The sequence below is a fragment of the Dipodomys ordii genome, unplaced genomic scaffold, assembly GCF_000151885.1.
Source record: "Dipodomys ordii isolate 6190 unplaced genomic scaffold, Dord_2.0 Scaffold18, whole genome shotgun sequence".
In the NCBI taxonomy this organism is placed as follows: Eukaryota; Metazoa; Chordata; class Mammalia; order Rodentia; family Heteromyidae; genus Dipodomys; species Dipodomys ordii.
Window position 1 is genome coordinate 13,695,989 of NW_012267234.1, and position 144,179 is coordinate 13,840,167.

Here is a 144,179-nt window from a genome sequence, read left to right on the forward strand (position 1 = left end):
ATTTCCAGTGCTGACCACCAGCTACCTGTAGTTTTCTATTAACCAACTCCCAATGTCCAGGTTCCTATGTTCCTTGAGGTTCAACAGTTCTTTGTAAGAATGAGTTAGGAGTTCACTGAGCAATGCTTGAATTATCATCACCGTTTGATGCTTACAGGCTCATGGGGAGTGTGGCCTGGAAGAGAACAAAAAGTTCCCATCTTCTCTCCCCATCAAGACAGGACATGCCATCTTCTTCCTGGCGCCACACCGTGCTCAGCAACCAAGAAACTATGTTAAGCTTTGAATTCAGAGACTGTTATTGAGGTTTCATCATCCTGTGAGTCATTTTTCTGTTACTGCCACACATAACCTGAGATTAACATATTGAGAGAAGAGACTTATTGCTTCTAACCCATGATGGTCTGATGCCACTAGTTTGGTCCACTGACAAGCCACATCACGGTGGGAGAATCTAGCAGAGCAAAACTGTATCCTGGCCAGGAAGCCAAAGAAAGAAAGATGGGAGAAGGCTGAGGTTCTACAATTCGCTCTCTAATTTAAGGTTAGGTTGGCCCAGAGTTCTATCCCTTTAATCGTGTGGTTGGTCTTTCTAGTTGACCATAGCTGGTCCTGAGGCTACACTGGGTCTCTAGGTCATCTAATTATCATAAAAAGAACACCCTCTCCTTCAAGGTTCTTAAAGCTCTGTGCCTGGAAGCAGGGGAAGATTGTACATATTATTAATTCTATCACTGGTCGAGGCTCTAAAAGTTTAGAAGGAATGAAAACTATAAAGATTGAAAGTTTAGAAGGAATAAAAACTATAAAGATTGTTTAAATGTGAAAATTCATTTCTCTGTCAATTGGAACTATGGTGAAGAGTTTCAGATTTTCAAGAGCATAGAAAGATCTCTACAAGGCTGGTAGGTGTGTAAATTGGCTCAATAACTTGGAGGAAAATATTTGATATCTATTAAACCAGAGCATATGAATACTCCTGATCCAGCAAATTTATTTCTAGGTAAATGCTTGACAAAACAATGCCCATAATTAGGGAAAATTGGGAAACATTTTGAAATGTGCCAACACCCACACAGACACACACACACATATGCACACACACACGCATACACACACGTGCACACACACACACACATACACACACACACACACACACACACACACACGGTGGCTGGGTTTTCTGTCTATCCCTCCCTTCTGGGTTTTCTAGTTCATTGTTCTTGAGCTATTTTATAACTCTGTAGGTTGGAGGAAATGAGTGGTGCTGTAATGTATTATTTTCCCAAGAAATGCTCATGAGTTTAATCTTGTGGAAAGCAACTTATTACTAGCTGTTAACATCAACCAGGTTAGCATTTAATTATAAATGCATTTTAGCGCTCTGGGTCGCCTATAGATGGATGTATGATTTGAATTCTTGTTTGAACCAATCAAATATTTTGCTGATTTGTAGCTTCATTCCTAAGCTCTATGGCTATCTGGCATGTGTTCTTTTCGTATTTCTATGGAAGTCATGATTTTTGCCTTTAAAAAAAAGTGCCATTTTTCTACTACCTAAAACAATGCTGCAATCTTCATGGAAGCATTATTTGTGGTTCACAGGGGATAGAGGGCTAGCGATAGACCTGAAATGTTTAGCCCTCCTTGGAGACATCTCAGGCTGTTGTGACCCCCTTTAAACAGACTGATGGAATTTACTGCTTAGAAGATAAACAAGGATTTTCTTCTTGGGCCTAATACATACAGATTCCCCACCCCCCCCAAAAAAACCCTTATTTTAGTATGCTATGCTTGGCTGGAGTTGCCTATTGAAAACAAACCTCCAATGCATACATATAAAGGAGGGGACTATTTGTTTCAGTCCTCTGAACCCCCAAAAGCATTCTGGTGTAGAAAACAAGGTGACCTAGGAAGCTATAGCTAGAAAGAGATATTGTGTCAGAACACTTTATGAAAATTCTACTAGACTCTCAGGCAGTGCTCACAGAGGTGTAAGCTTGTGGTCAGAGAGTATTTGACTAACAATCCACATCTTCTAAATGTGCACGTAGTTTATAGCTCTTTAAAGTTAGAGGTTAACCAGCAAATATTGATAATATAATTTATTGCACTTTAGACAGCAAATCTTCTACATAATTTAGCAGTCTTATTTTTTAGGTATCTTTAGGCATTTATTTTTTTCCTAACTGAATAAAGCTCCTTATTTCTCAGTTGTACTTTGCATAAACTCTCTTGTTTCCTGATGATCTCATTGACAAAAATACAGAGACAAAAACATTGTAATATACTCTTCTCTTGTCATGGCTGTTGTTTGGTTTGTGTTCATGTGGCTTGGGGATACAACTTCAGGCCTTGAGCATGCTAGACAAACATTCTACCTTTGAGCTACATCCCTAGCCCCTCTAATGTACTCGTGTGTGTGTGTGTGTGTGTGTGTGTGTGTGTGTGTGTGTGTGTCTGTGTCTGTGTCTCTCTCTCTCTCTTTCTCTCTCTCTTCTGGACCTAGGATTTGAATTCAGGGTCTAAGCTGTCTTGCTGAAGGCTAGTGCTCTATCACTTGAGCTGGAGCTGGTGCTCCATTTCTGGCTTTTTGGTGGTTAATTGGATATTAAAGTCTCATGGATTTTCTTGGGCTGGCTTCAAACTTTAGTCCTCAGATCTCAGTCTCCAGAATAGCCAGCTAGGATTACAGCCATGAACCACCAGTGCCTAGATTATGTACTGTTAAGAGGATAAAAAATCATATCTTTCCTTCCATGCCTTCATATATTACTTAAACTATTTAAACCTTACTCTGTGTGTGTGTGTGTGTGTGTGTTTGCTCACATGTATGCGCTCAGTCTTAGGTTTGAACTCAAGGCCAGGGTACTGTTTCTAAGCTTTTTTGTTCAAGGCTAGCATGCTACCAGAGTCGTAGCTCCATTTCCTGATTTTGGGTGGTTAGTTAGAGATGAGGCTCACAGACTTTGCTTCCAGGGCTGGTTTTGAACTGAGATTCTTCGAATTCAGGTTCCTGAGTAGTTAGGATTACAGGTGAGCCACTGGTGCCCATCTTAAACTTTATTATTTTAAATGCTTCTTGGAAAAGCTTCTTACTTGAAATTTCTAACAAATCAAGTAGCACTTGTATAGAAGCCAATTTCACTATTCATCCTAATCTCATTTGATAGTTTTTTTTTTTAGTTTTATGGCTCAGAGCAGTGTGGATTTCTGGTCATTCACATTTGTAGCCATCATACAAAGGAAAATTTGTCTTTTTAAAAGTTTTTCTATACTGTTGCTTCATACCAACAATATGCAACTATGTGGTGCAACTGTGGTGATCAATGTCTTAATGAGCCTTTTGTTTGTGAAAGAAAAGACCTGGATGAGAGAAGCAAAGAATATAGAAATAAATTGCTCTTCAGAATGAGTTCAAAATGGAGTGCAGACATCAAGTTTTTGTTTTCAAATTCACAGATCTATCACTATTAGAGAATAGGCTGTATACTTATATTTTGTATTTTGGGACTCTGGATATTCTCTAAATATCTATTAGTGAAAAGTAATTAGTACATTTCCATTTTCTGTTTTGGAAGAATATCCAAGACTGTGGAACAGCTACAAAATATACATATAATGAAAACATAAAAGAAGAAAGGGAGATGGAAACAGAGGGAATATTTGAAGCAACAATGAATAGTAACCTTCCCAAATTAATGCCATAAAAGCCATTCAGGAGGCTTAGGGAACACCCTAAGACAACTTATAAAAGAAATTTCTGAATAAAAAAATCCTAAGACATATTAGATTCAAACTTCAATTTAAAAAATCAAAGAAAAAAGTCTTGGAAGAAACAGATGAGAGGAAAAGACCTTACCTATTGAAAAGTAAGGTTAAGACTCAGAAGCCATGCAAGCAAGAAGAGAGTAGAGGAATATATATTCCTGAAAGGAGAAAACTAACCTCAAGTTCTGTACCCTATGATATTCTCTTTCAGAAGTGACGGAGAAATACTTTATCAGAAAAATCAAACATTAAAGGTATTTGTTCTTGTAAGCCTGTTTTGTGAGAAATACTAAGAGGAACTTTTTGGAGAAAAGGGAAATGAGTTAAATTAGAAACTTGTATTTATACAAAGAGAGGAAGAGCATAGAAGAAAGAGGTAGAGATGAAAACTTTCATTATTCTCACTTCATTTTTCTTTTATCTTTGAATTTTTTATTTTAAGTTTGAGTGTCATATAGCTTAGGGTATTTAAAAAAATTTAGTTTACCTGTTTGGTGTTCTCTAAGCCTCCTGTATGCATTTTGTTTTACAACATTAATTGGGGAAGGTTATCCTATTTCCTCTGTTTCTTTCTCAGACAATAGTATATACAAAATAATATTAGCCAAATGTATTGATTATGATTAATTAGTGCATTGTTGTTAAATATACTAACATATGTTTATTAAATATCAAAATAAATAACAACAGCTATACAATGGGCTGGAGAGAGGAATGGAGATTATTTTGTCATGGTAAGGTATTTGCACTTTGAATTGTCCACATAGTTGAAAGTAGATATGGCGGTCATTGTAAATATATATTGCTAACTCTAGGGCAATTGCTGAAAAATGAAACATGCCTTGTATGCAAAGAAAGGGGAAAGATGAAGAATATTGTATCAGATATAACAGTCAGTTAAAACCAAGTAAAGAAGTAAAAGCTGGAGACAGAAGTGGAGCCAAGAATAAGGCCAATGAATAGAAAACAGTAACAAATGAGGTAGACGCTATTTACCTGTTTCTTAGTCATTGTGAATACAATTGATCTAGTGAACATCCAAGCACCTAAACCCAACTACATGTTGTTTGCAAGAAACCATTTCAAGTAAAAAGATGTACTTAGACTAAAAGTAACTGAAGGAAAAAAAAGTATACTATGCTAACACTTAACAAGAAAACAGGAATAGCTATAGAAATTCCAGACAAAGCAGACGTTAGGAAAAATTATCACAAAGAAAGTCCACATGTGACGATAAAAGGACAAATGATCCCCAAATGCCGAATCCTTAATGTGTTACCTAACTAAAGAGCATCCAAATAGATGATCAACACATGGGGGGGATAAAGGACGTCTTAGTCCCTGTCTATCAGAAATGGACAGATCTAGCAGGCAGAAAATCAGCAAGGACATAGCTGAACTCAAAATATCATCATTCACTAGATATCATTTACATCAACCAACTATTTCATCAAAGCACAGCAGAACACAAATTATTCTCAAGAACACGATCTTGAGGTGGACCCCATTCTGTGCTAGGAAGCCACATCTAAGCTAATTTGAAAGAAGAAAAATCCTACCATGTCTGCTGTCAAAACCCCGGGGATTTTAGTAGAAATAAATAGCAGAAAGATAATTGGAAAACCATAAAATATTTACAGATAAATTCTAAATAAGACATGTATCAAAGAAATTGTAAGAGAAATTTTAAATTATTTTTAATTGGAGAAAAAAAATGAAAGCCCAACTTTTCAAAATGTGGGGCACCAATGCAAGAAATACTTAGAGAAAATTTATAGGACTAAATTTATATATTGTCAGGTGCTTGCCCTACCTGGAAAGTGGCATGGCTTTCTTTGAGAATGGATGTGGACTTGTTGTAAATGTGCATTGAAACTCTAGAGCCATTGAAAATCTCATTTATTGCTGGTAGGCAGTTTGAAAGCATCTAAGAAAACTGTATTTTTACCATATGATCCACTGACCATACTCATTAATATCTACCCAAATGAATTAAATTTTTGCCTTCATATACCACTCCCCCACAATACTGTACACAGATGCTTATAGAAACTCTCTGTGAAAGAACCAGGATGTCATTCATTAGGTGAATGGATAAACTGGCCATCCAAATGATGAGAATTTCATCACTAAATTTCAGCACTAAAAAGAAACCAAGCCAGGTGCCAGTGACTCACATAGTTAATCCTAGATACCAGGAAAGTTAGATTGTGAGGATCATGGCTCTAGGCCAGCACGGTTTGTAAGAACCCCTCTCACCCCATAGCTGGGTGTGGTGGCCTGTGTCTGACATCCTAGATACGTGTAAGTCTGAGACTGGGAAGTGGGGGAGTGCATGGTAGTTCTAGTCCAGCCCATGTAGAAAAGTCTACAAGACTCAATCCTAATGGAAGACGTTGGGTGTGGTGGTGAGCACCTGTCATCCTAGCTACTATGGGAAGCTTCGAATTGGGAGATCACAGTTTTAGGAACAGGCCTGAGGATGAAGTGAGACTGTATCTCAAAGAAAAGGAAAGGAAAACAGTAACTACACAGGGGCTGGAGGCATAGCTCAGTGCTAGAGTGCCTGCCTAGCAAGCTACAGGTCCCTAGTTCAAACTCCAGTACCATATAGGAAGGAAGGAAGGAAGGAAGGAAGGAAGGAAGGAAGGAAGGAAGGAAGGAAGGAAGGAGAGAGAAAGAAAATTAAATAACCAAAAGAAAGGAAAAGGAAGGAAGAGGGATGAACAGAGAGAGAGGGGAGGGAGGGGGGGCATTGAGTCCAGAAACATGAGGACTTGATGCGTGAGGCATAGTATTCAGTGACTGATACGCTTCTGAAAGGAGGCCAAACTCCAGAGATGGTAAAAGTGACAGTGATGGCCAGGACTTAGCAGGAAGGAAGGGAAACACAGGTGGAGCCCAGCAGAGTGTCTGGGCAGAGGACGCTCCGTAGGACACTTCCACGGAGAGGAGGAAGCAGGGAGACGGTGGGTCTCCACAGCGCTCCTTCTTTGATTGTATGGATTGCACTGCCCCAGGGTGGAGTTTTGAAGGGATGGAAGGCTGTGTGGATGTATATGGGCTGAGGGTATGTGAGAAGTCTCTGCATTATCCTTTTAGATTTGTTAGAAACCTAAAACAACTCTCTGGAAACATAGTAGAGAGACTTAAGGAGAGAATGTTTCCTGTTACAGCATTTATGATTATTATTGTTTTTTTTCCCATTCTGTTCTTCATGATTTGAAAAACTTCAATAAAGTCAGAAAACTCCCAAGAGACACACTTGCCTGTTGAGCTCAGGAAATAAGCCAGAGGATCCCTAGCTATGCTGGACACAGAAAGAATGGTGTTGAAAAGTGGCTGTAAGAATTTTGGGGAAAGGCAATCAAAGAGCCATCTCTGCTGTGATTTAATAACAGATGAAACAGATTACAACAGGGAAGAGAGGAATTTCTCTAACTCTCGCTGAGATGTGTTAGAATGTCCTGCAGCTAATTACAGTTACATCTTAAGACATTTTGAGACCAAAAGATAATCAACTTTCATATTATAAAAATGTAGCAGACAGATGCCATGGAGTTTAAAAAAATCCTACAAACAGCATCATGGGGGTAGACAAAGAAAATTATTAGGAAAAAATGACTTGATTTTCATATATTGGAAAATGATTTTGTTTTCCATGTAATCACAATATTTTTAAGAATGGTATAGAATTTTGATTGTATGGATTGCCTTTTAATATTTATGTACAACATGACAGAAAAATGCAGCCTATAAATAAGGTTCATATTGATGTACAATCACAAATAGAATGCATTTGTATATCCAGAATTCTTCCCAGAAACAAAACATCATGATTGTGAGCCTGTAGTTTCTCTGTCCCAATGGGCAGTGATTCATATTTCTCAGAGAAGCTCTACTGTGAATATTTTCTCCCACTCTTTGTCCTTTGGTTTTCCTTTTAATTACATCTTTGGATGAAGACTTAAATACTCTAAATTTATCCACTTTTTAAAACTCATGTTTGGCTAGATGAAATAGTCCCAACTTGTTGGTGACCTCAGAATTATTCTTCTAGATCTTCCTTTAAAACCTTTATTGTCTTGCTTGTCATATGTGGATTTGCAGTATCATAGAAATTGGTTTTGGATATAAGATACATAGTGGGAGATAGATAAGTATATTTTGTTTACATTCAACATAGCATTCCACTAAACCCAGTGGAAATGATTGAAAACCTTGTGCTTAGGGACATTTATAATGTTCAGTGTGTATAGTGTGTAAAATATCAGAGGAGCATATAAGTGTGCACCTGTTTCTGGATTTTATATTTGACCCATTGTACTATGCAGCTAAATGTGTACCAATACTCTACAACCTTGCCCACTATATCTTTAAAAGAATTCCCCCCCGACACACACATACTTATTAACACCAACTAGCTGCACAAGAGAGTTTTTCTTTGACTTGTCGCTATATGACAACAATGGAAATTGATCAGACTCGCCCCTTCCTTCATTCTCTCTCCTCCCCTTCCCCCATTCCTAAACCAGTCTCCACAAGCTTCATTACTCTGTTTTCACTCACACACATATAAGGCATTTCCCTCATCTTCCCCCTCCTTCCCCGTCCCCTGTCTCCCAGTAGTCCCCACACCCGGACAGGATTGCTTTTCATGTGGATGTGGATGTTAGTGATTCAAAGTGTTCACCAGGGATTCCCCACACAAACACATAGAACCTTAGTCGGACTCACTTTCTCACTTTCACTTTCCTTATCACCAAAATTTCCCTTATTATTCAAAAGTTTTTGGGGAGTCTCAGTTTGCTATCTTCATTCACACATACAATGGACTTTGCTATTTGCTCTCTAATTCTCTTTCACTAACATTCTCTTTCCTACCTCTCTAATCCTCTCAAGCAGTCTCGTGATTGCAATATATATGCATATATATGGTTTTATAGATAACATATTCATCTTCCCTCTTCAACTACTTTTATTACTTTTCTCTCTGGCATCAGATACAAGGAGACTTACAAAGACTACCCAACAAGGACTCACCATTGTATATGGTCAGAATAACTAAAATGAATTAGATGAGACAGACAGACAGAGACAGAAATAAGTAGATAAGTAGATACATACACAGGTAGACTAGATAGCTAGATAGGGATAGATTAGATAGATAGATGATAGATTGAATGAAAGATAGACTATTTCCATTTTCCCTATGTACTAGAATTAAACAGAGATGTTCTTTTTCATAATTTCTGTCCAATACTTTATCTTGGAGATTCTAGTTAATAACACCCAAAGGATCCCTGCTATTTGTAGGCAGAAGTAGGAAGATTGCATTTTGAGACCAGCCCAGGTAGTAGAGTGAGACTCTGTTTGAAAATCAAACTAAAAGTAAAATGTACTGTGGATGTGTCTTGATTGGCAGAACACTTGTGCATGGCCCTGAGTTCAATCCCCAGCATTGGAATACCAGCATAAATGTAATAGTTTCTATCTATCTATCTATCTATCTATCTATCTATCTATCTATCTATCTATCTATCTATCTATCTACCTATTATCTATCTGCTATTATCTATTTATCTTACGTGTCTTGTATCTCTATCATCTATTTTCTATCTCTCATCTTTATCTCCAGCATAATGCACACACATTTCAAGTTCTTTGAGTGCTCCTCTTATGAGATTAAGTGCACACATCACATTATACATACATTATAGATATGGACAGTTAATGTAAAACTGCATCTTGGACACCTCTTTAAAGGAAAGTAAATCCTTTGAGAAGGATTCATGGTGAAAGGCTGTCAGTCTTCCCTCTGGAGATAAATAAGCATGTGTGCAAACTGATATGCCTGAACTCATATGTGATAGAATATTCTGCAGTTAAATCACCCATGGGGTTGAATTATTCTTTTCCACTGAGACATGTATTAACCTACTTCAAAATGAATTGTCGAAGAAACACAGTCTAAGCAAAACCATCACAGAAACTTCCATTCATTTTCAATGTGGATTCCCATATTCATCTCAGTACTGAAAGTTTGCTGATTAAAATCATGGTACTAATGCTATTGTCCCCAAGTTTTTAGTAGGCTTGCATGAGATGTTTCCTCCTATATTCAGTAAAAATGGACTCCAATGTTTTTGTTACAAAGTGACGTTATTCTTTGTATGCATGAACCTTTGCCTTTTTTCATATTCAGTATTAAAACACAATATTTTGTCTGATTCATGGCTTTGAATAGTTTCGATGCATTATTAATTGGCTGAGGTTTCCTGTTGACTGACATGTTCAAATAAACAAAAGACAAACCACACAAAGAACCAGGCCTCAAGGGCTTCCTTTGATTTCTGACTTTCTAGTTAGTGTGCTGCTCAGCCAGCTGATCTCTCTCTAAGCCTCATTTTAACAAGCAAAAGCAAAAAAAAAAAAAAAGAGTACAAATTAACTTATCTTGTCCTAGTCTAGAAAGAGCTCAGGTGATTCCTAAACATACATACAATTTTATGTAATATGCATAAGCGAGAGTGCAGACTTTTGTATATGTAAGAAAAATTTAAATGGATAAAAAAGTATAAAAGACTTTTTTAAGAGTCAAAGCAAGGCAGAGTGGGATCAGAGCAGTTAATCCTTACAAATGTTGTTTGTACCAATATTCTGGGATTCTGCATTTGAAAATGTGTATATAATTTATTTTAATTGAGTTATGTTGGCTATTTCTTTTTATGCTTTTGCAGGATAATATCTAGTGACCAGATATAAATATGCTGATAAAAAGGCATCTTAAAAGAAAATTATATTTTGAAATTATTTAGATCAGTATATATTTTATAAGAATTATTGTCAGGGCTTGAAGATAATTAAATAAATGCAGCATTTAGAATTTTACTTTGTATCATCGAATATTAAGTGTTTATTCCACACTGGTTTATGAATTTCTAAAGTACATTCAAGTTCTGTATTGGATTAATAAGTACATTACTGAGTTTCCATGGTTTCAGAATTACTCTTTTTGAGAGCAAAAACTATTTGCTTAGAACACAGATCTAAGTAGTAAGTGTAATATCTCATTTGATTTTTCAGCTTTCTTCATTCATTATACTGACCGTTCTTCTTGAAATCCTTTGCCTAAAGAGAGTCTGGGCATATGAACTTTTGTCTCATTTACTACTTGTTGTCATTATGCTTTATTATGATTTATTGGAGAAAATACACTCCCTGACATTCTTTAAGCATTTTTGAGTGTCTCTTTATAACATTTTTACTAGAGCAGGGAGGCAAATAGGACTCATCCTGTGCAAATCTGGAGCTGATCCTGGAGTAGCTGTTTCATGAGTGCTAAAATAGCAGCTTAATGCAACACACATCAAAACAGGAGTGTAATTGAGAAACTGTGTTAACTATGGGTTCCCAGCAGGGACATTTGAGCTCTCACTTCATCTGTTTTTGTTTTTTTTTCTCACTGTGCTCCAGTATTCCAAAAAGTAATGTATTATTATATTTTGCATGTTGATATTAATTTGTTGGGCCTGTATATTCCATGATTAAACATTGAGGGAAATCGTGTGTTTTCATGAATTTTTAAATATTTCCTTAAGCAATGTAGGAAGTAGGCAAGCCTATATGTTTCTAAGTGAGCCTCTTTTAATAATGATGAGAGAATTTATAAGCTGTAAACTGTATCCATGTGCATATTGTATATCTATAATAGTTGTCACTGAATGGTATGTTTCTAGTTTGAGGATGGCAAAGGGAAAGCATACAGTCTATATTACCAGCTAATTGTACTTTACTATATACTAGTCACTGTGCCAGATGATTAACATAGAAACTATAGCATTAAGGACAATTTAGAAGCTCGGCACTGGTGGTTCATGCCTATAATCCTAACTACTCAGGAGGCTGAGATCTGAGGATCGAGGTTCAAAGCCAGCCAGAGCAGGAAAGTCCATGAGACTCCTATCTCCAATAAATGATTCAGAAAATCAGAAGTGGTGCTGTGGCTCAGGTGGTAGAGCAGTAGCCTTGAGCTGAAGAGCTCAGGGACAGCACCCAGGCCCAGAGTTCAAGCCCCACCCGACAAAAAAAGGGACAATTTAGAGATCCTGAATAAACAGACACATAAAGATTTCTTACTGTACTCAAACCATGACTGAACTCAGGAAGGTACTTGTGCACATGTGTGTGCATACATGCACACGCCGTAAGCTTAGGCTCTTGCTACTTGTCTTCTTGTTACTCTGTTTTTATTTTTTCATCACTATCTGTAGTATAGTACAACTAAAATTAATTACAAAATATATCCAGAAACTTAGCTGTGGGAGTGTGTAGCCAGCAGATTTCCATTACTGGAAGAAATTAATCTTATTTAGGTACGTGGAATGAGTTGGGAAATAGTTGATTGAAAAACAGAAGGACATAGAATAACCCAAAGAGGATGGATTATTATTATTTTTTACAATGATGAAAATGTGTTCCAGTTTTTAAATCTTTTCTCCCTTTGGACAGAAGTGGGGCTTGAACTCATGACCTTACTCTTGCTGGGCAGCCATGCTTGCACTGAAGCCAGACCTTAAGCCATTTTTTTTGGCTTTTATTACTTTCCCAGTACTGCCTTGCTTTTTGCCTGGGCCAGTCTCAACTGCAATTCTCCTATTCTTCCAGAATAGCTGGGAGGTCTGCCTCTATCAACAATCCTTCCAATCTCAGCCTGAGTCGCTAAGATTACAGGCACAAGTCACCATTGTAGGCTGTACTGTTAGTCTTTGAGACTACACACATAGATTCAAAGGAATCGTGTCTATCAAAGTCTTACAGATTCCTCCTCCCTCTCCCCACATTTTTTTTGTAATGAAAGAACATAGATTAGGGCTTTCATTAATTTCATTTTAGGCGCATTCCACAGATCTATTTTCAGTCCATAATATAGTTCCTTCCTAGAGATGTTGATGAATTACATTCATAATACAATGGAAACAACCCTACAAGCTAAGCACTGGTTAACTATCAATAGAATTGTCTTACTAATTTTTTTTAACTAGGAAACTAAAGGAAATCTCAAGGAAGTCGGTCAATTGTAGACAAACTCCAAAGTGGTGTGCTTTCCTGTCAAGTTTCAACCTTGGCGGTGTGTGCCTCTTGAGCATGAGCACTTAATCAACAGCACCTGACAACACTTCAATATGCCCATATAACAAAGTCCACCCTCATAAATCACCAGTGATGCTGGAAGAGGAGGCTGTAGCTAAAAGAAAAAAAAATGTGAAAGCCATCATACCCTCAAAATGACGGGAGTGGGGGAGTGTCAAAATCAAGTCAGGGCAAGGTAGAGCTATTTCAGGATTTGCCTCCAGTCCAAGATTTTCTGGGACAGTTTCCTCCTGCAAAAGAAAAAAAAAAGGTGTACAGGTCTGTTAATGAAGACAAACAATCCTGCTAAAGGCAGAGATCCCATTCTCATCTAGCATGCGTGGGAGAGTGCGCTCCGTGCAGGGTCTCAGAGCCTTTGGAGGCATGGTGGTGACCTGTGGGAAATGGGAAGACTCACCTATTGGTTGGGCCGGGTGCAGGTTACTCCAATGAGATGCCTGCTTCAGAACCCAGGCATCCAGGAGGAGTTGCTATTGGCCGTTCACAGCACAGCATGCTCAGTGCAATGGATCTCTCTGGGTTCCAGCCCAGATCCACTGTGCTATCTGAGGAGGTGACTGAGGTAGGCAACCAAGATCCTGCTGTTTGCCTTCTGCATGCAAGTCTGTGCCACTGAACTGCCATTGCATTCTATATTTCTTTTCTTTTTATATTATTTTGAGGTAGTTAGAACTCTTCTTATAAGATATCTCTTAACAGTATATATAACAACATACAATATATATATACAGTATACATAAAACTATATATATTGTTAAGAGCTATATATATGCATTGATGAGGTTTTTCTCTTGGGTCTATTTGCTAGATGTGTGCTTTTAATGCTGAGTCAGGCCTCCAGCCCTGACTTTTTTTGGGGGGGGTCCGGTCGTAGGGCCTGAACTTTGGGCCTGGGCGCTGTCCCTCAGCTCTTCAGCTCAAGGCTAGCGCTCTACCACTTGAGCCACAGCGCCACTTCCGGCTTTTTTCTTTTTGCTTATGTGGTGCTGAGGAATCGAACCCAGGGCCTCATGCAAGGCAAGCGCTCTACCACTGAGCCACCTTCCCAGCCCCACCAGCCCTGACTTTTGCTTGTTAGTTTTGAGACATGGTCTCAAGCTTCCTGCCCGGGCATGTACCTGGGCACATTCCACCTAAGTTAGCCTTCCTATAGAGTGGAACATCACATTCCTGCCACTGTATCCAGGGCTTTGTTGAGAAGGGCTGTCTGAAATGTTTCTGCTCAGGTTGGTATTGAACTATGATCCTCCCAATGCCATTCTCCCACGTAGTTAGGATGACAGGGGCGAGTTCCTGGCACCTAGCTGCTTACTACGTTTTTAAGTGTAGAATATGTTGTTGATTATGGGTACTATGAGGTATAGAGGGTCTTGAGAGCTCATTTATTTTGAACAAGTGCAGCTTTGTGTCTGAGGGTTCATAACTCCCCATTAGCCCCAGGCAACTTTCATTCCCTTCTTTGATTTTATGAACTTGACTATTTTAGGTACTTCAAATAAGTGGATTCATGTACTATTTGTTTTCCTTGTCACCAAAGGAGAATCTGAACCTCTGAGGAGATGGCATGGCATTTTCAAGTTTAACAGAACTGAAATCGTAACTCTGAACTCCAGATTGTAGTCTAGTGCTCTTACGGGTAAATATAATATTTTATGTTCAGAAGAGACCTGTAAGAGCTCACTGAAATAAAATAGAAATAACTCATTTTGTTCATTCACCAAGTGATGTACAGTTTTGATGGATCTTATAGCTAATCATGTAATTATTTAATGCTCCTCGATGCAGCAATTATCAAAATGTTAGGAATCTAAAATTACAGTACCATGAAAGAACTGCAGTTTAACTTTGAAAATTTATGTTATGCCTCTTATCTGAAGAAAGTAAGTTCTATTCATATTGTGACAACATGCCATCACCTTTTAGAGCTAAACATGAATTGTCTATGTTACTAAAACTTTAAAAAATAATCAAAGGGAGACTTTAGCTCCTGAAGGATCACCCATGTCTCAGGAAGATGTCCCTCTTTCTTACTTATCTATTTATTTATAGAAGTGTTTGTATCCAAATGGTCTCACAGTTATATAACCCATTTGTTGTTTAATGATAGGAGTTTCAGTTACTGGGAGCTCTTTTATTTTGATTTTTACCTTGATCTGGTGATTTTTTTAGTTTTATTTTCATCTTTAAGTAGTTGTACAAAGGAGTTGCCATCCAACAAAATAGGCCATGAATACAATACATCTTCATCAATGTCAATTCCTCTCCCATCCCTTCCAACCACACCCTCCCCTCAATTTTCTTAATTTTGTAGACGATGCATTGAATTTTATGACTGCATTGACCCCCTTCCTCTCTTCATTCTTCTGCTCCTTTCCTTGGTATCATGCCCCACCCCCTTGGCGTATATGTTTCCTGGAGTTCATTTTATTGGGCCATGAATTAGCTTCTTTTGGGCATGACCCATTCTTCTATATTCCACACTTGTTCCTATCTTTTGGTAATTGTAAGATGCTGCAGGCTCACCTTTCAGACTTCCTGTTCTAGCCTTCAAATCAAGAATTTGTCCAAGGAGCTTTTATTTTCCTTTTGACTAGTGAATGGTATTTAGAAGCGAACATTTGGCCATGGTGAGTTTTCACTTCTACTGAGATGCTGTTGATCCCAAGTGGTTGCAATAGACAGATACCATCAAATATAACCAGATGCATTACTACATGGCAGAATACATTATATTATCCTCTTATATATTTTTATATAAAATCTTATCCTCTATACAAGAATAGAGGCAATAACAGCATATTAGATAATGCTTTAGTAACATGTTAATGTATGATATGTTACTGTATTAAACACTGTACTCACACAGATCTACAATTGTTTCTGTATTCGTGTGTGTGTGTGTGTGTGTGTGTGTGTGTGTGTATGGGTGAGCACACACGCTCATCTCATGGGTCTTTCCTCGCTCTCCTTGTTTCATTGTCTGACCTCCTTCAATAGCAATGAAGAATTTCTATCAAGAAACCCTGAGCTTGAATAGTCTTTTCCTGGTAGCCTGTTTCCATAGGACTCATTCAAAGACCTTTGCCGTTTGGTTGTCGTTGTTGTTTGAGAAGATTGACGACTACATGCCTTGTTATGAGTGTTTGGATTACAGATATCCTCTTTGGTGTCTGTCGACTGCCTTATGGCTCTGAGTTTTTATTGAATTTGGAAAAACATTTCTATTTTGCAGAAAGAAGGAAAATTTTAAAGAAATGTCTTTGATAGTTTCTGTATTGCTTTCCCTGTGTCATGTTTTGTGGGTTCTATTTGAACAAATTCCATTTTTATATCTTTAAATTCACTCAACTTTTCTACTGCAATATCATGAACAGTTCCAGTGTATTAAAAAATCATTTCTTTTGTCTTAACATTTGAATTGTCTCTTATTTATTTCTCCTCAATTCAGGTCTTTAATAAAATAACATTATTTTATTCAGTACCTTAAAAGAAAACCCTCTATTTAGAGCAAATATTCAAATTAAATATTTAGAGGAAATAGTTAAGTGACTAAGAAAGCCCATGATTCCGTTAGTTAGCTGACAGTGCTATTCTGAATAGGATGGTAAATGAGGTAGATGATATTTATGTATGCAAATATGCAAATACATGTCTTGCTTATCATACTAAATGTAGCAATATTTTTCTGAATGTGATCTGAGTAGATTTTCCTTGTAAAGTGAGCGCATGAATGTTTTGTCCAGAGATTTGCTAACAAGAAAAAGAAAAAGAAAAACCAAGCCCAGGTACATGTAAAGGTTGTGAGCTTGCTATCTTGGCTTCCATCTGGAGAATTCTGGCCTGTGAATATGCATTCCTGCAAGACACACATCATGGAAAGAAACTTAGCAGTTGAGTGAAGCTGGTTTCAGTTCAAAGGATATGAACAGAACTCATAATATTCCTAAGTCAAAGGTACACTGAAAAAGGTACACTTCCTTTTTACCAAAAAAGCAATCCAACATTTTATAATGCATCCAAGTACAGAATTTATATTCAATAAATTGTGTCTTATGAGTAAAGAGAATACTTTGTCTGACTGACATTCTTTTTTTTATTGTGAAAATATTGTACAGAGGGGATACAATTACATGGGCAAGATAATGAGTACATTTCTTATCAAGCATTGCAGCCTCTTCCTTTGTTTCCCCTTCCCATCCCTTCCCATCCTCCCCCTGTCCTCCCCCATCCAATCCTCTCCCCACCCACCAAAGTTGTAAAGTTCGTTTTCGACATAACGACTTGTACATATCATTGTTGCAATGGGTCCACCTGTATCCCTATTTAAATGATTTGTTTTTTCCCTTCCCCTCCACAAAGTATACCGACATGACATTCTTGAAGTACTTGAAGAAAATACATATTTAATGTCACAAAAGCATACAATTTAAGAACATTCTTTTAAACCTCAGCGTTTAAAACAAAGCATTCACACTTACTGTTCCCTTCCTCCAAAATGATGCTATGCATGCAAGTAAGGAGTTCCAAATTTATCCTTTTTGTCAATTAAATATCAGTTATCTGTTTGCCTTAATACCCCTTCCCCCCCCCACATCTGTCCTTCAGGAGATAGACTTCAGTAGCATCCGCAATTGTACTATAATCAGTATCACAGCCAGAAAGAAATGAAGAGCAAGTTCTTTGCCTTTGTAGACTCTTGACATTTTTAGCCAATACTACAAAGAACTGAAGGAACAGATCTCACAAAGATCTTCAGAAATTTAACTGGCACTTATAAAAAAACTAACACAGATTCAACTAAACAATGACTCAGTCAGGTGGTCTGCATGTTCATAGAAGTACTTACCTGTATAAATGTCTATGTTAAGACGTTTGATTGTGTTCATGTGCACAGGCTACACACATAGCCATATTTTATGTCTGTATATATGTATGTCATTTATCAAGAAAGTAGAGGTTTGGGGGTTGTATGAAAAGAAACTAATTTCTATAGATGTTCTCGCATTTAATCTGAAATTTGATGATCCCAGTTGAGCTAGAACAAAGAGGAGTGTTTATTAAAATGCTAACAGGACTAAAGCAGGAAGTGTTGAGTGCTCCTTTATATTTGCTTAAATTGATGTTATTTCTGAGCATACACAATACATTCATATTCTAGCAAAATAAAACTCTTGGAAGTCTAAACAGCAGGAATCCAAGTAAATACGTAGGGTGTAGTTGGATTCCATGCTAACTCACACTTAAAAGGCATTCTATCATCTCAGGATAGAATAAATGGTTTCTTACTCTCAGTGGTAATAGAAAGTATGCCTAGAGGACCTCATACAGCTAACAGTTCACCTGCATCTCACAGCTCACAGACAGAAACCAAGTCAACAAATGGTCTTAGTGACTTTGTACTTCCTTTTTCCTCCTCATCCTTTGATTGGAGAACCAAAGTTCAGTGTGATTAGTTTATTATAGATGATCACAATACAGAAAACCCTGTGCCTGGATTACAGCTTGATATTTTTCTCAGTTCGTGTAGAACACCTGGCTGGGAAGAGACTGCCCATGGAAAGCTTCCACTGGATACAAGTTGGTTCATAATGCTTAGAATGTGAAGATCATAAGGAGATATATGGGAGCCATCACCCACGGCTGGAGATGTCAGAAATCATCGTGTTCATGTGACATATGATGTTGACTGGGAGAATCTTAAAAAAAACAGTTTATCTCATTATATCCCAAAGCTCATACGGCCAGGGGCTGGTGGCGTATAATCCTAGCTATTCAGGAAGCTGAGATCTGAGGTTTAAAGCTTGGCCAGCAAGAATGTCTGTGAGACTCTAATCTCCAGTTGGCCACCAAAAAGTCAGATGGAGTTGTGGCTCAAGTGGTAAAGCACCAGCACTCAGTGCTAAAGTCCTGAGTTCAAGCCCCAGTACTGGTACACACACACACACATATTCGGACACAAAGTTAATGTGAAATATATGTAGCAATTTCTCTTACCTTTGGGTATCAGGAAAGATCTTCTCAGACCACTTTATTTCCCAGAGCAAATATTTAAACATTATCAATGTCTCAAATATAACAATTTAGAGAATGCCCATAATGTATGTGCATATACTTGATATTCACACAATGTTGTTTAGATACGTTATGGGTTTCTGCATGTAATGAATACAAAGGTAAGTACACACACACAGAAGTTTCCAGATCATTCTTCTCTCAGAGATGGCACAATTTGCTGCTTGTCAAATGAAAGCAATAATACTGATTCAATTCTTTCTGCTGTTTGTGCCACTGTCAGTAGCAGAGATATATGGCTTCTCTGCCTCTCCCTCCCCCTCTCCATCTGTTCCTCCCTTCCTCCCTTTCTCCCTCCTTCCCTCCCCCCTCTCACCCCACCCCCATACCTCCAGGGTGATATTTGTAGATGAAGTGAACTGCCTGGAAATTTCTTTATAATGTATTTGCAAAGTTGAATTCAGCATGGCCATTCATTGTAACTGTTTCAGAACACCATACAAGAATAAAAAAAATAAAATTCAGTTGAAAGGAAATTCAAAGCATGCTGTTAGAATCATTTTATTTTTTATTTTGCAAGCTAAGCGCTTCAATCTCAATAGTGTTTTCAAGAACTTCAATGCTTGTAAGGATGGTGATATGCATATTTTTGTCTCTCAAAAATATGAGCCCGAAGATAATGAAACCATAATTTCAATACATTGCAACTGATAGAGAGCCAACCACATGTGTGGTTTTGAATGTGAGTCTTTTCTATAAAATAATCACATTAAACATGAGGGGGAGGGGACTGAATTCGAAGGAAAGGCAAGGCCGTGGAAGAAATTCCTCAATATTGTGGGAATGACACTCGATTCAAATCAGTATTTCATTAATCCAGCTTGAATAAACTTAATTCCCTCCTACATCTTAATCAAGACAGCCTTGAAATGGTAGAAAGTTTGGGATGGAGTTTAGAAGTCTGAATTCAGCAAAGCCATTTTATTCCTTTCTATGAATAATCACATCCAACAGGAAAGACCTTTTCAGAGTCTCCCCCAGGTGTGCAATTTAAAACATTTTTTAAAACATAGTCATTAGATGATGATGAAACCACTGGATGTATTGATTTTGTGCGTACAGAGGCACCAGCATATTGTACAGAATAGTTACTGCAGCTGGCTGACATGGGAGGGAAAGAAGAGGCAACAGTATGGTTAGCTTTAGTTTCTCAGCCATCACAGAGTTAATATGAGCTGCTAGGAAAGATATGGTTGAATATAGAGTTTGCCTTTTGCTTCTTCAGACCCCTTTCAGAGTTTTTCTAAGCTCTTGGGGATCCTTCCAAGTATTGGTTGGGTACCATTAAGATAATTCTACTCTTACCTGATGAATAGACCAGAGGGGTGAAGTGATTTACTTACTACTATGTATTTAGTAGATGAGGTTTCAACATCAGCTAGGGAGTCCTACTTTTCCAGGATAAAGAAAACATATTTTGATCATGACTCCTCTGTTGGCAAGCATTTCACTATTTTTATTTCCTTTCATTTTTTTTAAAGCCTTTTAGACTTATATCTTTATACCATGTCTTTGCAAGGTAAGGTGAAACTTAAAGGTTTATACTTTAAAATGTTTATATCTTTATGGAGCTTGGCTTTCGTTTGCTCTCCACTTCAATAGCTATCACTTTGAAATAGGATATTGTTTAGATTTAGTCAAGATTCTAAAACCTCAGGAACTTATGCAAAGCTAGATTCAGGAGATAGATAAGTGTGCACAAAACATTAAAAAAATCTAAATCGATATTTACTGTTTATTTCTCATATACTGTTTATTTCTCATATACTATAGCAATCTATATAGCTATATAGATCACTATATATAGCTATATAGATTGCTATAGTATATGAGAAATAAACTATATATAACTATATAGCGATCTACCTATATATAGATCTCTATATAGATAGCTATAGCAAACTCAAATAGCAAACTCAAGAAAAACTGCAAGTTAAATGATGAATCGTAAACTAAAAACAAAAATGCAACACATAAAGATTTATTTCCTACATTTGAAAGGAGGCCATACAAAATAATACAGATAAAGCAGAGGCACAGCTCTGCTTCTGGCTTTTTGGTGATGAATTGGCAATAAGATTCTTACAGACTTTCCTGCTTAGGCTGGCTTTAATCTCCATCCTCAGATCTCAACCTCCCAAGTAGCCAAGATTTCAGGTATGAGCCACCAGCACCCAGCAACAAACTACATATTTACATTGACATTATGCTCATATAACAAGACAAAAAAGTTAGACATATTAACATTGTTTTAATCTAATAAAATAGAAAAACTATATCAATTGGCATTATTGTCATAAAATACAAAAGTTAATATTTATATTGGTATTATAATAAAAATTTAAATACAGAGTTCCCTTTAAGAATTATGAATTTTTAAAAGAAATTATAGTGCCATTATTCAAAATCACTTTATGTTAATGTTGATCTGTTTTGCAAATAAGGCAATTTGCTTTACATTTTGTATATCCATCTCAATTGTTACTTAAAGCAGATGTATGTTAGTTCCCTGAACTTCTTGGAGCAAAAACCACATGCTTTTTGAAGAAAATGAGGAGTCTTGAAGGCTCGTTAAGAAGGCTATGTTTATAGACATTCCTTATAGCTGTTTTAATAAACTATAACCCATCATAGTTTATAAACACCCATGTGTTATCCAATTCAGTAATTTCACAAGCTCACAAATCAATGAATCATGAGAAAATCCTCTCCTTTATTAATTATGGAAATTAATTATGGAAAGAAAATCATTTCATCAGTGACACTTGAAATTTAATGAGAGGATTTCTGTAACATATTCTAAGAGCCTTAAATACATAGTTTATCAATTTTTTTACAGGGTAGATAATTTAATAATTTTGTTACTATTGATGCTTTTGATTTATTTTGATTGCTTTATGTAGCATTTTCTATTGCATGTATTAATATTGGTGATATTTAAATGTTTCCATTTAAATGTAGATCACTTCTATTTGGCATTTCAATTTTTCTTTTAGAAAATAGACTTGTGCGAATATGTCTTTTTTTATTTTATTTGTGAACATACTGTACAGAGGGGTTACAATTACATGGGCAGGATAATGCGTACATTTCTTACCAAGCATTGCAGCCGCGAATATGTCTTTTATTCCTTCTTTGTCTGTCCCACCCCTGCGCATCAACTTGTACCATCTCATTGATCATCATGATTGGTGGAAATTCCCAAAAACTCAAGTCGCAGTCTTTGTGGTCCTCTTCGCTTCCTGTCTGTCATGCCTTACATTCAGATGATCTGCGTCAGCTGCCAGCAATGTCATTAAACATTCTCAGATCCATTCTGAATTGATGTTAGTACAAGGTGACAAACAGTCATCCAGTTTCAATTTTCTGTGCATGGATATCCAGTTTTCCCAACACCATTTATTGAAGAGATTGTCTTTTTTTCTTTTCTTTTCTATATACGTAAACATATACAGGGACATAGCATATTATATGTAAATCTGTGGTATATGCATCGGAAGATTCAAATGGTGTAATTCCTTTGATCAGCTAACTTACAGTTTAACACAATGAATACCCAAACACGAGAACTGGTGGTAACAGGTGTGAGGTGAGGTGAACAGGAGGGGAGTTTGATAAGTGAAGACAGAAAATGGGAGGCCCAAAGTGGTAAGAGTACCAGCTTTGAGTAAAAAATCTAAGAGACAAAAGCTAGGCTCTTAGTTCAAGACATCATACTGGCACACACACACACACACACACACACACACACACACACATGCACACACACACGCACGCATGCACACACACACACAGAGATAATCCTTATAATATACACTTATTTAATGCTTTTGCCATCAGTCTGGCTCTTTAATGATATACATATAATAAGACAAGAAATCATTAATATCCCAAAGTACTTAACTAATGCTGGGTATATAGTATGGATTCAATAGGTAATCACGTAAATTAATGTAAATGACCTTATCTCAGTTAATATCCCAAAGTACTTAAATAATGCTGGGTATATAGTATGGATTCAACAGATAATCACGTAAATTAATGTAAATGACCTTATCTCAGTTAATATTTACAGAGTATTCTACTTGTAAGAAAGCGTATTTTATTTTGTGCTCATACTCAGTAGAGCCAAATAACTTTGCATGTTAAATACCAAAAAAAAATCCTAATCTTCTCTCACTTGGACTTTGACAGAATAATTATTAAATACCAACTGCAATATTAAGCACTTATTTGGGTTACTTATACAATGATGAGTGCTTTGTTCTACACTGTGATGGATTAGAACTCAGTAGAGGAAACAGAAAGGCTCATCAACATGAAATGCAGACATTCTTATGAGGTTCTCATAAAAACATCGACTTGTCCACAGGAGAATTTTTATACCTCTGGATATTGATAGTGCCATTAGTTTATTTAACATTTCTAGTACAGGTATGATTCCCAAAGCAATGAATGTCACTCTTTTAGGCAGGAAATAGATAATATGGAAAGTCACACAAATGATAGCCTTCAGCCAGGCGCTGGTGGCTCATGTCTGTAACCCTAGCTACTCAAGAGGCTGAGATTCAAAGCCAGCCTAGGCAAGAAATGTCCTTGAGGCTCTTATCTCCAATGAATCACAGGAAAACCAGTTGAAGAGCTGTGGCTTAAGTAGTAGAATGCTAGCCTTGAAGGAGAAAGCTCAGGGCCTATGCTCAGTCCCTAAGTTCAAGCTCCAGGACCAACAAATGAGAGCCTTGGAATCTTTCTGGAATAGAGAAAATATATGTGTTAGTAGAGTGAGGACTCAATGCCTTGAAAGAGGAAGCAATCGTTAGATAACCCATTTCTTTCACGATGACCAGGGGATTTCCCCTGATATATGTTTGAAAATCATAAACAGTGTATGCCATTTAGTAAATGTATTAAGATACATTTACTAAATATGTTGAATGAGAAAAGCAGTAATTGATTAGGATAATTATAATTTTAGCACATATTTTTGAGCTAAATTATTACGACAGTGATGAGCATAACCTTCTCTAGTTGTAGGGGTAATTTGCTATATCAAATCTTTTGATACACATGAGTTGAAATACAGTCACAAATAATTCCATTTGTGTAACATTTGTTATATCAATAGCGTTAACATGCCTGTAGATGCATCAGCAAGAGGCTTGCATTTGAGACTTAATCAAATCAGCTGCATGTCATCTTCTATTACCCACAAATCTAATTTTTCACCAAAATAATTTTGGATGAAAGTGAAATCGTTATTCTACTTGCAATTTTGAATTTAAGTTAAACTCAGATGAAAAGGAACTGTCATTTGAGTTGGTTTGGGGTGCGTGGTTTTGAGTAAGATGGAAACATCTGGGGCACAGATATTAAATGTGTGTGAAAAAGTTAATCAGTGAATTTAACATTCATTCAGCATAAGAGTATTGGCTTGGTCACACAGAAGTCATCAGTTCCCTGGGGAACAAGATTACCAAAGATAAAACTCTATATGAAACCTGTTCATCGGGGGCTGGGAAGGTGGCTCAGTGGTAGAGCGCTTGCCTTGCATGCCTGAAGCCCTGGGTTTGATTCCTCAGCACCACATAAGCAAAAAGAAACCTGTTCATCAGTGATAGGCCAATTTCTGGAAAGATTATCAATCATTCAAATGGTGTAATCCATGGTAAATAATTACCTGGTCGAAATCTGAATGAACTCATAGTATCATTCTTACTTTTATTTCAGGGTTGATGTTGGTTTTATTTCACATTGGTTTCTGGAATAATGTGAACAGCCATTAAAATTAGTTTTCCTTCCAAAAGAAGCTGGAAGGATTTGGAAATAGCCCTGGATCAGTGAAATTTCTGACTTTTTTCCTGTACCCCCAAAGTGAAGTCAGGGTGTATAAACTGGACGGAAAAGGCAAAGCTAAACAATCTTTAAAGCATTCCCCCAAATTGAAACTGCAAGAAATTAAATAGAAAATCAATTCATTACCTTGAACCTTTTTTAGGTTAAGTTCTAATAGCAATGCAGTTTTAAAGTAATGACTCAGATATGGCTTGGGTGTCTGAATTTTATTTAATGGTAATACAATTTGCAAGACAAACTAATTTCATCTCTGGGACATAGAATTTGTATGGATTCTTTACTGTTCTACAACATATTTATTTTTTAAAAGAACTTGCTACACTTAAACTTTCTTCTTATATGCATTTCATTCTTGTTGTTCATATAGTTAAGGGTTCAAGCCATATGAAAATTTATTGTAAGGATTCATTTGTCTGCAAACAACCACTAGGAACAGTTTCAATTGCCCATGCTTTCAAAGGACAGTTCATCCCAATGAAGAAGCAGGAAGAGTAAGGAGAAGACAAGAGACTAAGAACTGCTTCTTTGGGGCTGGGATATAGCTCCGTGGTAGAGTATTTGCCTAGCATTGTTTCCCACCACTGCAAAAACCAGTAACAAACAAGTTTGGCTCCATTTCTCTTGATGTTGTATGGGAGGGTGTGTTGCTATTTGTCTATTTCCTTTGATATACAAAGAATATCAAACTATTAGTTATGGACTTAAACTTGATTAAATGTCCCTTTTTAGACTTTTAGTGACTGATGAACTCTTAAACTCAAGTATGCATTTAAAAGTTAGGACAGGAAAATTTGGACAGTCTAGAAATTCAACCAGCAGAAATTGATGACAGGGCAATACCAAAAAAAAATCATGCAGCTTTAATAAACTATGTACCCATCAACCACAATAATGACTTCTTCCCCGGATAGAGTTAGCCTTGCGCATGTACAGATGAGAGATGAACTGCCAATGTATAAATTAAGACAGCCACGGTGTTCAGGTTCTGCTAGACAGTGGTTTCCAAGCCCAATGTTCATCCTGCAAATTTCAGCGATGATCCAGATGTTATAAATGACTGGCAGGGAAGTAATGTCACAACTTCTGAAAAAAGGAGCATTTCTTCCTCTAAGAGACCTTGAAAAGCCAGGGGTGGAAGCAAAACTTAATATAGTAAGGCTTAAGTCCACTGATAGTTGATTTAAAAGCATCATTCATTGCTCAGTTTTTCTTAAGTGCCACTTAGAAATCTAGAATATGCTGTTGTTAGCCCAAATATAGGTTAAAAAATGTCCTTAGCAGGAAATAAGAGTCACTCGCTCCAAAGGATTAAAGAATGACTAAAACACTATTTAGGAAAACAGAGACAGGTTCAAGGTTATTCTATAACCTTTCAAAGAAGATTCTAACTGATCTTCAGGAGTCAGACACTCTAATTGAATGGGCTTGGCAAATGTCTGTCACACCTCTGGTGACAGGAAGTGGAGGCTTGGATTTTACTATTTTCAAGTTTCTGGCATGCGAATCTTTCCACTGTGGTTGGTTTTTATGTTGAAGTGAATAATTGCCTCATACAGTTTCTGATAAGGTAACAGCTGATTGTCCAAAGCCACTGGACCCCCCCCCCCTGCCCCGGCCACCACCAAGATTGCTGTAGCAGGACGGAGCAAAGAGAAGAGTCAAAGGGAGTGATGTCAAGAGCTTTGGAGTTCGGGAGTAAGGTTCTGGTCCTGCTGTGATAATTGTCTCCATTGCAACTCTGGACAAGTGTGACCATTCACCCTGAACTTTAAAGTCTTTGTCACCTGCAAAATGACACTAATTGCCGGGTATGGTTGGCTCACACCTGTAATCCTAGCTACTCAGGAGGCTGAGATCTGAACATTGTGGTTCAAAGCCAGCCCAGGCAGGAAAAGTCCGTGAGACGCTTCTCTCCAATGAATCTCCAGAAAACTGGAAGTGGTGCTGTGGCTCAAGTGGTAGAGCGCTAGCCTTGAGCTGAAGAGCTGAGGGACAGCGCCCAGGCCCAGAGGTCAAGCCCCATGACTGACCCCCCAAAAATGGCACAAATGACGTTACTGATCTCATAAAGTTGGAGTAATGGTTAAATGAAACCATGCATAGAAAACATTTAGAAGCGTGGTTGACAGAGAGACATTTCTTAACAAAAAAATATTTATGACTTATTTGCTGCCCATAGATATGTAAGGCTCTATTTATTATCCAGAGAAATGTAGCTATTACTCTTGCATGTTTTCACTTTGGGCATGTCTGTAATTTTATTTCTCTTAATCATACACAGTTTTTCAAAAATAAATTCCCATCGACTTTACTGTAAGACTGAATACCAGTTTTATCCATTCAAAGTTCATAAGGCATAATGTCTCAATTTTTAATTATCATATAAGTAAAGGGAAACCACACCATTATTTTTAAGGATGATAGTTTGTAATAACTTTGTGGCATATATCATTATATTATTTTTTGTTGTTGGTAGTGGTTGTGGGGTCTGAACTCAGGGCCTGGGTGCTGTCCCTGAGATCTTTTGCTCAAGATTAGAGCTGTACCACTTGAACCACAACACTACTTCTGGCTTTCTCTGTGACTATTTAGAGATAAGAGTCCTGTGGACTTTCCTATCCAGACTAGCTTTGAACCACGATCCTCAGATCTCAGCCTCCTGAGTAGCTAGGATTACAGGTGTGAGACACTGAAGCCCAGCTCCTTACAATTTTTTACCCTAGTTTTCAACTATTTTCTTCATTGCAGTATGCTATTTTGCCTATATGTCACAATGTTACGTTTATGCCCTCCCAAGTTATTTTATAGCCTCCCAGCTATATGTAATTACCCACAATATCTGTTTCACTCTTCACAATGACTCTTCTGAATTAAACATCACAATCTATTTGAAGACCAAGGTTGGCTGAAGGTTAATGATTGCCCTGAATCATACAAGTCACAGATTTGGGATCTGAATTCCAGCCAGTTCAATGCTAGGAGGTTTGGGTAGTTAAGAGGCAGAGTAGGTACAGATGAGTGGGAGGAGGGAGCACAGTGATCAGTAGAAAACATTCATTGGCTCAGAAAGTATTAGGGGTGTGTGTGTGTGTGTGTGTGTGTGTGTGTGTGTGTGTACACGCATGCATAGGCTCTATGGCTTGAACTGAGGGCCTATGCACAGTTCCTGGGCTATTTTGCTCAAGGCTAGCACTCTACCACTCCTACTTCTGGATTTTTGGTGGTTAATTGAAGATGAGTACCACAGACTTTCCTGCCCTGGCTAGTTTTGAATTATGGATCCTTAGATCTCAGCCTCTTGAGTATCTAGGATTACAGGCATGAGCCAGCAGTGCCTGGAAGAGGAGATTTTAATGCTAGAATCTGGTGGTGAATAATGAACTCATTCATGGGAAGGAAAACTGCAGTTCTAAATCCTTAACCCCATACATATCAGAATTCTTATCAAGAGATCATGGGTCTGAACCTTTATCAAATAACTTCTAGAGCTCAGGAGGTCAAGGTCTCACTGAAATGATCTTTGGAGCAAAGTTCCCTTTTTGAAACATGTCTTGAAGTAAAGTAATCAAATTGGGGGAATTATCCTCAGTCTTGTGTTGGGAAGACAGTTGTGTTTGGGTTGGAGAGGATGAGAATTTGTATCTTTGACAGAGAAATCTTTCAGTATTTCCAAATAATGGGCCACTTCTAATTTTGGAGCTCCAAACTGATATTTTCCTCAGTTTGGATAAACTTTATTATCCTCCATGGGATATGTTGATTAAAAACCACCTTAACCCAAGAAGATTTCAGAGTTGCTTTAAAGCCCACATTGCTGTACATTTCCGTTGTATTGCTCCAGAGAGTAGGCATGTCATGCAGTGCTTTAATAAAAATGAACCAGAACACATCCTATGGTTACATTTCTCCTTTGAAATGTGGTGTTTTTTTAAACAAAATCCCATAGCTAGAGTTCAATGATGCTTAGAAAATGATGTGTGTATTTCACTGAATGACTGCACCTTAAGATTCAATGAAACACAAAGATAAATTGGATTGGATTAGGGAAAATCAAAGGAACACAGAGTACCATACTATTCTTATGGCCAACGTGGAAATGTCTGAGTGGTCACATTATTTTAAAATTTGGGTGTTGGCTCTTGATCTGAACTAAGAGGTGTATTAGGTTCACCGTTGTCAATACAAACAGTCATTAGAAGTTTAGCCAAAAGATTTTACTGCCCAGATCGGCTGTGTTTTTGAAGCAGTATGCCTCTTGACATAAAAGCAGCTCAGTGTAGTAACATGCTGCTGGAAAGCAAAGTAATGAATCCCACTGGATAAACAAATTTTAAAATCTGATCATTTTTGAAAGCCATAAAATTTAACAGCTAAGCCTTATTATAAGTGGAGCAAATAATAACAAAATCTTGCACTGAGTAATCATGGTTAGGTGTTAGCAAATAGTCTTTTACATGAAAACATATCTCTCTCCATTTCTTTTTCTTTTCTTTTTTTTTTGGTGGCACTAGAGTTTGAACTCAGGGCCTTCGGCTTGCTAGGCAGGCATCTTACCCTGTGAGTTAACCCCATTCCTATTACATTTTTCTTTAAGAGAATGACAATATTAACAGCGCTTTTCAGCAAGGTAAAGGAAAAGAATTAAATGAAGTAATACAACACAAAGAACAATGTTCAGAGGAGCATGTGTCTGTTCAATAAATAGCATCATCATCAAAGGCTCTTACATGCTCTTTTTTAGAAACATTTCCCAGACTATCTCCTAGCTATCTGTAGAAATGTGACACAAATACTGATTTGTACAGGCAAAGAATATGCGATATTTTTCTTCTCTCACCCACTGGCTTAGAATGCATTTATTAATTTAATTCAGAAGACACAGTTAACTTTTCAAAAGAAGAAAAACCTCAAGATGTATGACTCATTAGGAATCCACATACAGATATATGAGAATTGCTCTTTAACACTGGTAGGGATGTATAAAATTCTGCAGTAACCTCTCTCATACCTAGAAGACTTAATTCTTCCCATACTAGATCTTCTGGACCTTCTCTTTTACCCTAGACCTGGTCTGTGGTAGCTTTTGATGAATCTCTACAACCTCTGGACTATGTGATTACACAGAACTAGACAGCCTCAAAGATGCTTAGCAGCAATGATTAAAAGTAATTTTCTTGATGATAGAGGGGGAAAAATCATGTCTGATTTGTAATTTAATGGGAAAGTATGAGACGGAAATCCATGTAGGTTATTGTATTACCTTCATGAGAAAAATACGTATTTGTGGAGTTCTTGAAAGATACTATCCTTCTATCTTCCTTCCTCGAAGTGGAGAGCAATATCAAATGTCCAGTCCTCACACACACGTTGTTTAGTGTTCACACAAAACCTGATCAGTGTGAAGATGCTTACTTTCAGGACATTTACCTCACTAGGGACCATATAGATGGTCTTGGTGGTGTTGTTTTGGTCTTGGGAGAGCCCTCTTTCTGCCACCCTCCCCCCTTTTCTGTGGTGCCTGTCTTGGTGCTTGTACTGGGGAACATGGGCTCTGTCCCAAGGTGAACACTCTACCACTTGAGCCACAGCTCCACTTGGGGGAGATAATTGGAGATAAAAGTCTCACAGACTTTCTTGTCCAGGCTAGCCTTGAACGGTGATCCTCAACTCTCAGCCTCCTGAGAAATGAGGCTGACAGGCTGAGCCTCAGGTGTCTGGCTCTGGGATCCCTTTGTGTACGGGCCACAAAGAAATCTCATCCCCGCAGGAGAGCAACTGCTCACTCTGCTGGTGTGACTCCATGCTGCTGCCTCTCAGATTCTAGTCACCTAACAATGGAGCACAAGAAGGTGATCCTGGGAGAGAGGCTGTGGGAAGACAATGTCAAATAAACAACCATGGACTGAGCCACTCTGCAGGGAAGAGAGGCAGGATCTCCCGTGGTCCGCCTTCATCAAACAATTAGGACAACGAGAACCCCCGAACCCGGACTCATTTATGAAGCAGGAATGACCACTCCAGCGCTCCTGGTTCCCAAGTCTCTGAATTTGCACAGGAGTAAAAACTTGGGTTCCATTTCCCCATCTCTCAGAACCCGTCGGTCACCTGCTCCACACCCCGACGCCTGCAGGCTGTTAGATTAAATCACACTTTGGAGCAGATTGGTGTCATCACACCTTCTGGGAATACAGGCCCAGCAGACTCCAGGGCTGCTCAGAAGGATTGTGCTGCCCACTGCCCAGCTTTCCGCCATGCGCAGCACAGCAACTCTTAATTTTCCATTATGCTATCTCAAAACCTACCCTGCCCAGGAACTTTCTCTGCAGGTTTGTCCCTTGTAGAAGAAAATCGAGGCGTTGAATTAATATTGAAAGTGTTTGCTTTTCCACTGACTCCCATCCAGCCACAAATATACTCTGGGAACTCCCATGAAATATATAGATAGAGCCCTCTTCCAGCCCAATATTCTCCATTGGCTATTGCCTTCTTTCTCCCTTCTTGTATAGCCAAGAAGTTTAGAAATGTGCTTTAAATTCACTCATGTGCTTCCAGTTTTGAATCTACAGAAAACACGTCCATCACATTCACTGAAAATGTTCTAGCTAAGTTCTTCAGTTGCCTCGCAAATGCAAAAGCCAAGGAAATCTTCAAGTATCTAAAACAGTTATATTTATTCTTAGAAATATAAGTTATGGGTGCAAATTATAATTTGACTGCATTTAAAAAAAGAAAATACATGTCTATCCCTACCATCCATGTTAAGTAAGTGCTTAAGATTTTAATTTATTTCTTGTCATGACTTTTTTTTCTATGAAAATGTAGACATTTTATTCAAATGAACATTGCTCTTTTTGTTGAGTAAGTGATCCTCAAAAACGAGATTTTTGAGGCTGCATGATAGGCTATTGTATGAAAATATTTATTTGCTTCTTTCATAATTGTTGGATGTTTCAGTTTATTTCTTCCTTTTTACCTTCATAGTTACATAGTAGTTTGCTCTTTTCCTGAGCAGTGGTTTTTCTTTTCTTTGTGATTTCCTGTGGCCAGTGGAACATTAATTCATTGTTTCTCAAAAGGATACAAAAAGTCCTTATTTAAAAGCATTTACAAATTTCCAGGGTATGAATAATCCTGCCATGATCAACTTTAAAGTGCTCATTAAATATTACTGAATGTGGAGTAAAAAGACATGCTCAGACAAATCCTGCTCAGAATCCCTCCAACACTGCTTGTGGTCTTTCTATCCCCATTTCAAGCACCATAACTGTCTCTGTGTATTGCCTCAAAAATAGGATGAACAACAAAGACAGTCACCACCATGACACTACCCAAAGCAAGCCAAGAAATGTTGGCATCAAAACTCCCAACACTTACAACCTAGTTGAGAAACCTTCAAATCTCTACAACTAAATAGTACAGTGGTTGAGTTGTTGGTATACTGTCAAGGGCTTTATATATTTTTCTAGCAACTTGGCCATGATTATGTAGCAAGAATAATTTAGCAAGAATAATTTCTGATGTGTACTAGATAGCAAAGAACAGCAAGATAGCAATACTGAACTTGCCCTTCTGGGACTTTGAGGAAAATAGCCATGCTCTAGACCAATGGCCATTGACTAGCATGGACTGAACGTATCCCAGAAGAGTCTGGAAGACTTACAGTAACCACCTGGACTAGAGATCTTTTCTTTTGACATCTTGGTGCATGAAACTTACTTAGATACATCACTAAGGAAGTTGCTGAAGTGGGAGCTACGGGGAGACAGGATGAAATTAAATTAACTTCACAATGCCTGCAAGAGTAGAAGCTCCAAAAAAAAGGAAGAAGAAGAAATAAAGTTCAATTTCAGAAAAATAAAGAAAGGTCGAATTGCTTGTGCACCTAGGTTTAGGAAATGCAATTTCTACCTGCCAATTTCCCAAAATAATGTTGTTATGAAATGCCCTAATTAAAAAAAAACTCCATTTTTTCCCTGCATCCCTAATTAATTTTATAGACTGAGATTCCAAGCCAAGCAACTGGAGAGTCAAAGGAAATGAGTGATTTTAAAGCTGTAGAAATGTGTGGGAAATTACCTCACAGAAAATTCAACATGGTGGTCTATGGTGATTTCCCTATATAGTGTGTCTGAGTAGCACCATAACCTGTCAGCTCTCCCATGTAGGGGCAGACGAGGATGGCGGAAAGACAGCCATCTACTAGCATCCTTGTGTTTAATATTGTTCATTTATTTTTCACATGGTCAGACCAAGAGATTCCTTTCTTCAGTTAACATTAAAATCATCTTTGCCATAAATTTCTTCTGGTTAGATTGCACTTCTCATTTCTTTTTCTTTTTTGCTCATGGCTGGTGATTTACCCCTTGAGCCACACATGCATACCTGGCTTTTTGCTGGCAAATGGAGATAAGAGTCTCATGGACTTTCCTACCCAGGCTGGCTTTGCAACATGATCCTCAGATCTCAGCCTCCTGAGTAGCTAGAATTTTTGCAAGTTAGCCACCAGCTCTCAGCAAGGTTGTACTTCATGCTAACTTGCAACTTACTGTGTTGTCAGCAAATGATCATAAAACATGAAATGTGTGCATGTGGGGCCTCTACTTTTGAGAGTAGAGGGACAAAGAACAGACTCACCAGTCATCTGAGGCCTAGCTTTATCTAGGCCCCAGAGGGCCTTCTCTAGAAGGTGGGCAGGCCATGTCTACAGAAAAGACTATGGAAAGCCACAATGTCTCTGGTAGTCATCAACTACTGCAGATTTCTTATGAAGAACACCCAGGCTCCTGCCAAAAAGAATTTAGGCTTTGATTCAATTGCAGTAGGGAACTTATGCAAGATGGTGGCATCTTCCACACAGCCAGCAGGGTTGGGTGGAGGGAAAGTAACAACAAAGTACAAAGCTTTCCAATCCTCCATCAGTTGTCTTTTCTTCCTTCTGCATTCATTTCATTGTGCAAACTTCTGGCAGTTCCCCACAGTTTCTGCTGAGTTGGTGGTGACAACTTCTGCTGGGTTTTCAGTGTTTCTCTGGGCACGTGGTCACTTAGAACGGCTGATGACGTCAAGTTACTGTGGTCATCCCAGGCAATCCTGCTCCGTATGTATGAGCATGAAAATCGACCTGTGCATGATCATGGAAGCCAATTAGGTAAATGGTGGCTTCCACAGGCCCAGTAGAGAAGGAGCAGGTCTCCATCCAGAATGGCTTTCTAATAAAAATAAATTCTGAGGTGTAGGTTGGCTGCGTGGCTACGCCTTAAATTTTTATATCGACCTCAGTAAAGCATTTGTTCAGCATAAGGAGTACTTTGTGTAATTACCCTTGGTTAATTTAAGTAAGAGTGTAAACAACGGAATTATGTTTTTATATGCTTAAACACCCCTGAAAATTTTATTGTGGGTGTAGCAGGGTGTCCTATACTACGGCTGTATCATAATGTTATTAATTAATGTCCTTCTGTTTGACTATCAAACTACTCTAAAATATTTCTTACTATAAATATTATAAGTGAGCATCTGGAGTCTTAGGTTCAGTTATTTGCTACCTCATCCCCAATTCAAAGTTAGACTTTATCAGTTGAGATAAAATTGGGGACCTTATGAAAGAAGTTACCGGTTTACATAGAACCAACCTGTAAAAATATAGAATGCATTTGTATGCTCCAGAAAGGAAGTTTGTTGCTGTTGCTTCTAAGTAACAAGCCAAGGAGGACAGTTGTGTTGGAAATGAGAAGAGCGAGAGCAACAGCAAATAATGATTTGGGGCAGAGGCTCACCTGGGAGGTATGGTGTTCCTATTTGTCTAGTTTGGGGACGGTGGCTACAAGGATGTTTTATCTTCCAAGTAAATCCTCTGCATTTGAATTACTTGGCTCATCTTATGCATAAGTGAGGATCATTGGTGAAAGTAATTAAATTAGCTCAGATCGAGGAGTGTCAGAAAAAGCTGAACAACAAAGCCTTTTCTGGTTTAGGCTATTGCAGACAAAAACTGGCTTCTTCGTTTAATCTTTGAAAGATCTACAAAAGGCTGGAAATGACTGTTTTGTTCAGTGTTGTTCATGACTCTTTCTAATTAAATATGCTCTCAAAAAGAGAAACTAAGCATGAAAGCAGCATGGCAAGAGCTGATTGTCAAAGGTATGAAGAGTTTGTAGATCATTTCAGTTTCAGTGCTGGTGAGAATATTTTTCCAAATAATTAAAAACAAATGAATCAGAAGGATGAGTGATCCATGCAGGTGTATGTGCAGAAAAGAAGATGGTAGCAGAGAGTTAACGTAAAGAAAGCCATGTCTGAACCAAAGTAAAAATTGATGCCTGATTTAGCACCTGCAATGATTCTGATTTAAGTTGTACAAAGTTATGAAAACAAATGCCTTTAATCTACTTAGGTATAAAAGGTGTTCTGTGGAAAGAAGAAAGTCTGATTGATGTAATGACCCCAATATCCATTTGTGTTTTCAAATTTAATAATTGATGCAAGACCAGTTTCAATCTACTAAGGCCTCATTTTTAATGTGCCATTTTATTTGCCAAATAAAATTTCTCTCTCCTTTTATTAGTGTATATTAATTGTCTGGAGGGGCAGGCACCATTGTGCCATTCTCGTGCATGCATATAATGTAATTTGATCAAGTTCACCCCTTCCATGACACTTCCTCATCCTCTCCCCTGCTTTCCCAACAATTTTAACAGGCCTCATTATTCTATTTCCATACATGCATATAAAGTATTTCAATACCCACACACCCCTTTGCCTGCTCCCTCCTCTCTCTAGTTCTCACCTACAAATACTTCCTCTGTTTTATAGTCTTGTCATTCTTCTTTTTAGTTAAAGAATTAGATGTTGATTCTGCATATAGTATTTGTCTTTCTCAATGCCCATCATATTTAACTGAATATAATGACCTCCATTTCCATCCATTTTTTCCTACACACAATGCAATTTTATTCTTCTTTGCAGCTGAATAATACTCCATGGTATATTCATACCACAGGTTCTTTATTCATCTATTGAGGGGCCACCTAGTCTGATTCCATTGCTTAGTTATTACTATTGTGAATTGTGAATCGAGCTGCGACAAACGTGAGTGTCCAAGGACCTCTATTATATGCTGACTTTTATTCCTTCCAGAAGTGGTATAGCAGGGTCATCAGGAAGTTCTCTGAGTTTTTGGAGGCTTTCCCATACTGACTTCCACAGTGGCTGCACTAATTTACATCTTCGCCAACAGAATATAGGATTCCTTCTTCCCCACGTCCTCGCCAACTTTTGCTGCTATTTGTTTTCTTGATAGTCGCTGTTCTGACTGGGCTGAGAATGAATCTCATGTAGTTCTGATTCATATTCCCTTCATAGCTAAACATGTTGCATATTTCTTTACAAGTTTACTTTGCACTTCTTTTGAGGACTAGCTGTTTAATTCATTTGTCTGTCTGTTAATTGGATGTTGAACATTTGGAGCTCTTTATATACTCTAAATATCAATCCATTAGCTAATAAATACCTGGCAAAGATTTTCTTCGATTATGTAGGTTGTCTCTTAATTCTGGTCATTGTTTACTCTGTGTATAGAAACTTTTAAAGTTGATGCACTGCCATTTGTCATTCCTCACTCTTATTTCCTGAGCTGTTGGAGTCCCTTCAGAAGGAGATACCTACCTATTGTGAAGACCTTTTCCCATGTTTTCTTCTTGTATTTCTCCAAGTTCCCACCTTTACTTTAGCTATATGGTCTATTTTGCATTGGCTTTTGTACAGCATGAGAGGTAGAGTTCTAGCTTCAGTCATCTACATCTGGACATCAGTTTTCATAACACCATTTATTGAAGAGGCTGTCTTTTCTCCAGTGTATGCTTCAGATATTCTGAACTTTTTCACAGATTAATGATATTTTTTGAAACATTATCAATAATACCAAAATTCAAAAGGGACTGTGAAGGATCAAAATGTAAAGATAAGATCAATCCAACATTATTCATTAAAAAAACCTAAGTTGTTTATTTTTAGATTGTCTTTTTAATAATACATATAGAATATCAAAGGGCCCATGCGGTAAGAGGAAGAATTGCTTATCAGAGCTTTAATGAAAATTGGGTTTGAAAACTCACATATGTTTCTGAATAGTCCATTTCATGAGTAACATTCTCAAAAGAAATGTTTTGTTTGTAAACTAGTCCCACAAAAAAAAACCCACCATAACCAACAACAACCAGAAATCATTTAGATCAATTGGTTCCTAAGACAGGATTTATAGGATAGCAGTAAAAAGAAAAATGGAAGATTCCATTTACTGTAGAAGTCTAAGTTCACTTGTCTTGCACATAAACAAGCCAGCAGGCAGAGATGGGACACTATTTTGAAGCAAAGACTAACAGGAACATTCAGTATTATTTGAGGTGCTGAAAGATTAATTGTAATCACTCAATGGCCAAAGAAAGATGTTTCTCCTTTACAGGTCACAATGACACAATTTCTCTTGAATCATAGAAATGTCATGAGAATCAGGAACAAAGAGCAGAATTTGTTCTTTTTTGTTTGTGTGTGTACATTATCACCTGGAAGAAAATCAAAGCCAGAAAAGACCAAATAGACATCAAAATCATTTGGTAAATAGTTATTTTTTAAAAAAGAGAGAGGAAACCTGTACAAATTGAGATTGTATGTCCACTCAAATATGTGGAAGACAAATCCCAGTCTATTGTTATAGATCTTTTATCAAATGTGACAAATATTGAACAGTTAGAGACTATTGTGTTCTACTGTGAAAAATAGAGCTATGATTATTATTACTTTTTTAGCTTTTTCTCTTTCTTCCAAAACAAAACCATCTGTCACTTCAACAAGGTGGGAGCCTGTGAGCAATTGTAACTGCTAATTGAACAATTGAGAATGATTAGAAAAGTAAACAAAAAAAAGTCACGATCATGCTTTAAGTAACATTATTCTAAGGCCAAGCTAACATCAGCAAGAATGTTGATGTTGAGTATAGGAAGAACATTCTCTTCGCAGTGAAATAAGAACACTGCAATCGGAGACAAAGACCAGGCTTTATAGGAAAAACTCTGGCAACGCAGCAAAGAACTCACTTCTTAATATGAACTCAAGAAAAACTGCGTAGGAACTGTTGTGGGCTCTGTCACATCTGAATGTTTTCTGGTTTGATGCTCCTCCCTCAAATTCCATGGTAGGCTTGAAAAACAAGAGCCCAGCAATTATAGTGAAAAACAACCACATTTTAGATATCCAGAAGGGGCAGAACAAGATACAAATTCCCCACCAGCACAATTCTCAAAGACTTGTCATTAGTTGGCCTGTCTGAAAGTTCTACAAAGACTGCCATAATCAGACTTTTTTAAAAAAATTATTTTATTATTTATATATCTTTAAAATGATCATTAAGTAGCTGTACCAAAGAGATGACATATCACAGAGCAGTTTATGTCATCCCTTCACATTTTCACCCCGCCTCGACCCACCCCTTCCCTTAGTTTTCTTAGTTTTCTGGTATATACAGTGATGTCTTGACTGCATTCGCCCCCTCCAGCCCCTTCATCTCATCTTCCTCTCTCCACTTGGTCCCATCACCCTCTCTTGGATGGACTCATTTTGTGGTGTTGGGTTTGCTGGGCTTTGACCTTGTCTGTCAAAAAGATTATACTATTTGAGCTCTCCATAGAGTCTATTCTACTTCAGCTAATTAATTTGTAACTACTTGCATACCACCCAATGTGTTTACTTATATATTTATAGGCCCATTCTAGCTAACACAAATGAGGGAAACTATGCAACCTTTGTTTCTCTGGGTCTGGCTTATTTCACTTAATAGAATTTTCCAAGTCTTTCCATTTCCTTACAAATGATATAGTATCATTCTTTCCAATAGATGAGTAAAATTCCATTATGTATATACCACATTTTCTTGAACCATTCATCCACTGAGGGGGCATCTGGGCTGATTCCATATCTTGGCTGAGGTGAATAATGTGGCAACAAACATGGTTGTACTGATGGCTTTACTCTAACCTTGATTGTGTTCTATTGGATAAATGCCCAGAAATGGAATTGCTGGGTCATAGAGAAGCTTTTATGTTTAGTTTGTTGAGGAACCTCCATAATGCTTTCCAGAGTGGTTGAACAAACTTACATTCCTACCAACAGTGTATTAGAATTCCCCTGTGGCCACATCTCCATAGGCATTTGTTGTTTGCTTTCTTGATGATGGCCATTCTAACTGGGGTTAAAAAAATGTACCTTGGAGGTACATCTGTAGATCTGATCCTGCTCACTTAGATTGAGCAGGATTTCATAGAAGCTTTGGTCAAACTCAACACATTGGTAACAGATGAACAAGTAAGGGAGAAGTGATTTATTATCAGGAACATAGTTGGCTTTGAAGAACTCTGCCATACTTCTACATGTCAAACACGAATTAACAATCATATCCTTAAAACATTTGAGAAGGCACCAACTTGCTACCTTTGGTAACCTTGAGACTCTAGGCAAGCAGGAAGTAAAGACTAGAGTTGTTTCTGTCTGAGATTTAAAGGCATTCCTGAAGACACAATCACCACTCCGTATCATGTCTATGGGCCGTTCAGCTACAAATTCTACCAGATCTTGATCAAATACATTGAAAATATAACTTACCTATGTTAGACATATGTTGATTTTTTCTTTTCATTTTTATCTAAAAGTATAGATGCTTACTATTTACCTAGCATTTATACTGTATGGGGTAATGTAAGTAACTTACCCATGATCTAAAAAAACCAGGAAGATAGTCATTTGGTGTACATCATTCTATACCATTTTATATAAGAGACTTGAACATCTATAGGACTGAGATGCCAGTGTGATCCTGGAACTGTCTCTGCTCCCTCAGATACCAAGTGATAATTGTGCATCTACCAAGACCCTCAACTCAAGGTAGAGAATAGACTGGTTCCAAATTGAGGAAAACTACATAATCTTTTGGGGGCCACCACGAATCCAACTGAACAGAGACTCTAGAGGCTACAGATGACAAAACATACCGAGTATCCAAAATTAATCAAGAAGATTACTGAATAACAAGATTAGCAAAACATCAATGAGCCATCTTGAGAAGAAAAATTGAATTCTAGAATTGCCAAACCATTATTATTCAAAAGGCCCAATTTCTTAAAAGATATGCGACATCTGAAGATATTAGAAAGTAACTTACAACCTATAAAAAGGAGCATGTTGTCTCTGATAATGTGCTATTTATGAAGGAGAATTGTACTATTCATGAAATGAAATAATTGAGCCACAAATGTTCTTAGCACTCAAGTGTGTGGTGCGTTGACTCATCTGTGAGTTGGGAAGGGTGAAATGCCTAAACTGGCCTTGGGATTTTTAGGATCAAATGTTTTCTCTGAACAAGCTTTCTACTTGGTTTTAATTATTATTGTTGTTGATCATTTGATTGCATAATAGCACAATTCCACAAAAGCACTCAATTTCTAAGTAGGTAATCTGATGGTTTTCAGTAAGTAAACAGACGGGCAAAGTTAATATCCAGCTTAAGAAATACACATTGCCTTAATGTCACAATCCTCTCTTATTTTCTTATCCAGTCTCCACTTCTTGATTATGACTTTTCTAAAACATAGATTAATGCTTCCATTTTTTTTTAGTTTGAAACAATGGGATCAAAAGACCCCATGATCTCTTGTGTCTGTCTTCTTCGGTTTAATATTATGCCTTGCCTAAGTCATTCGTGTTACACATTTATTTATAGCTCATTTATTCTCATTGCTGGATGGCATATGTTATAATTATATTGTGCTACATAACTTTATTATAAATAATGCCACTTATTTATCCTTTTTAATCTTGATACACATTTTGGATCGCTTCCAGCTTTTGACAATTATACAGACTGCTGCTAATTAACTTATTTATTAAAACAAGTAAGTGAAAGAATAAGCAACAAACATCACTCCATGTTTTTTAAAAACACACATATCATTGGATTAAGGCTACTTTTTGTGTGTATGTACTAATACTTGGGCTTGAATTCATGATCTGTGCACTGTCCCTGAGTTTTTGTGCTCAAAGCTGGTGTTCTACCACTCAAGCCACAGCTCTAACTCTAGATTTTTGGTGGGTAATTGGAGATAAGAACCTCAATCCTTAGCTCTTAGCCTCCTGAGTAGCTAGGATTATAGGCGTGATCCATCAGCACCAGGCTACCTTCTTGATTGAGTGCTGTTTCCTGTAGTGTCGACTATAACTGGAGTTTATATGTTTTTGTTTTTATTTTCTGTAAGCCAGAGACTCCATGTAAGCAAACAAGAATCACTAGCCAATTCTATTTATAAAATCACTTAAATGATTATTTTTTTTAAATCCCTGAACTCCTAAGCCAACTGTCTCTCCAGCATGCTGGGCCAGAGCCAATTTTCTGTTCATTTCTACATGGGTGAGTCACCTGTTTTTGTAGGGCTTTTATAAAAAAATGGTCCAGTAAATTATGTCCCTTAAAGTGTATTTCCTAATGAGATGTGAGAGCTTCAGAATTGGTTTTTAATTATGCACTTTGCATAGCAGCTCAAGCAATAGAAGATGCCCATGTGCCATTGTGATATTATGTCTGCTAATAGTGAAATAACTAAACACGAAAGCCTTTCCTTCCTGAGAGGGAAAGGAAGGCTGCTCCCAAGGAAGTGGACTGCAAGAAGTCCTGTAGGAAGATCCCTGATGCCTCCAGGTAAGCCCTAGGGATTGTGGGACAGTGCTCCACGAGGCCATCTGGACGCTGCCTCAGGAAGCCCACCATGGCTAATGAGCTGCTGAAAGGGCGAAGGCAAATGCTCTCCCTGTGCATTGAGAGAAAAGGCCTGCATCAGGCCTTGAGTGACTAAGACCTTCCAAGGCCTGTACACAGAGGAATGGGTCCTCTTTCTCAGAGATCTGTTCCTCCCTTAGTCCTGCACGAACTTTTAGGGTTACTAGGGACTCCGAGCCATTGGATCTCGAGCAACACCAAGACCCTCCAGCAATGCCTGGAGAGCTCTGATGGGTGTTTCTTCCATCAAGGATAATCCTTCCCCCATCTTGTCCATCCTGGTTGCTGCATGTGATTTCTTAATGGTCTGTCCCCAAAAATGCATCCTTCAAGACTTTGCTCTCCATGATTAGCTACAAACCAGCGTTGCTGATCCTCAGAGATCTGTCATTTTTGTCACCATGGTGAGCATGCATGGGAAAGGTATCTACTTGTATCTATTTCATGGTACACCCCAGGCCTGTGGCATGGAGGAGACAGCAGGGCAAGGTACCTCTTGCTTTCTCCTGCTCCTCCCAGTGGATTCTACCTCTTCCTGAAAGACAGTGGGATTGCAATCTCCAACATCTTCTGGGCAAGTCCTTTAGTGAGAAGGATCCATATCTCAATCAGCAACCTAGGAGCTGGCATACATGCAAGTACATCACTCTGTGATGTTCTAAACAAGAAGAATTATCGCAAGATTTTTCTCTCTAGAATGACAGCATCCTCATCTTAACCTGTAGTGAAAGATTAAAACTCAAGGCTACTGGTCTCTGATAGAACTACCTTGTAAGTACAAAGCAGAGTTTGGAGATTCAACATGGCCTGCAAATATAATGTTGGTCTTCCATTAACTTGATAGTGGTTGGATAGAGAGCTCACATGAGCAAATATATCACTACAACCAAGACAATAATGATACATTAAAGGCAACTAGAACAATTTGGACAAAAGGAACACTGTGCTTTTAGATTATATACATTGCTATCATGCATTATTCAGCCCTCCATATATTATTAATTTGTGTCTTATACAAATATGAATATATTGTTGTTAAGGAATAAAAAATGCTTCCTTCAAAGAATCTTGCTGTACCCGCTGCTCATTTTCATCTCTGAAAACACCCCTCTCTGTATATGACAAAATAAATCAATTTTCACAGCAGTGAATGAGGGAAATATTACCCTCCCTCACACCCTAAGAGGAAATTAATTAGAACTTAGCTAGTAATACGTTTAACTTGAGATGTAAACGGGGAATATGTCATCCCCAGGCAAACAAGCAAAGTCCCATTGAGTTCTTTAACTTTGGGGGAATTTTCATCATTTGCCAAATGAGAGACATAGATGGCGATTCCCCAAAGGGCCTTTCGATGTCCTAGTGTTGAAGCCAGAAAGTATAGTCAGAGAAACCCACAGGGAGCCTGTGCTTACAACATTTTCTTTGGCTGGAAGTTACATCTGCTTTCCTCAATTTGTTTCTATGAATTGCTATGAAAAAATTTATGCTTACAAATTACAAATATAGAACCATATGTATATATATATGCATATGTATATGTATGTATGTAAGCATGAATGTATGTACCTATGTATGAGTTGCTAATTCTAGGGATTGGACTCAGGGCCTTGTATTAACACTCTACCATTTGAACCACATCACTCAGCCCTTTTGTGTTTAGGTTGTGTTTTCAATAGGCTTTTATGTCTTTGCCCAGGTTGGCCTTAGGCTGTGATCCTCCTAACTCTGCCTTCCAAGTAGCTGGGATTACAGGTGTGTAGCACTACCTTAGAATATTACAATTCTTGCTGGGGTCTGGTAGGTAGCTCAAGCCTGTAATCCTAACTACTCAGGAAGCTGAGAACAGAGGATCATGGTTTGAAGCCAGCCCAGACAGGAAAATCTGTGAGACTCTTATCTCCAACTAATCACACACACACACACACACACACACACACACACGCTTACCCTTTAAACCAAATGTACAGACACACACACATGCATCATTTTATTAACTGTTTCTGATCTAGGAGACAACACATTCAAGAAATCATGAACCCTGTTATTTTTTATGTAAGCAGCACCTGAGGACACATTTTAATATGTCCCCACAATATCTTGTGCTTTAAATATGGTATCTGTCTTTAATGACTTTCACAATGACTGACTTAGTTCCATTTATTCTCAAGTGAATTCTAGGGTGTTTCAGGGAACTAGGCAATCAAAATTGACCAATTTAGAAGATGAGAAGGGGCACTATTGATTTTTTTAAATGCAACTTTTAAGGATTTTCTGACAGTTTCAGTGTTACTTGGAAGAATGTCAAATTTACCCTTTAGTAGAAGAACGGATTAGATGTGAGAGGGCAGAGAAATATTGTTTCTTCTTTTCACAAACTCACCCTGAACTGCTTTCTTTTCCACTCATTTCTTAACTGAAAAGCAATTTAACATTTTTAAAGGGGGAAAAGAAATGAATCACCATATTCGCACCTGTTTTCCTTGCAGTGGTACAACAAAATAAATTCTTTTATTTAAGCTGTTCACAATCAAGCACATTCTATAGCAATTAATTGACTTTATGGGGTACATTAGCATAAAGCTTTGGGTTCTTGTTTCCAAGGCTTCTTGATTCTGCATTCAACCTGTTCTGTTCTTGTTGTTAGCCTGTGCCAATGAAACCTGTGCCAATACTAGAATATTGGTATGAGAGAGAGAAAAAAATCTATCTTTTCCAAATAGAATATTATAGTAATTTTTGCATCACTTAGGAGATGCAGATGCTCATCCAACTTTATTACAGAATCTATTTAATAATATCTGGCAGATCAAATGCCTATGCATTCATTCACTCATCAGAAGAGACACTTATTAGATTTTAGAAATTCAAAGAAAGTAAGTGATGTTGTCCTTGTAACCAAAATGACATTTACTGCATACTGTAGCATAGTGTATTATGTTTATACATCTGCTTTTGTACATTCCCAATATTGTTTGGTTAGTATTAATATCTTGCATTATGCCTCTGAGTGTAATTCTTATACATGCTGTACACTGTCCATGTGCAACCACCAAATAACAACATACTTGGTCACTTTGGTGGATTCTACTTATTCTGATCTTCAGTGTGTTCTGAGTAATTTACTCATCTCAGGTTTAAAAAAAGAAGAGATCTCATCTTGCCTGCATTGTAAAGAGGGGAATCTCCACTATTTAATGGGCTAGGCCAGCGTTAAGCTTTCTTTCCCAATTAAATTCAGAAATAGCCTTGCTTGCAAAATTAAGACAGATTTTAAGGAAGAACCATGAAACACCATCTGCTCTATCTGAAAGGAATCCCGCTTGATAATCTGGTTCATAGAAAGATAGCTTTGTATGGTTTCCTTAGGTTTGAAGGTCAGAACTATTTCTGTTATCCAAGACTCACACAGTTCACATTTCTGTTAGAAATACACCATCATTTCAGTTTAAACAACTTTTTGTTTTATTATCATGGGCTGAGTATATATATATATATATGCACACATATATGTATATATGCATATAAATATATATGTTCCTTATGAGAATATCTTCTTTTAAATTTCAAAATACTACTACCCACTTTGAAAAGATAGCTTCTTGATATCGGAGTCTTTGAGATGTAGAGAAAAGTCTGACAGCTCTTGAAGACAATTCTCATACTTCTTTCCCACTTCCCTAATCATTATTAACATTTTACATTACCCCGACACATGTGTCAAAACTAAGAAAGAGACATTAGAACATTACTGTTCACCAAAGTCCGGACTCCACTTGGATTCCATCAGCTTGCTCATTAGCGCCTGTTTTCTGTTCCTGAATCCAGTCCAGAAAATCACATTTGATTTAGCCATCCTGTCTCTCATTCCTTCTGCAATGTGACAATTTGAGGTTTTCCTGGTTTTCTGCCCTGAAAAGTGTCCTCTCAGGCACGGTGGGGACTGTTGTGAGTCAGGTGGCCCGGCGATTATTTTTCTCACCATGGGATTATGGTCATGAGTTTGGGGAAACCAACTCCTCAGCTTCTCCCCTCCTCAACCCCTCTTGGCAGGCAGCATGCAGTATCCACATGTGACTTCTCCATGCCCTTACCCTTCAAAGCCAGGCTACAGCAAACTGGGCTGGGCTTCTCCTCCCCAGCGTTCTGACCTCTATCATTCTCCGTTCTGTTCTGCAGGAAGGAGTAGCTGGTTGGATGCACAGCCAACAGATCTAGAGGATGTGAAGGAGCCGTTCTACCTCTCACAAGGAGGATTCCCAAGCGTGCACTATTTGGAATACGCCATTCTTGCACGTTTCTCTTTTTAAATGTCTTCCCTTATATTGGTTGTACAGTAGCACACTTTAAGAACAGAGTCGTTCATGCCATTTCATAGTTTATTTTCCTAAGAGTGGACATGATAAAAGATACAGCTATGTACGTTCTTTTAAAAATTTGTCTTTACGTTGCCATTTAACAAAGCAGTTTATGAATGTAATATATCTTGTTCTAGATCATCCCTTAGACATCCTCACCCATCTCTCCCCCACCCATGCTTTCCCTCACTCTCTTAATCTTGCAGGATATACATTGAAATCTGGACTGCATTTCCCCCCTCTTCTCCTCTTCATTCATCTATCTCTTTCTCTTTGACCCCACTCCACTCTTTTCAAGTATCCAATTCCTAGACCGTATTAGGTTGTACTTTGATTTTGTCTTTCTAAGGAATCAGACCATTTGAGTTCTCCCTTGAACCTACCATATTTCAGTTAACCTATTTGTACACATTTGCATATTACCCAGCATATTTACTTATAAGTTCATAATCTAAATTGAATTACTTCAATTAACAAGTTTTCCCCCAGGTCTTTCCATTTCTTTACAAATACTATTATATCAGCCTTTCTAATGAATGAGTAAACTTCCATCATGCATATATACCACACATTTATCTAAGCATTTCTTCAGATCAATAGATCACATGCCTATTTGTTTTTTTTTACTTTAGTTTATATGCCAGTTGCTAATTTTATTGATGAATTTATTTAAGTGTTGGTTTTCTTCCCACTTCTACTTGAATCCTATAGTCCCTTTGGAATAACTTTGGAATAATTTTTGTTTTTGGAAGATTTCTTTATTCCTCCCTGCTTCCTTCCCTAATTTCTTCACTTTCTATACTACAAGGTTTTCAAGGTTCATTTTGTATTTTCTCTGTTGATCAGTAAACCAGTGATTTCCTCATGAAACTCTATTACCTGGTAGTGGATAACTCTGTTTTGAGACCAGTATTATGAGACACTGGGTATGTTCACTGCTGTCAGCATCTTGGCATGTAGATCATCACAGAAGCGAAAGATCTTCTATCGTCTTCATCCTGAACCACCACATATCTGCAGTCATGTCAGTACCCACTCATCTGTAACCATGTGCATATTCTTCATATTGATGTCTCTGCTACCTTCTAGCATTGCAGTGTTCATTCTAGTCTTTTGAATTTACTAGTCTAGAATTCCACAGTCCAATAGGAAACCTGCCTTCCACCACAGAGTTACAATCTTTTCACCCACAACATATCTCAAGCATTTTCCAAATTAACATATGCCTTCATGAGAGAAAAGCATTATTAGCAAGAAGGGTTTTCATGTATAGTTCCCTTTGGTGGTAAGCTTTATAATCTGCAGCCAAAAAACATCATTTGCCAGGCTTGCCTGGGCCTGACTGTTTTTTTCTACATTGATTTTAGTGAGGTCATTTCATGCTTTTATAATATTGGAAGAGTCATTTGTCTCAAGCCTACATTTCTGGGATCCTAACTGTCCTGGCTGATTTATTTTTTGTTTGCATAAACAGCTCACATGGTTACTTACTCTTTGTGATTTACCATTTATAGATAGGACAAATACATAGATAGTGTTATTGATCCACTGCTTCCAAGTTGTAAAGATGGCTTGCACCATGCTAATACTTCTATAGCTTCCCCAGTGATGCACTGCCTCCTGCCCAGTCCTCTAACAACCCTTGGCTGCTTTGCTGTCTTTTAAATTTGCTTTGTCCCGAGAGTCATATGAATGTAAACCTAGTCTGTGTGCCTCCTTTCTAGTCTAACTTATCTCACTTAAGGAGATTCATCTGTTTTGCATGGGTCAGTAGCTCATTCATTTTCATCCTTGAGTAATATTGCATTGTACATTTACACTATCGATCATTTATCATTTGTCTGTTAACAGATAGCTCATTTGTTTTCATCTTTTGTAAACTATGAAGAGTAGTTGCTATAAACAATACCATGCTTACTTCACTTAATATAATTTTTTCCATCTTTCCATTTCCTAATAAATGGGCAATGTCATTCTTTCTGATGGAGGCATAGAATTCCATTGTGTATATATACCACATTTTCTTGATCTATTCATCTCCTGAGGGGTCTCTGGGTTGGTTCCATATTTTAGCTATGGTAAATAATGCTGCAATAAACATAGTTGTGCTGGTAGCTTTAGTGTGGTCTTGTTTGTGATCACTTGGGTAAATGCCCAAAACTGAGATTGCTGGGTCATACGGGAGCTCTAGGTGGGGTCTTTTGAGGAAACTCCATATTGTTTTCCAAAGTGGTTGAGCAAGTTCACACTCCCACCAACAATGCAGTAAGGTTCCCTTCTGTCCACATCCCTTCCAGCATCTGTTGTTACTAGAGTTCTTGATTATAGCATTCTAACTGGAGTGAGGTGGTATCTCAATGCTGTTTTGACTTGCATTTCTTTTATGGCTAGGGATGTTGAGCATTTCTTCATGTGTCTATTGGCCATCCTTCTTTCTTCTTCAGAGAAGTTTCTCTTTAAGTATTTAGCCCACTTATTTATTGGGCAGTTGTTTCTTTGAGGATTTGTTGTTGGGGGATTTAATATTTTGAGTTCCAGGTGTATTTTAGATTTTAGACCCTTGTCTGTTGTATGGCTGGTGAAGATCTTCTCCCAATCCGTGGGCTTTCTATTGATCTTGCTAGATATGTCCTTTGCCATGCAGAAGCTCTGCAACTTCAAACTTGCATTTCTTTTATGGCTACAGAGGTTGAACATTTCTTCAGGTGTCTATTGGCCATCCTTCTTTCCTCTTCAGAGAAGTTTCTCTTTAAGTCTTTAGCCCACTTATTTATTGGGCAGTTGTTTCTTTGGGTATTTGTTGTTGGGGGATTTAATTTTTTGAGTTCCAGGTATATTGGGTTTCCCTTATTTGCAATAACTAGTATATGTCTGAGACAAGCAGAAACGGTCAGATAAGTTGATGTTAGGCAAAATGAACCCCAAGATAAGGATTCAAATGTTTTTTTTCTTTCTTGCAATTGTTTCTAAAATATTTATAAGATAATTTCTTTGTTGCTTTGTATGTACCTCCCCCACAGTATAACCCCTGTTTTCACTGTATTTGATGTTGGTATAATTTGTGAAGGGGAAAGGAAAAAATAGGGATAAAGGTGGACCTATTGCAACAACGAGATGTACAAGACGTTATGTCAAAAAACTTTACAACTTTGGCGGGGGAGGGAGGGGAAGTTGATGGGAAGGGATGGGAAGGGGAAACAAAGGAGGAGGCAACAATGCTTGATAAGAAATGTACTCATTACCTTGCCCATGTAATTGTAACATCTCTGTATGGTATTTTCACAATAAAATCAATCAATCAATCAATAAAACAATACCATGTTGATTTTTAGGTGCAGGTTGATTTTTTTTTTGCAGGAATTGAGAAACAGGGTCTTGTCAGGTAATCCAGCCTGGACTCCAACTTACAATCCTTTTGTCTTAGCCACCCAAGTGCTGTAATTACAGGTACATGCCGGGGGTAAATTTTTAAGAAGTTGAGTATTAGGGGCATGACTCTTGCATCGACTAATGAGCCTGTGCTTTGTTTTATAAGAAACTAACTCCGTTAGTGATGTGGTTTTGCCATCCTACCAGCAGTAAGTTTGAGAAATGTTTTCTCTGCATCCCAGCCAGCATTTATTGATGTTTGGGGTGTTAGTCACTGAGATAGGTGGGCAGTGGTATCAGTGTATGGCTTTAATTTGCAATTAATGAGGCTAAGGGTATCTTAACATGTTTGCATTTCACATACCTTCTTGGGTAATAATGAGTAACTCTTTACCACAAATTTTACAATTCAGATAAAAATGAGTCCATTCCTTGAAACTTGAAGCTTAAAAATTTTACCATGCAAGAAAGAGATCATCTCAATAGGTCTGTATCTATTAAAGAAATCGAATCAATAATTAATTCTGCTGTGTAAAAAGAAAGCATCGGGTCCAGATGGCTTCTCCATGAGCTCTTCCAAACATTTAAGAAAGAAAATTGAGCCAGTGCTTCATGATAGAAAAACAGAAGCAGAGACATCACTTCCTAATTGATTCTCCTTAAGGCCTGAGCTACTTTAATAACAAAAGCAAATACAAATAGTACAAGAAAGGGAAACTATAGGTCAATAAGCTTCATAAATAGAGACGCAATGAGGCTCAACAGAGTATTAGCAACACCAATCCAACAACACATGCAAGGAATGATGTGTCACCACTACGAGGGGTTTATAGCCGGCAGACAAGGCTTTCAGTGTCCAGTGCTATTTGTTAAAATGGCAAGAGACATTTTATTCAAGACTAATACAATAGGAGTCTTGCAATAGGGGAAATTGGTTATGATTAGCTTCCAATGAGGGTAGGGGAGAGGGAGGAGTCAGGATGGAAAACTACTAAGAGACAGCAAGAGTAGGGTATAACCTCATTCTTGCTAAAGGAGACTGAGGACTTACCTGTGAAGAGCAGCGATGAGTTCACGTGGTTACGCAGGGACATCAGAAATCAAGGGTGGGTGATGGCTCCCTGCACGGACTTACCTAGAGGTTCAAGGACCGGATGCACATAGAGGCAGGGCGGCCAAGGGCTAGGAGAGAGAAGGGCTCGCAGAAATCTAAACACGGTTTGATCAAGAGGAAAGTCTTTTCGTGTCAAGGGTTATTTCTGGTCTTGTCTGGTGACACGAGGTGGGTTCCATTTGCCTATTGCCCAATTCGTGGTGGTCTCAAGTTAGGACGAGCTGTTGGGACTGGAGGGGAGGAGCAGGAAATCAGGTGTGGACAGGGGAGGGAGGTGATTTGCCAAGTGTTGTGAAGGATGGGAGCTGGGACTGGTGGGACTGGCAGAGCAAACAGATCATGGAGCAGTCTCCCCCCTTCCCCACCACCTGCTGGGTGCCATTCTCTCCCCCTTCCCCAATCTCCTCCCTTTCCTTCCACTCTTCTACTTCTCTCTGTATTCCCCAGACATCACCCATTTACTTTCCACAGCAGACTCAGGCCAACTTACCAGTGTCTTCTCCACCCAGGTGACTGGATTTCTCGCTGCTGTCTGGCTGCCTTTCCCCCCAGTGCTGGCTTCTCTTCAGCTCCCTTCTGTTCTGCCACCTAGGCTGCCAGGAACCACAGTCAGGCTCGTTTTAATTTTGAAGGCCCTGTTTCATCACGTAAACCACTCTTCTGTGTTCCCCGCTTCCTCTGTCATCTAAATGCCAGCTGAAGCATTCCTGCCAGGAACACTGGCTTCAAGCACAAAGCTCCTTCTTTTGTGTTATGTCCTAAAATGCTTCCCCCGAATCCGTGCTACTTCCGGAGTTAGCAGTGAGGATCTTGATGGTATTTGGCTTTGCCAGAGACTTGGGTGTACTGGTGTCTGTGTCTTCCTGGTATTCAGTGGCAAAAAAAAAAATCCATACCTTCTATGAAATCACTGATACATCACCAATTCTTGCAGAAAATGTGCATATGGAAGACTTACTTCAAGTCTTAGGATCTGGGAGAGGCAGATAAGAATGTGAAAACAAATGTCACTTCAAACAGAACATCAGATGTCCATATTCTTAAAATAGTCTTTAATAACCTTCACCAGGGATAGTCCCAGACTAGCCTTCCTCCTATGCTCTTTAACCATCTGGGTGGGACCTCCTTAAATGAATGTTCATGATAAGTGGTCCTTCCTTCCATCTCTACCCCATCAACCATCAGTAGAAGGAGACACCCTTCTTGGAGGGTAAGATGGTAAAACACATGGGTGAGAGATTACAGAGGAAAAAGCTACAGGTGCAGAATTTAATGGTTGGAAGGATGGGGTTTGGATCCTGTTGGTATCACCACCAGGACTTTAATATTCTTGTATGTCTAACGCTGTTTAAAACTTTAGAAATCCATATCGTTGGGGATGTTTTGGTTAGGAAGTTAAAGGGAGGGACGACTTACATATGCATCAAATGAAATCATCATTTTTGGCTCTATGACATGAAAAACAAAGAAATCTCCAGTGTAACTATTTTATTTTTATGTTTTTCACCTGCCTTAGCTCTTAGTTCTTCTTCAGGATCAAGTTTAAAATGAGTCTGAAGACAAGGAGGATGTTATTTTGAGTATATTCATAAAAAATAGGTAGGTCACTGGGTAAATGTTATTTTAAAATATACTAAAGAGTACTTCTTTTATCTTTATATTTAAAATATATGATCCATGTAGTGGCTACTGATTGAGAGGCTTGAAAAGAAACAGGTAAAGAGGCTACAAGTCAGGAAAGGTTGTAAATCATCTGATTTATCACAGGACTATCGTTCCCTACCAATAAGTAACAGAGCTAAACATTCACATTTGGAACTGACAATTCCGATGGTAGCACTTGATATCTCTTCCTTTAATAATGGTAGCTAGTAATTCGTGTCTTGTGAGTGATTAACATAGCTTGATAACAATACCTTATTTTTCTTTGGGACAACTCTGACTTTTACCTTCTCTTACACCTCCCTTTTACAGTGTTGTGGTTTTACATAAAATGAAAGCAGTAGACTTTATACTGAAATCTTTTTGAGAAAAGGACAATAGAAAAGACAGGAGATAGTTATGGCTAAAGGCATAAGCAGGTAAAATACTCCTTCACACTTACAAGTGTACGTGTAAACGGAGAGTTGGGGTGTAAAATGGGCCAAGTATGAAATGAGCATTGAAGAACAACCAATTCTAATATCATGAGTTGCACAAACAATTATTTGGATGTAAATATCCAAATACAGGAAATTCTAGCATGAGTCTACTTACCCTTTTCCCAGGCTGAGCCGTGTGCCTGTGTTGGAATGCCTCGACCAAATGAAGCTTCATTATCATCCAGACCTCGGGCTGCTCAGAGGAGCTGTTGCTAGTGGGCAGTGCACAGGAGGGCCACTGGGGGCGATGCGTTGCTGTCCAGACTTGCAAGATTTGGGACAATTTTTTTTCTCTCTAGCCTGGAAATCCCCACTGACTGTCTGGGAAGCTCTCTGTATAAAGTCAATGTTATAGAATGCCTCAGATCTTCAAATGTCATTTGAACTGACATTTAAGTGATAACTGAATAGATGATAAAAAAATGAAAAAAGGCAGTATGGATAGATGAGAGGAGACTGTCTTCTAAGAGGAGGAAATAACCTGTGAAGAAGCCCTGCCATGTGGAAGAACTTGGGGGTTCAAAGAACAGAAAGGAAACGGATATGGACAGAGTCCTGGCTCTGGGGGAAGGGATGGCTGTAATGTGAATGATTCCAGGCACCCAGACCACACATTCTATGTGTTATAGCTAATGTAAAGCATCATGAGCAGTAGCCTGAAGATATGATCTGAAAAATAAATATGTATGTGTATGCATATATATATAAAGACAGAGCGAGTGGACACACACACACACACACACACACACACACACACTCTGAGGAAGGTAACTAGCAAAATTTATAATCCAGTATCACAAATGAGGGGGAGCAAACCCTTAGTTTTGTCATGACCTCTTCTCTTCTCTGTCTGGAGATGTTGGTGACAGGCATTTATAATTTGAGCTGCCGACGCCTGACTTGATTGGGAAGCTTTTCCTCGAGAGCAGCCATTCCTAACATCATCCAGGGGATGAGGATTTTAAATATTGCTAGTGGGAGATCTGGGTGGCAATTTCAAAGGCAGAATTCCTTCAAGACCTGTTGTGAATCAACTAAAAAAAATTTCCGATCTCTTGCAACATGGACATGTGCGTTGTACTCAGGCAATTAGATACGCCATGTGCCTCTGTTCATCTCTCCCTGCCCCCATTTTTTTCTTTTATTTTCTTTTTGTCAGTGGTAGGGCTTGAACTCTGGGTCTAGGTGCTATACCTCAGCTCTTCAGCTGAAGGCTAGCACTCTACCAGTTGAGCCACAGCGCCACTTCCAGTTTTCTGTGGTTATTTGGAGATAAGAGTTTCATGGACTTTCCTGCCCGGGTTGGGTTTGAACCGTGATCCTCAGATCTCAGACTCCTGAGTAGCTAGGGTTATAGGCATGAGCCACCTGTGCCCAGGAACCCCTTTATTTTTCTTGAACATGTAGAAACCATAGTGTTTCGGGGAAGGAAATACAAGCATTGCTGCCACTGCAGACAGTAACAATAAATCTCATGACCCTATTATGGGATGATTTCCTTTTTTTTGTACTTTCCACTTTAGTAATTATGAAAGCATTGTCTTAAAGAACATGAAAATGGAGTCTTTATTCCCTTGGGCAAGGGAGACTTACCAGCTGACTTGAGTTTGGATTTTGCTTTCTGTTGAAATTCTGTACCTACTTGTTAAAAGACCAAAATTTGTCCAAAAACCAATTAGGAATGTAAACAGGAAAATATCGAACAACTGTTAGCAGTGCTCCCGTGATTTGAGGTCATCTTAATTAATTTTGGATTGACCAGCCTGGTATTTACTTGAACTATATCAAATGTCATATTAACTTGGCCTTATATCACAGAACCAATTACCGTCTAAAATAATCACAAATGAAAAAAGAGAGAGAATGAGAGAAATTCATATTCTGTCGTGCAATTCTGAAATATATGGGTGCAGTTTAATAACTTTTCACTGATAACTGTGTAACAGTCCCCCAAAGTTGCATATGTATTTAAGATTTTTAAGTACCCTTTGCCTGTGTCCTCCCGTGGAAACACATAATCATAGTTTCAACCAGAAATAAGATAGCGCTAGGCAGCTATTTATTCATGAAATCATTTTTCAGTAGCCCACCTTGAGCTATCGTTTCCCTTTTTGTGGTTTCAGTTAACATGTTTGCAGTTTGGAAATGTCAAATGGAAAATTCCTGAAGTAATTCCTAAGTGTTAAGTTGCATGCCAAACTCTGGCCCACCTTTACTGGGAGCGTGAATCTCGCCATTTCCCAGTGTGTGCATGCGGCCCACAGACTCATCCAGCAGTTCCTAGTTGTCAGTTATCAGAGGGGTGGTTACTAGTGCTTGTGTTCAAGGAGCACTGATTTTAGAGCCTCCTAAGTCCAAAAGCTGTAATGTCAGTGATGTTGCAACTTGAATATGCTAACAGGTAGCTCTTCTGTGCTTCCTTTTGGTGAAAGGCTAAAATCCTGGAAAGATAGAGAGCAGTCTGCCATTGTTGGTCTTGGAAATGTCTCCTCTGTGAATAAGAGGTACCGTTGCACTTGGACGTCACCAACTCTTGTGCCTTTCTTTTGTGCGTCTGTGCAGGTGTAGGGATGGTTTTTAAGGAAAGATTGTATTATTGAGGGAGTTTTCAAGGAAGATAGGCCGCTTGCAAGCAAGCTAATTAGACATCCTCGGCTAACAATCTTGACCTCAATTAGGTGAAGGATTCCTAATTAAATCCTTACAGGCTTTTGTGTTAAATGGTAATTGAATGCCTAAAAGTTCTTCACCATTATATCATATTAACAAGGATGTATTTGCATTTTTAATGCTTTATTGATTTCCAATTCATTACAGGGCCAGTGGTGTTATGTTACCATGTCATTGAAAGCTTTACAAATTGTTCTTTAGGGTTCATGAGCTTAGGGAACAGGTTAAAATAACAACAAAGTTTGTGACCCACTCCAGGGCTTTATAGACTGCTACATTTTAGCTACTCCTTCCTGCCACTGCCACCATCTCTTTAAATATACATAAGCGGGCAGGGAAACAGAAGCCTTGGTAAAGCTGGAGACACACAGTCTAGACCATTCTCCTTTTCTCTGATTATCATAGTGTGTGGCTTCCTCTGCTACACCCTCATATTTCAGGGACCATATTTACTTGACTTGGCCAACTTAGGTGTTCTTCAAAATCTGTGGATTTCAATATGGTAGCTATTCATTTATTTCACATGATTTTATGGTCAATAACGATTGCTATCATTGGGGATAGGTGAAATATTGGCTCCAATATTTTGTATCCTTTTGTTTCTCTACAATACATAATCAGATCTGTTAACAAGATTAGTTTTGCTTAGTGATTCATCTCTTCTAGGGGTGTCTCCCAATACCCATTTCAAAAGCAAAAAAACCTGTGATAGTGTTGTGAAATCTAGCTATTTCTTTCATTATTATTATTTATTCTAGTATCAATCATGAGTTTGAATCTTCGAAACTTTATGTTTGATTGGTAATTTTAACATATGGAACCGTTTTCAGCATTTCTAAATGGATTTCAGTGAGTTGAAGACAGGCATGAGTCATTACATTAAAATTCATAGTAGTTTTACTAACAGAAATCTTTGTTTTCATATTTTTGTAAAAAGGGATCTCAGAAAACATATTTGGTCAAAACAGTATTTCTCCAAACAAATAACTTCATGCCCTCCACTTATCCTGCCTTTTCATATAAACCTTTCCCTTATCACTTTGCTGTGTTCCAAAGGTTCTGGTATAGTCTATTCTCATTTTCACTAGATTCTAAGAACTTAAGAATCCTCCCCTTATTTCCTGAATGGCCCCCTCCTCATTCGACAAGGTGTTGATCAGTCTATGCATTCGCAGCTGAGTTCTAGTTTTACTCCATGACTGTTAGGAAAGATCCAGTGGGTGAGAAAAGAAAGGGGCCGGGAGACCTCAACAGATGAGCGCGGGCTCTCATCTGCACTGCAGTGGGACTCCAAGCAGCCTGGAGAAGAGTTGGAGACACAAGGAGCAAGGAGCAGGGGGATTTTAGGGTTCAACCATAGTCGAGTATGAGAGTTTGGGGATTTGTGATGTCTTGGTGGTTGTAGCAGAAGTCCTGGGTTGGATTTATGATGTTCTCCCAGCTCTATCTGCACCTTCAGATAAGGCTGAGGGTGAGATTTTATTGAGAATGGCTCAAGGATGGGGATTCTGAATGAGATTCCAGGGAAGAGATTTCCGGGAAGGGTCCCATGTTAGGGAGGGGGGCAGGGTGGTCAGGGCCATAGGAGCAACACTGAGTTACGAGAACTAAGCAGATTCCCATTAATGATGGCCTGATAGACTACAATAAATCACCGTACAGTTACTAAGACTTTGTTTATGTTCTAAAATGTGACGATCTCAATGCAGAAAAAGAAAGCTTTTGACAAAATTCAACATCTGAGCAAAAGCTCAGAGGAAACTAGTAATAGAAGGACAGTAGCTCAACATGATCAGGGAAAATCAACTTCAATACTAAGCACAGGCAAAACTTAAAACCAATTTACCTGAAGTGAGGAAGGAGAGAGTAGAGTTTCCTTTCCACTCTAATCCCCTATACTAGTGGAATTCCTAGCCAGAGCAATAATACAAGAGAAAAAAATAATAAAGAGATCCAAATAAGGATGGAAAAAGTCACATTATTCCTATTTGCAGAGGATATACATTTATACCAAGAGGACCTTAAAGCTTCTACCAAAAGCTCCTAGAATTGATTGACACCTTTAGCAATGGAGGCTTGGGTCCAGTTAATCTTCCACTCATTACTATAGCTAAATCTGTAGATAGAGCCACCCACAAAAATCAGAGTCTAAAGTTTCAATTAAATTTGATCAGAAAGGGCAAATAACTAGAGTATAGGACAGAATTCAGAATGGACTTGTTATAATAATTTAGTAAAGTACGATGTAAGGATGCATTCCGCAAACACCTCTTGGCAAAAGTACATGAAAGGAACCAAGAGTTAGTAGCCCAAACATCTTGTCTACTAGTCATTTAAAATATGTTATAGTCCATCTAAAGGAATTCCCATCTGGCTTTGTACTGGCTTCCTAAGTCAAAAAAATTAAAATTGTTTATTACTATATAATAATTTTTCTTCAGTGCACAATCTCAGGATTTCAGTGCAGAATCAATCTCTTCAGCACAATTCTGGCTAACAGGTTCCTAATACCATAATATACTTATTATATTTAAGTACTCTCCTGCAGGAAGAAAAGTGGATTTTCTTGAAATAATTCCTCACTCTTGATTTCCTTCCTCTGATCACCTCTTCGTCCTGAGCCAGCCTCCCTTCCTGCTCTTTGTCTCAGTGAAGGGCAGCTCTTCTGTCAGAGTGGCTCAAGTCCTGGGGTTTCATCTGGATATTCTCATTTCCATCAACCCTTCTGGGAAAAAACAATCCTGAAAATCCTACTTTCAAAATAGACCCAGAATCCTACAAAGCTTCTCCCTCTCTCCTGATCCTTTGCAGGAAATTTGCAACAAAAGTCTGAAAGTCTGGACTTTCTGAACAACCAGTGAGCAAGCGTGTGTGTGTGTGTGTGTGTGTGTGTGTGTGTGTGTGTGTGTGTGGCACGCACGTGTGTGTGTGTGTGTGTGTGTGTGTGTGTCCACTCATACTGCCAGTTGAAGCCAGAGCTTTACGCTGGAGCTACTCCATTTTGTTGGTTAATTGGAGATGGATTCTCTCAGCCTTCTTTTTCCAGGCTGACACCGAACCACGATCTTTCAGGCTCTCAGCCTCTTGAGTGGCTAAGGTTTCAGACCTAAGCCATTAGAGCCTGGCCAGCCTTTCTTATTTATTCAGGACGCATCACTTTATTTACTGAATCAGACCACATCACACTGGCTCATAACTCTCCAATGACTTCTCCTCGCTCTCAGAATAAAATTCAGAAAGTTCTAAAGCAACACGCCAGCAAAACCCTGGATGATGTGGCCAGCAAGCAAAATATCTTACTTCTTTAGGCTATATAGGTTTTTATTTCCCACCTTCCAGTGTCAATTCCCTGGAGATTCTGTCTCTGATCAGGGGATAGAAAAGTCTATCCTGTCCTGGTCACTCTGTCCCCGACTCTGCATTAATGCGCTTCATTCTTACCTATAGCTCCTATCACAGTAGTGTGTCTGCAAATTTCCTGACACCTGCCAGTCATCTATTAACCCCGTGTGTGCCAGGAGCTTCCTGTTATCTCTAAAGCAGCTGTTTATTTGAAGACTATCCTCACAGATGTGACTATGTCTTAGCTATGGCAGAGTCTGGAGTTGCCCTAGCAAATAACTTTATGTCCTACGTGACCTTTATTTTCTCCTTGTAATGCTGCTAAGAAGTAATTTACTCCTCTTTGCTTGCAGGACAAGGTGAGGGAATTTGAACCTAAAGAACATTTTAAAATGTAATTCTTGTCACCAAACAATTTAAAGTTTGAAATATGCAATAAATAATAGGGAAATAATAAAGTAATACATCTTCTTGGAACAGCTCTCTATAAGAAACAGGGCTCATGGATTATCTTCATTGCCCATAACCAGAATCTTAAATCAGAGGCAAAATATTTGCCACTGAACTATTGGTGTTAATATAAAAATATTAAAGGTGGCTCACCACTTCATTTCAGTAGAGGTTACCTGATTATATGGTATAAGTGCAAAAAAAATTCAGAACAATATTTCGTTGCATTAAAAATTATTAGTGGAACTAGTGATAGTAATATTTGTTTACTTTTAGGTGGAAATATATACCTGTTAGGTTTGAAATAGTAAATACTAAATTGTTGCTTTAATAAGCCCAGAATGTCCAAATACTTGTATATATGAAAGCACTTTTTCTGTAAATGACTGTGAGTGTATAAAAAATCATGATTATGAATAGTATACCATTACTAGAAACCAAATGTATTTTGGTTCAGAGTGCGCTATTGGAAGAAGAAAAGGCAACACGAGATTTAATTCAGGAAGAGATAAATAAAAATAATATAGAACCATGCATTTGACCACTTCCCATTAGTGTCAAGTGTTTTCTGATGTAGAAAGTCATTTCTGCTTATTATTTATTTTTATTTTTGTCGGTAGTGGGGTTTGAACTCTGGGCCTGGGTGCTGTCCCTCAGCTCTTTAGGTTAAGGCTAGCACTCTACCACTTGAACCACACTGCCACTTCCAGAAAGTCATTTGAATGTTCCACATTAAAGAAAATTCCTGGGTAGCCATCTTTGGAGTTGGTATCACCTGAAGTAGCCAGAGCCAGAAAAACACAAAGGAAGCTCATTGTATTTTGTGATTTTTGAGCAACCTTCTCACTGAGAGAAGCATGGCTGGTATTCAGAATTGGACTAAACTTCTACAAGCAGCAATTGCCTGCACATAGATAGCTCATCCTTAATCTTGCACGAATAGAAGATAGTAAACTGAAATAAAACACAGGATTCCCAGCATTGTGCTTCATTTGCCATTTATCTTGATTTTCAGGACACAGAACTCACGGAGCAATTACTAGAAACTGTAGAATAAACAGGTCCGTATTGAACACAAGTTGTTTATAAGGGACTTTTTATTGTTTGGTAGAGAGGCCTTTGTATGAAAATACACTTACATTCTTCTGAATGTCAGTCAAGGAGCTCAGGGGCTAGATCATCGGGAAAGTGTATTTGTTGATGAAACTCAAAATTTTCCATCCCATCCAGCACCTGAGAGGAGTTCCACTTGTCAAATAAACTAATATCCATCAAGATGCTTCAAGGGGAAAAAATCTAAATAATTTCTAACATCTATTTGTCTTCTAGTTTGAAAAGAAAACTCTAATCATCTATACTTAATACATTTTTAGAACACCTGATGATTTCCAGGCTCTCTTTCATTGAAAGAGGAGCTGTGGAAAGGAAGTTTCTCAAGAAATTGTTCTTTCTTCTATTGTTACATGTGAGAAAAAAAAAAAAGGTCTTTAAGGAGAATTTGGTCAAGCAAGGTAATCCAGATAATCTCTTTATCAAATTACTCTTGTTGTATTAAGTTTCACTGATACTTAACAATTATACATGCTTTGGGGTCCAGAATGATCTGATATATGTGTCCACTATGTAATGATCAGATTGAATCTCATCTCTCAAACATTTGTCACTGCTTTGGGTTACAAAAATTCAAAAATCTTCTCTTTCAGCCATTCTGAAATCAACTCTCAATTATGACCCATCACCACAACCACTACTGTGAATGCAACACTTGAACTTACTCCTCCTATTTCACCATAATTTTGTACCCATTAACCAATCTCACCCTCTGCTCACAACTATTCTGCTTTCTACTTCTGTGAGCTCAAAAGGTCTCTCATTTCTCACTCATGCATGGAAATAACCATTTTATATTTGTATATAGGTTTTGGAAATGCAAGTGATGACCTATGTCAGACCTTATAACAAGGATTAGACTTTGTTGTTTTTTAAATTTAATTTTATTTTTTTTGTGAACATACTGTACAGAGGGGTTACAATTACATGGGCAGGATAATGCGTACATTTCTTACCAAGCATTGCAGCCTCCTCCTTTGTTTACCCTTCACATCCCTTCCCAGCCTCCCCCCCTCCCCACCCATTCCTCCCCCCTCCACCCCCCACCAACATTGTAAAGCTCGTTTTCGACATGACAACTTGTACTTCTGATTGTTGTAACAGGTCCACCTGTATCCTTAAACGACTTGTTTTTCCCCATCTCCTCCACAAGTTATACTGACATCAAATATAGTGAAAGCAAGGGTTATACTGTGGGGGAGGGACATACAAAGCAACAAAGAGATAATCTTATAAATGCCTTAGAAACAAATGCATGAAAGAAATAAAACATTAAAATACACATCTAAGGGTTCATTTTCCTAACATCACATTATCTGACCTTTTCCACTTGACTCATACATATACTAGATATTGCAAATAAGGGAAATATTCAACATCCCTAGCCATAAAAGAAATGCAAATCAAAACAACATTGAGATACCACCTCACTCCAGTTAGAATGGCAAAAATCAAGAACTCTAACAACAACAGATGCTGGAGGGGATGTGGACAGAAGGGAACCTTACTGCATTGTTGGTGGGAATGTAAACTTGTTCAACCACTTTGGAAAGCAGTATGGAGGTTCCTCAAAAGACTTCACATAGAGCTCCCCTATGACCCAGCAATCCCACTTTTGGGCATTTACCTGAATGTTTACAAACAAGACCACACTAAAGCTACCAGCACAACTATGTTTATTGCAGCATTATTTACCATAGCTAAGATCCTCAGTAGATGAATGGATCAAGAAAATGTGGTATATATACACAATGGAATTCTATGCCTCCATCAGAAAGAATGGCATTGCCCCATTTGTTAGGAAATGGAAAAACTTATATATTAAGTGAAGTTAGCCAGGCCCAAGGATTAGACTTTGTGTGAGGAACTGGCGGTCACCGTGATGGAACAAGCCAGTCCTACCCAGACATGTATGGCATGGCCTCTCTCCTGTGTGGAAGTTGGGAGAAAATCAAGCAAGAAGTCATGAAAGTATGGCAGTACAAGGAAGTGGAAGGGGAGAGGAAAAGGGACAGGGAGGCAGAGGGAAATGAGAGAATGGTGGAGGAGATGCAGGTGCTCAAGAGAACACTCTATTTGCACGTATGGAAATCTCACAACAAAATCCCCTGTACTGTATGATTTAACGTGTACCAGTAAAAAAATTATTCAAAACAGAAGAAGTCTGTCATCTCAGGAATTTATGACACGAGTAGCCTGCTCTTTTCAGCTGTTGTGTCCCAGTTTACAATCTTTCAGAACAACAGAGAATTTGACTGTCAGATACACACTGCCTGTGCGGTTTTCTTCCAACTACACAGGGACCTTAGAATCTGGTTAGGAAGATGAGAGAACCGCACTGTGAAGGATGTCAGATTTTTGAGGCTCAACATCAGCAAACTTGGAGTCCAGTTTTGAGTCTGCTCTGTACTAGTGGCTTGGTGTTTCTTGTGTGGATCATGAAGCCTTTCCAGGAAAATTTCTGTCATAGAAGGAGGTTAGACTAGATGAGCAAAAGTCCTTCCAGTGCCAACATTCTGTCTAGCAGTGCTGAGGCAACCAATAATTAAAAGTTGTCACTCAGAATTAATTAGCAGGGGAGTTCAGACAATAGACCCATAGGGGGAGAGATGATCTAAGATGTATGATGAAGGAGCCCAGGTGACCACAAAATATTTAGCCGTTGGATTTATAACAAAGGCCAATCTTTTATGTAATAATCCCTTCTAGCTGGTAACTGTCTTTAGTCCTGTGACAACGGTAATGTTTATCTGAGATGCTTTCTGTGAACTGATCAATTATGATCATGCTAATTAATGCACTAAAGTATATAAACAAGGTAGGATGGCTAGATGCCTCATTTAAAAATGAAACATGAGATTATGGGCAGGTGGACAGGGAAAAGGAATGACAGAGAGTGAATAATTTTGAAATGGATTTCAACGATGTATGACAGTAGTATAAAGACTCTGGATGATTGGGGTTTGGGAAATAGAGGTGTGAGGAAAGAGAAAGCAAAAGAGACAGCTATTCTGATTTGAATACAGTATATGTTCACCTGAAATTCCATGACATTTATTGGTGTGTACAATGCACTCACAGACAGAATCACCAAACAGACTCTCTAGGGGGACAAAGTGTCAGCTGGAGAGAGGAAAGAATGGGGATGAATAGGACGGATGTGATGTATTCTCCTATGGGAAAATAAAGCAATGAAACCTGTTGCATTTGTTTTGGAAGCAGGGAAGGGAGTAGGGAGAGCTACGTATGAATAGAAATGTCACAAAACACCCCCCCCAACCCTCTGCCTTGTGCAACTAATGTGTGCTGAAAAAAAAATAGAATTAAGCACAGGGTTCCTTTTAAGCCCAAATTATTTTCAAGAGTAAAGTTCCTAGCGGGCCACTTGTTTCTTCGTAATGAACTGTTTCTAGGGCCAATCTATCACTAGGTAGAAAATAGCATAGCTTTTCAAATGGTCTCCAGGTATGGGAAGGGTTCTGGTTAGGAATTCTATTTGAGTTACTAGTGCTGGTCTCAACAATTGTGTGAATCTCCACTTGCAATCAGAGAGCAGCACAGGGAAAGTTCCACCAAGTGAGGCGAACAGTGTTTGCTACCAACTACCGCTCGTCATTTTCTTTGACAGATTCTGCTCATGATTACAGACTGAAGCAACGTTCCCCACCAGGTTGCCCTGCGAATTCAAAAAAATAAAACCACCACCAGGAAGCATTTCAAATGTGAGACAGCCATCTCTCCACTTGCAGGCTCAGAGAGGGGAAAATGCACAAAATATTATGATGCTAATAAAAGCAGTGCATGCATTTCATGAGTTTACATATCATAGATTACTAAAGAACAGAAGGATTTGTAGATTGGAAGGGAGAAGACATAATTCAATTTTATGGTTTTCTTTTCTATATGAAGATGGTCCCACATTAATAATTGAGAAATATGGTTTGTCTGCTCCAAGAACATCTCCCTTTAATTGTATTAAAATCACTTAGGTGCCATTAAAATAAAATACTTTTTTCTATTTGTTATTTAAGTAGTTGTACAAAGGAGTTGCCCTTAAAACACTTTTGTCTTATGGTGAAAATCTTCCTTTTGATGATTGCAGCATTATTTTTCAAAGTAAATTGTCACCTGTCATATCCTTACTGTAGTCCTTATAGTTGGGTTTGTAATTTTTTATTCTTTCAGTTGGATTTGTAATTGTTGATTGATGGATAGTATACCTACTCATGTTATAAAAAAATAAAACAAACGATAGGAAAAAGAAAGCAAGATGAAATCAATCCTAACCAACAACATTGGCCTTTCTGGTCTGCTTGAAAAATAGAAGTATTCTTTTAGTGGTAAATGCAAAAACCAGGAATGTGGACTTTTCCATTGATAGAACTTGGAAGAGAGAACAATTCGAGTCATTTGTCAGAATTCTAGACTTCATACACAGCCAAACCAGTGGAAGATTTCATCTGCCAGGTTCCTTCAGACATCAATCACTCACGTACGTGAGCAAGAACACCCCTGCCAGGCAAGAACCTTCATGCAGAGCTGCTCCGCTTTCAAAGGAAGTAGGAAAAGGAAATACACTGAGATTACTAGACTTCAGCCTAAAATTCTGAAAAGATTTATGCTTGTAAAGAGACATGCAATACCAAATGCAATACAGTATTTGCACATTACAGCGTGTGTATGTGTGCGCGGGCGTGTGTATGCATACAAGCGCATAGGAATGTGTGCATACATGTTAGGGCTTAAACTCAGGACCCCACACTCTTGCTTAGCTTTTACAGCTCAAGGCTGGTACTTTCCCACTTGAGGCACATCTCCACTTCTAGGTTTTTGCTAGTTCACTGGAGGTAAGTGTCTCTTAGATGTGTCTGCCTGAGCTGGCTTTGAACCATGATCCTCAGATCTCAGCCTTCTGAGTAACTAAGATTCCAAGTGTGAGCCACTAGCACCTGGCTTATATTTTCAAGTTTGATTTTCCTGATACAAATGAGGAAATGGAGGCTTGTATTTACAAAATGACTTCAAAATCAATAAGTATTAAATATTTTGTGAACAAAATCCAGTTCTCCCACCCCCAAGGAGATGAATCCAATGTTTACCCTTCCAGCCGTTCTTTTAGATTAGTGGCATTCTTAACACTGATTAGAAATGGTCTCACTTTTTCTTTTGTCTGCAGTGGGAAGGGAGGCACCTGATCCTGGCCTTCCATTCAATGTGTGTTTATGGAGCACATACCAGGGACCATCATCTAAATGCTGAGATTCTTTGGCCGTTAGAATCGACCAAAGCAAACATTGTTTTACACATTGCATCTATAGATAAAACTCCAGACTTCCAGCCCTTCTGTAGTAGAAGTAGAACATCTCTTCAGCTTAGGCTGTCTGTTTTGTATCTACAAACAAATACTGAATGTGGAAGGTAACAGCCCCATGCGGTAAGAATCTCTCTTCAAATAGATGCAATTATAAAACACTAGTTAAGTTCTGTATGACTTGAATAAATGTACTTAAGAGCCTCCCACCCCACCCTAAAACAGATGACATTTTTTTGGGGGGGATCTGGTCGTGGGGCCTGAACTCTGGGCCTGGGCGCTGTCCCTCAGCTCTTCAGCTCAAGGCTCGCGCCCTACCACTTGAGCCACAGCACCACTTCTGGCTTTTTTCTGCTTATGTGATGCAGAGCAATCGAACCCATGCATGTGAGGCAAGCACTCTACCACTGAGCCACCTTCCCAGTCCCTGGATGACATTTATTAAATAAACAATAGGAATGAATAAGTAAACAATAAAAACACTGCATGATGAAACAAATAAGCAAACTTCAGATTAAGTAAAATCGACAGTAACTTGCCCCACTAAGTTTTAAGGCTAAAGCAAGAGGAATGCAGATGTATGTGAAATAAAAAGGCATGTAAGTAATTTAGCTGTTCTATGGATAATTATCAAAAGATTAGAGTGTAAAATGAAATGATTTCTTAAATCTCTCCATGGGCAAGTGATTGATGAAATGCTGAAATGAAACCAAAGGCACTCAATTTAATCATTAGCTCTTGCTCACAAAGCATGCCGGCCAGGATTGACCAATATCACAATCCATAGCAAGGACTTGATTTTCTGTGGGATGTGGTTAATACACCTGCAGCCTGCCTTACTCTTCCTATTCCTTATCATAAACTCATGAAGAAAGGAAGAGAAGCTCACATTATCCAATTGGAGACTATCTTTGCATGGGCTTAAAATTTGTTAGGTACGTTGGTTTCATTTTCTTCTCAGCCAAAAGGGTAATTTGGGGGCAACTTTTGCATTTTATTTAAATTCTCACAAGGAATCCTAACTCATAAAATTAAATTAGCTTCCTATGCAATCTCTGCATCTATATTTTATTATAATGCAATGAGAGGCAAAAAAATAACCAAACCAGAAAGCATTCTGGTGATTTGGATACTATAATAAGCCTATTGCTACTAGGGAGGCAGAGATAGGAGGATTATAGGTCCAGAACAGTGAGCACAAAAAGTACCCAGATCCTATCTCAACAAAGCAAGGTAGGTGTGGTACTTTACACCTATAATCACAGCTACTAGAGTGGCAGAGGTTAAGAAGATCGTGGCTCTTTGCTGACCAGGGCCAAAGTGCAAGACAGTATCTAAAAGCAAACCAAAGTCAAAAGAAAAACAAAGAAGGTGCTTAGGGTGTGACTCAAGTGGTAGAAGGCTTGCCTAGCAAGGGCAAGGCCCTGATTTCAAACCCTAGTATTGTCCTTCCAAAATATATAGAGTAGGTAGACAGACAGACAGATAGATAATTGGTGATGATAGATAATGATGACAGATGATAAATACATATTGATGACAGATGATAGATACATACATACATAGCTGATACAAAGCAAACTGTCATCCATGTTTCTCCAGCCATGGGGCTCCATCTCATGAATGCACATTTTCTCTTCCATAAGCCTCAGTTCTAGTTCTCCAGAGCTCCTCTTTGTGCTCTCGCTCCGCACTCTGAGCGGAAGATGCATCCAAAATGCAGAAATAGATCACGTTTTTATTGTTTGCAGAAAATTTCCCCATGAAAAGCTGTATGTTAAGATCATTACAAGCCAGAGGCTGGTTGTACTTTAAAGTAATTTACAAATGCATGACGCATCTTCTTCTTCGTCTTAAAAACTCTTGGGAAGGTAGAAACATAAAGATCATTGTGAAATGCTCTACAATCCTATCATTCTCTTGGGAAACTTCTAAGAGTCCATCCTTTTTACATGCTGTCAAAAAATTAAAGCCTGCTCCTGCACATTCATGCTTTTTCCTCAGCTCCTAATCCAGTGAGTATAAATTCCTTTACTGCAAAAACTAGGCCATATATATATATATATTTTTATACACACACACATGTATTTATATACATACATACATACACATATATACATACATACATATATATACATACATACATATATACATACATATATATACATACATATATATATACATACATATATATATATATACTTAACAAAATCAGATTCCTAAACCCATTATTCCTGCTAACTTAGCTCACTAGTTCTGAACCCAGGCCATGTCAGAATCACTGGGGCAGCTCTTAAATGAGATTGCTAAGTAGAAATGTCCTCTTGGTTTTTTGAACTGATTTGGTATAATTTACACTGATTTGTGTGAGGATCTTTTGTTCTGCCCAAGTGGAGGACTACTATTGCCTGCTCTTCATTGAATACCGCTCTGAGGAAATGGCACTAATGTTTTAATCACATTAATTTTGCTCCTGATTGCACTGACCCATTTTGAATCAACAACACATCCATTGTTGGCTTGTTGGCACAGATCACCCCTAACGATGATGGGTTATTAGGTTAGTCGAGCTAAGCAATCCCCATGCCTAGGATGTAAAGGCATTCGATGATCAGATGTGTTTTGCATACAAATTACTTCAACGAATCACATTTGTAAAGCATAATTAGCAGCCTAGGGAATAATAAACTATGATAACTCCAGGTTCTAATACAGTCTCTTCAGGCCTTAATTCCCTGGGTCTGGGAAAGCTGCGTAAATGTGCAGGCCTTTGGGATTGTCCAGATATGATAGTGACATATATTATTATTCAGCACCTTTGATGAGTTGCCATATTAATTAAATGCTACAACTAAAGGACATTATATGCAAATGAGAGTGCATTTATGTTGTGATTTTTCTTTTCAACTCCCCATCTAGATCGTACACAGGAAGTGAGTTTTGTTAGGTTCACATAAATCCCTGAAACTACATTTCCCATTAAGTGGGAGAAAGTGCATCCACACACCTCTGAAATACACTTGGGTATCAATCATGACTCAATAGCATTTGTACTGACCTCCTGTATTGTTGGGCAGGGTTATCTCCTAGGATGCGTTCACTGAGAAAGTCATGATATAGCTCTTTTCATCTATGACACCATTGATCGTAAGGTGGACAACTCTATGTGCTATTGAGAGAAAAAAAAAAAACAATCTATCGGCTTATTAAAACCCAGTTTGTTGTTGCTAAAAAGTGCCGAGAATTACTTTTCTAAAAATGCTAAATATATACTGAATCCTTGTCATGAAGTGGAAATTGTAGTCCAACTGAAACCTCACCCTGTCACACATATTCTATTTCCCCATCTCCAGATGAGAGACATTAGGTATAGAGAAGTGAAGTCTTTCCCTGAGGTCTCATAAAAGTAAGTAACTAAGACTGAAGCTTCATCTTTTGACAACACAGCTCTCCATTCTTTAGGGTCCACCGGAAAGAGAATGGACTTTATTTTCGAAGTCGTGCGATATGCGAAATTTGCATAGTTTACACGGTCATGCGAAAGAACAACACTTTGCTTAACATTATGAATTCCTAGAGAGCATCCGAGACCAGATGAATGTGACTTTTAAACAAATGCCTCAAACTTAGGTTTTGCCTGAACATAGCGCTAAACATATATTCTGTCCCCATTTGCATGGGTAACCAGATTGCATAAAGAATCTGAGAATTTTAGAGTGAGAAGAAGATTCTAAATCATTTAGCCTTGCTTTTGTCATGAGGAACTGGGAATAGGAGAGGTCAATTCACTTACTGCAGGTCAGAGTAGCAATTCAGGGCAGAGATGAAACAATGTTATTATCTCAGGATGCACTTTCTACAATGTCATTATTTACAGTGCAAATTATGAATTCTGTACACATGAGAACTCGGTAACAAGGAAGTATTTAGACAAGATAGGAACACTACGGGAATTGATTCTTGGAAGATTTTTGTCCCTGGTGATGAGACAGGTACTCAGAGGAGAAAAACAAAAATATCAGATGATTATTTCATTTGAATGGTTCTCTAGGAGAAATTTTGATAGCTAGGACCATAGTTGGCCACACCTACAGACATGTTTTTCTTTTTGATTGTTTCAAGCCTCTTACCAGGTGATTCGATTCTATGGAACCAGACATGAAGCCTGTCATTATTTGATGACAGGTCATCTATGTATAGAGAAAGGTTTTCATGCTGCTCTTTGAGTAGCAGCAGACTTATGTGTACCTTCTCAGCTCATGGAATAACTTTGCTGAGAAAGTAACATGGCGCCATTTTCATAAGAAGGGGGGATGGCCTAATGTGATGGAATGCCATGTGCAAAACTATTTTGAGTCAGACTGGAGAAAAAAAATTGTGAGTGGAAAAGTGGACCTCAGTCGACTGTGTAAACAGGATAATTTCCAGGATTTCAGGCCGATCATTATTTTCAATCTCATGGTGCCAATAAGTCCCCTGGAAGTGCGGATCGATAAGATAACAGCTACTGATTTTAGAGGAATCCACTGGTGGAATAAAAATGGAAGGAGGAAGGCATCCTTTGTAAATGGCCCATGGCTGTGATTGGATGAGTTTACCTCCTCTGCCCCGCCCCCAGGCCCCACCCCTCCCCCCCACACTTTCCAATCACCTTATTTATTCAAGACTCAAAACATTTTTAGCAAAACTACTCACTCAACAGGAGCTGTGAATTTATTCGTCGTTATGCCTCAGAATGAGCCAAATAAAGCATCTCTGAATGTGGCATTTCCATAGAAGGTGGCCTTTTGGAAAGACATTTTAAATTGCAAATGAGACTTTGCGTTGTTTTTTCTTTTAAAGATATTACACCAAATGAGACCAAGGGAGAAGTTCTGAGGGCCAATCTTAACTTTTCTTATTAGAGCAAATTTGATTGGGAGAGCCATGGTATCACCCTGACTTCCTGGTGTCACCCATGAGCAGGAATCAAAGGATTGGAGCATGTGGAGATGGAGGGAATTCATTGGTTCATGAAGAGGGTTCAGGCAGCCCTTCTGTGGTAGAACAGTGCAAAGGGCAGTGTGGAGCTATTTAATGGACAGGCTGCCTGGGACCTGACTGAATTAAACAGGGAATTAGTCAAGTGTATGGAGAGATAAGATGGCCGAGAGGAACCAGCGGGCTTGGCAGTTGACCATAATCTCACAATGATCTCTGCCTAGCCCCTAACTTGCCCTCTGGATAGGTGGGACTGTGGGAAATCTGGATATAATTGCTGTCTTGTTTAGTCTCTGGTTTTTAACTCAAAACTGGAAGGTGTTAGAGCAATAATATTAAAAACAAAGCAAGCACACAAAACCCTTGAGAACAAGTCACTCAATAATAATTGTGTCAAAGAGGCAAAGCTATGAAAAGGACATTTGTCTTCTCTCATTTTATTTATTTGTTTGTTATTGTGGGTTGTCTATTTGGAGAGGGTTACTGGAGCTGGAACTCCCGGTCTTATGCTTGCAAAGGTGCTCCACCACTTGAGCCATGCCTTCAACCCCATAGTTACATTCTTTCTTGAGGTCATTCTGCTGTCAAGTTCATGGTAAGATAAATCTCATTATGCTAATGCATGTAACTTTCCTAGGTAACACTGGTCACATCTGTTGTAATGAAAAGATATACATTTAGATGAAGATGGATTGGACATGACTTCACACCAAACTGTTTCTTTACTTTTAGCCTATTGATAACCTGAAGTTGTTCACAGGCTGAGTTGACATACAATTTAAAGTAACATGCATGTGATTAAGAGCATTTCTGATGTTGTTTAACTTCATTGAACTCACCAGATTCCATTGTTAATGACAAATCATGACAAAAATAATGAACTATTTGCAGTGCTAGTTTGAAGAGGTGTTTGTTACCCTAAAAGTTTAGTGTATATGTCCTAATTTCCCAAAGAAGGGACGTTTGTTCTAATGTCACATGGAGTGATAACAAATTTAAAAATTAATGATATGATTGTTTTATTTTCAAGGAAATATATGGAAGAATATAGAAGCTGAATATTTTCCAGTGTATACATTTGCTTCAAATTTGCATAGTAAGGATTCAGATTCATCTACTTGCATAACATGTATGAGTATGTGTATTTATATTCCCTGATTGCCGAATTCCTCCTACAAAATCAAATGAGATGGTTCCTTGTTTTCAGCAGAAGGTGAGATAACCTGCTAATTTTAGAAGGGAAGTGTTTAGCAGATTGGTCAAAGAAGAGAGTAATTGAATCTAGAGTAAGCAATTAATTCCATGGTTTATCAAATCACTAGATCCCCCTAGTATGTATCTCTCTCTCTCTCTCTCTCTCTCTCACACACACACACACCCCACATATCTTTTTTTGTGATTCGTAACAAAATCCATGATAATCAGAAGCGTTTCCTTTTTATAAATTAAGCATGGAAGAGCACATCTGCTTGCTTAGGATAATGAACGTATTGACAATTAAATCAATTGGCACAAGCATAAGCTAGTCCCTTGAGTTAATTAGGAAAATACTTGGTTAGGGTGTGTGCTGGCACTGGTGTTGGAAAGCAAAAGCAAAAGGATCCAGAGTTAGAGGTGAGTGCAAGCCCAGCTTGGGATATACAGCAAGTCCCTGTCTTGGTCTCAAAACCAACACAACAAGGAAGGTGAACACTGTGCGTTTATCTTTCCCAGGAAGTGGACTACGTGAGGGTGACAGAAGGCCAGCACTGCGCGCTCGTGAGCTGAGGCCTGTCAGCTCGGGGCACATGTCTGAGTGACATGTCTTTAAGACTCCATTTCCAAAATAATCAACCCACAAAACAGGCTGGCAGTATGCTCTCCCAGTAGTAGAGCACCAGCTGAACCAGTAAACCATGCCAGCATGAGGCCCTGAGTTCAACCCCAGATACTGTCCCTACCCCACACACAAAAATAGAAGTGGGGAGAAGTGGATGGTCAAGTGGGAAGAGATTAAAATCCACATCTCAAGTCGCAAGCCAAGACATCCTGCTCAGTCCCAGTGGTCTGATCTTAGTCCATGTTCTGGGAAAGGTGTCACTGATGAGGAGACCAACCACAGGGAGAGCAGTCTCAGGCTGAATTCTCATGTGAAGTAGAGCTTCACAGAGTTGCCTGGAAGGAAGTCATCCAGGCCAGCCTTTACCTACCCCCTTCTGTTCTAGATGGCTTTCCGCCCTTTCCTATTTCATCCTGAACTTTTTCTCCTTGGCTTATTATCCAAGGCATGGAGACTAGTGGTTCTTTGGCTTTAAAACTACTTAAAAAGGGGAGGAGAGTAACTAATTAAGTACTTAATCCTGTAGTATATAGCACATTATACCAAGTCTTTATACTATATGAAATATAGATAGAGGATAGATATAGATGATTGGTAGATAATGATAACTAGCTAGCTAGATGATCATCAAAATAAAGTGACTTAGATTTCAGATGCTTGTTATCCTTGCCATTTTCTCTAAAGACTCAGGCTTGTCTTTGGCCAGGCCATTCAACCCATTCATTACCAATGGAAATCAGAGAAAGACCGGTCTCCTCAGACGCTGCAAGGAATTAACTCAGTCACTCTCTGCAGGGCTTAGAACCTAGTCTAGCACACAAGAAGTGTCAGCGTCAGTGTCAGGCTCCCTGATCCAGAACAGGCATCTGTTGAAAAAAAGAGATATATTTGTATTGCCAGGAGACAAAGAAGGACAAAAAGAGTGATAACAAGATTCTCTTTGCAACTTCCAGCTGAGATCCAGCAGAATGCAATGTGAGAAAATTGTGGAGAAAGCAGAGCCCTCTGATGGAGGGAAAAACCAGGGTGGAGTGCTCTGACTGGGACCTGGAGAGGACCCCTGGAACGGCCTATGCCCGTGGGACTTGATCCAAGGGTCTTGGGGAGGAGTCATAGGTCCACCGATATGATGTGAAAGCCACACCAGCCAGGAGGACGCTGGGAAAAAGTCCTAAGTCAAAATGCTCTCAGATGGCATGGAGAAGCTGGGGACCCTAGATCGCTCAGCCAGGGGCCAGTGACGTGTGAAAGCCTCAGAGTCAAAGACAGTGCAGAGAGCAGGAGCCAGCAAAGGACAGGCAAATGGCTAGAACAACCATGGAGACTAGACGCCATGAATAACAGCAGGCGGGTTTGCTGCTCTACAGCAAGGCGCTGACAACTTCATCAACGCATTCCCTTTGGAGAAGAGACAGTGTTGGGGGAGAGGGAGCATGGGGAACGTAACACAGTTCACCGTGACTTGCTGTTCTTCCTCTTCCAACAACCTTCTTGGGGATAAAGAGGAAAAATACAGAAAGAAACATCCTTGGGAGGAAAACAATCGTGAGGTGGGGGGGGGGGGTTAAATCCTGCTGTCACTTTCTGCAAATGGACCTGAATGAACTAGGAAGAGAGAGTTTTGAACTGGGAGAAATGAATGCCTTAAGTTGGTTTATTTCTCATCATCGGGTGGATGCCCGCTCTCCACTGGGGGTGGGTCTGTAATAAGTTGCAGAACCCTTTCAAGCAGTTGCTTTGGTTTCAATATGGATAGGTATATATATATATATATATACCTATATATACATGGTGGGGTATATATATATATATATATATATATATATATATATATATATATATATATACCCCCCACCATGTCGGGCTCAGGATAGTCACCTTAGAGCTTCTAAAGATTGTCTATAGACCAAAACCCCAGAATTCGGCAATTAGGACTGAATGAAGTGCTCCTCGATGGGAACTCTGGGTTGTCCTTGAATGGAAACATCTAGTCTGGGATCATTGTGCTTCACTGACATCCAGGGAATGCTTACTATGAGTCAGGAGATGTTTCTTACTTCTCTGAGTCACTAGTCGGTGATGATGGGCATCCAGATTCCTCTTAGTAACATCCCTGTGGGGGGAACTTAGCAGGGTGTCCCTAAATATTTAGACTTAGAAAAGAGAGATTCCAGCATTCAGTGTACACAGAAATAGAGGCTCAGATGAGCTCAGTGAAGTGTGTGTGCACAAGGCATTATTTAATATTCTGCTATTTATCGTCATTTTTATCACAGAAGCCCAACCGATTCTGAAACAAGACACTGGGTCTAGCCAGCACCATCTTGGCCATGGGGTGGATGACAGGGAATTGGGTTGAACTGGTGCCATCTTGTCTTCATGGTAGGAGCAGGGAGGTTCCACCCTCGGGTGAGGGGCATGCCTGAATTCTTAGAGGCAGGGGCGGGGACTTGGATGATAGGTTGCTGGACCTGTCAGTCCTTTGAACTCGGGAGACTGGGGAGTTTCCTGGGGCCCTGAGCCCTGCGTCTGACCTTATGGAGGCCCAGATGAGCTGGGGACGGGGAGGCCGAGCCTCGTGTCTCTGGTTCTCCTCCAGTCCCCAGCATCCCACTTCGGCTCCCCACTGGAGCTGGTCTGGTGTGTTGGTATTGTTTTTCTGCTCTTTCTTTCCTCCCCGGCTCTCATGGCTCCGTTTCCTAACAGTCTTAACTCTATTTGAGGGGGTGTAGGTCTTGGGGACCTGCAGTCACCAGCTGTCTAATAAAGACTCCCAATTCGGCCTCTCAAAATGTGGTCTCTCTGTTTCTCCCAATTGAGTTCCTGCACCACAGTTCCGGTCTAGAGCTCCAATACCCACTTGGGGTGCCCCATTACAGGTGACCTAAAACAGACCAGGGCAAGCTCTCAGGTGCACCAGTGGCGTGCGGCACACTGTCAGGTCACAGTGGGGTGCAGCATCCCATTTCTAGAAATCCATTCCAGAGTAATTAGCTGGAAATATTAAGCACACATCACAGCCCCCAGAAGAGATTGGGACCGGGGCTCGTTCCATTTTCTTGAGGGCTTGATTTCCTGGAATCCATCAGAAGAGCTACCGAGAATTGAGTGAAGAGCGACTCCATTTCCAAGCCTCATGGAAGAGCAGGCAGGGCATCTGGTTCAGATTTTGTTCTGAAGGAGCATTCGGTTTGATTTGTAGGTTCACAGCCAACAAACTTCACTGCGGAACGGGAGTTTTGCCCTCCGTGGAAGATTTCTCGGTTTTACTGGAGTTTCCTGCAAGTCGAAGTTGTGTGTGGAGGAGGTTAATGCCTGTCACACTCTGGGTGTCTGGGAATGACTTCCTTCACAGCATGCACATTTGGAGAGTAAAGAGGCCTTCATGGTTAGGAGAAGCTTAATGAGAATTACAATGGCCCACAGATGCTTACAGTGGCACTTTACATAACCCAGAACCTCTGTTTATCATGAGGGGGAAATCTACCCATATTGAGGGATTTCTAATATTCTTCAGCAAACTTTACAGTTGCCACAGCTGTTTTGCAATATATTGCTTCTTCTCCATGTATCACAATTTATAAATGGCAGGATGGTTGTTGCTATGGAAACGACCTCCGACCTCTGATTTGTCTGTGAGTCAAGTGCATGAAACATATAAGCACAGACTTCTGTGGTAAACCATTGCTGTGCACTTCGTTCACTCCCCGCCCCCCCACTCCCTTCTTCTATCCTCCATGTTGAGACTGAGAAATTTCTAGTAGGAGTTGGGAAGAAAGCAGAGGAGGAACTGAGTAAAAGCACCAGTGTTTTCTGGGAAATGAATGCAGAGAACTTGGAAGAATGGCGTGTGATCTATTCAGAAGACAGAGGCTGGAGGATTGAGAGTTGGAGGCCAGCCTCAGCATTAGTGATGCCAATTTGTTGTAACATTTGTTTCCTCCCCGGGTTTTGAAACTTCAGCCTGTACATGATGGGCTTGTCCACATGTCCTGTCGCGCAGGGCCTTTGATCCAGAAACCGAGAATCACAGAATGAGTCCAAGGCTTTGCCTTGGGGTAAAGTACCGAATTCAAGACACATTCTCTAAGGTTGTTTTGTTGTAGTGAAATACAACCATTATAAAATTTAACCATGTTAATCCTTTTCAAAGATACATGTGTTGGTCCATCCTCACTACCCATCTTCAGAACTTTCCAGCACCCAAATTAGAAATACCATGTCCCCCTCCCCTGAGTCCACCAATGGTCAGTTTACTTTCTGTCTCTAGTCAAACTATGGAGTCGGCCTAGTCACCCATCAACCCAAGAATGGATGAAGAAAATGTGACACATATGCACAAGAGGAGTATTACTCAGCCAGAAAGAAGAATGAAATTAGGTTACTTCCCCCTGCAAAAATGAATGAAACAGGACATCAGCATGTTAATTGACATAAGCCAGTCTGAGAAAGTTAAATATCCCGTATTCTCTCTTTGTGTGTGGAATAGAGGCCTAAAAATTGCCATGAATGTAAAATGAGGAGAGTTGGGAGGGGGAGCTTGTAATCTCCACTGTTGGAAGAGAGAGATTCAAAGGGAGAGGCTAACAGTTGGTGGATCTGATTTTACTTCATATGCCTATATGAAAACAGAATGATGAAGCCTGTTAAACGGAAAATTAAGAAAGAGTGCATTTGATCCAAGTCCATTGTATGCATTTGCAGAAATCTCACAATGAAACCTCTTTGTATAATTAATATACAGTAATTTTTTAAAAGAACTAACAATTTATGGTTCAAATGGGTTAAGGAAATATATCCATGTACTATATATACATATATAAATTTCATTGAAAGGCAAAGGAAAATACTCCGTCTGTATTGTTGATGTATGCATTTCTCCTTCGGATTATTTCCTGAGCAAGACAGCTTGAACTTCTCAAATATGTCCTTTGGAGGACACTCCTCAACTCCGGACAGCAGCTGTATCAATGTCACAGTTGAGTAAAAATGTCCTTCCAGTAAGCACAATGGCAAGGCTGGCACTTTCGTCACATGCTCCATTCTCCGGGTAATTAAACCAAACCATCCATTGAGAACTTCCTGCAGGGGCCTCTCCATGCAGCTAAATTAAATTAGCATGCTGCATGAGTCAGCAGTTGTGATTGGAACATTACAGGGAAAATCAAGCAGAGGATCTGTGACACGGGAGAAGAGAATCCGGTGACTGAGAAAACTCCGGCGGGGGGGGGGGCGGGGGTAGTGGTGGTGGGGGGCAATCTTCAAATGAGAGACAATAGATTGCAACTATTGCTGAACTCACCTTTGTTCTGCATGTATCCCTTTGCCTGTATCCAAGGCTCAGAGGGCTTCTTGCACACAAATAATATGAGCTGATGGAGTTGGTTGTTTAGATTAATCCAATGGGGTAAGAGTGTGATCAAGCAGGGATGTTTTAAAAGTGTTTGGAAAGTGTGCATTTATGCTCCTGGGGTTGTAATTTGGTTGTAGTAGGGTTTAAGGCTATAATGTGAAAGCAAATAGGCTTTTCTATTCTTCAAAAGTTTTCTCAGATCACATATACGCACATATGATTTACTGCGTGACAACCTCAATGTTATAAGGATATTAGAACATTGCAATATTGATCTGTTTGGAGTGAAAAGCTAATTTCTAAATAGTAGAAACATAGGAAGGCTGTAAGTATATAAAAAAGGCACTTGTCTATCTTTTGGTCTGGCTTCTCAGGCAGTAAGGGATACAGGAACTTCAAAACCTGCTGAAGAGAGCTGGTTGAGGTGACACACACCTGTAATCCCAGCTACTCAGGAGGATCACTGTTTGGTGCTAGCCTTTCAAAAGCACAAGACCCTATCTGACTAACGATGTGGCTTGAGTGGTTGTTCAAGGCCCTGATTTCAAACCCAAGTATCCCCTTTTTTTAAAAAAATAAGCATAAGAAAGAAGGAATGTAGGGGAGAGAAGGATTTGTGAATAAGCAAGTTGTTACAAACCCAGTCTTGCAACTATTTGGAGACTTGCAGCATCTATGTCCCTACTGCCAGTCTTCTATGCTGCAATCTAATTGTTGCCAGCTTTTCAGTGGCTCTTTAAGTCATCTAATGTTCTATCTTATTTGTGGCTTTCTGTGTGAACTTTCATTTGTGGGAGATGCTATCTTACCTCTGTCTTCCAGGAACAGTGCTTTTTCTCTGAATGGTCACAAACACAGCTTTCCTAATACTTTCAGGACGGTACCTAGGACTGCAACTTTATATGAACTTGGCAAATTAAATTATTACTACATGGCAAGGAACTTTTTAATCGTATCCCTATGTTTCAAATCTACTTTATACTAAATACTTTTTTAAATCTTTCTCCTTCACAGCTTTAGGTGTCCTGTTTTAATCAACTTTTGTCTGTCTTCTTGTCCATTTCTAGAACATTGCCTTTTGATATCTAAGCTATTTCTCTCTTCAGAAAACAATGCTGCCAGCCCTGGAAGTTCTCAAAGTACCTTTGATTGTTTCCAGACATTTAGTGTGAGTTCTCAGTATCATTTATAAAACTAAATTATGTTGTAATGGCCCTGCGAGGAGATTTAATTATTTCTTGGAGATATGCCTGTAAATATTTGGTTCTTTGAAGCCAGCAGTGCTTAAATATTTGTAGGGATCTATTTTCTATCAGGCTCATATACTAGAGACCGAAGTATACTCACTGAAGTAAAACAAGGCGTGATTGTAAGAAAACTAAATAGGTCAACGATCTCTGACAATCTAGGTTAGGGGGCTGGCCAGGGGTGACAGCCCGGATTTAAGAACAGAGCCTCTTGTTCCTCTGAGGAAAATCTGGTTTGCTGTACTATTCTATTGCTCCCTGGTGACTGAGAAGCCAGCGGCAGATGCCTGTCCTTCAGCTGGCTCCCAAAACTTCATTCCTATCACGTGGGAAGGAACTTCCCCATACCCACAGGTCGTAACATCTTCAAGCACCCAGTGGTGCTGGAGAAAATGCCCCTGAGCAAGCAATAGACATGGTGGATGTTATTCTGTTTCATTCCCAGGATGCACTGCTCTAATATCTATTATGAAGATTCCCCAGACAGCCCTGGTTACATATATTCTTTCTTTTTCTTTTCTTTTTTTAAAAATTATCTTTAAGTAGTTGTAAAAAGGAGTTGCCATTTGATATGCATGTTCCTTACCTGTCCTAATGGCTCAATCAGTAGCAAGCATATCTCTGTATTAATACAGCTTTGCTTCTTCCCCAGACCCAACCTTGGCTTCTCTCCTTCTGACCTGAATCTCTATCCACAGGTTTCCTTCTTCCATTTTCCCACCCATGCCTGAAGTCTGTGGACGTGACTTCCAGCACTCTCCATTCACCTGACGCACGCTAGGACCACCCTCACTCTTCCCTCTTTTTTAAATGCTTTTCCCTAAACCTTTCTCTTAGTGCTTTTGAAAAAGAACAGGCCACAGTGATAGTGTGGCCTTCATTGGTTCATTGTGAGAGGCCAGCCATCCTTCCTGGTCTTCCACAAGGAAAATAATACATGAGGTTGGGGATTTATTTCCTTTGGCTTTTAGTTGTGTTTTGGGTTGGTTTTTGTGGGACTTACTACTAACTGACCTGCTGGGAGGTTGAGTCTTTCACTGGTGTGTAGTTTCCTTCATTACACTTAATTCTGCAAACTTAAAAGTCTCTAGGATTTTCATATTTTCACCTTTCTCTCCTTCTCTAAGACCAGAGTTACACATACACCAAATCATGCCCATGTTTAGAATCTGTTTTAAACATTTGATCAGCTCCTTTTCTCTCTTCTGCTTCATTCTTTGTAGCTTACTTTTATCTGTCCTTCTAAAGTATTTCTCAAGTTGGATCTCAAACCTTTATACTCATGCATTCTGCCATTGTTGTTGATTTAGTGTGATGGCATTAAGAGAACTTTCACACTTTTTTTTGAACGCCAGCCTTCTGCCTATTTTGGTCTCATCATTGAGGACTTTGTATATTTGAATTAGGATTATTTCCAGGTGGAGATCCAGTAGTTTTCATATCTCCTCTTTGCATTTCTGTACATTTTAAAAACTAATTTATTACAAAGGAGTTTCCACTTAACAAATCAGTTTATGATTACACCACGTCTTGATGAATATCACCCCTTCCTTATTCTCACCCATCCTCTCAGCCCACCTTTTCCATCCCTTTTCTAAATTTTGTAGCATATACTTTAAATTTTATTATATGGTTTTTCCTGGATGGTCACTCAAGTCTTTGTTCTACAAAGAGGGAGAGGTAGATTACCTTCATCTGATTGTATTTAAGTTAGCATTTTAGTGTTGCTGAGTGCTGGTTTCCTACAAGCCTTTTGTGGAGAGAGATTTCAGAGACCCAACAAGAAATCTGATCGGTTGATGGTGGCTAAATCTGATTGGTTGATCATGGCTCATCTTCCTGGGTGAATAAAAATTTCATTCTTGCTTTTTCTGCTTATTCTGTAAGCCTGTGGAAGCATCTGTTCTTTTCTGTCTCTTAGCAACAGCCCTCAAGATCAGCATGACCTTGAGTTGACAAATGGGATAAAATAGCAGAATCACCTATTGCCTGATTTCTCTCTCTCCCTCTCAAGCTCTCTCTCTCCCCCTCTACCTCTCTCTCTTCAAATCTTAGTCTACTAAGTCTTCAGCAAGGTGTGTGTGTGTGTGTGTATGTGTGTAGTTTCTGCCAGTAGTTCTTAGGGTGGAAGTTGGTCTGACATAAACTAGTCTGCTTTTGTCCTAAGTTGAGCTTATACTTATATCCTTGGGTTTTAAAGGTTAAAAGAGACTTGGCAGGGAAGACCTCACTGTCTAGACTTCCTAATCCTTCCTTTCCTTTCCCTAACCCTCACTCTATCCCAGACAGGACACAGGCTGGCAGAGTTCACTTGACCTGCGTGCTCCGTTTCCAGTGACCCTGGATGTTGACTCACAGATCAACAAGGTGACGATAGCTTCCCCTTGGCAAGCATTGTTTGCTGACAATTAAAGTGTTATTTGTTTAGAGTGAAAACATTTTTCTTCCAAATGTGGATAGCGAAGATAATAAACATTTATAATAAGAATCAGTAAAGCTTGCAAAACAACACAACAGATAAAAGCATTATGAGATTGTAGTAAGATCTAAACAAATGAGTAAATAGAATAACAGTAATATTTCCAGAGAATATTTTAACTTCTCTATAGGGAGAAATAGGGTGATTGCATAGAACCAAGGGCATGCCAACCCTAATAAATAAACAGACAGATAAACAAATATAAAAAAGCAGGGGAAAACAAAACCAAAACCGTCCTGGTGTAATGCTGATACTAAATTTTAGCTGAGGTTGACTTTTCTGAGAAAGGCTGCTTAATCTGGATGGAATCTTGGGGGAAAGAAAAGCCACAATTGTAATTTGAGACTATCATTGTCCTTGTTATAACTGTGGAAATGTAGAGAGTATGGCATGTCTCTGTCCAACACTTATTCACAGGGTCATATCCATTCCAGATTTTTACAGACAGGGGAATAATAAAATTGGCAAATGAAGAACAGGAGAGAGACGACAGTTCCCGAGTTGAACGGCACAATTCAAGCCATCAGTGGAAGGAGTGCCAAAACCTATCTCATCTCATGCCCAGACCCACAAGTCACATACAAATCCTCTTGTGAAACAATACACTAAGAGGGACCTTTCAATATATGAGGAATAATGAGGGGGAAGCTTCCAATGTACTCTGGTTAGGAAGTCCAAATTATAAAGCAGTCATCACTTGGAAAAAGTTGAAGAAGAGATCAGGTTTGGATAACAAGAAGGCAGATGCTCTAAGGTGCAAAGAGAATCCTTGAAACCTTGGTGATTAAGTCCAATTGATAAGAAATCAGTGACAACTGCAAAAGGAAAATGTAAGGGATGTTCAGGACCCAGTATCACAGGCATGGACCACAAACGTCCAGGCTCTTGCAGTGTAAATGAATACAGTCATGTAACTACCATCTTGGTAAGCAGGGTATGTCTTACATCATGCTGTTTACACCACTGCTTAGCTTCAGCGAGTCAAAACTTTCAGTCCAAAGTAACCACTGACTGTAAAGACTGCTGATTCCATTGATTGATCATCACCGCCTTTGCCTATTGTATAGATATGCTAACATGGTAAACTCACATTCTTGTTTAACCTCTTCAGCTCAACATTAAATTTGTGAGATTATTCAGGTTGGTCCTTCATGCATAATTTATTTATGCTTTCTAATATGATGCTATCATTTGAATATAGCATCAAATATTGTCTAGAGTTTTTGGGTGTTGGAGGCTTGGGGTATTATAATTACTATCATAAAATGATTACATATTAAAATTGTGTATATGTGTATATATATATGTATGTATGTATACGGTGTCTGTCTGTCTGTCTGTCTATGTTGATTATACTCCTGATAGCTGGGCCTCGAGAATCTGTGTTGATTTTCATTTAGCACATAGAGCCAAAGAGTAGTCTTCACCATTCTCTTTCCACCAGTAGAAGTTACCAATCTTCAGTTACATTCTCCCACACGATGTTGCAATCTTTTTGAATTTTAGCCACTCTGGTTGCCATGTAATTTGCTTTCTGGGATAACTAGTGACGCTATTATAGTGTCTTCTGATTTACTAACTGGCCGGTCCTAATGTTATCATTTGTGAATGCCGGCTGGTTGGTGCCTTGGATCTAATCTGGCTGTGAATCCTTTGTTTCATATTGCAAATAACTTCCCCTGACTTCACCTCTGTATGTCCAATCTCTTCTTGTGTCTTTTAATGGACAAATATTCTTTTTTATTTTTTTATTTTCAAGTAGGTCGTGGAGCCTGAAATCTAGGGTTGGGTGCTGTCCCTCAGCTCTTCAGCTCAAGGCTAGCACTCTACCACTTGAGCCACAGCGCCACTTCCAGCTTTTTTCTTTTTGCTTATGTGGTGCTGAGGAATGGAACCCAGGGCCTCATGCATGCAAGGCAAGTGCTCTACCACTGAGCTACCTTCCCAGCCCTCAGCACATATTCTTAATGATCCCATTCATCATAAACATTCCCTATGGGATTACTACCTCTTCATCTAGTTTCAGAATGCTTTGCTTACTCCAAAATCATGAGTGAATGCTGTATGGGTTTAAATTGTCTGGGGGAAATTGCTTTCTTTCTCTCATTATTCTTCTGGATATCAACCATACTTTTAAACTTCTTTTCTATGGACCCCAAAATATGAGTTGTTGTTAGCTCTTTATTTCGGCAGTGTTATTTCATTTGGACCTATTTATTCATTTCACGTTAAAAATTAAAGGTGGTTCACTTGGAATGAAAATGCTGTGATGCATATTGCTCTGGGGAGACTGGTTTTAAGTTGGTGCATGTAGTTAATTTGGAACATCACCTTAAGCAAACAGGGGAAGCAAATATTCAAGTAAGTTGAAGGTTCTTGTTAGACTTGGTCTTTTATTATTATTATTATTCTGCTTTAGAGGTCATGTCTCAGGAACTCTGCCTTCCCAAGGGAACTCGATGTTACTTTCTCATGTTCCTGTGCTCTGAACCTGCAGGAAAAAAAATACCTCTGATTATATTCTCAAATATCTAGAAGCCAATCTACTTTGCTCTCTTACCTCTGACCCTTTTACACACACACACACACACACACACACACACACACACACACACACACACACACCATTTGAGATGAAGGCTGGAACACTCAGTTAGCTTAGCTCATTTTCCCCTGGTAGCAGTGTTTGGCTCCTCATATCCTGGCGACTTTATAATATCTGATCCCCAATCTTTGGCTCTCCCACCTGGGAGACTGTCAAAATTACTGCTTAACTGCTCCTCGCTGCTCAGCCTTTCTGTATCCTACCCCCATGCTGTTTAACAATCTGGGAAGGCCTTGACTAAAAGCATAGGCTGTGGGGCTCAACTCCAATCTATTTTCCACTCTCCAGGTTTTTGGACCCACGAATTCTGATTGCCTTGTGAGCTCCCTGATACCTTCACAAATGTGATTTTGATTGTAGTTACCTTTGCTAGTGTTTTTGGCACACACTTGGGTCAGCTGCAAGCTTCTACATGACCAGAAGTAGAAATCTTCAATTACAACCCTTTGGAGTCCAATTACATAGCCTGCCAAAGAAAAGAACATGATAGACAGGATAAAATGAGCACCAATCTAAAATATTTAAGTAAATGTAAGTCCCTATTTCAAATTAGAATTATTTGCTGATTTCATGATTTAAATAACTCATGGAGTTTCATTCATTTGGACCCTCAAGATTTGACCATGTAGGATGTAATTTGGGAGCGTATTCATATATGTAATGCAACTGAGTATATAACATATTTAATTCACTTAAATTCTAAGAAATAGCAAATTCTCCTTGCAGCAAACACTTTCACGGTTAGCTCCAGAAGTAGCTGGTATTTATTGTACCTAAGCACTTTAATCCACATTCTCATTAAACACAACTCATTAAATACACAAAAGGATTACTGCTGTTTAGGGTTTTTTTTTTGAGATGAAGAAACACAAAAAAAAAAAGGTAAGAGGAAATTTGAAGGCACACAGGTATGAGGAAAAGGGAAAACTTTAACTCAAGTATATATAATGGCCAAGCCCACAGGCACAGTACATTGCTTAGTGAATTTAACATAAGATAGATTTGGACAAAAAATAAATACTGAGCCTGTGCATCTATGCAAATACCAAGAGAAGGCTCAGACTCAGCTATCCCCTCAGAGAAACCCTAACATTCTTGCCCATTTGTGATGATGGTAATATTGTTGGACTTTAGGATATTATTAATTTGCAAAACAAATGAGTTGTGGGAGGGGGGAAAGATACTGTAGTCATCCCAGTCAAAGGAAGAATTAAACCATGGGCTACCACGTGGGCATGCTCAGAGGAGAACATTAGATATAGGCTCTTCTCCTGCCCTGAGCCATGAGTCCTGGAATTCAAGGTCAGGATGTGTTTACTTTTCCTGTATTAGCTTTTCCAATCATTCCCATTGGACATGGACTAATCTAGAAAAACTATCCTGCAGGATGTGGACAAGGAGTCTTTTATGCTTTCATAAAACCATGCACTGGAGATGGCCTAGACTGAATTGAGATGGAAACAGAGATACAGACCAGAATTGATGCTCACACAGTGCAGAGAGGACCAGAAAAACAAAAAAACAAAACAGTGTGGCATTTCTTCATAATATGTTGTCATCTATTCCATCTCCTCATTTTCTCTTTTCATTGTATTCAGCTCTCAAAATATTTAATATACCTCCGGTCCCCAACATCTGGTAGCTAATAGAAATCCTGTGTAAGAGTGCAGCATTTTTTAACAAGTAGCATGACTAGAGTGATTTTCTAAGAGCTGAAAATGAGTAGGATTCCATCTCTAGTCAAATGAATCCTGGATTTAATTGAATAATTTGCCTTACTTTCTTATACCAACGTCTTCCCTTCCCTTCCCTTCTCTGTCCTTCCCTTTCCTTCCATCTTTCAATCTTCCCATCTTTCTTTCCTTCCCATCTTTCTTTCCCTTCCCTTCCCTTCTTTCCTCTTCCTTTCCCTGCTATGTGCCAGTGAAACACTTCATGGCTCCTTAAAATTTGTATTTTCATTGCATACACATACAAAGATTCAAATCTCATTGTTTTACCAACAAAGTTTGAAAGTTATTGAGAAAGTAATTTATTAGAAGCTACTGAGAGTAATCTTTAAGAATAACCATGAATAGCCACTCTCATGCCGGTTGTTGACCATTTTTAAAAATTAAGGTTTAAGCTAAGTCCGGGCTTTCATAGACACAAACCAGTGGAATATGAACATTTCCAAGTCTGTTTCCTATTCACTTAAAAAATAGGATGACAGGAGCTGGGAAGGTGGCTCAGTGGTAGAGCGCTTGCCTTGCATGCATTAGACCCTGGGTTTGATTCCTCAGCACCTTATAAGCAGGAAAAAGAAGCCGGAAGTGGTGCTGTGGCTCAAGCGGTAGAGTGCTAGCCTTGAGCTGAAGAGCTGAGGGACAGTGCCCAGGCCCAGAGTTCAGGCCCCACAACCGGACCCCCCCCCCAAAAAATAGGATGACAAAATCTCCTTTACACAATTATTCTAATGGTGATGAAATATGTGATCAGTGAGTTCATTAAAACTAAATGGACTTGAATGACAGGGAGAGTGGAGTTCACAGTGGGGTGGGGGTACTGTGGACTTTGGTTTTAGTTCAGACCTACTTATGGAGTCCTAGGGCAATAGTAAAATGGAATTTCCACGTGAATCACTTGGGGGGCTTGTTACCACCAGGACTGCCCCTAGTTTCTTCTCGGGAGGAAAGGAGAGAAAGAGAGAAGGAGGAGGGAGAGAGAGAGAGAGGGAGAGGGAGAGAAGGAGAAAGGGAGAGAGGGAGAAAGATAGAGAGCTAGTCCAGACACCACACTTGGAGAATTGTTGCTCTAGACTCCTCACTGCTACCTCAAAGGTCCCACTGGATGAAAGCTAGCAGGAAAGTAGCTGCTGCTGACTCTGACAGATGCCAAGAGAGACTCCACAATGTCCCTGCCTTCCAGGGAAGACAGATGAAGAAGGCTTTGCTGCTGAGGGCGCCCTTACACCCCAGGACACTGTCCAACCGGCCTGTGACGTTTCCACAAGGTAAGCCTGTCAAGCTGCAAGGGATCCTGGGTAATGTTGTTGTTCTTATTGTTGTGTCAATTTGGGTTTTCATTTTGCTTTTAGCTTCATTAATTAGAAGTTGTATACAATGGAATTGAGTGACCTCTTTCAGAATAACCAGGAAAGGCTCTTTGTGTGTATATGTGAAGAATTCCTGTTCCTTCTGGAAAAGCAGGAATGAGCCGGTTAAAGGGTTGGTTCTCCATCCTCTCTCTTCTCCCACCATTGCTTTTCTTCGCTGCCATTGTGCGGTGCCTGAGAGAAAGGTTTGGCAGAAAACCACCTAAGAGTCTTCTGACCAGTCTTTAAAGTATGAACCACAAATATCCATTGGATTTGCTGCTAACTCTTGGGGAAATTTGGAGCAAGGATCTGCGCCAGGTATAATTGACTTGATTATTGGAATGGAAATGCTTTCCTGCTCTTGGTATATATTGGAAGGAGTTTTCAATGAGTGCTGGCCCTCCCAGCATTTCAGTGGCCTGCGCTAAATAAGACGTGCAAAAAGGAAGAGGCAGGAAAGTCCTAGTCTGAGTGTCTGGGTTTAGAAGCAAGTGTTTCTGTCTCTGTGTCTCTATGTGGCTATAAGGGCTGAACTCTTGCCTCCTTCAGCCACTGAAGGAACTGATCCTGTTTGGATCAGTTGACCCTGTATTAAAACCTGCACATGCAAATATAAATATATCAATTAAATTTAGTCAAGATCTCTATATTGGGGGATATTTTGGTTTGCCATTCTTTGCAGGATTTTCTACCTTTATGAAAAATGTTAACAGTGACCACCAAATGGTGATATAGGAGACAAGTAGTAGCTTACATGTCCTATCTTTTACATGAATTTAATTGTCCCTGTTACATATGTAACAGGAGGCTATGGATTTGGCCTGGGCCCTCAAAACAAAACAGATACCAAATTTAGTTGGAATAGCTTTGCTTTGGTTGTGGAAGGCCATGTAACCAATTAACTAAACAGTAAACCAATCAGTTCATCTGTGGATTGATAAGGCTAATCTGGATAGATGGGCTAAGCTGTAGCCTACCATGCTGTTTTTGGTGTTCTGTCTGTCTTCCTATTTAAAAATGCTGATTGTAGTGGTGGTTGAGTTTAGGAAATGTGCTTTGGTTTTAGGGAACTGCTTAATTCTCAACTTGGTTTTGTTTTGCTTTGCTCAAGAAACTAAGTGCATTTGCTTAAAGGATTTTCCTTTTTTATGCCCCTCAATCCGCCCCCCCCCCAAAACCAGTCTATATGCTATGGCTAAAAATAATGACATCAAATCTCATCTTATTAAATGCTATAGCTTCAGTTTGGCTTGTAGGAAAGATCTGCTCATTGGAATGAGGGTTGGAAATAGTGTATTTGAAGGAAAAAAAAAACCAGTAAAGCACAACAGCTTATTTGTTTATACATCTTTTTAAACATACCCAGGCTGTTCTGTTTGGTTTGATCAATGACGGTCAATGAAGACATTTTCTGAAATCAGCGGGATAGATTTTTAGTTGTTTCTGTGGTTATTGTTGTTGTTTGAGTCTATTTTGTTTTTTTTTCCTCTCAAAGATGATTGGCTTTGCAGTCTGGAAATATACTTCATAACAGTCATCTTTATTTAGCTTTGAAGCTTCAATAAAGACATGGTATGCCTTTGTATAAAAATGGTGATTCAGCATGAGGGGAAGAGGAATGAAAGAGCAGGAAATGAACCAAATCCTGTTTAGAGAGAATGGAGACTTTGATGACTTGTGTTGTCAACACAGACCCCCCACCAGCCCATGATTGACTAGCTCTGTGGATGCATGGATGGGTGGGTGAAGGGAGTTGTTACCCAAGTCAGTGAGGACCTAGAGGAAACACAAAGGAAGGACTGGGGTGATATGCATCTTGTTGTGGACAATATTGGTCATTTCATGCTACTCAACAAGTCTAGGGTCTTGAATTCCTTACAAGAACACAGAACAAGGCAAAGAGGGAAGCATAGGATCTTAGAGGTATACAATCAGAATGTCCTATTATGCAAATGAAACCAAACAGAGGAAGATGATTGGGCTTTGTTAAATTCCCTAAGGGATGCACATTACCATTTCATACAGGTGTGTTCATTCCAGTGAAGACTTGAAAAGTGGACAGATCCTTTGCTATCCACCGTGCTTGTCACTCTGCAGGAATTCAACGGTATAATCTATCATGTATAATGCAAATACAGTCGTGTGTGTGTGTGTGTGTGTGTGTGTGTGTGTGTGTGTGTGTGTGTGTGATCATCCACTGAAGGTGACATCTTCCTTTTAATCTCAAGATGATTATTCATTTGTGATTTCAAACAGCTCATTCCCAAATGAAAAAGGGAAAAAAAAAACAAATTAGTTTTGTTTTCCCAATGTAATAATCTCAAGTAATATTCCTTCAAAATATTGATTACTGGAGAGCATTCATGATCCTATCTTGATGCTGTAGTAATTGCAACCATAACCATAGCAAATATTATTGACCATTTCACTATGCACCAGACTCTGCCTTGAGTTTTCGAAAGATAGAATTTATGGATTTCCCTCAAGTCAACGCTGCATTAGACTCTGTTTTGCAAGCGTGGAAATTGAGTTTCAGGAAGGTTATATAACATGCTCAAGGTCACTGGGGAAAACTAAATTTTCACATATGTAATCTCTGAGGTAACTGATAAATATGTGGAATGAATAGACAATGTTTTTCTGCTCGTGTTTATTAAAAATATTGACCTGTGGATGTATTTAATATGTCAACATCTGGTTATTTCTGAATTGGGTCTAGTCCCAAAAGCCAAAACAAATATTTGTTTACCATTTGAGTCTGATAATGTCAAAGAACCCCTCTTTGTGACAGCAAAGCATTCTGGTGTTTATAGAATGATCTAGTCAATTATAACAGTAGCTGTAGATGACATTTTTAGCTCCTCTCACTTTTTTTTCTGACAACTCAGACTTCAGATGACAATATATTTGAAAGATATTTTCTGTCTTGTTGATATTGTTATCATCATTGCACTATTCTTTAGAGTTGATTTGTATGAAGAAATGTGCACATGATTTTAGCACTTTTCCTTCTTTTGCTATCTCTTGGTGATACAGGAGTAAGTTGCATATAAGAACAAAACTGAATAAAAAAGGAAGAAATATGTTTTGCAACATACACAGATGCAAATGGAAAGTAAATAGATATTTCTCAAGGAAAAACTGAAAAATATTTGTTCTGCTACTCTCTTGCACAAATCAAAGTCTTGTAGATGCTGTGATGATTTATTTTCTTCATAAAAGAATGCGGTGGGAATATATTTGTATATATGCATTTATACACAGACGTGTTCTTCGCCGGCTCTTGTTTCATTTGTATGTAGCTGCTATACTTGGCTGGTCTGAGCCACGACCTGATTTTGTGCTAGGACTTCAGAGCCTCCTCCAGCTTTTCCAGAACTTTCTCCCCCATTAGGAAGTTAAGACTCTTATATAAATTATGGAGGAAAGGAAAATTTGTGGACAAATAGAAGAAATAGTGTCTTCAAAAGGCACAAGGAACAAGAAAAGAATGTAGGAAAGATTACTAGGAGAATTTTTATTTCAAGCCTAACGCTACTTCTTTCTAAATTTTATGGCTCTTTTTATTTCACTTATTAGTGAAACTAAGATACCAGCGTGTTTTATAAGATGTCCAGATCTGAGAATAATGACATTCAGAATGACTCTTGATTTGAAATTTTTCTGTTCTATAAAATGAAGATTGAAAATTGTCATCTATTGAGGCCTTTTCCAACTCTATTAGATTGTAGAGAACTGCAGGTCTGCAACTTTGCATGATATCAATGACTTTATAAATGATACTATTCTTTTAGATATTTTCATTGTCAGAACTGGCCACGGTCCTTTGATGAGTGTGTGTGTGTGTGCGTGTGTGTGTGTGTGTGTGTGTGTGTGTGTGTGTGTACGCACAGATATGTGTGCCAATCCTGAGGCTTGAATTTAGGGCCTAGGTGATGTCCCTAGGTTTTTGTTCTTGTTGTTGTTGCTTAAGGACAGTGCTCAACCACTTGAGCTACAGCTCCTGGCTTTGTGGTAGTTAAATGGACTGTCTTGCTCAGACTGGCTTCAAACCATGATCCTTAGATCTCCAGCCTCTTGATTAACTAGGATTACAGACATGGGCCACTGGTGCTTGGCTGAGACATTTCTACTTTTCCTATGATTCTTCTTCCCTCATCCCAGGCATGGATTACCACACAGATGATACCTGTTTCTATTGGATGATTTGGGTAACCATAGCAACTCTGTCTACAGAGAAGCAGATTGACATGATACATATACAAGAAGAGAGACGTGTAGGTAGAAAACCACAGAGCAACAGAGGCGCCAGGCCAGGAGGGGAGGTACCTCAGTCCCTGCAGAGATCCACATTTCCAGGAAGGGCCCTCTTAAAACACTTGCATTCTGCTTTGAATCCTGCAGGTGCTCTATAATATGAAAGCTTGCTTTGCTTTACTTTGCTTTTCTTCCTACAGACCATGGGTGATATTCAAGTACTCTTTTTTCCTAGAACTAAACTACTAACCTCAAATATATTTCATTGGTGAGTTCTGTATTCAACGACCAACCATCAATTGCAAATAGATTTTAAAAAACTTAGATTCAATACCTTTTAATGAATAAATCCAATATTCTAGGTCCCTATAATATTTGGGGTTTGTGGATTGAGCAATAAAGTTTGCACTCCACGGGAGGGGACAGGTGGTAAATAGAATGAATGAATAAAGGAAAAGGATGTACTGATGCTTTCTAAAGAAAAAAACTTAGTATAAGGGGAAGGGAAGGAAAAAATGAAAGGAGATCTGCAATATTTAGTTTTTGTTCTAGTCCTGGACTTGAACTCAGGGCCTCTCGATCCTGCTTAGCTTTTTCGCTCAAGGCTGGCACTCTGTCACTGGAACCACAGCGCTCCTTCCAGCTTCAACCGAGCTAGGTTGCACCTTTCTAACCACAAATGTTGTATTTGTTTGATGTTTGTGCAGTATTGACCCTGACATCTCTTCTAAGTGCTTTTTATAACAGCTGATCCAAGAGAAAAACCTTAAACCTCAAACATAAGCCTTTTAGATGAAATAAAGGGAAGTTTGAAGCCAGTCCAAGGGTTACAAAAAACAAAAGTTCAAACAGCTTCATCTCCAAAATAAGTAGCCAAAAGCTGGACTACAAGGCCTGGCTCCATTGGCAATGAGGCACCTGAGCACGCAAGGTAAGCAAGCATGGGATCCTGAGTTCGAATCCTGACATCAGAAAAAGAAAACAAGAAGGAAGAAAGAAAGCAGAAATCTCACCTTGGGCATACTTTATGTACACACTCCCTAGAATAAAGAATGAGTACGAAGCTGAGACGTGGTGGTTCATATCTGTAATGCCAGCTTTTGGAATCTGACTCAAAAAGAGTCAGTAGTAAGACTTTGTATCCAAAAAGAAAAAGGATATCCGCCTGGAGTTTGAGGTTGCGTTCTCCAGCTTTGGTGCTTTTGTACTTAGGAAAGAATAAACAGGTCTGTATCCAGTCATGTTCTTCAGTTTTTCATCCATAACTGTTTACCGAAGGACGCCTGTTTATAAAGCAGTATGTACATTTCTGTGGCTGGAAATATTGACTTTCTCCTCCCCCTGGTCTCCGGTGCGCTCTGGGGAAAGCCCAGTTTCACACAATAGTCGATGACTTCAGACCTCGCTAAGTTTTCAGGAAAGAATAATTGATGGCCTTTGCTACAGCAGATCCTGTGTAAGCAAGAATGCTTCTGAAATTCCTTGTTAGCAAAGCTTCTTCCCTGAGAAGCCAGTGATGTGTGGAGAATACCAAACTGTTTCTCCAGGAAGAAACTTCTCCCATGTCCCATTTCATCTATTGCCAATGATGTTTATATTTTAGTCTCTTAGCAACGTATGTATGTATGTATTATGTATGTATTATGTATGTATATATGTATATGTATGTTTCCCCTCCCTTTGCCCTGTAGTTTCTTTCTGATTCCTTTTAAGCAACCTTCTCTTCTGTCTCTGTGAGAACAGATTAGAGCCATTTCCTAAAACATGCTTGGGTTTCAGATGAGAAAAGTATTTCGACTAATAATCTATTACCAGTGAGATGAAAGACAATATTGAAAGAAAAAAAAAACAATGCTTCATTTGTCTTATATAGTTTTCATTCCAAATGCCTCAAGCTTACTTTAAAAAAAAAAGCATTACCACGCTTTTTATTAGTTCCATATTGTTTTTTAGGTGTTTGATGGCACGGAGGGAATCGCTATTTATATATGCTGTGTAAACTAGGGGGAAATCCAATGTGTTCTCGATTGCTTCCTTCAGGAATAAAAAAAAAACCTACACGTGTTTGAAAGAAGCAACTGTATGTATCACAGAGTCTGCCAAGGGGTTGGGCCTATGTCCTGTTCCAGGGAGGGAAAGAAAAAGCATAATTGATTTTACGTGTCTTATTGATGTCTTCTTTCGTACTTGAAGCCACTGAAGCAGAAGGTATTTGTTAGTAACTTTGTGTGTGTATATATGTCAGGGTAGGGGTGGTGGTACTACTGGGGCTTTTTGGTGGTTAATTGGACAGAGGAGTCTCACAGATTTTTCTGCAGTGCTGGCTTCTAAACATAATCCTCAGATCTCAGCCTCCAGAGCATCTAGGATTATAGATGTATGCCATTGGTGCCTGGCTTTGAAAGTTTTTTTTATCCGACTCAATCCTTTAACAATTTTTTTGTATAGACATGTAATGCCTACCTCCACTTCTGCAACTTCCTGACTCTCTAAGTCCCATTCCAGAGAAAGTAATCAAATTTCAATGATTGTGTCTGATGCTGATGTCATTTAAAGCAGGAGAGAACCTGGTTTCAGTTCCAATCCTGTCACTGCTAGCCGTGTCCCCCTAGGAATGTTCTTGAAGCTCACTGTGGCTAGATCACTCTTTGGAAAGGAGGAGTAGGAAAGATGCATGCAATACAGTGGGTGTTGGAAAGGCTGAAGTGAGCTCCTGAGGCATAAAGCATGCATTTCATTTCCCGATACTTGTCATGAGCGTATCATGTTTGTACATGGTGCAGTTTAACTCTCCCTCTTTGGATGAGGGAGATGCTGTTGAGATCCAGACCCGTAGCTCCTCCTCCTCTGGCCCACAGAGCATATTAAACATTCCACTATTCTGATGAGAGACCACCAGATCGTCTGAACAGCCATACTGTTAAGGATCCTTGTGCACTGAAACAAAAAATAAATGGCATGGGAGAATGCACTGGGAAAACCATGCTCCTCTCGTGGATTTCATTGTCATTTGTGCCAACAGTATTTGTGGCCATGGTGAGGAGGGACAGCCCTTTGGGATAGGTAGCGATGCGAATCTGGGGTGTGGGCTGCATGGTAGCCATGCATTGCTCTATGGCAGACATGTATGCCGACCAGCCCATCATCCTCCTGCAAGCTCAGGACCCACTGCCACCAAGACAGACAGCTCTGATGTCCCCAGCTGCTCCAATCTTATGGGAATACCATCATATACTAAACTGCCCACTGTTGGTGAAACAATACAGAGTCTGATAGTATGTACTTACAGCATTTTAGAGAAAAATGGATGTAAACACTGCCTGAACCATCTTGTAAGTTATGAATTTGTGGAGGTCTGTGTAGTAGAGACATTTGTGTATTGCAATCACCATATCATCGGCTATCCCCAATGTTGGGTGACTGGAGACAGAATGAGTGAAACTGTCAACTTGTCCTGGGTTCAAGAGCGATCCACTAGATTCGAGATGGGCACACTTTAGAAAGTAACCAAGCCTCGTTGAGTATTCAATTTCTTCTGAAAGGTAGTAGTTACTCACATGAATATTTATTATAAGAATAAATGTAGCCTGTAGGCAAGAGAGAGAGAGAGAGAGAGAGAGAGACAGACAGACAGATAGATAGATAGATAGATAGATAGATAGGTAGGTAGGTAGGTAGGTAGGTAGGTAGGTAGGTAGGTAGGTAGGTAGGTAGGTAGATACAGTGCTAGTTGGGTACTTTCTCCCTTAGCTTTTTCACTCAAGAGTAGCACTCTACCCACAGCTCCACTTCTGGCCTTTTGGTAATTAATTGGAGATAAGAGTCTCACAGACTTTCCTTGCCCAGGCTAGTTTTAAACCATAACCCTCAGATCTCAGCCTCTTGAACAGCTAGGAATATCAAAGGAAAGCAACCTAGGTCCCTTGGGAGAGATCAGCCTGGAGAACAGACGTGGTGAAACCAATTGGCTTGGTAACTCTTCAGGACTTGGAAAAAAGACATGCTCACTGAATCTCAGAGGCTGTCCTGCTCGAGAGCTGGGCGGGGCAGGCCTAGGCTGGGCTTCCATTGAACAGCCCCACTTCAGGCCGTGGCAGATGGTGTACCTCTTCTCCATGCGTCCTCCATCCTTCTCCACTCACGACTCCCCTGGCATGTTCCTCTTGTGGCAAAGGCAGATCCACAAAAGGCCAAGCGGAAACCCACAGGGCCTCTTCATCCCTGTACTAGGATTTTCATAATCACCCTTCTGTCTTAGTTCAGAGCATTGACTTGAGCCCAGCTGTTACACAAAGCTGTGAGTGTCTAGGTGCACTCAGAGAAGCCAAGCTATTCCACTACAACTCATTCTCTCTCTCTCTCTTGCTAATAAGGCTCACTAAAATGGACTGAGATCCACTAAAACTAATCCTTATTCTTAAAAATATCCAACTCCTCATTCTCTGGCCACGTCAGGCGACATTTCAAGGGTCACTTTAATATGCTATTGTCCTCATCAATGTCACGAATGTCTAGAATGCCCAGAGAGCTGAAACTTTCTAGCTGATCAGTGATTTCCAGCCAACTATTCATCCACACAACAATGTAAGTCAGAGAATTCTCTCAGTGTTGAATGTGGTATAATTTTTTAGTTTTCTTTCATTACTTATCATTTAAAAAAATATCTTAAGTCGTTGTACATGGAGATTTCAAATCAGCGTGTCAGTTTGTGAGGGCAAAGGCATCTTGATTGGTATCACCCTTAAAGTTTTTCATTTGGGTGGGTATTAAACCACTTTAAAATGTGACTTGGCAATATTAGATTTTCTTTGGCAAAGAAACTTCCAAATTATAAAATATTAGCTACCAGGAAACTGGGCTCTTTGAAAAGATTCGATTTCTGTTCCCTCTCTCTGATTTTTCATCCTAGTTGTCGGCATTACAGTGATGTCATATGCAACCCACGTCCCGCAAGTGTAAATATAAATGAAACCTCATGAAATGTATCATGGCTCATTGAGCCATGAGTAAATGGCTTTTCTCTTTTTGGTATTGTAACAAATTAATTGTCAGTCATTTGCCTAAAATATCTTCTGTTTTTTAATTCAAGGGTCTCCTCCTCCTCCTTCCCCTTCTTCTTCTTCTTCTCTCAGTGTTGAATGTGGTATAATTTTTTAGTTTTCTTTCATTACTTATCATTTAAAAAAATATCTTAAGTCGTTGTACATGGAGATTTTCTGCTCCTTCTTCTTCCCTTCTGTTTCTTCTTATTAGCTTCATTTTATTCTGGGTATTTACTGTAGGGATAATTAACGCTCTTCTGTGACCCCATGTACCCATCCTCTAATATGTCCACACTGTACCCAATTCCCAAAAGACTGGGTTTCGGCCACTCATGTCTTACCTGTGGCTCGCTCCTCTCTGGGAATTTTCTTGGTCAGTAAGCAGTTGCTCTCTCCTTCTCTCTATCACAATGAGATCTGGCAATGCCGTTACATAGGACCATTCTACAGACCATCTCCTGGGTCCATTATACTTATGACAAGTCCATTGAACAGAAGAACTAAATACCCAGGATGCATTGCCTATGCATGGTTCTTAATGGCTCTAATGGCACTCCATCCACTGATTAATTTTATTGACAATAACTTGGATATTTTATCCTTTGCTTTATAATAAAATATCAGGATTTAATTTGTGGCTCTGAATTCTCCAGCTTTGGCCATAAGGTGCTCATTCAAGTTAATGTCTCTGTCCTTTTGGCCTGTCTCATTTTGTTTTCTTTTCTATTCTCTTATTTTTGGCACCATAAGATGCTCCAGGATTCCCCTTTGGTTTCCTACTCTAGCCTCGTATTACACATATCTCCAAGGAATCATGAGGGCCAGTTTTTACTGTGTTTAAAAAAAGAAATGCAGGGGCTGGGAAGGTGGCTCAGTGGTAGAGCGCTTGCCTTGCATGCATGAGGCCCTGAGTTCGATTCCTCAGCACCACATAAGCAAAAAGAAAAAAGCCGGAAGTGGTGCTGTGGCTCAAGTGGTAGAGGGCTAGCCTTGAGCTGAAGAGCTGAGGGACAGCGCCCAGGCCCAGAGTTCAGGCCCCAGGACCGGACCCCCCCCCCAAAAAAAAAAGAAAGAAAGAAATGCACCCAACAAGAGTTTCTATTTCATAGTCTGAGTTTATTTTAGAGTGTAGTTTTTGGGAAATCTGTAGGGCACAGGAAAATATCCCTTTCTGACACCTAATTTGCTTTGTTAGGTCACTTTCCTTTTCCTTAATTTCAGAGTGACTTCTTTCTGACCCTTAAGCATACACATACTAGTAATAGTGTACTGCTCAACTATAAAGAGGCAGCGTTTGGGCATTTTATCACGATGCATCTTGTTTTATCATGCTAGTTACTCATTACTTGGGTTCAGTTTTTAGGAGCAGCTCAGACGGTTCAATTGAGAAGATAATCATATTTTCATTTGGGCCATTGAGAAGCCACCAAAAGTAGCTAACTCTTGAAGAACTAAGAGGAGGAAGGGCAGGGTGGATAGGCAGGGACGCCTTGTTCTATGCTTGCTTCCTTTATTCTGAGCATGCTCAGGAAGAGCCCTAAATGTTGTGTCACAGGTACCGGGAAGAGAACTGAAGCAGAAAGAAAGACTATAATTCTTCCCCTTTGTTTATGGGCCCTTTGACCCATGAAAACAATTCAATTACATATTTAGGTGGTATTAATTGGAAACAAAAATAACCATGCATGAACACATCATAATTCCAGTGTCTTTCATTTTTATTTTAGGAAAAGTTTAATGTAAAGAAGTGAAACTCTTGGACACTCGACAAGAAGTTTTTCAATAAAATACTCCACCATTTAAGACTCTTACCTCTTATTTGCCCTCTCTAAAGGAATTCCTTCATTGTCAAACTGACACCTTCTCTTGAATATATTATGTAAATAAGGGGACTGATAATTTACTGAGAAGCGTTAGACTGGTGAGCACTTTTGAATATAGCCACTTGGAATTCTCAAATACTTGCAGTAATCATCACTGCAGCTGATGATTTATTTCTGAAACAGGGGCTATTTATCTAGAAATGGACTCATCTCCAGCATGTCTCCCTATTTAATTAATTTCCTGGAGATGAAACTTTATGACATTATCATTATGGATGCAGAGAGAGAATGCTTCTGTTAAATTAAAAGTCAAAATGCAAAGCTTAATTAGCAGAATATATTTACCAGTAAGAAATAATTAAATACACATTAATCAATTAAAATAAATGTGTCGCTATTCTGCTCTCTGTATACTTGCATTCATTCTCTTCTCTTCCATTAAAACGTTCTTTTCTTTGTTTGATTCATCATGAGACCATGTTTTGGTTTTCTAGATGCTTATTTTTTTTCCTTTGACTTATTTTCATTTATTAGCTTCTTTTGACCTCTATGGATTGGTTTGTCCTGAGGTTCTGAGTTCAAGTTTCCTTGAATGTATAACTGGGTGTTTCCTGTAAAAACCAATCAAGTGAGTGGGTCGCTGGTGGCTCACACCTGTAATCCTAGCTACTCAGGAGGCTGAGATCTGATGATTGCATGCAAGTCAAAGCCAGTACAGCAGGAAAGTCTGTGAGACTCTTATCTCCAATTCATCACCAGAGAACCAGAAGTGTTGCGGTGGCTCAAAGTGGTAGAGCATTAGCCTTGAGCAAAAGTGCTTAGGGACAGTGCCCAGGTCCTGAGTTCAAGCCCCATGACTACCACCACCAACAATAACAACAAAGAATCAATCAAGTGTTAGGGTTGGATTCATCTGTACATCGACAGCCCCAATGCCTCCTCAAAGAGGCTCTGAGATCTAACTATATGTCTGACTTTTCATCTGAATGGTTGTGAGGCACCTCAGATTCCTCACCCCCAAACCCCAACTCCAGTACCTCAACCCTTTCACTATCTTTTCCTTATTGTAGAACAGGCTCACCATTGTGTTTTCCCTTTGACCACCTGTTTACAAGCTATCTCTCATTCTTGCTTTCTATCATTCCTCACCTCCAATCTTATAGTCTTGTTCCGAAATAGTCCTAGGATTATATGTTTGTCTAAAGAGAGCATCTTTGCATCTCTCCGATTCTCTTCACATAGCACAGTGTATTTAAAATTCATATTGTAGCATGCATCAGTAGCTTGTTCCTTTTTGTTGTTGAATAATAATTCATTGAATAACTAGACTACATTTGGTTGCCCATTCAGTTGATGGGTTTTTACTTATATTCCTTTCAACTTTAGGTTATTAGCAATGATGATACAATAAACATTTGCATACCAGTCTTCCTGGAAAAACAACTTTTCGTTTTTACTAGTGTAAAAAGATATAATAAAAATATGTTTAACTTTATATGAAACTACCAAACTCTTCTCCAAAACTCTTTTTTTTGGAGGGGGGGCCCGGTCGTGGGGCCTGAACTCTGGGCCTGGGCACTGTCCCTCAGCTCTTCAGCTCAAGGCTAGTGCTCTACCACTTGAGCCACAGCCACTTCCGGCTTTTTTCTTTTTGTTTATGTGGTGCTGAGGAATGGAACCCAGGGCCTCATACATGCAAGGCAAGCACTCTACCACTGAGCCACCTTCCCAGATGCTCCAAAACTCTTTTACATCCCACTGTGTGATTTTCTTTCCTCTGTATCTTTGATAATTTTTGTTATTTTTGCTTGAATTATAATGGAGATCACTAATTTATGCACCAAGTGAATATCTGTGTCTCATGTCATTGTGTTTCTGCTGAGTTAAAAAAAATCCATGGTAATAAAGTGGTAAAAGAATATTCTACCTTCCTCGCTTGAGGACAGTCATTTCCCTGCATTGCAGGTCAACTGAACCTTTCTCATCCAGTGATACTTGCTGATGAAATTAAATAAAAATGTGCTCACTATTGCGAGCACATACACAGGAAGATGCTCCAAGAATCAAACACTTCCTCACTGTCTACGCCTCATGAATGTGTAAGGACTGTCCTTGCACAGAGCAAGTGTAAGATTAAACACGTGAAGCCAGACATACAAAATAATTCCCAGAATTCACACCGTGACCACACCCTCTGGAGGAGACATTGCACGAGTCTTTGAAGGACAGGACTGTAGAATTCTTATTCAAAGTAGGAAAAGAAAAGTATACAATGGAATGATCGATGTGAAGCCATTAACGGTAGAAGAAGGTAAAGCCACAGAACTGTTCTTCAGAAGTTGAACGATATCATCATGATAACAATTAGATGTAAGTTTTACGCAGGTAGCATTAACAGATTCCCCGACCTCCTGTCAGTGTTGAGCAGATAATAATAGCTGATTACCAGCTAATGAACTAATCCATGTGTGTTATAGTTTTAAGCTAATCGTGAGCTTGAATTTAAATTGAGGTCAACTTGTAGCGTATAAAAATTAATAAGATCCTAATGAACTTCCACTCTTAACATTTGGGTCTAAAATATCTAGAACCCATAATATCTGATTAAAGAATAAACCCACTGGATGTTAACTGCTGCTACAGGATTCGTGGTCATTGTCTTCTTAAAATGATCATGGAGGCAGTGTTGTTTAGAGACCTTTTGAGTAGATAGGATATTTGCAGGAACAGGTGACGTTGGTAAGGAAACGGAGAGCTCATCTGATTCCTGTGTGGAATATTACACGTACACATAGCTCAGAAGTGGGAGATGAAGTAATAAATCATCCTGGCAGAGGATAATTAAAGAGATTAATACTATCCCCTTTCACCTTGATGTTGAAAACAAAATGAGGTACACATCGCCTTCATGTCATATTTCCCGTGTATTTCTTACCCTGCCCTCGTCTGTCACTTGTCAGATATATGTAGTGCATATGTATTTCAGAAACACTTTGGCAGGCCTTACCATAGTACAAGAAGCAACTGTTTATTTTGGTAATAGATCCATGGATTTTCTGTCACTAAAGTCAATGGATCAAACTCATTTAAAAAGTCTCTAAAAGCGGGGCGCCAGTGGCTCATGCCTGTAATCCTAGCTACTCAGGAGGCTGAGATCTGAGGATCACAGTTCAAAGCCAGCCCAGGCAGGAAAGTCCACATGAGACGCTTGTCTCCAATAAACCACTAGAAAATGGGAAGTGATGCTGTGGCTCAAGTTGTAGAGTGCTTGCCTTGAGCTAAAGAGCTGAGGGACAGAGCCCAGGCCCAGAGTTCAAGCCCCACGACCGACCAAAAAAAAAATTCTCTAAATCTCTGGGAAATTACTACAATTTTAGCCATTCGACAAAGTGCAACAATATACAATTTATACTAATTCAACCCAACACCAGAGTGACATTTCCAACAGCCTGAGTGATCTCTTAAATAGCTGTCTTCCACTGTCTAATAAACTGTGTTCCACTGTGCTACATGCTTTTCCTTGTGACGCTTAATTCTGCCTACTAGCCTATGAATAGATAGATGTAACAACTCTCAATTAGTGTAGCAATAAGGACTTTACTAAGTTTACTTTTTTATGTGTAATATCTTTGGATTACAAAGTGCAGCATTTCTAGTTTTGTTACTATGTTTGATTTTGTATCCTTCCTTTAGTACACAGGTAGGACTGCAGCCTCCATTCTTTGCCACAAAAAAAAAATCCATAATTTCAGCTGGGTGCCGGTGGCTCACTCCTATAATACTAGCTACTCAGAAGGCTGAGATCTGAGGATCATGGCTCAAAACAGCCTAAGCAGAAAAATTCACGAGACTTTCATCTCTATTTAACCAGAAAAAAAGAAAAGAAAAAGGACAACAGCCCTCCCAAACAAAACAAACAACAACAACCAGAACTGGAAGCATAGCTCAAGTGGTAGAATGCTAGTTGTGAGCAAAAAAGCCAAGTGAGAGCAAAGGCTCTGTGTTCAAGCCCCATGGCCAGTACACAGACATAGAGAGAGAGAGAGAGAGAGAGAGAGAGAGAGAGAGAGACACCCACACACACAGCAGAACCATCAACCATGAGCTAAGAGCAGATCCACACAAGAAGACCTGGGTCTAAGGAAGTACCCCACACATATGTCCAAGATGTCATTTCTAGAGAAAGAATTGTAGCAGGCAGAATATCATATAGGCCCAGTTTTGAAGTGATTAGAGAAATAATTATTACATCATTTGCTCCAGAGTCTAGTTATATTAGAAAAACTTTTCTAACAAAAGACAATTTGTTAAATGCCAAGGAAAAGGAACATTCAAACACGTCTCTTTGAAAGGAAAAAGCCAAGACTTATGCTCTGGAACTGGTCACTCAAAGCTCTGAAGTTAGCATGATCTTATGCACAAAAGTAATTAGGTCACAGAATATTTGAGCTCCTTTCAGAGCATGACACAATTAAAGTCTATAATTTGCAGCTGGATATTCTTCCCAGAATTCTGATGTTTTCAAGAAATTAATCTTCAACGAGGATGGGTGGGCTGTTAGGTATTGCAACACTGGCATAACAGCTATCTGGATAGATGGAATACCAGGTGGCTGAGAAACACAGTGAAAAACAGAAATCGCAATTGCTTTTTGTTTTATATTTAGGTGCAGCAATAGGGGTGCACTTTGGAGGCTGTCCGTTGAATGCAAACCTTTTACAAAGTGACAACACAAAAATGTCTCCATCCCCGCCCTGGGGTTGAGCATTGGGCAGACAGTATGTTCAATACCTCTTCTGTGTCTCATTACAGATACTTTAAATGATGTTGCTGTTTCCGAAATGTAATCTATGGATTTCCTTTCTTGGTATATATTTTTCCCTCAAATAGAACATTTTAACCTTTCTATTTCTACCATGGAGCAAGTATGACGCTATTACCAGGATATTTGCACCTGTATGAGAATAAATTCAAGAGCGTGCCATCCCTATGTCTAGGAAGTGTGCCTGGTCCCTAAAGTATCTCTGGGTAGTTATTCTGCCTTTTGTCAGCTAATACTATTGCTCCTAGAACATGTGTGCTCTTTTAAAAATACCCGTATGTGTGCAGATGTAGTTTTGATGACTTGCCTACATAGGTTTGAGCACTTCACAATCGAATGGAGAATGAGGGAGAAAGAAGGAATGCTTGCTAGGAAACCATGTAGAATGAGGAGTCGGTGAGGCAAAGCTGTTACCAGTCTGGCTCTCAGGGGGTACACATACTCAAAGTTGTGCTTTCTCCAAGGCCCCCCAAATCATTTTCTAAGCATTGTCTTAGGTCAAATACATAGTTGAAGTTTGAAGGACGTAGGTGGTCACAGCAAAAGACAAGGATTAGGATGGGTGTGGTGAGCTATGCCTGTAATCCCAGCAACTCAAGCAGAAATAGTTATGCTGCGTAAACTCCGAGGAAACCCTAGGGAGACTCTCCACTCAACAAGTAAGCTCAGCCTGCTGACACATGTTTGTCCTCCCAGATACTGGCAAGTATATTTAGGAGAATTATAATCTCTGGCCATCAGTGGGCACAAAGCAATAAGCTGCCCAAAAGAAATCAAACATGGAAAGGACTGAGCTCAAATGATATTGTAGGTAGAGTGTCTTTTAGTAAGCACAAGGCACTGGATTCAAACCCTAATACCCCCAAAAAACAAGGAGAGGAGGGGAGAGGAAAGGAAGGGTGGAGAGACAAGGGGAGAGGATTGCTGTGTTGTTCTTGACTTCCTGGCTAAATGGGATCTTCTGAAATATAAATCCCTTGGCTTAATCCCATTTCTTACTAGTGCAACTCAGAAGGCATGTTTTGACACAAGCGGTCCAACCCTTTCCCCTTCTGCAACCCCACTGTCTCATTGCATAAACACTCACGTGGAGAGTTATACCAAATCCAGATACTGAGCTGCTGTAAGGTGTGAACCTACTTTTTCAATTAGGCCAACATTGTTCCGCTACCAGATAACTCATTCTCTGTCAAGTTTCCCAAGGCAAACACAGCTGCCCTCATTGAAGCTGTGCTTATTTATTTTAAACCCAAGACCAAGTACCCAGCTCCCAAGCACAAACACATTGTTCCTACTTGCCTATATCTTTGCTCTTTCTCTTTATTAACAACCTTTGTTCCCTTCTTTCCACTGGGTATGCAGAGGCCACTGGAAGTGGGAGAAAGATAAGAGCTATTCAATAGCTCCTAATGTCAACCCCCAAGGCCTGACTCTGATTCTCACACACACACACACTCATACATACTCATACATTTTTACAATCTCTCTTTTTTCCCAGAGATATGCTTAGAATGGTGATAGACAACATCACAGTTTATTCTTATTTTTAATCCGGTATGTTTCTATTGTCTTGTTGACCTATTGCATTATGAACCCAATGTGGGAAGCATGGGACCAACCCTTTCTGTTGAGAAGTAATCTGATTTCCTCTACAGAAACCTGAATGAATGTAAGATAATAATACCCAAGGAAATAGAAGCCAGACCTCTCTATGTACTGACAAACAGAGCAAAAACTAAATAAACGAAAAGGTGAGCCTTCTATTTTAGCAAACAGACCCAATCTCGTAGGAAGCGTTTTAAATAGCCCTGTTTATTTTAAGACCCAAATCAGCCATTCCATTACCCCTCTCCCCATTTCACAGTGCTCCGGTGTCATTAGTTTTGTTTCTTGTGTTCTATTTTTGAGGCCGTGATGAGAGCGCTTTCACATCTCTAAGAGGTGATAGTGCAGAAATAACGGGATCTCTGCACCCCAAATCATTGCAAATGGAGAGCGATGGGGAGAGGCCATCTGTGCTGGCTTACTCTCCCCAGCACCACCTATCTGGAAAAGCACTGGGGGTAGAATTGCTTTCTGCTGGAACTGAGCTCGAGTTTGCTTCTACAAGGAAATCACGAGACAGGATGAATCCACTGGATGTTGATGAATCCTTAGAACTCCCAGGTGATGGCCTTAGATGAAGTACGCTGGCTTTCTGAGAAAGGAACCTTTAGCTTATTTGAAAAATCTTCCCCGAGTGAGAGAGATGTGTAAGGGTAACTGTCTCCAGTGGCTTCCGAGGGCTTCAGGACCCTGGCATCTGTTCCAGAATTCTTGTCAGCCATCATTACCAATGTTACAGCCAACACATCCCCAGAAGAGAGGGAAAATGACCTGACAACCTCCACGAGGTTTCTGCTCTGTAGAAGAACAATTCAGCACCCATTCAGGATAAAGTCGCCATCCAGGCAAGCAGGGAGCCACAGACAGACAAACAGGCACAAGTCATCTTTACCGTTTTTCTCCTTGGCAATAATCCTCCTTGGCCCTCCTTGGCTCCAGGCTGCCTTTCCAAAGCCTGATGTCTTTTGCTGGCCCAGGCATCTGAATCTCCATTCAGCCCCATTCTCCCTTGCTTGCAGATGCTCCAACCCTAACTTCTCACATTTATGTACAACTCCCACATCATATATCCTCTATTAAAATACATTTTCTTTTAAAAAAATCCATATTTGTCCCCCTAAGAATATTCTAAGCTTTCCACTTGCTAATATTCCTTAGAAGTAGGGTTCCTCTATTACCCAGTCATGGAGGAAAGTGTCTGAGAATTGCTGCTCAGGCGATCTAAGCTTAATAAATGCACAAATATTCCTAAATTAAAGAAAATCTCTAACGGCCCCGTGCCTTGGGGAGACTAGCAGATTTCTCGCATCATCCAGTGATGAGGCCTTGAAGCAACGTGGTGGGGTGTGAAATAAATGATTTAACATGTAGCATGGAATATTGATCTATGGCTCGGTATAGGAAAGGGAAAGAAAGTGCTGCCCATGGTGCTTTGAATAGCAAGGGACTGCAAATCTGACCGCTGGGCTAAATAATTGAACCTGACACTCACCAGGCCCAGAGTAGGTCCTTCTGTCACACACATCCGAATATTTGCATGAGACACGTAAATGGGCCACTTAAGCTTGCTCCAATAGGAGTGGGCTCTCTCCCTGTTGTGTGAATGCGTTCTCTCTCTGTGGCAGAAAGCATCTCTTTGCCCACTGATTCAGCACCTCAGTGAGAGCTGAGAGCTTGTAGGCAGGTAGCACAGTGCTAGACAGCAGGATGAAAAGGGAAGAATTGGTGATGGCCGGTGCAGGAGACTTTATTCTGTACACATAGCACAGGGAAGGTAGTCCTGAGACTCGGAAAAGAAAGGTAGATGTGATAACCCTCACATGTGCTTTCCTTCTGTGAACTCAGCAAGTATTGGCTGGCGAGAACCCAAAATAATTCTTCCATGAGCACAGGTGACCCCAGTGGTACTCAGTGACCTTCAAAGACTCGACTCCATCTCCAGGAAGCCCACACTGGTCCATGATAAACTGTATACACTCACAGACACAGGGCATATCCATATCCTGCAGCCTCGGACTTTAGATCAGCACCACAGCATTCCTTCATGGCAGGCTTGGTGTTCAGAGTTCCTCTTGGATCTCCTTCCTTTGTTTGACCAGTTCCTTTTCCGCAAAGGACACACTAACATCCATCTTTAGCTTTCCGGTCAACCTACGCCCAGAGAAAATGGGAAGCTGAGCTAGTGCTAAATTGGCTCAAGAGTGAGCCCAAACTAAACATAGCAGTCGTCCTTCTTGAAAATTTAATTGCTAAGGTAACAGATTGCCGGGCAAGAATTCTCTTGCTCGAAAGTGGATTCCCTCGTGTGGTGCTCATGTTTGGCTTCCAATTATTTGCTCAGGAAACCCTTGCTTTGTGGAGAATCATAATGGAGGTCAGATCTTTCACAGAACCTCATATTTACCTGAAGATAGTTTACAACAAGATATATTACATATACAGAGGTTTTTTTCCCTATAAGGACATATACACCAAGACATATTCCTATGCATAGGCATAGAAATAGAGCAAGATAATGTTCATGTAGATAAAGAAGTTTTTAAAGAAAATCCCAGCACACTATAATGATTCTGGTGGATAATTTACATTGTTTTCAGATGGGCCAATACTTTTTGTCTGGCTAAGGAAAGAATGCCTGCTCTTCAAAAGAGACAGATATTTTTTATGAAAGTAAATATTAGAGTAATCATTGATGGAAACACAACAATGACCGTGTTTTATTGAACATCCATTGGACAGGGTAGGAGAGCAGTAGATAAAGGGGACTTGGTAGGGAGGGAGAAGGAAGTCTGTCAGGTGGTGTTAAGGGAAGATTCATCATCTTATTACAATAAAGTTCTTTATTCCTATTCCTATTCTTCATCTAAAAATGCCCACTGCTGAGCCTAAAAAAATAGCATGTCAATGGGCAAGTTTAGAACTTATCAAAGAGATAGCATAGTCAAAAGTTTGTGATGGCTGGGTTTTTTCTTCCTGACAAGGAATCCTGGTAGGATGTCCTTTTTTAAAAATTTTTTCTTAAGGGATCATGAATGATTAAAACCTTAGTAAGACAAAAGAAATCAATTATAAAACACGAAAAAGAAAAAAAAATGTTAGCTGATCATTGCATTGTAATTCGTATCATAAAATACAAGGTATTTATTTGAGTCTTCTCAGCTTCTCAGGGAGATTTCTCTGAATGTATCACAGAGGGTGTTAGAGCACCTGGATAAATGCAGGCTTGTAGGAAGTTTCTTGTTACTTTTTTTTTAATGTATTATCCTTGAGTAGTTGTACAAAGGAAGTGTCATTTAGCAAAGCAGTTTATTAACACGATGCATCTTAATCAGTGTCAATTCCTTCTCCACTCTCCTCCACTTCGACCCACCCCTTCCCTTACTTTTCTTAATTTTGTGATGCTTACTGTGAATTCTGGACTGCATTATCCCCCCCACTTCATTTCCTGGTGCTTCAGTTTGTTGGATTTTGACTTTGTCTTTCTACAAAATTACACTAGTTGCACGCTCCACAGATGCTACTGTACCTCAGTTAATTCATTTGCAAATACAGAGGCAAAGGGAAGTTGTCCAGTGACAAAAAGCAGAACAGATCCTGGCCAGGACATAGTTGTGATGTTTTGGTCCCCACCCATGTATTATTGTCTGCACATTCTTTCAGTTCAGTTCTGTCTCTAAACAGAACTTAGTGATTTACCAAGAGAATTATGTTTAATTTCCCTTGTGTTTTCTTATCAACAAAATATGATTGTAGATAACTAACTCCCTGGCCTCTGAGGCATATCTAATTATAAAATTGCAAAAAAAAAGAGGAGGGAAAACCTAGTTAAGGATTGTTCATTATGCATGTTGAACGAGAGACTTTGCAGTTTGGAAATAAACTTGACAGCAACAAAGAAATCTGAGATCTGTCATACTAGACAGTGAATATTTTTTCCCTTTTGCTTTTTCCCTTTTTGCTTTTTTCCCAGTTGCTTTTGAGAAATGTCTATCCACATATGTGAAAGCAAAGCTTATGGCCAAGGAAGCAAATCTTTAAGTAAACTCCAGTTCAGTAATTCTCACAGTATATTCAATTTACTTTAAGGATAGTTTGTGTGTGTGTGTGTGTTTTGTTTTATGGTGGTTGTTTTTGTTTTCATTTTCCTTTACCCCTCTTGGGATAAAATTAGCTGAGAACTTTGGCAGTGTTTTGTGTGTGTGTGTGTGTGTGTGTGTGTATGGCTTGAAGTTTCATCTTTATTTTATTCTTTGTACTTAATGTGGTGGTGGTAGTTCTATTCTCGATATTTTTTCCCAAGAGGGGATATAAGAAACAAGTGAACCAAGTAAGCTTGGAAATAAAGTAGACATCAGAGAGGAAAGTCAGAGTTTTCGAGCATACAGAATCGTCTCTTCATTAGCGGAATATGTTTCCAGCCAAGTGTGAGGCCAAATAAGACCCTAGATTAAAACGATTGACGGTTTCCATTGTGTAGTCTTTTAAGCAAATACAAGGTCAGCTACCTAGGGGAGGGAGGAGCAGTTATTTACAAAATTCCCAGATGCAGAAGAAACTCACAGTTTTGTCATGTCTTGCTTGCAGTTTACACATGATCATGAAAATGTTAACCACCATTTGAGGACAAAAACATAAAGTGTTTGGGAGGGAAGCATTTGCAGAGACATTTACAAGGTCCACATTTTGTTGCATTTTGTCCCATGAAATAATGAATGAAGTCTCTGTAGCACAAGTGATATTTCTCTTCCAAACATTTCTTGTTCTTCTTCCTTCTGGGCGATCGATCTGTGGCAACTTGCTATTTATGACATGATAGCTCTGTCTGCTGGAATGCTGAAGGAAGACCCTTGTTATCCATGTTTCTTTATGGAGTTTTACTGTGTTTTCAGTCTAATCTTGCTATGAGTGAGGGAAAAGTAAAAAAACCTTTAACACGCTTCTTACCTAGGAGTGTGACGCCTCCAATTGGTCTCTTTCCTTCACAACAAGTGTGGACTTTTTGTTCTGCATGGTTCCAATTACTGTATCCAATTACCTCAAGTGATCACAAATAGAGCCCAAACATTCATGGAGATCATATGGATTGGAGTGGGTACAAGTGTGTCAACGATTATTTTCTGCTCCAAAGAGCATTTGGCCTGAATCTTGTCCAGACATATCTGTCAGAAAGACATTGTGGAAGCGATTTCATGTATCCCGTCCCAGATTCCATCCATCCTCTACTTCTTTGGGAGGGTTTGGCAGTGCAAAGGTTGCTTCCTGTCCACGTAGAGTGGACATTCACGTACGTTCTAGACACTTGTTCTGAGGACAGAGAAGGAAGAAAGAAAAGAACTAAAACTCTAGCAGGCCGTATACACCTATGCCACAGTTGGCTTCTGAGATTCTTCATCCAAATAGGTAGAGCTTTCTCTCCATCCAGAGCAAGTACCACCTAGGCACCTTCCAGCTCGGCCCCCATCAGTTCCTAGGGGTGGAGGATTCAGTCTCCAGGACAGACCTCATTCCAAACACCCTCCCAATGCAGATTTCTGGAGTTATTGATCGATTGGCTACAAATTAAACTTCCCATGAACCCCTCTTAGAGTTTACTCTCTTTACTAGAATGATTATAGAACTCAAGAGAATACTTGAAGAAATGTTATATATACATTCACTATTTTTTTAAAAAAGATTCTTGTGTGTGTGTGTACGTGTGTGTGTGTGTGTGTGTGTGTGTGTGTGTGCGCGCGCACTGGTCCTGGGGCTTGAACTCAGGGCCTGGTCACTGTCCCTGATTTTTTTTTTTTTGCTTAAGGCTAGTGCTCTACCTCCTCTTCTAGCTTTTTGCTAGTTAATGGGCAGTCAGAGTCTCTCCAAGTTGTTTGTCTTCTCAAGCTGGCTTTGAACTGTGATTCTCAGATCTCAGCCTCCTGAGTAGTTAAGAGTACAGGCATTGGGTCATAGGTGCCTGGCTATAAAGAATATTTTTGAAAATGCAAATAAGCAGCCAAATGAAGGCCTGGTCAATGCGAGGTCTGAAACGATCCTGAGAGCAGAACATCCATTTCCGTGGACTTGAGTTAAGCCCTATGATAGCACATGGATGAGTTCTTACCAATCATCTATCTATATCTATCTATCTATCTATATATTATTGTAAAGGTGATGAACAGAGAGGTTACAGCTACATAATACTAATCTTTCTCTAAGATTCTATATGTTCTGTCATCCAGAAACCCCCAAGCACTCTTTTGATCTTTTATGAAAACTTCATTGTGTAGACACAATCAAAACACGGCCAACCAGATAGAAATGTGACCAGACACAGAGTCAGTGATTTAATGTTGGTAGACAGAGTGGGAAGACGCCAAGTCCTGGTTGTTCAGATTCCTGGAGGCCTTTCTGTGGAAGATTCCCTTCTCTTGAGCATGTAGCAGTGCCCTCCTGAAGGGCAGGGTTCATATCAACTGAGAGGCAGGGTACGGCGGAGACACTTTCTTTACAGCAAGCTTTAACTGGTAGAAGTGGATCCCAGCTTCCTCATACCTTCAGAGAAAGCTGCCCAGGGTTTCTCATTGATGCCTGGAGTTTCCTGGTAGATGTAAGAGGTCCACTAGCTTTATGTAGACCATGCTTGACAAGACATTTCTCATGGGCTTTTGTTCCTTTTGCTTTTCTGTGTCTAGCTCTTCTGAGGTTGTGAAGAATCGCGTTTCAGATAAAGCGATTTAAATGTAAATCTGGATCTTGGGAGCTGCTTCTGGGGTGACTCAAGCTACCAGCATCTCTCTTGGCAAACCAGAGTGGCTCTTAATGAGAACAAAAAAATGAGGTCAAGAAGGTAATCTTGTTGTCAAGCCCTGTGTGTCCTTGTAACAAATTCTGTCATTTTATTTTGGAGCTAGATGATACCCACTGTGTGAAACAGAAGGCTGAAAGATAAGGCCATCACGTCGTTTGTTCATGTGTGTGCGTGTGTGATTGGATAAGCCATGGTCCTCCACTATGTCTTCAACGTCTATTGCTTCTTCTCTGTCTCACGGTAGCTTCTGGGACTGAGGGTTTCTAGCAATCATTCCCTGAAATGGAGTTCTGATGGATCGCATGTAAATTATGTACCGTGATCCTAGTATTTTCCGGAGTTTCATGGGAGCCTGGCTGGGAAACAGATCTCAAGGCCAGGCCTTTTGCAAAACTCACATCTTAGCATCCAGCATGGTTCCTTCCTCTATCCCAGTGTGTGTTTGCCAAGGGTATGAACAGATCTCTCCTCTCCTCCAGGGGTGATAATTCCTTTGCTTAAGAACCCTGGTTAGCTGTCTTCTCTTTCCATTTTCATTCCAATCAGTCTTCTCTATCTCCATCAGCTCTTACTAGGAATATATTGAAAGGCTGCTTTGCCAGGCAAATGACTTATATTTCCCAAACTATGAAGTGGTATCCTGAGACAGCTCTGCTTTGCTCACACACAAGCAGAAGAGAGATAGGAGAAGCCGGAAAGCATGGGTACCTCTCTCTTCTGCACAGAAACTCTCTTCTCACTGGCTTATGTGCCCAAAGGCTATCTGGTGACACTCAGTTGAGAGATACCAGCTGACGATTTATATGCACTATTTTATTCTTTTTATGTAATCTCTCACAAGAAGCATTCATGGAGAGATGGCAGAATTGAGGAAGATCAAGAAATGAGATTATTTACTCCAGATTGTCCCCTAAAAGAGTGATAGCAGTATAATAATAACCTGTCCAATTTCCTCAGGCTCACGGCTCACAGCAAATACCACCAAAAAAAATGCACTGAAGAATAGCGTTGCTTCTTTAAAGAAATGTTGAAGAAATGATGGTATCTACCAAGGGTATTTTTATAAGGGAAGCATAAACATACTGTAGCCTTGGAGGAAACTTGTTTCTTATCCCCATGGACCTATCTCTTCCCCTCCAATCAAATGTTAGAAATTATTTTTTAGTGTGAATTTAAAATTTTTTCTTTACTATTTTTAAAATTAGCAGCCATTAGTTGTACAAGCAGAGGCGCCACATTTTCATACAATACCCCATCAACCTTACCCCTTCTATCACTCTCCCTTATAGGCCTTCCCCCGTCTTAGAGAACTTTTTGTTGTTCGGTTGTGGGGCTTGAACTCAGGGCCTGCGTGCTGTCCCTGAGCCTCTTTGTGCTCAAGGCTAACACTCTATCAATGGAGCCACAGCACCATTTTAGGTTGTTTATTGTGTTGTTGTGATTATTGTTGTTTTGAGTGGCTAATTGGAGATGAGAGTTTCAGGAGGACTTTTCTGCCCGGGCCAGCTTTGAGCTATAATCCTCAGATCTCAGCCTCCTGTGTCGCTAGGATTATAGGCATAAGCCACCAGCGCCCAGCTCTTAAAACAATTTTAACAGGTGTTATTGTTCTGTTTTCATATGCGCATCTAAAATTCTCGGACCATCTTCATCCCCATTCCCTCTGTGTATTCCCTGATACCTTGTAAGTCATATTAAGCATACTGCCTGGCAAAAGTAAAACTCCCTATGTGTTCACTTTAATTAATTAGGCTACCATTTTATAAGGAAGCTAATAGATCTCAACAGTGATGGACAGCCAACACGAATGTGAAGCAGGCTTCTCAACCCCTGAGAACATGGTTGTCATGGTGTCCAGAGATCATATGCTTCGGGAGCTCAGCTGAGTGCTGGCGATCCTTGTAGCACTTTGACAGATGTGGCAGACAGCTGTCCTCACCATAGCAAAATATCACAGACAGCTGTGATGGACAGCTACTGTTACCACAGCCAACTATCACAGACTGGTAGCTTAAAGAATGGAACATTAGTCTCTCACAGTTCCGGGGACTTGAAAGTGCCAGATCCAACTGTTGGCATGGTCAGATTCTGCTGAGGGCCTCCTTCCTGCCTTGCATATGACTGTCCTTTAGCTGTGTCATGTTTGATCTCTGGCCTCTCGTGTGTGTGTGTGTGTGTGTGTGTGTGTGTGTGTGTGTGTGTGTGTGTGTGTGTTAAATCACAGGATCTAGATTCTTTCTCCGAGCTTCTTTGCTCAAAGCTCTTTGCTCTATGACTTGATCCACACCTCTACTTCTGTCATTTTGCTGGTCCATTGGAGATAAGAATCTCATGAACCTTATGCCCCAGTTCACTTTGAACAGCAGTCCTCAGCTCTGACCCTCCTGAGTACCTGGGATTACAGGTGTGAACCACCAGTGCCCAAGTCTTACCAGGATCTCGGCCCCTTTATGAACACCTTACAGTCTGGCTCCATCCAAATGACTTTCCAATGGCTTGTCTCCAAATACAATCATATTGGGTCAGGACTTCCCCATATCATTTTTTTTTGCTGGAGGGGGAGGTAAATATTTAATCCATAGCAACAGATGAACAAATTTGCAACTTCCCATTACAAATTGAGACTTTAGAACAGAAGGTATGAAGTCTCATTCCACGGATTTTTCTGGCAACTGTGGGCCAGGATGTAGGAATGTGGACTGGAAATGGAGAACAGAAAAATACCAGGGTCCCTTAATACCTGGGTCAGCTCACCTGGGAGCTACCCGAATCTCAGCTTCTCTGCCTGTGAATCTGAAGGAAGACCAGAGGCTTCCTAAAATCCTGACTCTCCTAAAATTCTCTTTCAGTGCATATGTCATGTTATTTCTAAATTGACTTCAAAGAACCGATGTTTTATACTCAGTGCAGAATTTTAGTAATAAGAAAATTATGAAACCTAATTAACGCTCTGGAATACATATTTAGGACAAGATTAGACTATGCTATTATTTATCCTAAATTATAAAAGATCTATACCAACGCTTCTCGCAGCTCTGCTGATCGTTTTCGTTAGAAACCCACTCATTAGAATGGTTCGGTGCTGTCTAATTTCAGAAAATAAAATAATTAGCTGCAAATGACATCAAGAGCACTCTTGCAAGTTGGATAATTTAAGCAATTTATATTATCCTTAATAATTGTGCCAATTTGCTTTATTCTGAAAATAAAACTATTAAAATATTGTATTTGCTGCTGACTATCTCAGAATGAAAGAAAGGCACAAAGAATGACAGGTAAGGACGTGAAACTTGAGCAGGAATCTAACCCGTGCTCTTTTTCTCCTGGATTACCATGGTAAAATTGGCTTCCTGGTGAGCCAGGCGCCATGATAAATATTGGTGTAGATCTTTTGTAATTGCCATCTTGGTGGTATGCTCTGAAGATGAAAATAATAGCTAGAAGGATAAGACTCTGAACATGACCTTGGATTTTTTTTTAAAGCAGCCAAGAAACTAAAGGAATTAGTTGTGTAATTACCAGTTTCAGAGGTTTTTATTTCCTGTAACAATACTTCTCAGATATACTGGCATTACACTGGCAAATTAACAGAAGAGGATGGGGATGGTGAATGTTTCCCTCCAGTTTTGCTCCATGTAGTCTCTGACTACTGAAGTTGTCTAAAAGTAGCTGTTCAAGCAAGCATGGCTGTGGGAATGCAAAAGTAAAATGGTAAATAAAACACACATACGCATCAAGTCACAGAATTCATTTGAATGATTTATTTGAAAGATCTTCTTGAAGAAAAGAAGGAATAATTTTTTGGAACGCAGAATTCATCCCTGAAATTCTTTGGGGAGATACGAATTTCCTTTTCTCACATATTCTGCGCAATAAAAGTATGGCATAATCACAGAAACGTTTTGTAAAATAATGCCTCAGATGCGAGTAATGAGAATCACTAGGCAATGTCTACATATCCATATTGTTTGCATATTTTGACCAGGCTACTTCTACAAATCTTTCATGAAACACTAGAATGTATGCACGGAGAAAACAATCATCCTGCAAGTTATTAAGTGGTGACTATGCTTCTCATTTTATATCTATGGTATGGATGAATACTCATTTCCACTCGTTCTTCTACCTATTCCTAGCGGCTCCGGTGACAGGAAAAAGGGACTGACTTTGATGAGTAGAAAGTAATGATACCACTGGCTCAGAAAAGAAAGATCACAGGAAAAATATAGTAAGCTAAGACTTGATAGGGCACATCAAAAGTGATATCAAACATACAAAACTTCAACTCCGATTCCATGTTTAAAGATATGACAATTTCCTTCTCTCAGAGGAAAACATGACAGTAGTAGAGGATAAAATGAGATCAGGGGCAAAAAAAAAAATCTAGAAAAGTTCAATTGCTCTGATCTTTAAGGCAGCATGACATTTCCCTCGAGCATCTCATTTGGAATCTGAGCAAACAGCAGGAGGGGGAAATAAATAACTTTGCATTGTTTTTGGAGAGTAGAACCAGTTTTGCCAATGGCCTGACAGCATAATCCACAAAGTGAGTCCTGGAGAAAATGAAGGGGAAATGTCCCCAGACAAACAGGAGAGTAAACAACATAAAACAACAACAACAACAAAAAACTAGGCTATGGCTGGCCTAGTCTGGAAGAAAGGCAAAGTTCCATTTAAATTGGCCAGAGAGACAAAACCAATATGAACATATGAGTACTGACAGGAACCCAGAAACCACGAAACCGAGCTGACCTTCATTCCTAAATGAAGATGGTCTCCTCTGGAAAGGAGGGCTTCATTTCAGCAGCTCACTGTGGACACAAGGAACCGTTTGCTTGCAAATCTCTTAATAGAATTGCTTATGGGTTCATGTTTGGAGAAAGCAGACTGAATGTATTCATTCACGTTTTGGTAATTTTCAATGCACCAAGCAGTAGGAACAAAGTAGAAAAAACTGTCTTCCTCAAATTACAACAAGCACTGGGGGATGAAAAGCACTTAAAGCCTGGTGGGTCACACCTTTAATCCTAGCTAATCAAGAGACTGTGAGCTGAGGATCATTGTTCAAAGCCAACCCAGATAGATCTCCAATTAACCAGCAAAAAGCCAAAAGTGGAGCTGTGCCTCAAATGGCAGAGAGCTAGCCTTGAATAGAAAAAGCCAAGCAAGAAGGAAAATCCTTGAGTTCAAGTCCAAGTATGGGCACACAAACATAAAAAAATCCCTTAGCCACCTATGTAAATGGACTATTCTATCACTTTGGGTAAATCATGTTATAATAAAATATACTTTTAAAATAAAAATCAAATCATTGGAGGTGTTTGTAAAAGTATTTGCCTTACAAAGGACATGGACTTTGGCTCCTTCATTCATTATATAATCAGTCTATACCACTTGTATTTTTAAAAAATTGTTACTATTATTATAAAGGTGATGTACAGAAGGGTTATAGTTACATATGACAATGTCACCCCTTCCCTCACTCTCTCTTAGTTTGTCCCTCCCATCCCCATCCACAAGTTATATAACTCATTACTACTTACTTTTCTTTTCTTTTTTTTTTGTGGTCATGGGCACTGTTCCTCAGCTCTTCAGCCCAAAGCAAGTGCTCTACCAGTTAAGCTACAGCACCACTTCTGGTTTTCTGGTGGTTTATTGAAGATAAGAGTCTCACGGATTTTCCTGCCTGGGCTGGCTTTGAACCGTGATCCTCAGATCTCAGCCTCCTGTGTTGCTAAGATTACAGGCCTGAGTCACTGACACCTGGCACAAGTTACATTTGTGTGTGTGTGTGTGTGTGTGTGTGTGGTCAGTCATGGGCCTGAACTCTGGGCCTGGACGCTGTCCCTCAGCTCTTCAGCTCAAGGCTAGCGCTCTACCACTGTGCCACAGTGCTACTTCCAGCTTTTTCTGCTTATGTGGTACTGAGGAATCGAACCCAGGGCCTCATGCATGCAAGGCAAGCACTCTACCACTGAGCCACCTTCCCAGCCCAACTACTTACATTTTTAGAAATAGATTTTCACCATGTGTAAAATGGAGATGATGCCCTCTCCCCAAATCTGGAATTTTGTGATGGCTAAGTGTGGTTCTAGATTTTGTTTTGTTTTATTTTATTGTACAGAGGGATAACAGTGACATGAGTAAGGCAATGAGTACATTTCTGATCGAGCATTGTTACCCATCCCTCATTGTTCTCCCACTACCCTTTCCCTCCCTCACCTCCCTCCCTCACTCCTCCCCACTTCGGCCCCTCCCCCCCTGCCAAGTTGTAAAGTTCATTTCCAATGTAGTTTCTTGTGGGTATCATTGTTGCAATGGGTCATCCTGTGCCCTTGTTTCAGCATTTTGTTATTCCCCTTCCCCTCCCCAAATTAGACAAATGTATATACAAGATGCAGGGTACCAAAATCAAGTACAGTGACAACAGAGGATATACCATGGGGAGAAGAACATACAAAGGAAATAAAAAAAAATCACATAGTACATTAAAAACAACAACAACAAAGAAAGACCTCTTGTGTCCATATCTTGGGGTTCGTTTCATTTAGCATCATCTCATATGGTCATCATAGCTTTTGAGCTTTTCTGCTCATCTGTAAAATTATCCTAGACATATACTAATTATTGTAAGTGAGGGAAAACATGGATTTCCCTTAGTTCTAGGTTTTTGAAATGTATTCTGTATCCTGAGCAGAGCTAGCTTCCCACTGAGAGTACTTAGTACATTATTTATCTTTTTTTTCCTCCCTACTATTGTTTTCTGCCATCCTTTGGTGGAAGGTAGCATGTGATGAGTTTAAAGATTGAACTCTAGAGAGGAAAAATTAATGAGGTTCACTAGTCCTGGAAGGTGCAGGAAGATTACAATTTCACAGTTCTGGGCAGTGAACCCCAGATACATTCTAGGAAGAGTAGATTCATGCATTGCCCAGGAAGAGGGTAGACGCTGAAGTAATTCTTCCGGGTCAGATGTGAGGCCCACCGAGGCAGTGGTGGGAATGTTCCAGGTATCCACCTTGCTCTTGTTTTGTACACCTGGCCCTCTCCACATCATTCAACCCTGGCAGCAGTCCAGGGATTAGGAACTTTCCATTTGCTTGGATGAATAAAGCTGTAGGAAATTTGAAGAAGTGTATATGCCTAGCTAGAGTCATGTGACACATCTCTCATGGGAGAATCTATGTTCTGGTTACTTGAATTTATCCTGATGTTGAGCTGATATCACTGCTTTGTATGGAAAAAGTTAAGGAATGTCATTTCTTGCTTTGCCTTTAGATTTAAAAAAATCAAGTTGAACCTCTATACATACGCATCATGATGTGTTTGCAACCCCAGTTTAAACATAACAGTAAACTCAAAATGGCTGCAAATACAGGTGAAGACTTTAGAGGTGTGTTTAAGAAGAATACCACTAGAAATTTAAAGAAAAAATAATTTCTGAGGATAAAAAGTCTGCATACAAAGTGTTGCTATTGATTCCTTTCTTTCCTTTTCATGGGATAAAGCAAGTTTGGTTGTCATAACTTAACGCTGTAGACTCTTTATTGTGTGGGCATGATGATTTAGGGGGAATTTTAATGTTTTAACTCTTAAATTTGTGTTCAGAAATCCTCCTCAGAGTCCTTTGGGTGATCACAATGCATACTACAAAAGCAGGAGAGAAAAAAAAGAGCAGAGCTATTAGTGTTCAGAGTTGCCACTCATTTAATTCTGTCACACATCAGTGGAAGGATAGATTTCTTTGTACTAGAAAGCACAAGATTACTTGCATATTATAGATTTGTGATTAAATTAGAACTTCAAATTTCAAGGAAAACTTGTATAATTAAAAGATCTTGCCCATGTATAAACCTCATGCATTAAGTAAAACTTTGCTTGTCCCCCCCCACCCCCCCACCCCGTCCACCCAGCCCCTCACCCTTTGTAATGGCCCTATTCTAGAACATTACGAGGTATCGAGTTTTCAAATGGCAGTAAAGGAACAAGTACCTCCAAAATCAATTCAATTGATTTCCATTCATGCAGATGCATTAACTTTTGCACGGGCGATGTTCCTTCCTTCCAAGTGGATTAGAGTCAGACTGAGGACCAACTTTCTAGACACTGTGTCCATTCTTCCTGCCCACCACATTTCCCAGCCTGGGAGAATATAACATAACAATAATTAGCTTGGCTCACAATGATAGGCGTTACTGTGCCAAAATGAACTATATTAATGATAAGTGACAAATACTCAGAAGAACGTATTATAATAATAAACCACCTATGAAACAAGGGAAGATCAAACAAGACACATGCATTGAATGTAGTTACTTACATTTAAACATGTAATAGTAATTACATGAATATAGTTACTTACATCACTGTTATGAAGAGATATGCCAATTTCATATTCATTGAGAATAATGTATAGGAGCGATACATTTTCAATGCATGATATTATTTCTTCACATTCCCAAACAGGTAAGCTTCACTTCTTTTATCTACAATGGTACTCTCATCAGGAGACCCAACTTTTCATGTTATAAATGATTTGAGACTTGTTATTAACAAGTCGATTCACATCTTATAGCTGCTGGTGGGGGGGGGAGGGGCTTCCATAGCCACTTTTATGTCAACAGTTATATGTAACTGTTGTTGGTCAGCTGACCCCCCAAGCTGGGCTGACCTTGATTTCTACTCTTTTTTTTAAGAGAAATATGAATTCTGTTCCTTTCACTTTGGTGTTTAAAAAATACTTTCATTGTACAAAGGCGTTTCCATTCAACAGTGCTTTGTTAGCGGCATTAACACCCACCTCTTCATGGGATCTCAGCCTTGTAGAGGGGCTGTACCTCACCTTTTCACCCCACTCCCTTCCCCGCTCACCTTCTATGTCTGATTAAAACGCAAGACCATGCATTTTGACTTTCCAGACTTGCTCTCCCTTTTCCATGTGCAGGCAAGCTGCATGATTTGGCTTTGTATCTGCGTCACTTCTTAATCTGGGTTATGTAGGTGAATTTCCAAGCAAGCTCCCTCTTTCTCGATCCAGATTCCCTGTGATTTTTCTTCGTACAGTTGCCACCATCATCTTGAAGAATGAAAATTTAATCAGGTCCCTTCTACCCATCCTTAGCAAGGAGACCTAGACCGGGTTCTTCTAGATTTTAGAGGGGCAAGCAGGGGGGGGGGAACTCAAGATAAAACAAATTCCCACACTATTCAAACACAAGGAAAGATGGATGTTTTCCAACCCTACAAGCTGGTGGGATTTCATGCAATTAACTCTTAAGAACTACCCACTCTCACCAAATTCTGCCCTCCTTGGTGAAGTTGCTGGGCCTCTTGCTCCTGGCCCTTGCATTGTGGCCATCTCCGAGATTTTCAGCTTATCATAAAGAAAACAGCCAGTACACAGGTGTTTGAGTCCTAGGATAATTTTACAAAACTGACAGTTCCCCCAAGGATACCCTAGACCCCGGATGCCCGGTCTCAAAGCTGAGTGGGTTCAGAAGCGTTCGTGAAGATTTTATAGAGAACCTCGTACTCTGTTTTCTCACCCCGCCATAACAACTCAAATGTGGCAATAAGTGATTAGCATTAGAAAAGAGATGCGAAGGGCTTTGATGCTCATCCTCTGAAAAGTATTTGTCTCTTGACATTTTGTAGTTTCTTGGCATTTCAGATCATATATAATAACACCATTAAGTCAGGCAAGGTCCTGGGCCCGTTCCAATATGTGTATCCGTGTGACTCAAATGGACTGAACTCTGCTTTCACAGCACACAGAAGATAGGAATCCACACCTCAGACTATAATTGCAAGTTATGAGGATCCGATATGTGGGTCAGAGTTTCTCAGCATGGGCACTACTGAGTTTTAGGACAGCCTGGGTCTTTGCCATGGGGAGGAGAAATGGATACATTATGGGAGGTTTGGCTGCATTCGTTTCTTCTACCTGCTAGGTTCCAGTAGCACCTTCTCCCTAGTTAGGACAACCCAAAATGTCACCAAGTATGGCCAAGTGGGAGAGGGGCACAATTATCTCTGAGCATTACTGACGATGTGGCGTGGAAGACAGGATTGTGTGTCTAAGTGTGTGTACAGGTGATTTCCATCACCAAAACTACATACCTGAAGCCATGCAATTTGTAAAGGAAGTTTGGCTTGCTCAGTTCTGTTTGGGAGACAGAAAAGTTCAAAGTGCGTAGTGCCAGCCCTGATGAGGGCTCACTGGACCACAGCACATCCTGGTGGGTGACATCATGGCGGGGGTGGGGGAGGAGAAGGGTTACGTGGAAAAAGCAGAGATCACACTGGGGAGACAGGTAAAACTCCATGAGACTCATCTCCACAGAAGGCAGCCAGAAGCTGACCTGCACCTGTCATCGCAGCAGTAACACAAAGCCTGAAAGAGGGGGATCGAGGTCCATGCTTACACCCAGACAGGTAGGGAAACTGTCTCACAAATCACCATTGCAAAACAGGTCTGGAGGCATGGCTCGGTGGTAGGGCACCTGCCTAGCAAATGCAAAGCCCTGAAGTTGAGCTTTGGTGTTGCTAATACAAAATAGTCATGTGAGAAATAATAAAACAAGAAATGCTCCCTGAGGCAAAGAGGGCTGGGAAACCCTTGTTGACTGAGAGAACGTCAACTCGCTGGCTGTATGCTTGGTTTATGTGGGACAAAGATGGCTGTCATGGCTGAGCCCTGCCCTGTGTTGCTCTTACTTACTCCTTTGTTTAACAAATGGCTGTCTTGGTTCATACAGCAGTTTAAATGTGACAGGAGAGGCAGACACAAAAACAAAAGGTCAAATTCGCTTTTTCAGAAAGTCAGTATCTGAACTTTTGTCTTAGAAGATTCTAGGGACCATGATATGATTCATGCCATGAGTACTACTAATCTACACAACCTTTCCCTTGAGTAGTCTTTCTGTGGCAAAGACTTAATACTTTACCTTGAGGCCACAACCACAAGCTCGATTCAATAAATAATTAATTGTAAAAACAAAACTTATTTTTCTGATACCCTTTAGCGCATTAATACCAAACTTTTAATACATGGTATTTGTTGAATTTTTATATAGTCATTAAACACATAATTAACATTTAAGGGTTACCAGAAAACTCAAATCATGCTCAGTAATACTGAGTAACTAGTAATACAAATAAACCTAAGTGCATTTTTTTAGAATTCTCCACTATTTTTTTGGCTTTTATTATAAAGAAAAAAAATGACAAAAAATGTTTATGAATTCTGTGTTACAGAAATGTTTTAGTGTTCTAACATTTGGGATTTTAGTCTTTATGAAGGTAAAGACTTCATTTTCTAATTTCCAAAAAAGTAAATCAAACTCGCACCATACTCAGTGGGAGAGTTAACATTAAATGTAACATGGAACAAAAATGGCTTCCGCCAGTCAAAGCGTTTCAAGAAGGGAGAGCAAAGCATTTGCAGGAAAGGACACATTGTTAAAAAGACAGGGAAGACAGATGGAGACGAAAGCTAGACTAGCTTACTGTTCTGCTGGTGAGTGGATGTTTTTAAAAGCTATGAAGAAGCCCAGATTGGATGGCCCAAGTTATTTTAGTTAGCATTTAATCCTGTCGTTTCTTTTGGAAAGTTTAACATTTGACATATATGGAGATAAGAGTGACAGCAATTCAGTCAGCATTTCTTTTGTACTTCTGATGATGCACTTTTCTTTTCAGTGTATTCCATTAGTCTGCTAGACAGAATTCATATATATATATATGTATATGAACCATGCTGGGCCTTTTAGGAAAAGTAGGTAAGACTATTGTTTGTTGCTGTTCACAATGGTTGTTGGTTTGTTTTTTTTTAATAGGAGAATATATACTGGTTCCTCTGTTTACAAAGTGGAACAAGATAAACAGCTTTAGTGCATAATTGATTTCTCTGGACAATAAACATCCTGTAGGCACATGGTTGGTTTCTTGTGATTATTGTTGTTCTTGTTGTTATACTTGAGATCATTAAGCAATTTACTCACAATATTCCCTGGGTGATAGACTATAGTGTGAGCATCATGGTTCAGCATATGTGATCATGTGAAACATAGAATTACCTCATTAAAAGGGGCAAATTCAAGAGCCAGGTTGAAACGCTGCTAAGTGTTGCATCATTGGAGAGAGATAAGCATTTGCTTCATTGCTGCCTTGTCACTGGGAAAACATTTTTTAATTGAGAATTCTGTGATTCTTTGTTACTTGCAAGCACATATGGTTGTAGGGATTTTCAGAAACTCTTCTGAGTTTCTGCTGTGTTAGGTCTTATACTATGAGTAGAGTTCCTGATCTTAAAGGCTGAGTTGTTTTAAAAAAATATGTAAACTTCAATTTGTATGTCTGTCTTTCATTATAATCACTCATAGATTGAAAAAATTGCTATAATAACAATATTTTTAAAAGTGAGGCAGGTACCAGCAGTTGATGGTTATAATCATACATAGTTGGGAGATAAAGATTAGGAGAGTTGTAGTCTTACGCCAGATAGGGCAAGAAAAAAAAAGTTTGTGAGCCATCACTGTAAAAGTTGGGCATGGTTGTATACACTTGTCATCACAGCTATGGGGGGAGTTATAAATAGGAGGATCACGATGCCAGCAAAGAGCAAGACGTTATCTTAAAAAGAACCTGAACAAAAATTGTTGAAGTCATAATTCAAGTTGTAGAGAGCTTGCCTATAGAGCAAGAAACCCCGAGTTCAAACCCCAGGAAAAACACAGTAAAAGAAAGAAAGAAGTAATCTCGATAGAAGGATTTCTTCTTTTTTTTTTCCAATCTTGGGTTCATGACTTCCTAGATACAATGAAACCATGAAAGAGAAATGTGGAGTGTTTGCTTTGTACACACTAAAAAATATATTACGAAGTAACTTACATTACATGTGCAAAAACTATAACTTAGAGCAACAAGTGGTTTCTTACCTACAAACACTAAAGTCATTAAAATTTAAAAACCAGTAGAAGGCTGGGTAATGGCTATAATTTACGCTTTAAAAAGTAGAACTGAAATGCTAACGTGGTGCTTAATGTAGATTATCAACTTGATTGGACTGAGCTTTGGGTAGATAATTGGTAAAGGTGTCTGTGAGGGAATTTCCAGAGACAACTGTGCCAGGTGGGCTTTGACCTAGTAGATAGATTTGTCCCTTGGTAGACTTGCATGGTATTATTATATTGTATCAATATATTATTATATTACATTATTATGGAGGAGGAGGTGGGCCTAGTGAGAAGAAGTAGGTCAGTAGGGCAGTGTCCTTGAGGACTATGTCTTGTCTTGGCCATTTCCTTTCTACCCTCTGCTTTGATTTGAAGAGTTCCATCCTACCATGCCCTTGCCATCCATGATGGATGGAAAGTTCTGGAACAGTGAGATAAATTTTTAATTTGGTGATGCCAAGCATCCTGCCACAACAGGTTGGAAGCTAACGAAGTCAATAAAACCATGCAATGCGGGGTCCCAGAGGAGGAAGCAAGGTCCCCCTATGAGTCTGTGGGACGTGTGTTCATGCTCCGTCACCTGACATGCACACACAGTGCCATGTGTCATCACTGGGTGTCACTCATCTCAGATCTGCCCTTCCCAGTTCATCAGCTGTCACTGTGAAAAGCGTTGTATCTATGTGGAAGAGTTCTCTCACTTGTTCGTAGACCCTGAAAAACCTTGATCTTGTTTTGACCGAGCAGACTGAATTCTCAAAGGGAGAGAAAACTGTGTGTCAGGGTCCATTTTCTTTTTTTGCTAATTCTCTCCCAGGATGTTCAGTGTTATGTATTCCTCTCTGGAACCTGCATCTGACAAAAGGGAGCTACACAGTGATATGGTATTTTAATAATTCAGAGGATTCTTCTCTGCCCTTTCTATCCATAACTGAATTTTTCTGGTTTTGAAGACTTCATTGTAAAGAAGACACATATCACCAATTGTTTAAAGTTATCAGTGCTGAGCTACTTTGGACACTGACTTCCATTTAGCTTTTTAAAGATACTTGTGTATTTTCTATCCAGCAGCAATCTTTGCAACTACTTGTCTTTATGGGCATCGGACAACTCTTACAGTTTCAAACACTGTCACGGTATTTTGAAGTACTTCTACATTTCTTCTTCTTTTTTTTTGCTGTGAAAAACACAGTTCTACTTATTACCGTTTGGGGTCATACAATTTGAAGACATATTCACTATATTATGATCATTTCAGCCAGAGGGGGCAAAGCCTTCTGTCAATTTATCTGCTACCTAAACGTTCAAAGTTGTAATTAATTAGGAGGAAAGAACGTAGAGAAAATACATTTCAAAGATAAATCTAGTCATTGAGCAGTTCATCAGCCCTTATAATTTTCCCATTTCCATAGCAACTGCCAGGTTCGTGTCTGCCTACAAATTTGGAAACAGAAGAAATCATCGAAGGCGATGAAAAAATAAATTTGGAAGTAAGATAGAAAGAATCTCTGACACTTGCAGATTTGTTGTGACATATATATATATATAGAGAGAGAGAGACAGAGAGACAGAGACAGAGACAGAGAGAGAGAGAGAGAGAGGGAGGGAGAGAGAGGGAGAGGGAGAGGGAGAGGGAGAGGGAGAGAAAGAAAGTATTTTGGCTCAGGGTTTGGAAAGGAACTGGACTTCGAAATCCTTTCCTGAGTGGTTTAGGCATAAAAGGGACCATCTTGCCCTTAGCTCCTTAGAGGTCATTAGTTCAAAACCAGCCTTTGCATCATGGGATTCTGTGTCTGGGAAGGCCAGGCGTAAGTGACTGCACTCTTATTTTTTATTTAACATAGCCATCACATCCTCCAGTGTGGAGGAAGAACCGCCAGAGATCAGTTTCCTGAATAAGTGAAATGCTTCCTAAATACTTTCACTCCAAATTGCCTATTTCAACGCACCCCACATCTCACTTCAATTATTAACACAATCAGTTCACTGGACTCGCCATTGTCATTCTGTCTTCCCAGACAAGTCATCTGTAAAGATGTCTAAGCCAGGTACTTACCTATAACCCAGCACGCAGGAGCCTGAGGGAGGAGAATTACCATGGCAAGGCCAGCCGCAGAGCAAGACCCTGTCCTGAATATAAAATAAACACAAATAAAATTTAGAATATCTTTTTTTTTAGAAAAAAAAACCTAAGTGGAGTCAACACTCCTCCATGTTTAAAACAATCCAAGGACTTTTCTTACCTCCTGGTGGTCCCTGACAGCTTAACTAGATTCCCTGTCTCTCCTTTATTTGTTATGTTCTAGTCACTGGGACTTCCTTGACAAGCCCAGTCTCCTCCCAACTTAGCGCTTGCTTTTCCTTCTTCCTAACACAAATTTGTGCGCCCAACTTACTTTTTCCATACAAGTCTCAGCTCAGATTTGCCTCCTTCTAAATTGCCTTTTGTCCCTTTCCCAATCAATAGTCTTTCCTCCTCCCTCACCGGTCCCCGGATCTCACATGGCTGTTCCATGCCCTACATTGCTCTTATCTCTGGGAAAGGGCCGCGTTTACTGAACTATTCTTTACTGCTTTCCTTGGTACTGTACTCCATGAGAGTGCATCCCTCCTCCTCACACTGGCTTCAGCACACCTGTATCCTGAGCCTGGGGTCTACAAGACCGTCAAGAAATAGCAATAATAGAAAATGTAACCTTAATTTCACAGATGTGAAATCACAGACCCACAGGTTTTCCATAAATTGACTGAAGCTTCATGCATAGTAAATAAACTGAGAAAGGAAATTTGGATTTCCAGAGTCGTTTTCCGATGCTCTGTGATCCATTCGACTGCTTTGCCTCTCCCTTTCCCTCCCCTGTTCTTCCTCTCACCCTCCCCTCCCCTCTTTTTTCTTCTCCCCCAAATGAAAGAACAAATACAGAGTCAGAGCTCAGTGATAGACAGGAAGATGAGGACACACTCAGAGGATCTGAATTTCAGGATCCCGTGTTAACAACACCAAAAACTATGCATCTTCAACCAGCTATGCCAATAAGAAATTCCCTCACCCTTCAAACCTATGGTTTGTTTGCTATCTGTTGTTTTCTATCAAAGGAACTTGATTGTGAATGTGTTATTTGTAAATAGGATAGCATTATACATTTTAAAAAGAAGTATGATGGAGCAGCTTATAAACATTAAAATGAATATTATCTCAGTGATAATGATTTTTTATTGATGTGACAAATCTCTTGTCCTTGGGTTTATTTGCTGAAGTTTATATTCAATGCAATGCCTTGACTATTTTATCTAAGATACTTCTTTACTCCAGAAATTCCTAGGTCATAATCATCTCAAATAAATTAGATCACATCCTTTTGCTTTTACAGGAACATATATTCTATCAATAGGAAATATGAAAAAAAGGAATTATTGTAAATATACAGGGTTCCTTCTGTCATCTTCAGGATTGTATTGTCATGGTTATAAGATCCAGGAAAGGTTATTTTTCTTTTTAATTTTCACAGACAAAGCTCAATTTCATTAGGAAAAAAAATTGTAAATCCCAATGATAAATCTTTCAAAGGAGTTTGCCAGTTCAATAGTTTGAGACAACTGGTGTTCTGCCCTCAATTTTGTTTTTACTGTTCTTGAGTGATTAATATACAGACAGTGACTAATAATTTCTTTTGCAGAGTAGGATTTCAGTGTTATTGATGGATTTAGAAATGGTACTTGAAGATATATTATAATAACTATGGAGTTTAAAGTATTAAGCCAATGATGCCGAAGAGTAGGTAGAGGGAAACATGTGAGTAAATCTGAGACTCAACTTCCAGATGAAAATTGTGCAAGACTGTTTTGACAACAGATGACAAATTATTATTGGTTACGGTGCTCAGGTATTTATAAAAGTCTCATCCAACTGGAAAAGGAGAAGAAATATACAGACTACTACCAGACCCTCTCTTCTGATCTCTCTGATTTCCAAACAAATTAGATATGAAGCAACTGAAGGTGGTCATGTTGCTTCTAATGAAAGATTTATATTTTGTGGTACAGTTCCATAGGAGCTTGAAAGACTGTTTGAGATTTGAAGGAGACACGAGAATCTTGAACTCCAAAGATTAGGAATAAAGATCATATTAGATGACTTTTGATCACATTCTATTTGGGAAAGTTGATTAAGATTTCATATGAAGGGTACAGAGGCTACAGACTTCCATTAAGAGAGGTAACAGCATCAGGCAATATCATATAAAGAGGGAAAACAATGTAATTAATAACAATAGCATTAAGACTTTGTCACAATTGTGTCACCTGTGCCCCTTTGTCCTATAGTGTCAAGGACACACGTTATTTAAAATATGGACTAGAAAGAATTTCTTTTACCACTGCCATAAATTCAGCCCCATGCATCTTGTTAAATCTTCAGTTGTAATAAAGTGGAAGGTTTTTAACAAGGTCATTTCCTACTGAAAATACCCGATCCAGAATTTTAGTTCTTATTCCTCCATAACTAACTTGCTAGTGTTATTTCTCATATCAACTTTTTCCTTCTGTAAAAATAAGAAGTTAATAAAATGATCTTTAATATCTTTTTATGTTCTAAAGATGGTCAAAGCTGTCTGTACAGCTACTGTGGGATCCTGGAATACACAGAGTCAAACTAGCAAGCAAATAAACCTAACACACTAACAAGCAAATAAAAATCATCTAGCAGAGATATGATTTAATACTTTTTACTTTACTTGCACAAGTTTATAGAGAAGATGAAACTTTTAATTACCCAGTTTTAATTACCACATTATATGTATATATATACATGTGTGTGTATATATATATATATATATAGAGAGAGAGAGAGAGAGAGAGAGAGAGAGAGAGAACCATTTAAAACTAAAGGAACTTGGATAGTCTTTCCCCATTATGGAATGGGGATGCTTTCCTCTTATTTGTGTGTATATGTGTGTGTATGTGTATGTATGTGCATGTGTAGATCCTGGGACTTGAACCCTGAGCTTAGGCATTATCCTGAGCTTTTATGCTCAAGGCGAACAGTCTATCCCATTGAGCAACACCTCCATTTCTGGCTTTTTGGTAGTTAATTGAAGATAAGAGTATCACAGGTTTTCCTGCCCCTTTTGGCTTTGAACCTTGACTCAGCCTCCTGAGTAGCTAGGATTACAGTTGTGAGCCACTGGTGCCTGGCTTGTGCCTATTTTTTTTTAAGTCTTACTTGTCTTACCTGTCTGAAGAGTGAAAATATAATCATATTATAAATTCTTGACTTGTCAAAATTGCTAAACGAATTGGAAGATGGCTTACATTGACATGAAACACCACCCAATAGTGTCATAAATTATTATGCAGGTTAATATAAGCTTAGTAATTTTGAGTGTTGTGTTAGCTTTGGCTAAACAAACTTTCCTCTTCAATGATCATATACTCCATTGATCTAGTGTGCTTACACCCTACATTCATTATCTATGTATTTACAAATAAACTTCTAGAAATTCTTCTCAAAGAAGGCTAGAAATCTGATGAAGAATTATATTTTTCCTCAAACTCTTATGCTTAATTATGGAAAGGAAAACAGCCATGTGGTGGAAATGCTGGACAAATACCATCTTGGTTAACCAGATGGTCAAAGTTAACTGCACCAACAAGGAAAACAAATTGACATTATTCCCTCTCACACAATCCACTGAGAAAAACATAGTCTCCCTTTTGTGATGTCCGTGTTCGCAATGCATAACAGGAGTCCAGTCTGGAGGAAACATTTCAAATAACTGACCTGCATACTTCCCAGATGGAGAGGCCACGGAAACACAATGGACGGCTGGGACAATGTACAGGGTAAAGAAGGGGAAACAGCCATGACACGTGAACGGAAAGCCTGAGCCTGAATTAGAAACTAGCACCAGAGAAGATCTTGCTTTTTGGAGGTCTGGAAATTTGGTTATAGACTGAGTAGTAAATAATGATAGCACATCAATATTCTTTTGATTAATACATTCTGCTTATTGGACAATATGCATGTGTTTAGGACATCAAAATATTTACAAATAAGATGGTACAGCATCTGCAATCTAGTGTCTCTGTCACCGGTGGCCAAATGATGTGGAGAGAACGTGTGAGAGAAAACATGGAGAGAGGATACAGAGGGAGAAATAAGAGAATGATAAATAAAGCAAAAGGAACTTAGATCCTTAGATCCTTAGCGGTGGGTGAAGGTACCCACCCCTATATGGATATTATGATCTGTGAGCTTCATAAGAGTGTCTGTTGTTACCTGTAGAATGAATGACACATTATTCCTTGTATTATCATATATTCAATGGAGAAGGAGCTGCCTATTTTTTTTTACTTTTGAGCTTTAGCATCCAAAGGAAAGGGGGAACCATAGCTATGATAATGCTGTGCATTTTACATTATTCCAGTGCATTCATTTAACATTTATTAAACCAAGTGCAGACACTCCAGCCTGTAAGACCAGGTCTTTGATTAAATAAAAGGTGCAATACATAGTCAGTGTTTTCAATTCTTTGCAAGACTTTTAAGCCCTCTAAGTGTATCCGACCACAGCACACTAATTTTAAATGATCAACTCATACAGAATAATTGGACTACAGTCTTAACTCATTGAATATTACTTACATCATTCAGCCTGTATGTCAAACTAAGCATACAGACTTTTATGAAGCCATTTTGTAGATACTTGGGAGTTTTCTTTTTAATACCTCAATATAATTATAATTAGTTCAGAAGGCCCAGTAACACTTTGAGATAATTGTGCATAAATTAATTGCTAAAGGGCACAATTAACTTTTTATTAACGCTTGTGATAATAAACATTCAACTTGGGTTTCTAATATTTCATAAATTATATTCCATATTTTAATTGTTCCTATATTAGGTTTTATTACTTAATGTCCTTGAATATTTGCCTCGGGGACCAAAGCAAACACTATAATATGCTTTATTCCAGAGAAAAACCTGCATTTCATTAAACAATAGGAGACAAGATTTTAGCACTGGATAGAACTTTCACCTGCTGTCTGAAACTAGGAAAAAGAAAACAAATCTTTGACAAACGTTGTATGTCCATAAAACTGCGCAGATTACCTCTTTAAGAAAACCCTGATGCTTTACCTATCGAAAGAAAGCACGATGCAGGAGTCTCCTTTTCATTCAATTATGTTCAGTCCTGAATTAAGCAGCAAGGCATCAAAAGGCTCAGGGTCATTTGCACACGTACACAATCATGTGAACTAAAGTGTGGTATCTACAGGGGAGAATCCCAGTGGTATAACAAAATGAATACCAAGAAGCTGGAATGTGTGCTGGGGTGAAAGTCGGCGTCAGGGTTGGTGGGTGGGTGGGGGTGCAGAGGTCATGGAGGTCAAGATGAGGAAGGTAGATGAATGGACAGAAGAAGACACAAGAGAAAAAATGGAGTAAGGTAAATTGAGGGGACAGGTGGGGTTGGGAGAGAAGAGGGAGAATGAGGGAAGGAATGGCACTGACCGAGGTACATTCTACTTACAGAGTGACGTGTTGAATCGAAACCACTTGGCAGAGGTACTTAAAGATAAGAAGAAAGGTGAATTTTTCCCCTCTAAAATTCAATAAAGTGATTACAACTTAGAAGGAATTAAAAATAACTTTTCATTCAAGTTTTAAAGTCTATTGTTCAGGTTAAACAATCGAGAGACTTAGCCACATGTTATGTGGTTCATGGGTAGAGTCACGTAGATTGGACGATGCATTTCTCTATAGCATAAATGATTATAATGTGCATCTATTTCTAGAATGGAATATTAATACACATCTTCACTAAGCTGTTGTGTATTTGAGTGTCTGAAATCTATTCGATGTCTTTATACCGATACAAATGTACGTGAAGCAGATCCTTAACATCCCAAAGTGATCTCAGAAAGCTCACAGGAATAGATCTAGTTTCTTATCAAGTTCTAAGCCACCTTGATACCCCATCACTAAGAGCACTACTTTCAATCTCTCCTAACATCCGGGGCTCAGGCACTACCTATGCCGAATTCTCATTCAGATGAATACATGTTGAAGAAGGAAACAAATCACATGGACTTTATGAATAGCATAGATAGATGAGTTGGGAAACAAACAAACACTACAATCGGTGGGAGAGGTGTGAGGCCAGTTGCAGGGTCATTTGTGACAGTAGTCCTGGAGCATTGGAAAGAGAATCTGACCATCCTGGTAAGAGATGGAATGATGGAATGAGGTCGTGAGCGGAACCTGGGTCAGGAGCAATCAGGAAAGCTGATGGTCAATCCCACTGTGGAGAAAAGAGGAACTCCTAGCTGTCCCACGCCGAATGGTGAACAAGAACAAATGTTACTTTCATTTGTTTTCACCATCTGTGGATTTAGCTACTGGCGGAAAAAAGTCACTGGAACGAAGAAACATATTCCCGTGGAGACTCTTTTAGTAGATGCCCAGAGCAGTCTGGTCTGCCCATTTTCTAACCAGCAGCCACTGTCTTCTTCAAAAGAAAGTAATCCTTTCTTCTGTAACAGCAGTGCAAAACTAAAGGAGAACAAAAGCAAAGCAGAGACCCGGTCCTCATGTCAACTTGACTTTACTCACTTTGTTCCAAACCCCAAATCCTGTGGTTATTCTGCAAGAGATTGTGAGAAAGAAGAATTCCATTTCTCCAGAGACTCCTGGATTGCAAGAGGCCAGGGGCTGTGACAGTGCCTTCATATATAAATAGCATATACATGCACATACATGTATACACATATACACGCATTACATATATATATCCATATATATACATATGACATATATAAGATATATATATATATATATATACTAGAGCCTAATTCTCTTTGTGTTTTCTTAACTACCTTTTAATCATATATACCATATATGACACATATAGAATATCTATAAACATGTATGCATAATGTTCATGTAAAATGTATGTTTTGCTATCTTATAAGTGTACACATATGTATACATATCCGATATGTATATATCTGTATATATACAGAGTACATATATAATGTGGATATAAGATCACAGAATACGTAACACTGTGCAGTTGTATATGTGAAACTATAGAGCCTCTCTTGTACATATAGACATATACACATGAGCACATTCAAGAAGAGTGAAGCAAGCTTCCATCTTTGCACGCAGATGAGCTGAAAGCATTTCTGTTTGTTTATTCCTTTCTCTTTTGTTTTTGGAGGCGAGGGAAAGATGCTACAGTTCTTACACATCAAAACCCCTCCTTTCAAGTGACTTTAGCAACATTAGTTCTTGTTCATAGGCAAGAAACCTTTGATCTCCCCAAAAGAGGCGACCTTATCTGAGAACCTGATAAAGGCTCACAGAAAGTACAATACAACAACTTTGAAGATGCATCCTGTTGTGGTGGTGTGGTGCAGTTCGTCAATATTTCTCTTTGGGTTTTCACTAAAGTCTCCGCTGAGACACGTGCTCTTCATTTTCTGACAGAAAATATGAAAATGACCGTGTTACAAAATGATTTTATCTGGTAGGCTGGCACCTTGTTTCCTCCTCATTCCCTATGAATATCTATCTATCTATCTATCTATCTATCTATCTATCTATCTATCTATCTATCTATCTATCTATCTATCTATCTGTCTATCCATCTGTCTATCTATCTGTCTGTCTGTCTGTCTGTCTATCTATCTATATCATGTCTACCATCTATCAATCATCTGTTATCTATCTCTGTGTATTTTCTATCTTCATATCTATTTCTCTTTCTTCTGTATAGTGACCTAGCATTCTCCTAAATTAAGACAAGAAGTAATAGATAGTGAGTAATAGATTCAAGGACCTGGACCTTCTGCTCAGGATGGCTGTGTTGACAGCTTTGCAGTTGCATAAAGTTTGGTTAGGAGTTTCCCTGTCTTTATCAGAAAACTGTGCTAGATTGATACTTTCTATTCACTTATGTTTTTGATCGTGTAGGTGGTATATCAGATCATGTTTAAAAAAGTTTAGGAGACTTTAGAGAAATACCTATTCAAAGAAAATAATTGTGTGTGTGTAAGAGAGAGACTGTGTACAGTGGAGGAGCTGGCTCTGTGAAATAGTTTTCAAGTAATATGTCATGAAAAATAAACTTTTCTTGAATGAAAGTAGATGTACAGGCAATAAATGAATGAAGTGACAAGATGAAGAAAGCTCACCACATATCATACATTCATGTCCATGCCATACACAGCTCATCTCTGAGTCTAAGGCCATTCCACTGAAGAGTCAGCATTTCCCAATCGTTTGCCATGAAACTCTCCAGGAGATAGTTACAGTGTCTGGGCATTACCTTGGCTCTTGCTTTGTGCAAACCTAGAAAAATGGATGACCTTTGTTTTGTTATTTTTTTAGAAGCCCTTCATGTAATCAATCAGCCTGTGAATGTGGGACACATGAATATCTGCAAGTCACTCGGTCAAACAGCAACACGATGGCCTGTGGTTGACCACTTCCTTCCTGAACCGGAGAGTCTGTCAGGAAAGTGGCACCGGTGTGGACCTGTGTGGATTGTGACTCTGCTTGTTCAAATCATGTTTCCTTCAGGCCTTAGATTTTTTAGGAACTACAAAAATGCCACTCAAAGATTTGGATTAACAACTTCATTAGAACTAGGAAAAAAATAAGAAAACATTTTAATTACCCATCAATGTTAGACACCCACATATGTAATTATATACAATTATTCATCATATATAATTACAGGCATGAAATTATATATTTGCCAATAATAAGACATAGAATTCCTAACCAGCCTCTCAGTTGATATATGGGGATCAATTACACAGACAAGTGTCAAAGCTATGTGAGCCCATCCTCTCAGATTTCTGCATGTGGCTGGCGTGCTGGACAGAAATCCTAACATTTTCTTCTTTCTGTGAAGTGCTTAAGGCCAGTTTCTTTGGTCTATTAACTGACTTGTAAAAAGGAAGAGTAAATTGTCCTTGACTGTACAAACATCCCTGACTTTTTTTTCCCATGAATACAAATGGAAGATTTTTAAAGCTTGGCAGTTTGCAAAGACATGACTCCCAAGATAAATGAAAGATCACGAAAACTTTTTTTTTTTACTTAACACTTGGGTTTGCGGGGAGGAGGTAGCCCAGGTTGTAATTATGATTCTGACACAGCGTGGCAATTGTAGACAAGCCATATAATCTCCATGGACACACTTTTTTTTATTGTTTTGTTGTTTTAAAAAAAATGTGTGAATTTGAAATGAGAAAGGTAAACTGGATGACCTCAAATACTTACCAAATTTCAACGATGGATGGTTTCACAATTTAGTATGCATGGCTTTCATGTTCTTCCTTTCTTCCTGGACTTTTAACAGCCGTGTCTACCATCTGCTGCCTCTCTCCCCCTCCCTGGCCCCCTGCTCCCTGAGTTCTGTACAGTCATCCATCAACACAGTTATCTGATTGTATTGGGATTTACCTTTATATATTTGTCATCCAGGACCTTGTTAACATAGAGCCATGCTCCAAGACTGCTCTGTTTGCTTGTTTCTTTATTTTTTTATGTCCACATTCCAAGTTTCAAATGTGTAGCTTATTCAGTGATCCTTCTATATTTAGTAATCCTAAATATAAAAACCATCGGATGAACAGAAATAAAGGACAGTTGCATAATATTAAGCAATTGACGTTTAGTGCCTTATGGGTCTTCATTTGTATTTGAGGGGGAAAAAAAACAACAAATCTGTATCATGATTGGCTTTACCCAAAGACTTCTCCCTGGGTATCCTAGGAGGAGTATGTTAGGGGGGTCTAGGACCACAGAGTGGCCCTGCCTTAGTATAGCGTCCATGGAGTCCTGACTTAGTCTACAAACCTGTGAAACCTAGAATTCCCTCAGCACCTTAGTCTAGATGTTAATTGTGTTTGGTCTTCAAGGACAACTCAAAAGAATGCAAATGCCTCGGTAGGATAGCATCGAAGGCATTTATTAGGAAGTGTTGAAAGTAAAGCTAAAGGTGATGACCCCTCAGAGAGAGGAGAGTTTGGGCAGGGACAAGGAAGAGAGCTGTGGGCCTCCTTTCCTCCTGGCACGTCTATTACCTGCCACACTCACACTGGAGGCTGGTCCTCAGAACCTTGGGGGGGTTCATGGGGAAAGGACATTATAAAGAGATTCTACTGGAGGATGCTGGGAGCTGGGCAAGGGGAAGAAACATCTTGGAGAGGGTGGGGAAAGCTTCCAGAAACAGCGACACCTCTACCGGAATTGGAAACCCCCAAAGTTAATGACCCAGGGAGATGAGGAGAACGTGGTCCATGTTGAGTTGGAAGATGGCTGTGTCCAGGAGGCAGAGTTACTAGTATGAGACCCACATTGCAAGGGGGAGGAGTTGTGGAGAAGGGAAGACCGCAGACATGAGTGCTGGTGTCAGCCAGGGCTGATTCCTATAGGTTATCGTGAGCTTCGCAGACTCTGTAGATCCGCTGGAAGAACTTCTCAGTCGCAGAGAGGTCCCCACTGACTGTCAGGCCAAGGAGCCACAGATCTGGTGGGAACTAATGAGGAAGTTTGTGGATCTGATGCAAAACAAGCTCTGTTGGTTGCAAGGCAGGAGTGGGGACATAGATACAGGAGGGAGAGAGGGAATGAGGGTGAGTATAGATGAAGACGGGACAATGGAACCTGTGAAACTGTTTTAAGAAGGGAGAGAGGGAGGAGATGAAGGAAAGCACTCCATGTGAGTGGAAATGTCATTATGAAACCCTCCTCTACCACTAACTTATGCTAGTTAAGAAACTTAAGTAGTTAAAAAAGCAATATCTTGAGGGGAAAAGAAAATGATTGGAAGATACAGCGCTCTTGAAGATTTTGGTCATTTATTTTGATGTTTCTCTGTGGGTTTGTACCATGAGGCAATGGTTTCGATTGAGTTTGGCACTGTTGGCAAGATGATACGAGGAACTGTACATCTCACTAACTGAATCATAAAGATACAGTTTCCTCCTGTACATACTCACTGGGATTCCTTGGTTCAGCTGAGTTTCTTCACAGTAAAAGCTACTAATTTCACGTTAGCAATTAGTAAAACATTTTCAGAAGCACAATTGGAGATTACACCAGGAACATACCTCTCTTTAGACTTTCACCCACTCGTTTTAGCAACTTTAAATCTCGCCTGTAACATAGAGATCATCGCTAATAATAATGACTACCACAGGCTTACAACATTTCTCTGAAGTTTAAAATATATATATAAATTTCTAGGACAAATAAGGGTCCTTATCTATGCAACATGGCTGCCAGAACACTAACAAAAATATCACTGTTACCTGTATGAGTGGAAAGCAGCCACTGTGGAGATCAACAATTGTTTGCAAATGCTGGAGACCCTTTGCTGAGAGCAGGGATGACAGATGCCGAGACAATGCAGGTGGCACCACAGCCTTCGAGGTGTCCTGAGAGACCCAGCAAGCTGCCAAGGCTGAGGGGACTTCGGGCTGGCTTTGGCAAAGGCCATTTAAATGTAAATACATGCCTCTCCTCTTCACTAGTTATTACCTTGTCTGTGTAACACTGGGAATCTGTGTCACCACTTTGCCTCCTATAAGGCAGGTGTGTGCTGAATGTGCCAAAGACAGAGGAGAGGAAAAGGAAGGGTTGAAATATTTGAAGATGTGGAGGAAAGGCTGTGCTACCCCAGCTTGAACCCAAATACACCGAGCAAGGACTATGCCCCGAAATCTCCTTTCTACAGCACTGGACACCATAATCAGGATGGTGACTTCACTTGCAGCCTAAATCATTCCATTGCTTTTGGGGACAGACTTTTGGAGAACTTGTCAATATGGGTCCAGACCTCTTAGAAATTATCTGATGAACTGTGTTGTAAGCAAATTTTAACTTCTACAAGCCAGAGAAAAAAAGAGAGAGATGAGAAAAAGAGAGAAAAACAAGAAGATGCTTCAAAGAGAAAGGAAAGCTACCATGTTTTGAGTGAGAATAAGTGCATGATAACATAGATAAACCCCAACTAATAAAAATGGAATTTCTCTTTGTTTTCTAATTTATTTTAATTCTACAAATTGAAGCCACTCATTACAAAGGAAGGGACTATAACATCTCTTAAAGTGTTTATCAATTCCAAAACACATTTGTGGAAATCTGTATTAACTCTTTTCAGGTATCTGTGAGATCTGGTTTAAGCTCTTTTCTAAGAGATGACAATTCCCTGTATCCTTAATAGTTTAACAGAAGGCTTCATATGGTAGAAATGGAGGAGGTCACAGGTCATAAATTATTCTATTTTATTTTAAGTGAAGAGAAATGGCTAGCCCTTTATGCTGAACACCATAGTATGTCACAATCCTTGCTCTTTATAAGAATGTCATTATGCTTTCCAGGCTGCAGAAATGAGATCCTTTTCTTTGGGATAGAGGCCAGAAAGAAAAGCCAGATCAAGTCTGTCTGTGGGATTTAGCAAATAAAACAGATTCTCTGGTTTGGGGAAGTCAGAAAGGGGTCTGTGTATTTGGTAATCTTTATTTCTTCCTTCTAAGACGTCTAGACCTGAAGTTCCCACACGCTCTCTCTATGAGTGTCTATAATATGTACTGTATTATAATTTCAGGGGACAGAATGGTTATAGGAATTAGCTTGGGAAAGCTGTGTAAACATAAAAGTACCAATTTAACATTTATGTAGTTGTCAGTTTTGTAGCTTTTTTTTTTAAAAAATGGAGACAATAAAAAGAATGGACAAAAGCGAAAACTTATTATTGAGAATTTGATGGAAATTGGGAAGAGGGGCAGAGCTCATTTCATGATGAGATTTCAGCATCAAATCTACCCATTTTCTGCCCATCTTAAGCTACCCATTGCCTAAAAGTACAATGGGAAACTGATGGTTTTGGATCTTCAAGAGAAGCCAAGAAGCATGACCTCTTCTATAAAATTCACTGTGAAGAATTCGTACTAACTCTGGGGAACCCACACCTGACAAAGCTGTGTTCTTTCCTGAAGCTGGTAGCGATCATCTTGTCATTTTCCACATCCTCCTCCCCTGCCCTACATCTCCTAAGTAGACACTGAGACTCAACCAATCAAAAGGAATTAGAAGATCAAAAAGAAAACCAGCCTTTTCTAAGCCTGGTTTCTAAAAAGAATCTGCTGAAACGGCGATGACTTCGAATTCTATTTCCAGAGACGCCTGCTGCTTAGCTTAACTGTTGCTTATGCATCTCCAGTGATAGTGTTATTAATCATTTTAAATTGTCGTGGTGTTCAAGTCATGAATGTCGATGGATCATACCCAGTTTGGGCATACAAGATTGCTCTTCAAAGGCCTTGAAATTAGGGGGGAATAAGAGGCAAAGTAGTAGTGATTACTCTCAGAATAGCATCTTTGAATTTACAAACCATTTGCTCAGGCATTTCGTGTCAAGGGACCTTGATTATAAGAAGATAATATAGAGCTTGTGGCATAGATGTCTAAATGGCCAAGTCGGAACTGGAGCAACAGTTTAAGATCCAAGGACCAGCCATTTTCTAGGGCACTAGAAAATCATTTTCATTGCACGAGCACTGTAATGTTTCACAATTTCTACAATCGTTTTTTTTTTGCTTTGTTTTCTTTTTGTTTTCCTATTGGTGTAATTTTCCAGGCACAAATAGATGAAGTACTTTATGGTTCACTCATTCTTTCTGAACTGTGTTAGGAAGGTTGAGTTTTAATCATTTGTGCAGGGGATTTGTGGGATTTGAACAACTAATAGAAAAGGAGCCTTAGAAATTGAAGTGTTATCAACTTTAATATCCTTCCACAGGCTGCAGGTTCACTCCTGTCCCAAAGACCTGCAGCCCTGAAATACACTTAACACTGTGAGAAAACAGAGCCATGGCAGGGGTAAGGCAGAGAAAGAGCAGAAACACAATACCAACAAACCAGATCATCTCCAATGGAGAGCTGAAGTGGGGCACCATGGTGAGCAGAGGAGAGCCAGGAGAGGAGACAGAAGGCATGGTGTATTGGTGCCTGAGCTGCGCTGGGCCTAAATAGGGTCAAGGTCACGGGACAAGGTCATGGGAAACTCAGGAGTGTTGCAAATTCAAGACACAGGACTGACAGGTCCAGGAACCTGTCATCGAAGTCTCCACCCCTTCCTCTAGGAATTCAGGCATGCCCATCCTCTGGGAAGTGGAACTTCTCTATCTCTACCATGAAGACAAGACAGTGCCAGTTAAACTCAATTCCCTACATGGCCACCATGTGGCCAAAACTCAGTTTCCTTATTTCATACAGAGAAGGCTTTTGATCTTGTGAATATGTGTAGATGTTCTTTATAGACCGAATATTCCTGGATACTGAACAAAAAAAGTGATGCAGTGTGGTACAGGAAAGTCATTGCCTTAAAATTGTGATTAATCTTGTAGAGATTGGATTTCCCAGTTGTATTTACCTTCAACATCAGATGGGTGTGATTTTCTGTGCTGGTTTTGAGTGGGAATAAGGCAGATACAATCATATGTGTTACATCATTGTATTCAAGATAGAGTAATAATAAACATATACAGAAGTATCTTAAATTCTTTGATGAAATTTGCAATCCATTGGCCCTCATTGCTAAGAGTGACAATAAGTAGCTAACAGTTAGGTACTATATATCTCAACCAAACTAGTAGAAAGGATATTGAGTATTTTCATGAGGTGAAAATATTATGTGATAAATGATCCGGTGATCATTTATGATTGTTTAATATGGCTTGCATATTATACAATGTACTCATTTATTGAAGTACCACACTGTGCCCAATATTGCAAATACTTTTTAATGTTTTATCTGTCTGTTAAAAAGGAAAATTTAATTAAAAAATAAATTTGAATCTGGAATAGTTAGTATTGAATAGATCATACTGTCACTTGACTAATAGTGATCTTTTTAATGAACTGTCAGATTGAAAAAAACCCTATACTCTTTGTCTTTGCTCTTCTTTTCTTTTTTGTGCCAGTAGTGGGGCTCGAACTCAGGGGCCTTAAGTTCTCACTGGGAACTTTTGTCCCCATTTGGCACTCTACCACTTATGCCATTCATCCAGCTCCAGCTTTTTGCTGCTAAAGTGACGATAAGAGTGTTGGATTTGTCTTTCCAGGCTAGCTAGCTTCAAACTAGGATCCTGAAATCTCAGCCTCCTGAGTAGCGAGGAATATAGTCATGAGCCACCGGCATCTTGCTGACTCTCAACTCATATCTCTCCCTCTACCCACTTCTCTCTCTCTGTATATGTATAAATATATTTATTATGTATGTATTTTTATATATTCATCATATAAAATGAATGATAAATAATAGCTACCAAAATAACATATAATATGAGACATGGAAATAGTTTGCACGTGTAAGTCTAAAGGTAAAGCTTTCAATGTTATTATGTAGTTAGAAAGTAGTATTTCATTATTTACACTTTTTTCTAGAACCCTTCATTAAAGAAATCTTGCATTTTGTTAAAGGATACATGTGTCTGGATGCCATAGGTTTCTCATCGACACACAAAGACCTATTGAAATCAAATTCAGAGATAATTTTCATCCATGGCTCAGCCTCTGTTGAGTATTTTTAAATATTTTAAAATTCATGGGAATAATCAACACCCAGAAGAATTACATCTTTGGCGAGAGATTTTTAAAGCCTTTGCAAACTACTACTCCAGCTTGTTATTTATGAACTCTTTGCTCCTTAAAATTGAGAATAAAGCAATTAACGACAATTTCACACCTTCAGGAAGACTAAGAACACAGGCTGCTATCTATTGTAAATTCCAAAGTGTATTCTTTTCACTGAAATTTACGGTTCCATTGTGTGCAAATGTTTTTTCTTATTCAAAAGAAGAATCAGAAAAAAAGAATCTCATTTGGTTCACTGAAAGTAGACAAAGTATCCTAGACTTTTTTTTCTTTGTCTTTTTATGCTGGTATTGGGGCTGGAATTTAGGGCCTGACTTTTTGTGCTCAAGGCTAGTATTCTACAACATAAGCCACAGCTCCACGTGTGTGTGTGTGTGTGTGTGTGTGTGTGTGTGTGTGCGCGCGCGCACGCGCGCACGCATGCACACATGCATACTTACTTGGAGATTAGAGCCCTATGGACTTCTCTGCTCAAGTTGGCTTCAAACCTTGATCCTCAGATCTCAGCCTCATCAGTAGCTAGGATTAGAGATTTGAGTCACTGGTGGCTGGCTACTTTTGTTCTTAAAACAACCAGTTCAATAGGTCCCATTGTAAACATAGTGCAATTCTGATGCTAAAGAACATGCTACATACAAGCAGACCACATGAAGTGGGATGACAGGCTCCTGCACAGGTTGTCACTGAATGGGAGGCGCACAGTTTTGGACAGGTGCATGTTGAGCGTCACTTTCCTATGGTAGTTAGATTCACAAACAGTGCATCAGATAGATAGATAGATACATACATACATACATACATACATATATACATACATATACATACCCACATACATATATACATATGTACATACATAAATACATACATAAATACATACATACATACATATAGATATCTAAACTGAACTATTCTACTCTCCAATCCTCTGGCACTACAGAAAGGAACTAACTAACCCCAAATTTCGCAAGTGGTGAGAGCATGGGTTTGAATGTGGGTAGTCTGATCAAAACTGGAGTTCTTTTCCATCCCCTCTGTACAAATGCAAGTTAGAAACCCAACCGTGAAAAGCTAAGCAAGGTTAATGGCTTTGAGCCACAGACATTCAACACCTTTTCCACCAGAAGAAAAGGTGATGTTCCTTGCTGAGATCAACAGGAAATCACTGGCTTGCTTTTCACACTTGAGAGCCACTCAAAGACCAGGTTCAAATTTAACCTCTTTCCCTTTGTGCTTTCCGGCTCCGTCTTGTCATGCCTTTCTTCCTGTTCCCCTCCCCCTTCCTCCTCAGCTATCAATATTTCCCATCCTCCTTAACCAAACACCATCAAATGTTTCAAAGACCGCTTCCTTCATTACTAGGGAACTGTCCAGGACAACCTTAGCTAACTCCCAGGGGTGCGTGGAACTTCACAGATTTTGGTCTAAGTCAGTTAGGAAGTATGCAATTAGCTTAGCTATTTTTAGCTCTCCTATCAATGAGAACAGAATATGGTTGGGGAGAAAGTGTACGCACTCTATCCTGACTTGATTTCTGCATTTGTTTTTATTATTTTTGTGGCGGTGGTTGTTGTTTTTCAAAGCTCCCCCTTATATTCTTTGTCATGTCTTGGCCACTCCATTTTTTTCCTATTCCAAGAGCTCTGAGATCTCTCTTCCTGTCCACACTTCTGTCATCATGGGACAATTTGAGAAGCAATCGGTTTATCATCAGACCCTAAAACTGTGTTGCTCACTAAATATCCCCCCTCTCAAAATCTCCTGTTACATCATTGCTCTCTATAATTTTTCTTTTAACAAATACCTCCTGTTTCACTGCCTTTATCTTTGTATCTTGTTTTTTGTCTTTTTGGTCTGTCTTTCCAACATCAAGTGCTTCCAATGCTTAGTGTAGGACACTTTAGTTTGCATCTGTAGATTAAAGAGAATACCTATTTACTTGTTATTGGAGAGATGGAATGAAGCAATCTACAAAAAACCCGTACACACTCATCAGTAGCAACTGAGAAATTAGCAAAGAAGAGGAAAGAGGGCCCTAGGCAGAAAAAAAAATATGTATTTTTTTTCCTGCCCTCAAGGGCATTTATGGGAGAGGGAAATCCATTCACAGAAAATAGTAAGGAAC